General features: G+C 49.1%; 2 protein-coding genes and 1 long non-coding RNA gene across 5 annotated transcripts in view; 1 reads left to right on the forward strand and 2 right to left on the reverse strand.

Annotated features, from left to right (window-relative positions):
• Nucleotides 1-40,194: 40,194 nt before the first annotated feature.
• Nucleotides 40,195-41,434, reverse strand: LOC117196322 (uncharacterized). The gene is made up of 2 exons (XR_004476448.2): nt 41,298-41,434; nt 40,195-40,606 (listed from the first exon to the last, which is right to left on the reverse strand). It is a non-coding gene; the product is annotated as an uncharacterized LOC117196322 (long non-coding RNA).
• Nucleotides 40,531-105,209, forward strand: NTF3 (neurotrophin 3). The gene is made up of 2 exons (XM_004279024.3): nt 40,531-40,647; nt 104,259-105,209. Exons 1-2 carry the CDS (start codon nt 40,630-40,632, stop codon nt 105,036-105,038), a joined length of 798 nt encoding a protein of 265 aa, XP_004279072.1. The 5' UTR covers nt 40,531-40,629; the 3' UTR covers nt 105,039-105,209.
• A 35,595-nt stretch (nt 105,210-140,804) lies between these two features.
• The window catches only part of ANO2 (anoctamin 2), a 334,282-nt gene continuing 331,587 nt past the window's right edge, over nt 140,805-143,499 (reverse strand). For all 3 annotated transcript variants that reach the window (XM_033404279.2, XM_033404277.1, XM_033404276.1), the window contains 2 exons: nt 143,015-143,120; nt 140,805-141,745 (listed from right to left, as the gene is read on the reverse strand). In XM_033404279.2, the coding sequence (XP_033260170.1) occupies nt 141,473-141,745; nt 143,015-143,120 (379 nt within the window). In that variant the 3' untranslated portion in view covers nt 140,805-141,472. The remainder of the gene's footprint in view (nt 141,746-143,014; nt 143,121-143,499) is intronic.

The following is a 143,499-nucleotide window of genomic DNA, read 5'->3' on the forward strand; positions in this document are numbered from 1 at the left end:
CAAATGTGTGATACAATAATAGATGAGCTTTTTTTTTTTTAAATAACACATTAAATAACACGATCTACAGCCAGGTCTAAAAATTACTACAATTTTGAAGTAGTGAAGAATATAAATCATCTTTCCAGATATCTGCAAAATCTGGAATATACATAAAAATATCTTATGGATGGCAATGTCACAGTTACTGCTAATTCTACCTTGGCTTTTTGCCTATTTCATAATTGAAGGAAATGCTGAATTTCAGTTAGCGTTTAGTGAAAGCAAAGAATGTCATTTTTACCAACTCAAGTTCACTGATCCCCTGAATTATATGAGAAGATTATGAACTTCTACCCTAGAGCAGCAGCCACCAAATACTGGCAGCTTGAGCATTCCATTTTTTCAGTGGAAACTGCTACACGTATACATGCAATGGTGGAGGTAAGCATGAGATGCCTGGTGTGCTGGGGAGCCTCTCTTTGCCCCCCAGATCCACTCTCTGTCCTTCTCTGTAGCATCACCCAGACTCGCTTGCCACCCAGCTTCCTACTGGCACCCGGCAATGAGGGTCCTTGTCTGGAGACTGGAGCACAGGAGAGAGGTTGGATTGTTCCTTCCCCAATAGCTGAGTCTCTCCAGGGTTGGCTGGATTCACTGGGCTCTGGTACCAGAATCAACCAATGGATTTGGAGTCAGAAGACTCAGGGGAGTCCAGCTCTGCAGCTCGGTAGCTCTGTGAACTGGGTAGGTCACCCTGAAACCAAATCTCAGTTTCCTCTTAAGTTAAATGGATCCAGCAACCTCTGTCCCACTTACTTTCAGAGCTGCGGGGAGGGTCAGCTCCGACAGTATAAATTCAACACAAATGCAAATGTTATTATAAAGAAGTTTGGTGAATACAGATGGCAAAGGCAGGGGAGGGTGCTGAACCTTGTGCCATAGAGGAGGCAAGAGGCCCAGAGGGGGAGGGCTGTCCCCCCTCCTCTCCTTATCTCTTGAAGCTGCACGTGCAACTGAGAAACTCAGTTCAGTGACAAACTACGGTCCATCCTTCATGCTGATGGTGGTAGCCTGCTTCTTCCCAATGCTCTGACTGGCTACTGGAGAACCAGAGCAGGGTACAGAAGACCCCGCTACCCCTGAGACCCCATCCTGCAGCTGTCCAGGAGGAGGAGTTACGCTGAACTCTTCGGGGGACCAAGGAAAGAACCCACCAATCAGTCAGCCTTACCTTTGACTTGGAATTCTGAGCAGTGGAGGGGGGGAACAGAGTGATGGGGATAGAGAGACAATGTCTTTTGCTTCAGACCCAAGGGTCAGGAGCCAGGTACCAAGCAAGAAAGCCTGGCCTCCTGAAATACCTTCTTATGTGACTCCCTGCATCCCACACTTCCTCAACGCCATCCATTCCACAGTTCAGATGAATCTTCCCTAAAAACCCTTCCAACACACCATTGAATGGCTTTAAGTGCCTCCTCTTCATCATCTGTAAGAGGAGGCTTCTAATCCAACCTCATTCCTTTTACAGAAGAGGAAACTGAGGTCCAGAGAAGGGACATGATTGGTCCAAGGTCATGTGGCTGGTTAGGACAAAGGAAATCCAGACTCTTTAGCTTAAGATACAAGATCCTTGAACTATTTCTGTCTTTCCATCGACCTCTCACTCCGTATTCCAGTAGACTAGACTCTTTACTGTCCCATGCACGACACAACGTTGTCATCCTGCAGGTCTTCTATTTTTCATCCCCTTCTAGGTTGGTTAACTTGATTAAAGTACAACACCCTGGGTAGACATTTCTTCAATGGGAGTAGAAGAAGCAGTGGAGATTCCCTCTCCTGGGAATGGTCTGCCCAGCCCCTCAATGTCATGGCACCGTCTCGCCATGTTTTGTGTATGACCAACGTCTTGGAGGAGTTCAGGATGACCTTAGGGAAGAAAATGTCAAAATAGGGGGGAAAATGCATCTGTCCAAAGACCATAGGAAGTCACTTGGTAACAGCCAACAGCAGGTATAGGAACAAATATTTCCTTTCCGAGTCAAAGAAAACTTTTATGTGGTAGCTGGCTTTAAAAACAATGATGTACAGAAACTAACACACCATTGTAAAGCAATCATACTCCAATAAAGATGTTAAAAAAATGACGTGTTTCAGCCTGATGGGGTTGGGTTTTTAGACTTTTTTTAATGATCTCCAGATGTCACACACACACACACACACACACACACATACACTTGACCAGGACAATAGCTATGGTTCAGGGTTAAGCCTTGGGTATGAGTCTGCAAATCGACAGCAAGCACGCAATGGAGGACGTTCTGAATACTCAAGACATTGCTATCTGTGCATTCATTGGCTGCAGCAGGACAATCACCAATTGAGGCTTACAGGGCTTATTGACTGGAAATAGAAGAGAGGAAGATTTTCTGTAATACAGAGATGAATTCACGCCTACCCTTGAAAAACTCCAAATCCAGAACAGAAACCAATTAAAAGAGTGAAATCTCGGATCCTATCTCTCCAGGAAGAATTGGCTTTTATGCCCCATGGAAGCTTGCATCCATGTCACCACTGCAGCTCTCAATGGTGTGTATTTCTTGGACCCATCTCCCCTCTTTACAGAGCACAAATGCACTCCTGAAGAGCAGACGCTGGTCTACTTGGCTTTGATCCCGTGTTCCATGCCATGCTTGATGTAGCGGGAACTTTGAAAACGTTGCTTAAATAAATGAATAAATGAAAATAAACTTCGGTAACTTTTCTGGCTAATTATTTGGTAAGAAGATTATCTGGAACTGTGGTCTTTCCTACCTCAATTTTCTAACCATCTTTGACATCATTTGCTTATTTATTTGTCTCTTTGTAAGGGAAATAGGAACTGAGAAAAACTGTAATCAGTCTACTTCTATCTGTTCACAATTCTTATTAAGCTATAAGGGGAAGTAAGAGCCACTGCTATTGACTCCTCTGGACTATATGAAACACCTCTGGCTTCTATGGTAGACACTCCTGCTGATTGCTTATCCAGTATTCATTTCCCCTTTTACTTACAAATAGACTCTGAGTTTATTCCAGGCAACAAGGCAAATAATACCTTTCCCAGCTTCACTGCTGCTAACTGCAGCCAATAATACGGAAGCAGAAGTTGTCTGACAGGACTTATAGAAGAATATCTAAAAGTAGTACAAAAAGAAGACACAAGCATGTTTGCCCTTTCCTCCTTTCGTTTATTGTAATGTGGACATAATGGTTGGAGTGCCAGCAGCCATCTTGGACCATGAGGCAAACTTTAAAAGGGGAGCCATATACAAAAGTTTATGGAACAGAAGCACAGAATGAGCCAGAGTCCTTGATGACAACATGGGGCAGTCATGCCAGCCTATTAATTGTTTATCTCAGATTTCTTCTCTCTGAAAGAAAAACAGATCTCTAAAATTTTAAACCACTGTTATTTTGGTTTTCCATTTTATACAGCAAACCTAATCATATCATATCTGATTCAGCTTCCAATGTACTGTAGTGCTCTCTTTGTCCTCCCTCTTCTCAAATTACTCCTTTTGGAACCTCTTCCTCCTCCTTCTTATCTTCTCCAATTTCTTTTCTCTTTAACTTTTCTCTTTTTCTTTTTTTTTCTTTTTTTGCCTTTTGAACCATAGCTTATCTAAAGATCTGACCCCACCTCTCCTTTCTTTTCTACTCCATTCTTCTCCTCTTCTTTCTCTGGACTTGTTTTTGACAATCTCAGCCAGCTTGATTGCTCTGATTATAATCTCTATTCTGAAGACTCCCAATTTTGAAACTACAACCTTGCAATTGCAGAAAAAGAGCTGCTATACATGTCTACCTCGATAGCCCAGTGGACTGACACATTCAGTGTTTCCAAAACTGAATATCTGATCTTCCCTCCAAAATCAGCTAGTTTTCTTTTGTTTCCCATTTTTCATAATAGATTCCTCTGATTTCTCCTTCACCATCTGGAAACGTTGAAGTCATCTTGAACTTCACTTCCTCCCTTGGCTTGACAAATGATCAGTGATAAATCCTACCAACCCAGTATCTGAAGTTTATCATCCAGCCAAACTCTCCTCTCCATTCCAACTCTTATTGATGTCATTCAGGTCTTCATCATTTCTTCTGGGCCACTGAAAAAGTATAATAAATGTTCTTTATAACTATTCCACTCACCTGTGTCTGTGAGTGTTGGGTGAAGGACCACACTTATCATATTCTACTCCTCTGCAGCAATCATAATCCACCAAATATGGTCCACCATCTGATACCAACATATCTTTCCAAAGACAATTTCCACTACTTCCCGTCATACACTTTACCTGAACTTCAACCTATATAATTTACCATCCTCAATATTTAACCTATAATTCCTTGTCACTATTTTATCAGGTTCATTTGCCAGTAATCTCTACTACTGTCCATGCTCTCATGCCTGAATCCTCTTTAAGCCCAATGAAAATGTCATCTTGAGACCTCACAAAGCCTTCCATGTACTCTTAAGCTGAACGTTCTCTCCTCAAATCCTATATTATTTTATTTGTACATCTTGGGGCAATGATTTTCCTCTTGGTATAGTAGTAATCAGGATACATGCTGTATCTTGTTAACCAATCCTGTCTTATTCATCTTGCTTGTCTTTCACATGCCAGTATGCCAGGTGCTCAGTAAGTATGTTTACTTGTTGAGTGCATGAGTGAATACATGTGTTAAATGTTTGACTACTACTTATAGTCTACCATTTCATTGCCATGGACACGGCCTCCTCCACATCCACCTCCCAGGCTTCATGACTTTGGATAAAACCCACAAAGAAAGTAAGGAAAAGAAGGTAAGGGAAGTAAGGTGAGCCAATATGCTCACTTCTTGAAAAATAAATACAACAGCAAGAAAGAGGTTAAGTTTTGATTGAGGTTTGATGGATAAGAGGATTATGAATATTTTTTTGCTGCAGGAAAGACATTTTTGCTCCTTTAAGGCTAAGAAGACTCCCTCTGAATGCAGTCCCACTGCATGTCAGATGCTAGGGACTCCCTATTTGCAGCCCATGTCACACACTTCACTCTGATCCACTGCAACCCAACTGTTCTTCAGGTAGGCACGTGCCTGCTGACATGATCAATGCCTTTCAAAGACTTCCAGATGATTTTTGGAGGGCAAAACCCCTCTCAGTTTCACTACAACATGGAGGGGAGAAGTTAAGAGCAATGAATCACATGCTGGGTTGTATGAACTGTGCGTGGTGCACAGAGTGGGACATCACGTTCTCCCCCTTGGCTGTGTGGACCACTGTGTCCCTTGCTTGGCACCCACCGCCGTCTCCCAGAGACCATACAGGTGGGTGCTCTCTCTCCTCCCAGGGGCACAGAGATAGTCAGATACAGGGAGGAACACGTGCTTGGTGTCCTGGACCCAGATTGCTGTTTTACCATGAAGCTGTTTATAGACCTTTTGGTTCTCAGTTTTCTTATCTCAATAGAACCTGCATAGTAGACCCTTGTTTACTGTCCCACAGAGAGTGATGCTAATTAAGGAGCATTTTATTTACTTTTTTTCCAGCTGGTTCACAGTCTGAGGGAAGTACTTCTTGTCACCCAATAAGCCATGAAGAGGGTGTGGTTTACACCTGTTAGATGACCAGAGGGTTGGGGTGGAGGTGGAGACTTCCTTCTCTTTCTTCTCTTGCCTTCCTCCAATCTAACAGACTCTGGGACCCAATGAAGCAGCTTCCTACTGAAAGGATCTGGATCTGGTCACACTCATGCAGCCTTAGGGGAAAGGGTGGGACACGGGACTCAGGCATTAAACCCTGGCCTCACTCCCCGGTCCCTTCCCACCTCACAAAGAGGGGAGGCACCCCTCCTGCACAGGTGACCCTTCCTGACCCCTCCTGCACAGGCACCCCTTCCTGCAGCTCTTTTCCTTCAAGACCTTTTCCTTTGCTATCTCTTCCCCCTCCTCTTGCCCAGAATGTGTCATCCTCCTGATACAGTAATGAAATCCCCATCTCTACAGCCTCCTAATGCCTGAAACACCCTCTTAATCCCAATGACCTTTTTTAATACCATCTCTATTACTTTGGTAAAAAGAAGGCACAAGCTCTGGTTTCCAAAGAGTAGGAAGCGGTGGGGTGGGGAGGGAGTTCTAGATGATGCTTGAGGGCAGAGGAAGAGAAATGAGGGCAAAAGGCTTTTCTCTGGACTGTGACCGTTTTTCCTCATAAAGGATCTGAGACTAGCACGTTATCCCATGCTGAGGATTAATGTCATTCTCAAGACTCTTGTCTGACCTTCATGAGAAATTTGTATTCATTTTAGGGGCTTGCAAGATAATAATCCCACCTTATCATGCTAAAGGAGTGCGTGCCCCTTCCCTGCCCTGTGCATTATTACACGATTTCATCACATTCACTGGCAAGGAAGAGTGTCTTGCCCAGATCACTTCTGTTGAACTTCCCAGCTCCTTCTGCTATTGTGGTGGGAGGGAGGGCCGTTTTCATCCATCCACATATAAACACGGCTCTGGGCTTTAGGTAGACGATGGACTGTACACCTGTGAAGTAGCCACCTGCATTATTAATGAGCTCCCAGATGACATGGAAGGGGCCCTCTTCTGGACCACGCTCCGAGAGCACGGATGGAATGGGTTCCTCCACCATCCAATGGGAGCAGCCCCCAAGTCTCGGGAGATGAAGGGGAGGCTGCAGGTTCTGCCTGGACCATTTCAAGTTTCCGTGAGCATGTGTTCTCCTACAGTCACTGTTTCAGACCAGACTGTATTCATACCCAGGATAGTTCACAGAAAGCTATTAAACTGATCATCATTCAGACATTTTCCAAGCATCTATGAAGGGCCTACCATGTGCCAGAACATTTAAAGTGCTTTCATGATCAGTGCAGACAATGATGAGAGGCATGATGAGATGGGCGGTATGGACTGAAGTGTTTAGGGAAGTCTTCCTAACACAGTGGGAACCAACGTTCCGTTTAGAAGAGGGTAAACTTCATTTTCCCAAAGTCATCAAGAGCCTCAGCACCAAAGGTCCAGGTATATTTATCTTCTGTTGGTTCTCGGTCCTGAAACACCTTGTTAGATGTTTCCATAGCTTGAGACTATGGAGGAGAGGTCGCTGGGCTGGGATGATGACAGTGCTGGACTGCAGTCTGTCCTAGTTGTGGGCCTGGCTCTGCCACTGGCCGGCACGTGACTGTCGGGCAGTTGCCTACACTCTTATAACACATGTCAAGAGTCAAACCCCGGGCTTCCCTGGTGGCGCAGTGGTTGAGAGTCTGCCTGTCGATGCAGGGGACACGGGTTCGTGCCCCAGTCCGGGAAGATCCCACATGCCACGGAGCGGCTGGGCCCGTGAGCCATGGCCGCTGAGCCTGCGCGTCCGGAGCCTGTGCTCCGCAACGAGAGAGGCCACAACAGTGAGAGGCCCGTGTACCGCAAAAAAAAAAAAAAAGAGTCAAACCCAAGGACCTATTTATTCCATCCCAAGATTTTACCCGAAGGCATGTTTTCTCAGTCTTACCACTGTCGACACTTTGGACTGGATAGTATTTGCTGGAAAGATGTCCTGTAAGTAGGGTGCTTGGCAGCAACCCCAGCCTCTACCCACTAGATGACAGTAGCAACCCTGACAACAGCTTGTAATAATCACAGTCTTCAGACACCGCCACATGTCCCACCCCTGGTTGAGAACCACTGTCATAGGACATCCAATGAAAAATAGCTGCTTGAGCAGGGAGGCCTGAGGCAGCGTTCCTTATAATAGTAAAACATATTTAAACCATTTGCATCAACAGTAAGAGAAGTTAGGAAATTGTGGTACTTTCATCTGATGGCATAGTATGTAGTCATTAGAGACAAATAGATGAAATCATATACACAGTCATATAGAATCACATTGAACATAAAAGCAGAACATTAAATTATAAGTGCATAATGCAGGTGAGTAAACATTCTCTGAGTTATAAAATCTGAGGATGAGAAAGAACCTTGACAGTCACACAGCCAAACGACCTGCTCTTCTGATGCTCAGGTTCCGCTGGAGATAATCCTCACCAAGGAGGCATAATCCCCTGCTTGATCCCTCTGTATTCGTCTCCTATAGCTGCTGCAAGAAATCACCACAATCTTGGAAACTTAAAACAACAGAACTGTATGCGCTCACAGTTTGGAGCCAGAAGTCTGAAATCAAGGTGTCAGCAGGCAGGTCTTCTCTCCCTCTGAAGGCTCTAGAGAGAACCCTTCCTTGGCAATTCCAGCTTCTAGTGGCTCCTGGCATTCCTTGGCTTGTGGCCGCATCACTCCAGTCTCTGCTTTCTCCCCCATGTCTGGGTCCCATACCTCCCACTCCTTTCTCTTATCAGGACACCAGTCATTGGATTTAGGGCCTCCCTAAAGCCAGGATGATCTCAGCTTGAGATCCTTAACTTAATTACATCTGAAAAGACCCTATATGCAAATAAGGCACATTCACGGGTACTGAGGCTTAGGATGTGGATATATGTTTTGGTGGTGATGGCGGGGTGCATTTGAAACCGCAGTACTGACAAGTACTTCCTTCCTCCTGAAGAGGGTCTTCCATTCTTGGACAGCTTTGAAGGAGAACGTCCTTCCTCGTGTTGTATAAACATCCTCATGAATGCACAGTCATTAGACACGCTGGAGAAATGTAAGCAGCTGGAGTAGGTGGATGTTGGGACTGAAAGATTCATTTTTCTTTAGCCATACATTTTTCTAATTAAAAAATAAAAACCTGCTTTATCTTTCCTCATAGAATCCAGTCTTATAGCATATGTGAAATAGCTTTGTACAAAGGAACACAAGGACGCTCACCAATGACGTCCCCCTCATTCTGCTGACACTCACCTGTTCGGTGTGCTCTACCTGATAAGCCTGTACTTGGAGCACTGACAATGGAGGGTCATCGAAATGTACTTTTTGGAAGAAGATAATGTTTACTATTGTAAAACCTCATGAAATCCTGTTTGCTATTTTTAAAAATTCTTCATGAAAAAAACCACAGAACTTGGGTGAATTTACTTTTTATTATTATCTTTATTGTTGGAATGACATGGCTGGGAACATCCTACATTTTTTGTGCTTAAGGTTTCAAAGAGCATCCTTCCAGGGGGATGTGATGGTCAAAGGCCACCCATCCCTGAGAGCAAATCAGTCAAGTATCACCCCGTTTCCCATCACACAAGAACCAGCCACTTTTTTCTCTCCTTTCACTCTTCTCTCCCTTCCTTTTATTTGCCTTTCTCTGCCTTTCTCTGGTTGACCCTTACTCCCCCACCAATTTCTCTTTCATCCTCTCCCTCTTCCGCCTCACTCCTCCCCCTCCGCTTCCCTTCTCAGCTCCACTTTCCCTCCCCCAACCCTTTCCGCACAAACACATGTCAGACATCTGCGTCCCAGCACAGAGAGGCAGCTCCTCCAAGCCGTGAGGGGCTGGCTGGACACCTCACTTGGATACTGCAGAGCCTCTGAAATATTCCCCGAATCCCTCTCCTGACACATGAAACACACTTATGCTAACGCAGGCCTTCTTGTCCACTTACCCAGGTGCACTCAGTGACCACTGCCCACGGCTTTCAGGACACCTCCCACCCTATGGCCACATGGAAGGCAGCACCAGAGCCCAGGACTCAGGGCCTGCTTAGGCCAATCACAAATGTAAGACATCACTACCCGCAGGGATTGGCGGTGAGCCCTGAAGGTGGCCAGCAAGGAGGGGCTCCAGCCACCAGCAGCCATTGCACCAGCCAGCCACGAACACTTGAACCCTTAGCTCTCTGAAAGCCAGGAACCAAAGTTTTCTTTTGGCCAAGGTTATTAAAACTTTTCGTTTACTTACAGACATGTGACCATGGCCATCTGCTAAGGGTCTTTTAGCTAAGGGTTTCTGAACACAGGGTACTGGGTCAAACTGCGGTGACAGCAACTGGTCTTGAAAATCAGGAGAGGAGATGCCACTACTATTTCAGTTAGTCTGGAACCAGACACTGTTTCAATTGGTAAAGAAATAGGTCCCTCACTCACTCACTCACCCCCCAGCCGGCCAAAAGTCTAGCTCCAGAGGGTGGAACCATGGGGTAAGTTTTCAGGGTTCGGGCCTTTTTCCTTCATCCCTATAAAGAACAAGGACCATCCCTTCCTTCTCGACCCCTTGCCAGACTGTTGTGAAAAGCAAATAAGACAGTGGATGGTAAAGCACTAGGAGATGCCGTAGCCACACAGCTATTGACTGGGGTGAAAGGGGAGGAGATGTATCTCAGAGCTTCTGGTCTCCGTTCTCCTTCCTCAAGCTCCCTGGAGTAGGCTGAGTAGCTCCAAAGATCTGTCCACCCAGAAACTGTGAATGTGACCTTATTTGGAAAAAGGGTTTTTACAGATGCAATAAGGTTGAAGATCTGAGGGCAAGGTCTTCCTGGGTTAGGATGGGCCCTAATTCCAATGACATATGTCCTTATAAGAGATGAAAAGGGGTGGAGACACAGAGGTATGGCCATGTGAAGACGGAGGCAGAGATCCCAGGGAGGCTGCCACGAGCCATGGAATTCCTGGAGCCATTGGAAGCTGGAAGACGCAAGGAAGGACTCTCCCCTAGAACCTTCAGAGAGAACCTTGATTTCAGACTTCTAGCTTCCAGAACCAGAAGAGAATCCATTTTTGCTCTTTTAATCCACTGAATCTGTGGTCATGCATATGGCGGCCCTAGGAAACTAATATGCTAACAAAACCTGGCATATTGGTGGAGAATTTCAGTCTCACTAAAACCCGCCAACATGCCTATATGCTGTCATGGCACAGATCTGGGTTTCAGATAGACCTGGATTTGAATCTCAGCTTTCCTGCTTTGCAGCTGAATGTCTTGGGCAGGTATATAACCTCTCAGGTCACAAGGTCCTCAGCCGCAGAAATCAGAGGGTAAGACCTCCCTTCCCGGGGTGTTAGGAAGAGCAAGTGAAATGAGGTCCAGAGGGCTAGTTTTCTGCACCGTCCCCTTCAACCACCTCTCTTCTTCTCTCTGCTCAGAAAGTGCTGGTCGTTCTTTCTGGTGTTCTGTAAAGTTAAGCCCAAACTCCATAGCGTATGATAAGGATCCTTCACATGTTGCCTGCTACTCACCCACCTGCCAGTCATTTTTTTCTATCAAATTCTCCCTAAAAACCTCCAGTCTTGGTAATAACTTTTCCCTGAAGCAGTCTTCTGCCTGACTCCCCAAATCTTTATGCACGCTCTCTACCCATGCCTCCCCCAAGCCAGCTCCACCCACCCTCCCTCAAGCATCCTTCCTGCATCTCTTCCTGTGTTTCTGGGCCAGGGCACTGAACCCTCCAAATCCAGCCACAGAGCACTAAGCTTGGGGTGATAGAGAAGACAACAGTGATCAGCTTCTGGGGTCCTCAACCCCATTCGTTCCTCATCATCCTCCACTCATATCCCCTAACTTGCTTTTTCCAGGTATTAATTTACTCTTAACACCTCCCCTCCACCCACCACACCACCACACAGCTCATTCACATTGTGGCGTAAAACAATGATCACAGTTTAAATTATTGCTTCCCACAAGGGACTCAAAATCCTAAGCCTAAGTAATGAATTTCACGCGTCATCAAACGTGGAGATGCCAGGTCCAAGGGGGAGACTGGAAGGACTTTCTTAAATGACACCAGCGCCTCTGCCCTGGGCTGGACCTGCGGTTGGGATGTGTGTGCTACAGGGACTCCCCCCACCTCACCTCCGTCTCTGTTGCCTGGTGTATCTGCCTTATTCTGAGATCCAACACCACCAGGGGTTTTCTCTCCCTGACTCCTTTTCTCGGTCCCCACCCAGCTTTTTCCTTCCTCTTTCTTCCTGCTACCTCAAGGTCTAATTGCTCCCTGGGGGGGACCATCCATCTTGTTCTCTAGGTATTCAATTAGAGCAGACCTCAGCCGCCCGTCTAGCCCCATCCCTCCCTCCCTCCCTTCCTCCCGCCCTGCCCGCCCCCAGTGTCACCCTGCAGGAAGCAATATATAACACTCTCCATCCACTATTGGCTACCCGCCATCCCAGCCTCAGTCCCCATTAACTCTGCCAAAGCAAATGAATAAATAAATCTCTGAGGGGGGAAAGGGAGAGGAGGAAAAGCTGGTTCAGAGCTAATGAAGGTCATTCTCAGGCAGGCCTCCCACTCCCATTTCTATGCAAGGAGCCCAGGACTGGGGACAGAGCTTCGTCCTCAGACAAGAAGCCGTGTGTGCCTGTCCATGGTGTGCACCCCGGCTCAGTTCCAGGAGCATGGGGCATCGTCAGAGCTCTGCTGTCCCTGATCACCTTACTTTGATCTTCACACACCACGAGGTCTTGGGGCAGAAAGCCACAGTGCCTCTGGTCCAGCTCAGATAAAGACTAAAATGACCTGTGTGCACGTGACACGGTGAAGTTGGCCACTGCAGGTGGGCATATGGACATTATTATCATTGTTCGAGGGATGGGAACAATCTCACCCAAGACTGGAGATGATGGTGAAGGCATACCTACATGTTCCTACTCTGATTTTTATTCATTGACAGTCATATTTCTCAGAAAGGGAGACACATACCTCAGAAAGTGCCTGGCTTTATGCCAGGAGGTAAATGAAACCAAGGTATAAATGAGACACGTTTTCCTGGATGGTCAATTTCACTTGATTATAAGTAATTGGAGACATAATTTAATATTAATAATATTAATCTCATTACAATAGACATTATATACACATACATGTATATTACACATAAATACAGGTATATATTATGGACTAGAAAAAAAATTCACATTAGCTTTTATGAGAAAACAAAGGACAGAGTAATTTTGAGCCTGTTTTCCCTATCGTATGTGTTCCCTGGGGTACCCTATCACTCTCCCTGGACTTAGGGTCATTCCTTGATGAGTATAATTTAAGCAGCTCTGCCCACAGTATCCCTGAATTGATCTGGTGAACAGACTTTCACCCCCAAAGAGCCCCTCACCGAGGGATTCTCAATGTGCCTGTGTAACCTGCATGTAGAACGATCACCCAGAGCCCCAGGGTGGGTCTGACCTAATTTTGCTGCCCCTTGGCCACCATACTTGTTTCAAAATCTTCGCCCACTCTGCTGATCACCTTAGTTCATCGCCTTCAACTAGTCCTTCTCTTCGTCTCTCCCATGTCAGTTGCAGGTACCACCATCCACCAAGTCTCTCAACCAGAAACCTGGGAGAGTCATTTCTTTCTTAACTCAGTTCAGGATCCCGTCCCCTCCACCATCTCCAATCCAATCCATCACTCAACCCCAAATGGATCACAAATCCACAACACTCCACCCCCACTCCCCACTCCGTCATCCAAGCCACCATCCTTTCTCACCTGAACCATTACAATAGCTTCTCAACCTTCCTTCCTTTTTCTCTCTTGATTCTCCCCCTCCATTTTCCACAACAGGGGTCTTAGTAAAATACAAATAATTCATTTCACTCCTGCCAATGTCCCCGTGGAGTAAGATAGAGCTCCAACCTCCTTAACACAGTCTCCAAGGCTCTCCCGGGTCTGACCTGGGGCTTCCAGAGCATCCTTATCTCCTATGGGATTTCCCCACCTGCCAAACTCCAGCTAAGCTGGTCCCCTGCCCATGCCTTGAACATGCCAAGTTCCCGCTTGCGTCAAGGCCTTTCCAGACTGGTCCCTCTCCCTGGAGACTTCAGCCCACACTCTTTTCATGCCTCCTGTTCACATTTCATAGCACAGCTGAGATGATGCTTATTCTGAGAAGTCTTCCCAGGTCACTGTGTCTGAAGGAAGTGCTTCCTCCCGTCGTTTTCTCTTATGGCATTTTCTTTATAGTATATATTTACTACCAGTTTTAGTTGTGGAATTATAGGTTGTCGTTACAGAGTTAAGGACCATCTCCTTCTCTAGTTTATAAGCTCCTTAAAAATCAGACACTATGTCCAATTCGCTCAGCATCGAATAAGCAAGTGAGTAACCTCAAACCTGCTCCCTAGAAGGTGTCCAATCTTTTTTTCCTTCGTGAATGAATGACTAAATAATCTCTCCGTGAATGCCGCCTTGGATTGCTCGTACATTAAGTATAATTAACAGAACGGTGGGGAGTGGATATATTCCTTGTTTGACTGAGTGTTTTAGGTTGCCTGGGCCGTCCTGTCACATAGGAGTTCCCAGCTTGGAATTCAAATGGTAGGGAAGAAGGAAGTATAGCATAAAAGTTAAGATCACGAACTTTAAGTGTCAGCTAGATTTGAGCACCAGTCTTGGCTCTCCCTTACCAGCTAATGTAATCCCAGCCTGTTTCCTTATGCAGAATGCAGGAATAATAATAGGACATATGTTGTAGGTTCTTATGAGCAGTAAATAGGACAATAGGCACCAACGACTTAGCCTAGACTTTGCCCTTCAGTATGTAGTCGATAAAGGTGCACTATTCTGATTTCTCTCCTTCTTAGTAAGGCTCAGAGTGGAACCTGGCTTTTTAGCCCTTGTGCCCAAGACTGCTAACTGTCCCCAGCATTTATTTTCCCTTCTTTCTTTTAATGATAGAACCACTCCTCAGCGCACAAACAAAATTAACTACACGCACGCCCACTCATTTACAAACTATATTTCTCAGGATTTCACAGATCGAGGGAGCCTTATGACTTACATTCTTGCCAGTAAGAAAAAGTGACAGGTTGTGAATTTCATGTCACTTGCTTAAAGGCAATTGCTTGCTTCTCACACCCTAGGGAATAGAGCCACAGCATGAAGGGAATCTAGGTCCCTGTACAACCTCTAAGAGCAAGGCTTCCTGCCTGTCTGAGCTGCTCACCTCAGACTGTTAGGAAAGAGAGAACAAACTTCTATCTCATTTAAGAGACTGTATTTTCAGGTTGCCTTGTGATAGCAAATGTCCTAACGTATTGTTATTGGAGTCTTAGGAAGAGAGCTAAGAACATCAGTGCTGAGACTCACAATTCTGTCAACCTAATTCTCACTCTCCAATTGTGGTGACTGACGTGGAAGGCAGGCGATGTTCCTGCTGAGGTCGGCCTAACGAATATCTATCCACTTTAATATCCTCTCATCGATCCATCACCAGGTACCGGAGTCCTCACTCCATCATAGCCACTGCAAGACCTTGGCCAAGTCGTCCAATTTCTGAGCCTCTGTCTGCACATCTTTAAGAGCGTGCAGTATATTCTTAGATAACAGGAGATGTACGAGCGTCATATGAGAACAGTAAACTGAGACGTACCAAGTGTGAGGCATGATGCGACACTTGTCACCCAGTCCTTGGCCCCAGTCCTCAGAGACGCTTGTGGAGCCCCATGTTTCTAAACCAGTCTCAGCTGAGCTGGGTGATCCTTCAGGATAGAGGAAAGGCAATGTTTATCCTTCAGTGTAGGGGATAAGCCATGCTTTGCACACTTACTGTTATGCCAGCTTTCTTAATGAGGATGTCGTCTCGGAGCGCATCGTACGATGAGCATGTAAAGCGGCTCCTGGAACACAACTTCCAGGTTAAGAGCCAAGGTCTGAGATGTTCCTGGGGAGGACAAGTGAATAGAAGGAACAGAGGGGCAGGGAAAGTTTAGCTCCTGCACCAGGAATCACAAAAGCTGGGATTCAGTCCCAGCCCCGACACGGAGTCACTCTGTGACCCTTCCTTGGGCACGTCATCCGTTCTGGAAAGGGACTGGGTTGGATCTGGTTATCCAGCATTGCCTTTCTGAAAAGTCCTTTCTCAAAATCTGTGATTCTAAGCACTGTGGGCCAAAGGACAAGGACACCAGGGAGTGAGGGTGAAGAGAGAGGAACTCCAACAGGTAGGAATCAATTGGTTCCTTTGCTCCTTTATTCCTTCTTTCAGCAAGATGTCACCGAACCCCTGCTCCAGGAGGGGCACTATGGAGACCAGAAAGATAGAACTGCCTGCTGTCCTAAGTCTTGAGCTGGGAGGAACACTATCTGTCTGGCACCCAATGAAGCCAAATAGTGTGCACCGTGTAGTTAATTTAGGGCGGAGCTGGCAGCAGCCAGACAGAGGGCTGAGAGCTGCATTCGCTGACTCATTCATTCACTTCTCCCTGCTTTTCAATGTGACCTTTAAGCAATGGTAGCTGAGATAAGGGTCATGAGGAGAATCACCAAAGTTTGAAAATAAACAACGAAGACAAACCTCACCCTATGGAATTCCAAAGACCACAGAATTGTTGTGCCAGGAGCATAACAGGCAGCAGCACAAACTAGAAATGGGAGCTGCTGCCTGAGATCCGTCACCAGCTGCAGTATCCGTGTCACTTTGAGCAAAGAGCCTGCCCTCCCTGAGCCTTCGTTTCCCCTCCTTTAAAGACTAGGGTTGAACTGGATTGTCACCAGTGACTCTCCTCGGTCCGATGTTGCCCTAGTCTGTCCCCGACTATTCCATAAAGTAGTGTTTATTCCCTTCTCATGACATGGCACAATGAAGACCCCCAGAGCCCAATGCAACACCTCTGTTCCCCCCGCCTGGCTCGTTAAATTAGTGAGGCCGTGCAGCCCTCACCGGAGGGAAACTGATGGGGGAGATTTCCAAGTGCATTTCCAAGATGATGAGCCCATCATCACCCTTGGCTGGATTCTGCAGCCCTCCGGAATGTTCTCTGAGTTGTGATTAAACATGAAGTAAAGAAGTCCAGCTATGGAGAGAACAAGCCTGAAGCTTCCATTGACAGAAAATGCTTCTCTACTAAGGGCTCTTTTACTGTTTGATGCAAGGAAGTGCACTGACTCTTTGACTCGTTTTTTTCCAACTCCATAATCATGTTTGAATTACATAAAGCTACACAAGCAAATCTGAACAATGTCTCAAGGTTCACCGGGCACCGATCAGTAGTTCAGAGTGTACGTGCTAGAGGCCGCATAGGCACACTTGGCAATGGCCTTTGAGAACCCAAAGAGGCAGACATGATGTAAAGAAGGAGAGGTCAGTGTGGCTTAAGTCAATTCTCAGGAATGAAACGTGGAAGATACAGGAACTGATAGTTACTGAAAACCTACTATGTTCTGTGATAAACACTTCATAGGTATTTTCTCTTTTTTTACAAAACACACATAGGTACACACCAACTCTTTGAAGTAGGTGTAATTATCTCCATTTCAGAGACGGTGGGAAACAGGCCTTAGAGAGGTGAGGGAGTTTACTCAGACTAGAACACTGAAGTCCAAGTCTTACTAATTCGGAAGCTTGAGTTGTTCACAAAACCAGTGGTTTCCAAATTGCCTGAGTTGGGGAGAGACCCTTTAAAATATTGCCCTTTTTCTTTGCACGTCTATAGGATGCTAGGTTTTTAAAAATCAGTCCTACCACTAATGCTTGGGACCCATGAATCTGGAGGAACTGCAGGATCCTTGTATTAGCTGTGCAAAAAAAACCCCAAACAAAAACACACAAACAGGGCTTCCTGAGCCCAGGTAAGAAAGTGGCAAGAAGTACAGAAGTGGAGTATAAGACCTACATGACGTAGGGCATGCTTTGACCCAGGAGACTTCAAATTGGAGCCTAAATTTGATTCTTTCTTCTCTAGCCATTTATGTCTAAGAATAACAGATTTGGACTTTTCTATACCTCCAAGAAGATGTCAGAAGCTCCTTGAGAAACTCAAAACCAAGCTGCTTTGTGAATAAATATATGCTGAGTGAATGAATGACCATAAGCCATTCATTCTAGGCTTATTAATTAATGTCACCTCATTCATCAGCTGCATTGTCCAATAGGGGACCCGTTGTCTTCAGCTCTGGATGGCTTACATGGGTTTGAGGTTGTTCGTCTCCATGCACCGAAAGACGAGCAGAGACACAGTGTTGCTTTCTTGCAGAGTTGTACACTGAGGTGCTGGGAATCAGAATCTAAATGAGTTATCGACTGGTTATGTAATGGTCAGATTGATCCATATGTAAATTATAGCATTGCATACAGCTCTAAGAGAACAGGTTTTCCAAAGTAGATAAGATGTCCCCTCACTATACTAAAGACTTAAATCTAATAAGGCTTCTCGCCAAACCCTTATCAAAGGAGAAATTCTGCAGCAAGCTGTCTATAGCCCAACGTGCCAAGCAGAGTCAGCTTAAAATACAGGAAACACCTGTGGCGTCATCTAAGGAATCCCCTTCCCCTTAAAATAATCTCTTCCCCATTGGCCTTCTGGCAAGACTTGGCATGCCACCATTCATTTCTTTGGGCTAATACATTTCTTTTTCTGGAATCGGTGCAATTGACATGACAAGAGCTGAGATTGGGCAGTTCTGGTAGGATCGATAAAGAATTAGCAGCCCAGAGCATGAGACCCTGTTTACTTATTTATTTGTGTGTTTGATTATTTGCAGCACCGTGCAGCATGCGGGATCTTAGTTCTCCCACCAGAGAGCGAACCCGTGCCCCCTGCAGGGGAAGTGCAGAGTCTTAACCACTGGACCGCCAGAGAAGTCCTGAGACCCTGTTTAAAGGCAAGCTTGGGAGAAGACACCCTGCCAGGCAGGTGCAAGCTTGACAACTGCTATCAAGAAAAGGGAGTAGAGGGGCTTCCCTGGTGGTGCAGTGGTTGAGAGTCCGCCTGCCGATGTAGGGGACACGGGTTCGTGCCCTGGTCCGGGAGGATCCCACATCCCGTGGAGCGGCTGGGCCCGTGAGCCATGGCCGCTGAGCCTGCGCGTCCGGAGCCTGTGCTCCGCAACGGGAGAGGCCACAACAGTGAGAGGCCCACGTACCGCAAAAAAAAAAAAAAGAAAAGAAAAGGGAGTAGAATAGAGAATTATTTGTGCGTGTGTGTACGTGTGTGTGTGTGTGTGTGTGTTTGGGCATAAGGTAGAGGTAGGGAAAACAAGGTCATCTCATTCATTGCTCCATACAGACATTTGTAGAGCATCTATGGGCAGACACTAAGCCAGGCAGTCCTACCTTGAAGCAAAAGCTTTGTGAACTTGGTAAAAATATATATATACTAACAAGTATAAATTGGAGGCACTCACAAGACTATGCAAGTGAATGTGTTATGAGGACATGGGTAAAGGAACTTTACCATAGGTAGGTTGAAACGGGAACATTAATCCCAGAAAACAGTCTGGAAGTGTCGTCATTGGAGGAGGAAGAGAGGGAAAAGGTCAGGCTGGGTATAACTTGGCTCCAACATCAATTTTTCCTTAAGTAGAAAAGAAGTTGTCTCCGTAAAAAGTCCCCACTCTTCCCCCACAAATGGGCTGAGATCTTTCGCCAAAGCTCAATTATGCATCGGACATTCTCTTACTATATTTATATGGGAAAGAAAGAAAAGCAATTCACAGCCTCCCAGCTTCTTTTTCTTGCTGCTCTCCATTTGTCTTTGTGGCTGGCATGTTATTTCACTAAACAGGAATGTCCTATTTTTCAGAGGTGGAAGGCAGTATGTGGGGTGGAGGTTATACTAATACGTGCTGACGTGGAAAAAAAAAGACCTTCTCTTGTTTCCTTATGATAAAGGAAAACCAAGCCAAGAATCTGGAAACTCACTGTCATCCCAAAGGGATATGAAGGTCTTCAGGAGGGAAGAGATGTCTTCAGAGGGTCCCTGAGCATGTGCCCGAATGGTGATATGCAATGGACAGCAGTGCCCTGGACCCCTATCATTTTTATTACTGCCCTAGACTCCCGGGAACATCCCAGATCTCTCTGCAGCTGGATATGCCCTTTCCCCCAGAATGTGGTGCTTACATCCCAGCCCTGTACGGTGATGCCAATCCCAGATTCTTTCTGCCATTTGATATACCTTTATTGATTATCTGCTACGTTCCAAGAAGCTCTAAGCACTAAGAATTTAAAGAATTCAAAGATGAATAAGAACATTTTGCTTGTTACAAGTGTATTCGTTTGCTAGGGCTCACATAACAAATTACCACAGACTGGGGGGTTTAAACAACCGAAATTTATTTTCTCACAGTTCTGGAGGTTAGAAGTTCTAGATCAAGGTGTCCGCAGGGCTGGTTTCTCCTGAGGGCTCTCTCCTTTTCTTGCAGACGGCCACCTTCTCGCTGTGTCCTCACACGGCCTTTCCTCTGTGTGCGTGCAACTCTGGTATCTGTGTGTGGGTCCAAATTTCCTCTTCTTCTAAGGACACCAGTTGGATTGGATTAGGGTCCACCCTAGCAGCCTCATTGTAACTAAATCACCTCTTTAAAGGTCCTACCTTTAAATATAGTCACATTCTGAAGTATTGGGACTTGTGACTTCAACATATGGATCTGAGAGAGACACAATTCAGCTCATAATAGCAAAGCAGCTCCCTGTACTCATAGTAAAACAGATCTCATAAGCCAATTCACATGAAAAAAAAAACTTCAGTTTTTGTAAAGGACCAACAGATTGAATGCATCTTCTGGCCAGAATAGGACCTTCCTACAAGTTTGCTGAAATGAGCTCCTCTGAGTACCTGGGAAAATCCTCACAGCTGCAGGCTCTGTTTCTTATTCCAGGAGAGATCTAATATGTAACGTAATTCCAGGCAGAAGGAACAGAGGATGCAAATGCACGAGCGTGGCAAGGTCCTAGTGAAACAGTTGGGTGTGCACACAGTGTCTTATGGGGAAGGGTTAGGAGATAGAACAGAAAAGGTAGGTTGAGCCCAGAGGGTAGAGAGAGGCTGGGGTACATGTGCTGTGGATCCTGATTTCATCCTGCAGCCTCAACAGCAGGAATGATGCTTGGAGAAGGGAAGCTATTCTGACTTGATGATCTTTGTTGTTTTAAGCATGTTCCTGAAACAGCAGTGGGGACAAAGGACCAGCGTGGGGAGAGGTGCAGACGGAGAGCCCACTTAGGAAGTGACCACAGCGATTCAGGCCATTTTAGGAAATTAGGAAGGCACTGGGGTGGGAGCCCAGGTTGCCCTCATTGCAAAGATATGGGATCCGTTCAACACTTTCTTAATCTCTCAGAACAGACAAGTGCCAGTGAGGTTAGATTTGGGAGAAGGTCACTGGCCTACAGGCACAATGCCATTGATTTCCCTTGTACTTGAGCCAAAGCCATGCTGGGGGCAGAAAGGAATGAGATCAGAGGTCCCCAAAAGTTATGGGGAGTCTCCATGGACGTGTCAGCTATTGGATAATTAAATTCCTTATTGGAAAAGTGAGATCTAGCTCCTCTCTCCCATCATAGTATTCTTGCAAGAGAGGCCTGCACCTTCTGCTGGCTGCCTGGTGTGTCCCGCTGTAAATATCAAGGCCTAGCCTGGTAAAGTGCTGGAGACCTTCCATCTGAGAAGTGAGTCAGGTGGGTCCGCCTGCTGGACCAGATGAGGTTTCTTCACTGCTGGGATCAAAACCTTGCCTTCTGCGAGTGGAACATTTTCCTGTTTCAAGAGGGCCATATGACTGGATGTTTTTTCTTATATATTTTCATTCCCTCCCTCAGCATTTGTCAAGTACCTTGTGTATGTTGGGCTAATGACAGACACTGGTGATACAGAGATGACTACGACCCAGTCCAGAGAAGTCTTGTGCTATCTGATAGGGACCAAGCAGATACAAGTGGATGACTTAAAACATCATATAACATACACCCTACCTTAACTATGAGCTAAGGGGACCACAGAAGAGCCACAACCAAGTGATTACTCTCCTCAGGCAGAGCGCCCCATGTTGTACATGGTGTGATGATTTACCAGGACGCTGGAGTCAAATGTATGGTTCACTGGCCTATAGGGGTACCAGGAATTCCCACATTCATTCATTAATTCTTTGGGTGAAGGCCTATTTAAGTCCAAGAATATTTTTATTCTAATCATATCCTACTATTTCAGCTCAATCACTTAGAATAACCATTCACCCAAATGATATGGAAAGACAGACAACTGACAGACCATTAGTCACGCAGACATTTATCAGCCATCTCTTACCTAAAATGTACTGGATTTGGGTACCGCAGGGGGATGGAAAGGCATGTAAAGGGGCGAGAGGGAAGCAAGTGAGGGAGTTAGCCTCTGGTGACGGCCAGGCATTATACTGGAAATTTGGCGTATAGTACGTTATTTATTTTTGAAACAAAGATATTATTATCTCTATGGTACAGGTCAAGATACAGGTGACATGAGTTGCTCAAGTTCACAAAGACAGCAAGGGACATTGTCATTGTCATTCCAAAGCCCATGTCCAACTGACCGCTCCCTAGTACTCTGACAACTGTGCACAGGGTATGTTTCATAAGGAAAGGAAGGGGAGAGAGAAAAGCCCTAAGGTGAAATGAAGCAGTAGTCCTGGTATCCGAGTGGGAGGGGACACTCATTGCAAAGCCCACCACTGCCTGATTCTTCCAGCGGGGCAGGGGCAGAGCACACTCCCGGCTGCCTCAAAGCACACGGGGAAATAGGACCCTCCACTGCTGCACCTGTGGTCCTCCTGGGTCAGCATTACGGGCTGCTGAAGACATGTATTTTGCACACCTACGTGCTACTATTTTTCAGGGGCATGGGCATGTTAGGATTGTCAAAATAAACATCCCTTTGAAAGAACTGTTGACTCTATATCCTTCTGTCATCATGAATATTCTCAGTTAATGGATACTAGACAGGCAGTCACTATTGTGTGTAGGGTATGATGACATTTTTGCTTCTTGGCATGAAACCAGGGTCCTCATTTTAGAATAGGTTATGTGTCAAAGAACTAGAGAAACTGTACGGTTTCCTCTGGTGAACCTCTATCAAGGTTAGAGCTCATACAAGCTGCCAGACACTATGATAAGAACTCTGTACATCGTCTCACTTGAGCTTCACAGCAGCTCTGTAGGTGGGTAATATTAGCATCCCAGTTTAACATATGAGAATATCAAAGCTCAGAAATATCAAGTGACTTGCCCAAGGTCACACAGCTGTTTAAGTTCTTGAGCTGAGATTTGGCCCTATTCCTGGACTTGACTGGCAGAGCCCCGCCCTTAACCACTGGCCTCTCTCCCTTATTTGATGAGCTGTGCTTCTGCCTTCCTTCTCAAAGTTGTCTCAGACTCCAGACGAGGACTGCCTGCCAGAATCCAGCTTCATCTCATGGGTGTGAAACAGACCCTGGGCACATTCTCTGAGTGATAAAGCACTTTGCCTCTAAAAGTTCTTTTGAGCTGCTGCTAGAATGCTTTTAAACGGAACTATTCAATAAAAGGGGAAATTTCGGTGGAGTGTGTCATGCTAACGGGCTGGTGCTCTGGACATAATCATGTACAAGATAAACTATTCAGTGGAGAGAAAAGGAAATTGCTTGCACTCGGAGCCAGAAGGCACCAAGATGAAACACTGCACTGGGACTCACAGGGATTCTGCTACTACCCTTTGCGAGGGACTTTGGACCCTGAGCACGTCTGCCAATTCGATCTCCCCTCTACCTCCAGGAAGTCTGACCTGTTTCCCTGGGATTAGCTCCCTTGAAATGGAGCTAAAGTTCATGTGATGCAGTCCATGGTTGCATCACCATCTTGGTTCTGTCTGTATTCTACTGACCTTCCCACTCTGGTCCGCAGGAACTACTCATGCTCATGCCCAATCGTTGAACTCTTATCCTGGTAGAATTTCCTATGCATCGAAATGCAGGACTTGAAATTGTTGTCCTTTTCCTTCGTTTTTAATTGGATATTGCCAGTTTTCACGTAGCATTACAGGTCTCCAAATTCTTTGGACTATTGTTTCTGCCATTGGAAATATCAAGAAATATTTCCAAGATTGGAGTAATACACAAATTTGGAAAGCTTGAACGTTTGTCTTCTTCCAAGTCGCTGATGGAAAATATGGAACACAGACAACAGTCTTCTGTTTATGCCTCCTGGGATGTGACTGCAGTTTGACCTCAACCCACGGAGACAGCCTAATTCCTTGATGACCAGCCCAGCTTCTGTAGCACATTTTCAGTGAATCCTTCCCAGATCCTAGAGACTGTCACCTTCCAGCCTAAGAACTCAAAGCCGTCGATTTAATAATCTCTAGAATGTTCAGTTTCATCTATAGTGTCCTTAGCCATCCTTCTAACCTATTTTGAAAATAAACACATTTGCCCGCTTCCAGCATCTAGTCCCTTTTTCCATGAATCTCAAATGTTATAAACAATTGTCTAAGATCATAAACGCTGATTCACTTCATATGTTAATATGTAGTTTAGTGAAGCCAGAAGATTTGACTTTAAAGTGACCAAGTGTCCTCTTTGTGTGTCTTTGCCTCTTCCCCCACAGAGGCTGCAAATAGATTTGGAATCTATTTATTTCTCCCATATATACACACATGAAAACCTCTCCCGTTATCTGTTTACCAAGGAGAAGAGAAAACTCTCGTTATTCACGCAAGACTCAGGATGGGGAATGGGAAAAATGTTCCATGAGGTCAGCTGGCCGCACCATCTGATCATGACATGTTTGAAACCCATCCATCGCCTCAGAGCCTGAAACTGATTGGCAAATTAAAAAGGGTCATAAAATTTTAGAACTGGGAGGAATCTGGGGATTCTCTAACACAGCCCCTCATCTTGCAGATAAAAAGTGAAACTCACAGTGGGGGGGTAGGGAGTGGCCTAATGAGTACTACATGGTGTGTTCATGATGGAGACAAGCTTAAAACCTGTCTTCTGACTCCTAATCTCATGCTCTTTCCATTTCCAGGACCACTTTTCTAAATTCTAAGTGGCTTTTCGGAGGAAACGGTTATCAATGGCGCAAATTATTTTGGCAAATCAGTAATGGAACTTTAAGCAAGTTCATGGAAGGACATTGTAAGTAAGGAACCGGAAATAGAAGCAAACACGACTCTTGTAGAAATTCCTTAGAATGGTCCTTGTACTCTACTCCCCATCACCCTCTGCACCCACCCAGCATCTCCCTTTTATGAAACTGAGGCAGGGAAAAAGTTCAGGCATTTCTCTAAACCTGCAGAACTGCTAAGGGATTTGAATCCAAACAGAGTGGTTACAGAATTTGTGTTCTTAGCCATCGGACAAAACTGTCTCTCCTGCTCACCTGTGGTTCCTAGGGGTACACCAACCACGCTGCCCCACTAAAGGGGTAACTGCTTCTTTCCAGCAGACTGGACCTTCCTTACTGACCCAGCTGATCTGATACACTAAGCGCCAATGAGCCCAAATGAGCCCAAATCGCCCCTCTCAATTTGTACTTTTGGACAAGGGCCCTTCTGGAGATGATGTCTTTGCACGAACTTACTTCGACAAGCCCTTTTGGAGTATGGACCCCGTGAGGGATCTATTAAAGATTTTCTCAGGAGAGTTTAATCTTGCCCTTCCCCTCATCAGCCTGGTGTGTGATGAATAACAAGACCCTGGGCCTGAGACACACAAAACCTCGAGATCACTTCTTCCCTCTTAATCCCTTACTGAAGCATCAGAACCCATAACTGTGGTACCTGCATCCTAAGCACTGTGCCAAGGGCCTCGCATATGTTATCCTGCTTAATAGTCATTACAGATGAGGAAACATTGGCTCAGAGAAGCAATTACATGTTAATGATCTTGCCAAAGTTCTCCAGCTAGAAAGTGGCTAAGAAAGTTGGGATTCGAAACAAGTTTGGTTCTAAAGCTCTTGCTTTCTTTTTCCTTTTCTTTCTTCTTTTCTTTTTTTCCCCTTCCTTCCTTCCTCCCTTCCTCCCTTCCTTCCTTCCTTCCTTCCTCTCTTTCTTCCCTTCCTCCTCTCTTCTTTTTTTCTCTCTTGAATTATCCTAAGCTCTCTCACATATATTAGCCCATTTTAGGATGGAGGTCATCCAAGATGGATGGCTGAAGGGATATCACAGAAGGAGGACGGAGGTATATGTCAAATTCACCAAGCGTTATTGAAATTTGAGTAGAATGAAGGCTAGACTAGCAACTGGAGAGGTTATATAATTTAAAACTTCCCCTGTTTCTTAATACATTTGCCCTCAAAATTAGAGGAATCAAACAAGACGATCTCTAAAGTGTAATGTGGCCATGCAGGCAGCAGAAGAGTGAGGGGTTGGAAATACCTAGAGTCAGGACAGACTGTCTTTTGTCCTCAGCCTAATCAGACACCAAAAAGATAACAAAAAAAAAGATGAGAAATGCAGAACATAAGTTGCCACAAGTTCAATATTTCCCAAAGTCTGTCTTTTGCAAACCACATAATGATTTTCCCATATATGCATATCGCTGAAACTATTATAAACTTAATTTTTCTTTAAACTGATTCATTTGTTTTATTTAATTAAATGGATGTTTCCTTTTTTACAAAATAATATTGAACTGTAATATTTATGCAGAGAAGTGCCCCGATGATAAATACATGACAATAAACTTTTGAAAAGTAAACACTCATGTAATTATCACCCAAACCAAGAAGTGATCACTAACACTCCAGAAGCCCTCATCCTGCCTCTTTCTAAGCACGACATTTTTTTGTCCTCAGAGGTAATCACTATCTTAACTTCAAAAACCACAAAGTAGTCTGGCTTCTTTTAGAAACTTATTGAAGATGAAATTAGATATTATGCAATCTTTTGTATCTTTTTTGTTTGTCCAACATTTTGGTAGCCAGATTCTTCTGTTTTTGCATGCAGCATTAATTCATCAGTTTCATTTGCTATAGAGTAATTCATTGTATAAATACACTACAGTTGATTTATTTCTACATTTGAGGGGCACTTAGGTTGTTTCTAAAATATTGCTACTGCATTTTTGCACATGTTTTGGGGGCCAAAGTGCAACATGCTTCTGTTGAGTATATACTTTAAAGTGCAATTGCTGGGCCAAAGGTTAATTATATGTTCAACTTCAATAAATACTTATATAATAGTTTTCTAAAATGATTGTACCTATTTATGTTGCATAGAGTTACTAGAATTATTCTTGGTTACAAATGTTTTTATTCTATTGAAAAGGTATTTTTTAGATTTCATATTCTAATCATTTGCTGCTTATAAATAATTAGATTTTGTGTGTGTGTGGCAACCTTATAACTACTGATCTTACTAAATTCACTTTTGAATTTAAATAGATTATCAGGATTTTCTTTTGAAATTTATACATACACAGTAATGTTATCCATGAATAATGACAAGTTTATTTCTTCCTTTTCAACCCTTATTTTTATTTATTTGTTTATTTATTTGTTTATCATCCTGAGTATGACTTCCAACTAAGCAGATAGCCTTGTCTTGTTAATGTTCTCAAGGCAAAATCTTTCAAGTTTTCACCATTAAATATGTTGTCTGCTGTAGGTTTGTAGGTAGGTGTGTGTGTGTGTGTGTGTGTGTGTGTGTGTGTGTGTGTGTGTGTGTGTAGATGCCTTTTATCAGATTCAAGAGATTTCCTTCTATTCCTAGTTTGCTACATTTGCTGGTTTCATCATGAATGAGATTTGAATTTTATCAAACAATTTTTCTGCATCTATTAAGATGATCGTATGGTTTTTCTTTTTTGTTCTCTTCACGTGGTAAATTGCATTGTTTGGTTTTCAATATTAAGGTAATTTTGCATTCCTGGAATAAACAAAAATTGAAAATGATTTTATACTTTTAAAATATCCAGGATTTTACTTTCTAATATTTCAAAGTTTTTGCATCTGTATTGGTAAGAGAGACTGACTTATACTTTTTTTTCTTCTTGTAGTGTCCTTTTCAGGTTTTAGCCTCATAAAACAATTTAGGAAGTATTCCTTCATTTTAGTCACTGATAGATTGTGTGTAAAAACGATGTTATTTCTTCATTAAATACTTACAAGTGTTTATTAGTGAAGCCATCTAAGCCAAGCGAGTTCTTTCAAGAAGGTTTTAAATTTCAGATTCAAATGCTTTAAGAGATACAGGAATATTCACATTTTCTATTTATTCTTATATCATTTTGGGGAATGAGTGCTTTTTCTAGGAATTTGTAAACTTTATAGAAATTTCCAAATGCATCGATATAATTTGTTCATAATGTTCTTTCCTTAAATATTTTTATTTAAATTCTTAGAATCTATGATTCTTTTCATTCTTGATGTCAGTATTTTGTGCCTTCTATAATTTTATTGATTAACTGTACTAGGATTAATTATAATCTACTATTAATTAGATTAGTCATTTATAAAGACATTTGAAAGGAACAACTTTAAAATTTATTCCATCAATAGTAATCTTATTTTCTCTTTCACTAATTTCAGGTCTTATGAGTATTGTTTTCTTCTATGTTACTTGCATATAATTAGCTCTTCATTTTCTAACTTCTTGAGATGATAGTTAAATGATTTCTAGCTTTAATTCTTTTCTAATATGTGCATTCGATGCTACATATATTTTCCTTTAATCATGGCTTTAGCTGTATCTTACAAGTTTTGTCATATCATATTTCACTGTCATTCAGTTCGAAATATTTTGTAGACCTTGCAATTATTTAATTTATGAGTTATATAAAAGTATGTTCCTTAATATCCAAATATTTAGGTGTTTTCTCACTGTTACTGATTTCTTAGCTTTACTGGGCTGTAGTTAGGGAAAATATTCTGTATGATTTTAAACCTCACAAACTTTTTGAGACTTACTTTACGAATCGGCATGTTGTTAATTCTATTAATTACTACATGTGCACTTGGGAAAAATTTATGGGTGCAGAGTTTTAAATATTTGTTGTCAGTAAGTTCAAGTTTGTTTACCATGTTGCACAAATCTTATATAACCTTAATAATTTTTTTGTCTCTTTGATCTACCACTTATGGAGAAAGACGTATTAAAATCTCTCACTATGATTGTGGATATGTCTACTTCTCCCTTGTGTGTGTGCATGTGTGTGTGTGCTCTATTATACATGTATAATATATACATGTTACTAGGTGCATGGAAGTTTAGATTTTAGTGTATGGAAACTTAGTATTTTTAGATGTCCCTCTTTATTTCCAGTCATGAGTCTTACCTTATTCTCTATTTTACCTGATATTAATAGAGTTACACTACTTTCATTCTGAAAATGTTTTCATGGTAAATGTTTTATAATCATCTTGCTTTTAAAGTTTCTTGGTGTAATTGCCATGTACTGTTTTTTTTTAATCCAGTTTGTTCTCTTTAATTGAGGTAGTTAGATTACTTTATTTCAATATATTCATTCATAAATATATAAATAGACATATTTGGGTCTAATACCCTACTACCTTACTATTAGTTCTCTCTCACCTGTGCCATGTTCCTTTTCTTTCTCTTTTCTGGCCTTTTTTGGAATTAATGTTTTTCCCAAACACCACATTAGCCTCTTCATTTGCTATATTCATTTTGTGGTTATCATAGAAACTACAACAGGTCACTCTGACTTATTAAAGTTTAATGTACATTAGTACTAATATGGCTTTCCAAAGAACACAAGAACCTTGGAGCTTATACCTAGTTACAATGTCCTGCCTTTTGTGCTGTTTCTGCCATGACTTTAATTCTACAAGATATTTTGTGGTTCCATAGTGTTAGTATTCATTCACATTTGCCACACATTTAACTTTTCCTGTATTTCCTCACTTTCATATGCAGTCTTCTTCCTCATTCAGGAATAAGTCTCTTTAATATTTCCTTTAGTGCAGATCTTCCAGTAATGAATTATCTCAAATTTTCATTATCTGAAAATAACTTCACATATTTTTCAAGGATGCTTTTACTAGCTAAGGAATTCAAGATTGACTGTTCTTTCCTTCTGTACTTTGATATTCTCTCGTCTTCTGAGTTCCACAGTTTCTGTTAAAAAGTCATTGATAAGTCTCATTGCAATCGAAGGTAATGTGTCTTTTCTCCCTCTGGTACTTTTACTTTTTTCTGTTTGTCTTCGATTTCCACAGATTTATTGCAGTGTGCCAAGTGTGGTTTCCTTTCTATTTATCTTGTTCAGGTACACTGAACTTCTTGAATATGTGGGTTGGTGTCTTTCATCAATTTTCAAAAATTCTGGACCCTTAAATCTTCAGACATTGCTACTGCACCATTTTCTATTTCCTCTCTTTATGGGACACTAATCATATGTGTATTAGATCTTTTCTCTGTGTATCATATGTTCTTACATCCTCCACAACATTGTTTCAAGGTAGTCTTATGCCTGAATCTGTCCAGTGACTTATAGCTATGGAGGCAGTTGATTCTAATTCTGGAAATTCTGTGTGTCAGAACTATCACTTTCTCTTGACTTAAAATTTGCACCCCTGCAAATTCCATTCATCCATCCTAGTTCTATCCTTTGGGGTCTTCCACAACAGACACATTTTTAAAATTTACGTCATGACCTTCTAGATATTGGGGTCTTTGCAACTCCTGGTTTTTGGATGGCCCTAAGCTCCTGAGGTCCATAATGCCAATAACAGATATTGGTGTCAGCTCTTTTACAAAGAAGGAATTAGGATGTAAATAGGAGAGCAAAGAACTTGATCCTACATTTTACTGATAGCTTTATTGCAAGAAAAAAAAAATTAAAAATTCTACCAAAGAAACATTCTTAGCAAAGATAGATACTTTTGCTGTCATTCATACAAAGGAAAGAAGATTTTTTAAAAAGATTCATTCAGGTGAGAATCTTAAAAGGTTATTTATAATGTTATTGAAAAATAGAGTTGGTCTAATTAATCCTCTCTTCAGAAAGGACTGACCTTATGTCATCAAAAATAGGAAAGTGTCCACTCCACTTCTGAAGCTGTCTTTTAACCTCTATGTGATTAAAACTCTTTTCCATTTCCTACTGAAACCTTGCCTGCTGCATGTTAAGTTAATTTTCTCTTGTCTTGCCAGTAGTGCACAATGGGAACAAAACAAAGACAATGAAATATTAGAATAAGTGGAAGTAAATAATGAAATAGAGGAAAGAAGTAAAGGTAAGAAATTAGAGGGAAAAGGGGCATTTTCAGAAGGAAAGCAGGAGTTGTGTCTATTTCCTGGGGGTTGTATAGACAGAGCAGATGGAGAACAGCCTCCTAGCAGTCATGAGTTTGGGTTCCACACTCTCACTGACAAGTCTAGTTTTTTGTGTGCTCTCTGGCTGGTCCCTTCATTATCCTGAGTCTTGATAATGTTCTCTGTAAAATGAGCAATTGCACTAGGGGAATCTCAGGCACCTCGCAACTCTGAAAGAACTTAAGTCATTCATGCATTGATGTTACACTGCAGCCAGTCTGTTTTCCAGTTTGAGATACAGAGTGTGGACCAGTGATTCATACTGTAAATCTCCTGCCAGTTATGAGTCCATTCCTATCTTAACCACGGATTCCCTGTTTACCCTGGGAAAAATCCATGGTTTGAGGTTTATTAATATTCATGTATAGAAAGAAGGCTATTTCCAACTTTGTCATATATCTCTTTTGTTAACTTTATTTTTAAACTGTCCATAAAGTCAGTGGGGGGAGATCGATACAGGTGGAAAGATAATCACAGTCATCATTTGCAAAGTTATTCTTTCTCTTTGCGCCACAGGAACTACTTTCTAACTTTTGGACTCATCGTTGAAAACTTTTGGCAAAGGACCTTTGAAGCAGTGGGAGAAGGACCAGTGGAATTCTCTTATCCTTGTTTGGAGGCAGAGAGGCTGGACATGGTGGAGCAGTAAAATACAAATCTGATGCCTCATGATTCCTTTGTTGGCAGCAGCTCCAGACTTTAAAGCTCATTCACAGGCAGGTTTTGACTGCTGGCTTGCCTGCTGTGTCTGAGCTCTGAGTGGCATTCAAGCCTGGGTCTAAACTAAAGGAGGAGATGTTTGCATGAGTGTACTTGTGACTGGATGGGATTCAAAGGAAACATATGTAACAATACATCAGTTGTCCATAATGTTCTAATCCAGCATTCTATGGTTTTGGAGTGGGAATTTACAGACTTAGTACTTACTAGAGACTCAAGGCTCAACTTTTTTCCTGTATGTCTTGATGCTGTCAGCACTACTAGTTTGGATTAGAGGCCTTTTAATCTTTGGAGCAAAGCCAGTGCCCTGCCCCCTTGGAAGAATTTCATAGTAACCCGGCACTGCGTGGGTTTGTCCTGCTTACTTGGGGGATTTCTCTTACCCAAGGCTGGCATGTTGTTATCTAGGCTGTGTCCTGGCAAAGAGACCTGCTGAGGAGCTGCGAGGGTGCTGCAATCAGTCTTTCTTCCAGGTACCAAGTCACTGTTCTGGAATGAGTTCTCTCCATCTACAAAGGCTCACGAAGGGCCGGGCCATGGATGGACTTGGCCCTACTGTACCCTATCATCCGTCTCCTTCCTTCTCTCGCTGCCCTAGGATGACCTTGAGCCCAGGAGAATTAACCCTACAGATATTGCAACCCTGATACTGCTGGTCTAGGCCCTGGACCAGAGGCAGGACACCTCACTCACATCTGAGCTCCTCTGGATGACCCTATAGGGAAGTTGCTCGTCTTCTTCTAGGCCTGTTTCCTCATCTGTAAAAACACCACCCTCTCAAGGTCGGATGGTGTAGAGGTGACGAGCGGTTAGGGTTCAAACTTCTGTTTTGCAACTCTTTCACTACCCAGGTATACTTGGGCAGGTTATTCTTTACACCTGAATATTTTAGATCAATAAAATGGAGATAATAATCGTACCTACTTATATATTATTTAAGCCTTAGAAAAACCCTACAGGTTGGCACGATTATTATCTCCACTTAACAGATCTTTTACAAATGAGGAGTAGGAAGGGATAAGTAACTTGCCTAAGATCACACAGGAGCTCAGACGTGAACCAGGTTTTCTGTCTCCTTGTCCAGTTCCAGGACATGTGATATACACATATATCTATAACATATGAATATATGCTGGTACAGGTACACGCACATATATGTACATATATACACACACACACATACACACACACAGTGCTTAAAAAAGTACCTGGGGGCTTCCCTGGTGGCGCAGTGGTTGAGAGTCCGCCTGCCGATGCAGGGGACGCGGGTTCGTGCCCCGGTCCACGAAGATCCCACATGCCGCGGAGCGGCTGGGCCCGTGAGCCATGGCTGCTGAGCCTGCGCGTCCGGAGCCTGTGCTCCGCAACGGGAGAGGCCGCAGCAGTGAGAGGGCCGCGTACCACAAAAAAAAAAAAAAAGTACCTGGTATATAATGCTAATATTATTAACAGTACCTGGTACCCATTAAGCACTCAATAACCTATTGTTAATAATAATAATAATAAGATGATGATGATGATGATGTTGATGACAATCTGTAAAGAAGGTTCCCACGTGCTACATTTCTCCCTGCGCTGGGAGTTTAGTGGCTCTATGGGACCCCAGCTTGGGTATTCTTTGTGGCTGGAGCGTTCCTTGCATTCTGAATGGGGGCCTGAGGACAGCCTGCTCTCAGGGTGGGAACAGGGGCAGACCTTACGGTGAATGGACTGGTAAATATAGCAAAGCATCGGATGCGTGCCTGCAGGGGTGTGTCTGTATATATTTGTGTGTGTTGACGAGAGAAGTGGTTTGTAAGCTTATTTTAACTTGAACTCGGCTTTCCTTGGCCCCCAAGAACGGCTAACATCCCTTCTGAGTGTTTTCGTGGGCAGTCTGGGCACAAGGTCTTTAAAGGAAAGGGCTCAGTGATTAGTTCCCTGTCCTTGGTTTTGTTGACTGCTGGAGAGAAGAACGTTTTCAAGGAGACGTGGACAGCAGGATGAACCTTCCTTGCCCCCCACCCCATCCTGCACATTTTGAGCCTGTCCTTTCGGTGGTGAATGAGGACTGGCCTTGGGGGTGGGAAGGTGGATGAGGTGACCTTTGCTGGGTCACCCAGCCTGGAATTCTGAGGAGAGACGTACAGGAAGAGAGTACTCATAGGACATTTTATTGTATGTCGCTGTCATACTCATGGCCGGTCCGGACGGGGCTCCTAATTAGGAGTAAGGAGACCTGGGTTCCTGCCCTACTTAGCCTTAAATCCTTGGGAAAGCTGTACCTTTGGATTGCTATAGGTTTGCCTCCTAGACTTTCCCCGCCCCTGACTACCCAGTAAGCATAGTAAACGAAGGGTGTGGCCAAAAGACTTGTCTAATTCCTAATCCCATTCCAGTCCCCAGCCAGAGGTATATCTCCAAATGACTTCAGCAGCCAGTGGAAGGGATCGTGCGGTGGAAAGGGCTCTGGTTTCCTGGTCGTCTTTCTAGACAAGAACCTGCATTCTGTGCCCTTTGGTCAGCAAGCCACGGAAAGCGCAGAAAGCAAGCTTCACCCTGCGCTGTGGCGATGGGCAGGGACACTGCAGCCACAGGGGGCAGCAACTCGCCGAGCTTTGCACAGAGGAGTCACCTGCTCGTGGCCTGGAACCAGCCGGAGTCTCACTGTCACTCGAATCACTGAAGGTGGAGGAGAGCAGATAATACAAAACTTCCACTGTACCCCAGTCAGTGTGTTTTTTTTAACTTTCTTATTTCTACTGCCCATTATACAAGAAAGTGAGGCCAAGTCCCTCGCATACCTTGTAAAACCAAGGAGCTGAAAAGTTCAGTGAATTCCCTGAGCTCACAAAGTCAGTGACAGTGTTGCTTTCTCTCTGCTGTTCCTGGATTCCCTGGATGGTATGTCTTTCAGGATGAACCAACATTCTTTCAGCAGAAATGGAAACCTAAGCTCCTCCTACAACCTTCCATGTCCTCCTAAGCGTTCACGGGATCTTTAGCATCCAGAGCCTTCCCCAGATGCAGCAGCAGTGAAAAGACCACCAGGCTGGAGGTTTGGAAATCGGACGTGGACCCTGTCCATTCAACCCGTGGACCCCAGCCTTCCCCTGAGGCTCACAGCCCTGCTCCAAGGGGCTCAGGGTCTATACTGTCACCTATGCATCTCCATCTCTTGAAACATCCACATTGACCCTGGTTTTCACTTCCAGCATTTGGTGATGTCTAAATACCCCTTGGAGGGCTCGAGAAACAGCTGGCTGGTGAGTGGGCATAGCTCAGCAGATGCACGGTTACTCTCAGAATCTGTAACTCTGTACCTGGACCAGAAGATGCTGGCTCACATAATGAGGGGATAGTCTAGCGAGTATTTTATTGTCTGAAGATGGAATTAATGGCAGTGCCACAGCTATGTCAAACCCAGCTAATAAAACCTTATGAGTTCTTACCCAGGAAATATTTTGTTTATGTCACATGGGTCTAATCGAAGGGTTTTTTTTCTCTTTCTTCACTTCCCCGCCCCCGCCCCCTTCCCTGCCCCCTTTGTCTCCTGAGGCCTATGCCCTCTGGAAGTGCATTAGTTACCTAGGAAACCTTCGTGTCAATTTTTTTTATGCATGGAGTTTGGTGCAACATAAAGCTAATTTATAGGGTGGTGAGGGATTCATGTCATGACTGGTGAAATAGGAGACTTTATTATGATTTCTATATCCACCTGTGTGGTAGGAATCCCTACCTTCCCTCTATTATTCTGGGTAATTTTTTGAAGCATAATTATGAATCTGCGTGCTATTTCACAAAATGAGTTGATCAATTATTGTTCAGTGTAACTCATTATATTGTTCAGTGTGAGTTCTAGAACATAATTAGCAAGAACAACAAACCGAGAACATACTAGGCAAGCTGTTGAGAGTTAAAGGACACTGTGGAATTTCCTTTAAAATGAGGTGATTCTGTTTTAGAGGCAAAGAATGAAAAGATGAGATTTTTAAATTCTTCAGCTATGTCTTCCATGCTCATTGAGGTCCATATTAAGAAGCTATTAAAATTCTAAATATGTCCGCTACTTAGTTCTGCTGATTTCTTTCTGTCTTCGTACAAAGGGGAGAATATATACCCATGGAGTTACGTTAATGAAATGTTTAAAGACAGCTTACGAAAAACAGGACAGTCTTTCTAAAGGCTGATCCGCCACCAGTGGGGTGGCAGGATTTCAGTGCAAGCACCATTAGATTGGGAGTTGGGGCTTACATGGTACCAGGCACTGTGCTGAGTGTTTTAAATAAATAAGTCCATTTGATCCTCATAACACTCCAGTGAGGCTGGCACTGAGACGCTCAGCACCTGCCCAAAGACACACAGCTGTGAAGTGAAGAAGGACGCATGAAACCTGGGTTTGGATGCGTCCAAAATCCCCTCTTCCGATGGGTCGTAGCTCCTGATCTGTCACCAGGTTTTTTTCTATTTCCCTGGGGAGAGTCATTGTCAGGTTGGAGCCTCAGTTTCCTCAACTATTCAATGCGGGGTGAGGACACACAGAGGCTCAGCGAACATGACCTCTGGGATCCCTGCTCCGCCAGACTGATAACAGCAGAGCCGCATTTTCTCGAGATAGAAATTTGAGGGAAGACCTGGGCACACGGCTTCTGTGGACAGCTGCACCTACTTTGCAAAAAAGAGTAACGCCTCACACAGGACTCTTCAGGGCCTTTGGGCAGGGTTGCTAATGGGCGTGATGGTCACATGGGTGTGATGTTAATAACGCTGTGGTTAGGACCTGTGCAGTAATGGTTGGGCAGCGGAGAATCTTTTTTTTTTTTTTTTTGCGGTAAGCGGGCCTCTCATTGTTGTGGTCTCTTCCGTTACGGAGCACAGGCTCCAGACGCGCAGGCTCAGCGGCCATGGCTCACGGGCCCAGCCGCTCCGCGGCATGTGGGATCTTCCCGGACCGGGGCACGAACCCGCGTCCCCTGCATCGGCAGGCGGACTCCCAACCACTGCGCCACCAGGGAAGCCCACGGGGAATCTTCTGAGTGCCAGGAGCCAAGGGAGTGCACGGTCTTCGCTGACCCTTAGATTCCCAGTCCCTGTGCAAGCATCTTTTGCATTCACTTAATTGTTTCACAAACAGAGACTTTCAGGCTCCCTTGGCAAAGCAGTCTGAGTGAGTCGGGGTGGGGAGGGACAGGGTAGGGCCCAAGAAAGGAGTCACGGGCATCCTGCCAAATTCTCCGCAGTGCCCTCCAGCCGCAGACCATACAACCTGCAAATATTTGAGGATCAGATGAGGTGTGGAGGAGGGATCTCCAAGGCGGGACGCAAAACAAACAAACAAAACAAGACAAAACAAAAAACAATGAGAGAAGACAAGTGTTCAAGGCTGGCTAGCTGATCATGGGGAAAATCACCCTGCTTGTCTTTGCCACGAAGGGTCACAGAGGAAAGGGTCCTTGGAGGCCACTCAGCCCAATTCTCTCATTTCCTGGGTCAACATGTCACAGTGAATTAACCACAGGCAGCTAGAGCACAAGACCACACGCTGGGCATCCCACCCCCCCAACACACAGTCCGCTTAACTCAAACATCAAGGCCATAAGCGCTGCTTTCTACAAGGGAAAGGCACACTTGAGAGGCCAACGTTTTCATTCTGTTTCTATTCAGTGTTTCAACCACAGAGTGGTGCTGTTGCAAAAGAGAAGAGTGGGCAGGAGGCTGGCTCTAGAAATTTGTTTTAGGAGAGAGTTTTAAAACGACCTCCAAACACCAGATCCAGTCCCCACTCTCACAAACCGCTTTCAGGAGGAGGGCCTGACACCCAGATGCAGCCAGGAGAAAAAGAAAGTTCAGCAACCTAAAAATACAGTCAACAGATGGACAGCCAAGGCCCAGGCTGCGACCACAGGCTCAACTTGGAGAAAGGGATCCAAAAAGACCTAGTTCTGGATGGACTGCCCTGGACCCAGCACCGCCTTTGGGGCACGAACTCCCCAGCTTACTTCCTAGCTCTGTTTTTTGCTTTAGCTGTCTGCAACACTCAGATCTGTCTCTATTTCGAAAAATGGATTTGCTTAGAAGTCACAATGCTCCGCAGTTCTAAAACGATTCCATATTATATGCAATAATCTTTTACTCTATCTTTTAAAAAAATACACCTTTCTACTCCTTTTTCTGGCCACCCTATTTCTCCATCACCTGGTCACTCTCTTGGAAGCCAGAGGGAGGACCTGGATATCAGTCTTTAGAGGGGCGGAAGAGGACACTTAGCTCTGAACTAGAAAGGATAGCAGTAAGGAAAAGGCAGTTTGCCTGCTCCAGGAAGATTGTTTGAAAAGGGCCTTCCACAAAGGAAGTGTCTCTCCATTTGGGAAAAAGTGAGCAAAGGGCATCTTTCGGCTTCTGCCAGTTCTCTCCTCTTCCTCTCTCCTCCCTCAGCCCCTTCCTCCCTTCCCTCCCCCTCCCCCACAAGGCACCACGCATATTTGGCAAGATTAAGGTGTCACCTCTCATATTACAAGGCGTGTTGATTGCACGCAAAGACAGACCCACCAGCTCAGGACAAAACCCCCTGTGTTGTGTTGGGAAAGGCACAAACTTTTCCTGGGGTCGCCTAGGTCCTGGCAAAACGAGACAGACAGTCAGCGCCTGGCATCTGCAGAACAAATCGGTCTTAAACTCCACGCTGCCTCGTCTTTTTTTTTTCCTTCTGACTTTTTTCACGTTTAAGTTTGCCCCTCTCCCTTCCCCGCCTCCCTCCATCCTGCTGGTGACCGAAAAGCCGCAGACAGATCAGCCGGGACAGGTTTTTAACCCATTCCTCGCTGCAGCGGGAGCCAACCCCCTCTTTCCTTGCAGTCTTTGGGTTACCGGAGGACCTGGAGCTCCAGAGAAGAGCCCCTAGAACGTGGCCAGTGGGCCTGAACCCCGCCTTTGACTGCGCGGCAGCGGGGGTGGGGTGGGGGGATTGGGGCGCAAGTGCGGGCAGTGGGGGAGGGCAGGGGGGCGGGCCAGAGCAGAGCGAGAAAACCGGGACCCAGCAGAGCACGCCCAATCCAGACCTTCATGGTGCCGTGCTCCGGGTGGAGGGGACATCTCCGCAGCCTAATCTGGCCCGGAGGAGGACCTGAACCTTTTGGCGCGAGGGCAGCACGGAAGGAGGACCCTACTCTCCCCAGGGACCACGGGAGGTGCCGCCCCTGGGCCTCAGTAGGCGCTTCTGGCCGTTTTCCATGTGGCAATCTCCAGCAGCCAGGATAATGATGAGGCAGGTACAATCTACCTAGTACGCAGCCCCCAGCCTCCCCATCCCTTCCCACCTCCCCTCGGACCGGCAGCCTCCTCTCTGCGTCGGGTTCGGCCTGATCTGGTAGGTGCGGTGCCCTTATTTCTTGGTGTTTGACTAAATTCTCAAACAAGTCAAAGGAATTTGGATGTTTTTGTACTTGGACGCCACCAACTGAACTGCTTATTAGACGCCCGGAACGGCAGGGCCGCGGAGAGAAGCGATACCTACTCACTCCCCTCCCCCAAGCGCGCGCACGTCCAAAGGTCCTGGAAAGAGATGGGGTTAGGGGTGACTGAGGTGGCAGCGAAGAAGAAGTGGGGGGGGAGGGGGATCGGAGATGAGATCCCCCCACGCCACGACCCGGGGAGCGGGTAGGAAGAGGACAGGAGGGCAAAACTCCGTTCCGAGGCTCTGGATTTCTCATTGACCCCTCAGTGACATCCCCCCCCCCCCTTCTCTTGACGGCAAATGGGCGAAAGCAAAATGCATTAACTAGGGTAAATTTAGAGAGACCGAGCTCACCACAAGCGGGGTCTAATGGGCGGCTAAAGTTATCTCGAAATAAGAGATTTTGCCCCCTGCACTCCCCCGTCCTTTCCTCGAATAATCTAAGGGTGGGGAAGTGGGCGTCACTCCTTTCGGAGCGCTTAGAAAGGTTGGTCTGTCGCTTGCCTTTCTGCTTCCCGCGCTGTCCCCGCGTGCAGACTGGTGGGTGCTGGGCGGGAGCTCGGCTGCAGGGCCCGACCCTCATTTGGAAGGAAGGGGCTTAGGAGAAGTTGAAGGCTGCGTGGGGTGGGAGGCTCCGATTCATCACCTTCCTCTCCCTTTCAGCTCGCACACAAGCGCGCACACACACCCGCCCTCCCCCCCCGACCCGTGCCCCCCCCCCGACCCCATATGATCCGCCTGGACCGCCTGCAGCGCCTTGGGTGCTGGTCCCGGAGCGGCGGGCAGCCTGGGAACGGTGTCCCGGGGCGTGCTCCGGTGGTGGGGAGAGGGAAGGACGGACGGGTGCTCTTGGTAGCGGCGGGTGGGGAGAGATCTGGAGCTGAAAGGGTCGAAGGTTCGGAGGAGTTTGCACATTCGACCCAAGCCTCCCGAGGCAAGGGGCAAGAAAGGCCCTTCTTCTTTGTAAAGAAAAACCTTAAATGAAAAGCAAAAAGAAGATCAGAAAGAGATTTTTCAAGGAGAAGAACAAATAAGACAGACTAAAGGCATGAATGTGTAAAGCGCAGTGAAAAGTTAAACATTTCATTTTTTCTTGGAGATGGAAAAATCGGAGATGGAGGGGCAAACTGAAGCATACTACCAACTTGGAGGTTGGGGATATTTTTATTTAAGAAAGGACAGGGGAAATGACCCGGTGCCCCCAGTGGCCCCCGGCCCCAGCCGGAGGGGCGCTGGGGCGCAGGCTTGCGCGGCCGGCCGGGCGCGGGGGCGGGCGGCGCGGCGCCGAAGGGGTTAAGGCGCTGAGCGCGGAGCCATCTGGCCGGGTTGGCTGGTTATAACCGCGCAGATTCTGTTCACGGGACTCAGAGTTGAACGCTCCTCTCCCCACCGTAGCAGCTCCGCGCGAGGCCCCCGAGAGAGCCCGGCGCAACTACTTTCTTCCCTCTCCTTTCTCCTTCTCTTTCTGTCCCCCGCTGGGGGCTGGCGGCGGCGGCGGGGTGGGAGAGACTTTGAATGACCGAGCTCGCGTCCACCTTTCTCTTCATGTCGACGTCCCTGGAAACAGTCACACGGATGCCATGGTCACTTCTGCCACGGTAAGCGGAGGCGGGCACGCTGGGCGGGCAGGTTCGGGGCCGGGGACCTGCGCGCAGCCCGGTCCGCACCCCGCCCTCACCCCATCGCGCCGCGCTCCCGCACTCTTCCCCCGCTCGTGCCTTCCCGAAGTTTGCGCCCGGATCTGCCCAGGCCGAGGTGCGATCACAGCCACCCGCCCGCCCCCGCGAACGGACACTCCTCCCCACCTCCTCCCTCCCGTGCCTCGGCTGCTGGAGAAACCGCCCAATATCTGGGAAAGTGATCAGGTTTAAGGGACCGGGATTGGAAAGGGCGGGGGGGGGGGCGCGGAGGCGAGGGGAAAGGAGGACGACGGAAGGGCAGGAAAGGGCTTCGGAAAACCGCCGGCCCCTCACCAACGCAGCCGTCTACTCCCACAGAGAAGGCTCCTCGCGCATCCCGTAACAAAAGGGGGCGGCAGTCGTATCCGGGGCGGCGGGGAAGCGAGGGTGCCGCCGCCGTTCCCCGCACGCGCCCCCCGCGCCCCGCTCGCCACCTCGCCAAGCTCTCCGCTCTCCTCCCCCTCCCGGGCCGGGCGGGAGCTGCGGGGGGAGGGGACGCAGAGCTCCGGCCCCCGCGGAGAGTCGCTTCCCAGTTTCGGGAGTTGAGACTCCGTGCGTGGAGTGGCTACCTGCTGGAGTCCCCCTGCCTCCGCTCAAAGCTTTCTCGGAAGCAGCCCCGCACCCCGGGCTCATCCTGGCCGGCGGCCACCCCACCCTGGGTCTCTGCGCAGATGCTGGAGCCGTGCGCGCGGCCCGCGCGTCTGGGTCGCCGCCGGGAGCGGCGGACACGGGGGCCGAGCGGTCCCTGGGGAGCTCCTCGCGGTTCCTCCGGGCCAGCTCTAGGAATAGGAGGTACCGGGAGGCTGGGAGGCCCGGGGCCCGGCGTAGCTAGGTCGGACTTCAGAGGACCCTCAAGGACCCAATTTCTCCGTGGCCCCTGAGCTAGAGCTCGGGGTAGTTGACTCACACTGCCAAGGGAATTTGGAACGCCTGGGAGTTGAAGGTTCGGGAAAGGCGGGCCTGGGGTGGGGGAGGGGACTCTGCTTGTGGCTTTCGGGCGCGAGTGGGTGCGCGGCGAGGAGACGCTGCTTCTTTGGGGGACTTTGGCTGCTGCGTTCCTCAAAGGTACAGCACTGAGACCCCCGAGCCGCACCGGGTGAGGGCTGCTGACTAGTAAGGATCCGTCTCGTTGGATCCGTGGCCGGGGGCTTCCAGGTGGAGGAAACACCGAACTAGACAGCCCGGTCTCGACCTCTGGCGGCGGGCGGCACGTTCAGAGTCTCAGTGCAGGCAGCTGCCTGGACGCAGCCCTAGCGCTGAGCTCGGAGTTGGAGAGCTGGCGACTACACGTCTTGGACTTGTTTATGTGCGCCGAGGAGCAGGGGGCGGGAGCTGGCGGGGGGGAGGGCGGGCTAAAAGGGGGTGGGTGTCACCCCGAGACCCTAGTCGCTTAAGGGCTGTGCTGGGCAAGTGCTCTTTAATGAGGAGATGTCCTCTCCCGCTCTGCAGAACGGAGAGCCAGGGACACATCTAAACCCTCTGCCCCCAATGTCAGGATGGAGAAAGTTGGAACGGGAAGGAACTTTGCAATCGGTTCTGTTTTCCCGGCACTGAGAAGTTCTCCCGTGTCCTCAGCCTGCCCCCCTCCCGCCCCCGACACAAAGAAGGTGGAAGGGTGGGATTCAGGGGATCAAATCCAACCGCCTCTGCCTTGGGCTCAAATGCTCAGACCTGGGTTTGGCGTTGGGAGAGGAGGAGATGAAAAGAAACCAAGCTCTGAACGGTGTTGGGGGAGAGTAGGAAGTCTGCGGGGTTGCAGGAAGGAGCGTGTAGGGCTCTGTGCTGGTGTGGACTGTTTTGTAGCTGGAAGTGGAGGCTGTGGCTCTGTGTGAACGGGTCTGCCGGCCTGAGGAGGGCGATCAGGACCCCTGGGCGCTCTGTTTGGTCAGGGAAAGAGGTTTTTTGGAAAGTGTCTGCATGAGGGTGTGCAAGGGGGACGGCCAGAGTGCGGGAGTGCCCCCTGCTCTGTGGGCAGGTGGAGGTGTGTGTTTCTGAGGCTCTCTAGCACGGGCAGCAGGTGAGAGCATGTGGGAACAGAGGTGTAGCTGATGAGAAATCTGTGCCTGCGAAGGGTGTCGGAGCGGGAGAGGTACGGTGTGTTGCAGCAGATGGCTTGTGCGCGCCTGCACAGACACACGGAGTGGGTGTGGCATGGGAGGGCGCCCGTGTGGGGGACGTGTGTGGAAGGTTAGCCTAGGCGCCTGCGGATTACCGAAGGGATGGGGAGGGAAGATTATCTGCAAAGAGCAGAGTGTGAACTTTATGAGTGAGTGCTAGGAAATTTGGCCAGGAGGGCATTGGGGTACGTGGGGAACAGAAAAGTGTGGGCTCAGACGCATTACAGAGAGATGGGGCATCTGCAGAGAAGGATACTCCCCCCCTCCCCCCGCCCCACCCCGGCCCCTCACCAGAGGGGAGGGAATTGGAGAAGGCTTAGGATGAGGGATGTACATTTAAGGGGAAAAGTCCTCTGTGTGTTGGTACCGGCTGGGGATGTGTGCGAGTGAGATCTGAGTGAGTGGAGAAATGTGTTTTGCATGCCAAGTGGCAGGGATGCGCATAGTATTATATTGTATAATGGGTTTCTTATTTAAGAAATGAGAACTGGAATGCCCACTGGACGCTCAGCCCATTGCTGGGTACTGGGGCGTGGCATGGTGCCCTGGAACAATTTCTTCCCAGGGCTCAGCGGACTGCCGCAGTTTTGCCAGGAGAAACGAGGAGAGCTCGGTGCTAGTCGAGGTTTTTTCAAGAACTATAATTCAGTTTCTAGAGATGTTTATGGATCTCGGAGGCCAAAGGGAAGCTGATTTGAAATGTACCTGTGGTTTTGTAAAAAGGGCGCAGAAAGATAGGGGTGATGGGTAGTTTTGTGTGTTGGGAAGGGAGCTGAGGGCTGTTCCTGTTTCTTGTAGGGGGTGTGGGCTGGGAATGGGGGGTGCAGCAAGCCAGGTCAGAATGCAGGTGCGCATACACTAGAGGCTCGAGTTTCTGAGAGCATGGCAGGGACACGGCTTCATACATGGAGCTGGAGAAGGGGCGAGGCAGTGATCAGGAAGATGCCAGGAAGATGCAGGTTGGGAGTGTTTGTTAATCTTTGATGACTTCTGGGCTGTGAGTTTAAAGCTAACGTGTATGTGTGCGCGTGCGTGTATGCGTGTATGCATGCAGACACGCCGTGGGTCTGGAGTGAAGTGACTGGGGGGAGGCTAGCTTGGAGGACTGGAAGGGTGTGTATGCTGTCTCTAGCTTGGAGGACAGGAAGTGGAATGTATGTTTTTGCAGGAATTCTTTGTGGCCGAGGAAGGATGAAAATCATCTTGGATGCTAAGATGTGTATCAAAGTTTAAAAGGTACAGATAAAAGAAGGGTTGCAGGTTTATTAGGAAGCATTTGGGGAGGGAGGGGCATGTGATGTTGGTTGGGTTCATACCAGCAAGAGCTGGGGAGGTAACTGGGACAGAGCAGGGGGAGGGGTATGCATTGGCCACACACACCTGCTGACCAGGAACCTCCTTTATTAGGTCTGTTCGTGTGAGGGCATATGTCTGGGGGGAAGAAACCTCATCTGTTTGACCCATGACACTTTTGATTTCCTGAAATGATGTCTGTGCCATTTTGAGGTTCTGCCTTATTTGTAGGGGAAATTCATCTGTGTAAGAGTGTTGATGGAGGGTCTGACCCTTGGTCAGAGGATCTTGCGGCAGTATCTCAGAGGATGGCGTGGTGGAGATGGAAGGTTTCCCATTGGGAATGGCTCGGTTCTAGTCCAGTTCTGCCACTTTGGAGCAGGGTGACCTCAGGAAAATTTTTTAATCTCTCTGATCCTCCATTGTTTCTCTGTGTAAAATGGCGTTGTCTGCCATGACTCAATGAGAAGGAAAATTCACTCTGCTTCCCTCCCCTTCAAAGCTTGGTGTGTTTAGGGGTACAAAGCTTTACTCGAAGGTGACGCCAAGTTGAACACAGGCGCTAGCATGGATGTGAACCGTTGTAGAAATGGGTCCTGGACCTCCTTCTCTTTACAGGGCAAGTTGGTAAAACAGTCTGGATGCCCGCTGAGTGTCTACTGCTCACCCGTGGTGCAAACAGAACTTTCTAGAACTGCCTCAGTTTACTCACCCATAAAATGGAGGCAGCCAAGCCTGGATTACTGTTGATGGCAACCTGTTTTCCTAACAGGTCTTTGAACCATTCAGAAGAAAGATGGTCCACAAATCAATATTAGTAACTATCCGACGCAGACGTTTCCCTTTTCTGCAGGCCACAACGCCTAAAGAAATGTGATTTGAGGACAGAGAAAATAGTCATGTCTTCGGCGTGTTAGAATAAAAGAAGAGCAAAGTCCAGCCAGCCCGGGTTACTACGAAGGTCTGTTTTTCTCTGGGCTACGCGTCCTTGGCAGGCAAGAGCCTGCCCGTGAGAAGAGGGCATGGGCTTTGGGTCTTTGCAGACACCCAATGCAGCAAGTGGGTGCAGCCGCTTCCCCAGAGACAAAAGTGGAGACCAAACAAAAAAGAGGGACCAGGAAACCCACCCAAGCCTCCGAGTCCTCCCAGAAGTCAGCACATGCTGTGAACTGCTGGCTCAGAGTCAGGCTCCCATCCATCCTTGAGTTCAGTGGCCATAAATAGTCAGGCGCTAAGCTATTTCCATGAGGCACTAAACCAATTCTGCTGCTTTTCTTGGCGAGATTGGGCCAATTAAGTTGATTGGAAGAGGTCACTGTTGATGGCTCTCACATTCCCCAGGCGGGACAGGCCAGCAGAGTTTAATTACATAACATTTCCCATCTCCGCAGCTCCCCTCCCAGACAGATCAGATGTGCAGGCCTCCCCCTCCATCCAGGACGGCGAATGCAGCAGGCAGCCCCTGCTTCGGGCTTCTCCAGACTGTTTCCTGAGCAGTTCCAGTACTCCCACCCCAACTGTGAGGAATGTAAATCCAGTGTTGGCGGGAATGAGAGCGGGGAGTCGGGCCGACACAGAAGATCCTTCAAACCCCCCACCCTGCTTCCCAACCCCACCAGCTGCTCTTTAATGAGGCAGTTTCTGGTGGGGGGGGATGCTGAACTCATGACCCTTGCTAGGGTTTTCCATTTAGTTTTCTTTAAAATTGAGTTTGTTGGAGAAGGACCAAATCTACCGGAGACCAGCCTAAGACCCGTGTGGTGCTGTTGATAAGCTCTGTGGATGTACTTTGTGCGTGGATAGGTGTGTGCAGAGAGAGAGGAGAGCAGGGCTGTGTGTGTGCTGGGGGACACAAGAGCACAGGAGGGGCCCTGGCTGGGCAGGAGGCATTCCTAGAGCTTGTGTTGTGGGCGGCAGGTATATGGGCACCTGGTTCAGACTGGACCGCCGCCGTATTGTGTCTTGAGGAAGAGCCAGCCTGTGGAAGAAATTGGGAGCAGCTTTTTTTCAGACCATTTGTGTTTGGGGATGGAGGATGTGTGAGCTTTTAGGAAGTCTGAGGCCAGTGCAGATAGAACCTCATTCTTGCCTGAGCAGATTTCTATTAAAATCAAGGCTGGGCAAAGGCAGCTTTTCAGAGGACTCATTTTAGAACCTATGAACGCACATGTAGAGGGACCAAGATCTTTAAAGTCTTCTCGTGTTGTTGACAGTTTTCCGTAAGTCAGCCTTTCCTTCTACCTAAAAATACCAAGGGGCTAAGTGTGCACGCACCTCTGGGTGGTGAGGATGCGTTGGCTGTTCCGTGTCCACATCTGCACCATGGTCCTTCTCAAGCAGTCCTAACTGGGAACCACCAGAGGCTGTCTGTGGCTCTGGGCATCCCTGCAGGACTAACCTCTGCCTGTCCGTGTGGTTTCGCTGGAGAAGGATTTTGACGTGAGCTTTGGTGTGGTCTGTCGTGATTGCTCACTTTTCAGCCGCATCTCCGGGAAAGACTTTGGTTGAGCCCCCGGTCTTCTATGGATTTTGTTCAGTCAGAGATTTTTTGAAAGGGTTGAGCTTCTTTCTCATTCAAGACCAGAGCTGTAGGCGTAAATGGCAGCTTACTGATCTCAAAAGATCCCAGGCCCAGGTCATCTTCAACAGCCTGGGGCAGCAGAAAGCCTGCTGACTTAGAGGTGGGGCATCAAGCTTGCCACTGAGTTCTGTCACTAATAGGTTGCTGTTGTGTGACCCTGGATGGTCTCTCCAGGCCCTGACGTACCCATCTGTAAATGAAGAACTTGAACTAGAGGATCTCAAAGTTCCATTCCAACTGCACCATCTGAGGATTCTCCAGTAGCCCCATCCTCCTACTCGCTCAGCGCTAATATGCTTTGCTTGGAGTGCATCTTGGCACACCCTCAATGAGCTCCTGTTTTTATCTTTGGGGAATGGCTGAGTCAAAGGCAGAAAGGCATGCAAAGAATTTGCCATAGAGTTTTGTTTTTGGCCAAGAATACTCTTGAAGTTGGCTTCGCCTGCAGAGTGTGTACAGAGTTCTAAGGGGTGGGGTTTGGCTTTCTGGTAGACCCGATGCTAGTCATCCAGCTTCCACATGAACGCCTATTAGCGTTTCTGACTAAGAGAAGGACCCCCCTTGAAGATGACTGATGATGATGATAGTTAATATTTGAGTACTTACTGGGCGCCAGGCATTACTGTAAATATCACATGGTGTTATCCCAGTGCCCCAAATAATCTCTTTTGCAGGTGGGGAGACTGAGGTTATGTGAGGTTAAGGGGGATGTTTACGGGTACACAGCTAGATCTCGATGTGCTGACATTCTAGCCTGAAGCCTGTGACCATCCCAAGTCCATCACCTGCCAATCAGGTTCTGTTTCTGCATTCTGTGATGTCATCCAGATGGGAGATTGCTTGATAGCCCTCTCCAAAGTCTGTCACCCCACAGGGTAACCTGCTCCACCTGAAGGTTCATTTTCACGTGCAAGACAAATGCTGAGGCTTTCTGGCCACCTGCTGGAAAGCATGTGTCAGATCTGTCTTAGCTCCCAACGCCCTCCCCCTTTACTTCCCGTCCTGTTGACAAGGGAATCTGCCCTTCCAGAATGGGGGTGTTGATTTAAGTCACAATTGCCTCCTTGTAAACTCTGTAAGATTGGAGCTGGACATCTGGTTTTGATGCACTTGCCCACGAGAGGTGGTGGGTCCCAGGGTTCTTGAGTCCTGTGGTGAGGGTTGCACAGAATCAAAGTAAAAGAGAATGGAGAATGTGAGGGCTCTTCAGAATTTGGAAAATGGCTTTCCTTGAAAGGCTAGGGAACTCCCTCCATGTATACAGGGGCCATGTATTTCTTGCTGAGAGGTTGAAGGCAGGAGTTGCTACCAAGGACTGGGGTCCCCAGGCTCTGTTTGATGCAGAGCAGAGCAGTTTTAGAGTCTTCCAGCCCTGGCACTTGCTAGCTGCATGCCCTTCTGGGCAATACCAGAAGTAGGGAAGCCAGAGGTGTTCTCGGGTGCATGTTGCCACCATCTCTGAAGCGTGTGACTGAAGGCTCCTGTTTTTTCTCCCTCCACTGACTTTCCCGTCACCACTACCACACATACATCTTCAAAGCAATGAACGAGAATGACTTGGTTCTGTTGCTGGAAAGTATTTGCAATGTGCTAATAAATGGACAGCATTAACCTAATGCCTGTGAAATTGTGGGTGCTCAAAAGTATGTGTTTGCTTTGTTTAAAACAACATTCCACGTGTAGGGTGATGCTTTCCTTCTTTGTAAGAGGACATAGCCCTATTATTATCATTTTTTTTAATGATAGACCGGTCTTGCCCTGCCCCCCCTCTGTTTTTAGGTCTGAGCCCCTGGCATTTAAAAATATCCTCCCCCTCTGGCTCCAAACCATCCCTCAGGGAATATAGTTCAAGATCTCAGTCTGGGATTATTTCCATTCTGTGTCTAGCAGATCTACTCCTGATGGATCATGGGGCACATCCATCCCCTGCTTCCACTGGGTCCAAGAGGGAAAGTGCAGCTCTGGAAATCACCTGTTTCCCAACATGTGCGTCCTGTAATTGGGAAGGAGCCCAGCTCTCCTGACACCCAGCGTTTGCTCCCCAAACTGCTCACCTCACCACTCTTTGCAAAGGACTCAAACTATCTGTGCGACCTTGAGCAAAGCATTCTCCCTCCACGGGCCTCTGTTTCCTCTTCCGGAAAAAGAGGGAATGGGATTCACTGGAAAGTCAAAAGGACCCTGCCAGTTCACATATTCCATGACTCTGCTGCTCCCTGAGCCTCACCGTGGCCCATGCCTGGCATTTCTGGGTATCCCTGCTCCTCTGGAGGACTTATGTGCAGAGATGTGGAGGGGGTGGAGGAGGAAATGAGGTTACATGATGCCAGACAAGTTCTTGAACACATGGAGGAGTGCATGTTCAGAAAGTGCTGAAGGAGCAAGCTTGCCAGATCGGTGGCAGGTCTTGGACTGGGAGTTGAAAGCACAGGGAAAGGTTTATGTGGGATAAAATTCCCTTTGGGTAGCTGAATTTGGTGAGCGAAATCAGAAGGACCCTGAACTATGAACAGAGATACCAGGCTCCACCCCAAACTGTCCCAGAGTCTCACTGTGCAATTTGGGGAGTCTCTGCTCCATGGAGAGTGAAAGGCTCCTGGCTTAGATGATCCCCCATCAGTAATTTCCTGACTCATCAGGAATTATGGGAATCGAGGGCTAGTAGAAAAGCCTGGATGGATGGATTGATAAGGGGCTTGAATGTAGAGGGCAACGTCCTCTGATTGCAAGAGGGTAGGAGTAGCAGAAATATACATCTGTTCTTGAATTTGAGATGGTCACGGAAGGCTTATTCTGTGTGTATATTGGGCTTAGAAAGCGCTCCCTTCTTCACCAGGGATATTGAAAGCATCCTTCACATCTTTGCTTCACCATTACCTTCTCCTGGAAGCCTCTCTGCATCCTCCAGGGAGCCTGGGGCTCCCTCTCGGTATCCCTGTGTTACATCACCCGATATTCTGTCTTCTCACTAGAGGACGGGCTCTGCAGAGAAAGGGACCTGGTCTTTTCATCTCTGTGTCCTCAACACCTTGATATGTGTTGGGTGAGTGAATGCATGACAGGTGAGTTATCAGGGAGTCCAGCGGTGAGAGGCTGGGCTCAGAGAAGTGAACTCCTTCCCAAGGGTCCAGAGCCATACGTGTTCTCTGTGTCCCATTTCGGCCTGTCCCGAGGCTGACGTCATGAAGCTCGCTGCCGGCCCACTAGGGAAGCCTGTTCTTGATCTCTTTAGAGACCCCCTTCTCCCCTGTGTCTTAGTCTGCCAGGTCCTTCTGCAAATGTGGCTTTTGGTCATGGGAAAACTGGGTGTCACTGCACATGAATTAGGGCCACCTATCTCTAGACATTCAGAAAACACATGTTTAAAGATTGTTCATTAAGCATCCTGTGGGTGCTGCCAAGTCTCAGGCCCTGTGCTCGATGCTGGAGAAGATGCAGAGATGAACGCTGAGCTCTGAGCTCCAGGGTCTAGGAGCTGGTGAGGGCAATGGGCCAGTTCCATCATTGTGCTCTAGGGAGGGGCCGTGTGAGCACGGAAGTTCAAGCACAGGGTTCCTGGATGGAATGTTGTGTGTTGGTGTGAATAATGCTGGGGAATCCTCTGGACCAGAAGCAGGCTGGAGGGTCCGTGAACTGCCTTCACTTTTCCTCATCCCTGAGTTCCTAAGGCCTGACCAAGCCTCTTGTGAAGGATGCTCAGAGCCCGTTGTGATGGGAGCCATTGATTCTTCCCAGAGAGAGTTTGGGGAAGGGGCGTGATGTACAGGTGTTAGGTCTGGGCGGATGTGTAGGTGTGTGTGCTTTCCAGAAGTAGCCCTGCTCTTGGCTGTAGTCAGCCCAAAGGGGGGAGGTGCGTCTGCCCGAGGCTTTTAAGCGCTGCTTCTCCCCGCTGCACTGTGTGTTGTGTCTGTGACCACTCCTGACACAGGGACAGACTGCCATCTACTGTCCACTCTTGTCCTCTATGAGTCCCTCCTGCTCAGTGAGCTCCTCGGCATTTTTTTCACATCCTGTTTTTAATGGGTCCAGATACCGGCAGAAAGAGAATAGACATCAGGTCCTTGTTAAGTAACTTCGTTGGAATTTGGAAGGGGGCCTTTAAAAAACATAACACATCTGTTAGATGTTTTTCTTATCTGCTTAACGAAAGTGTTATTTGAAGGGGGCCTCGTGCCTCTCTTGACTCTTCTTAATTACCATGCTGGGTACCCGGGTACCGTGTAGAGTGCGAAGACCAAGAAGGCTAAGTCCTGTCTTCAAGAGCCTTGCAGTTGGAAGTCGGGACAGACCTGCAAGGAAATAGACCATAGGATGTGGCAAGATATGTTTGGTATGTGGCAGGTGAGTGGCAGGGACCCCAGAGGCTTTGGGGGTTTGGGGAAGGAGGAGTCCTTGTAGACAGAGTGATTGGGAAAGACAAGTATGGGCAGCTTGACCCTGACAGCAGGGTTTGGTGAGCACCTCCTAAAATCGCTGTGTGGTATCGTGGAACAGGCTCTGAGCTGGGAGTTCGGGGACTAGAAGGTCCCTGTGACCCAGGGGGGCTGGTTTCAACGTCCTAGGGCCCACCCATCCCTGACCCGGCGTCGCATCCCACATCTGCATGCAGAGGGAGGTGGTTCCTTGTTTCCATCTTGTCAAGGACCAGTAGAGCCGGAGTCCCTCTTGCATCCACTGCAGGGAGGGCATCTCAAGGTGTGTCCTGTCCTGACAACCCCACACACAGTGGGAGGGAGGGAATGTCCCCAGAGTAACCTCAGGTGCTGTACAGCTATGAGGAGGTGTCTGCCTGCTGCTTCTCTCCGTACCTCCCCCTGGACCTTCCTTCCAAAATACATATGCATAGTGCTTGAGTCGAGGATAGTTTTTCCAAAAGGAACTGCATTAGTATCCTAGTGTAGATTATAGCTCAGGTCTAGGATGCCTTCATGTTCGAATTCATTCTACCATTGCTTTTGTGGAGCTTTTTAAAAAAGTATCTAAGACTTTTGATGACTGGGGATTAAAATGGGGGAAACGTTGCTTTTCATAACTCACTCCCATTCTTTCTTTTTCTCTCTCTTTCTTAGCATTTAAATGATCATCAAGGAAACCTTCAGTGTATTTATTCCATGTACTTGTCTTATGGTGCATGTGTATGTGTGTGTTTGTGTGTGTGTGAGAGAGAGAGAGAGAGAGAAAGAGAGAGAGAGGGAGGGGAAAAGAGAGAGAGGAAGAAAGAGAGACAGCAAGAACAAGAGAGAAAGCTATTGTAGACTGTGGTCTATTAGCGAGTCGAGGAAATCAAGTTGAATTGGAGTTGGGTTACTGGTAGAGAGACCTCAGATTGTCACTCTAAACCTCTGACATTTCCCTTGTACTTTTTGGCTCTTGTACGAATCAGGAATGTCTCTTCCCAGTCCCCCTTCCGTGTTTACATCTCCTTTTGGGGCTGCTGTATTAAGTTACCGTCTGTCTGCAGAAAGTCTCCTGAATTCTTGGGGGACCTCTCAACAGAGGCACAGTCAAGGATGGAGCCATTAGAGAAGGTCTGATTTTTTACTATGGGGGGAACTAAACCCTTTTACTAAAAGGGTTAGGGGTTGTTTATCATGTGTTTTCCTGTGGCACAGTGATGTCTGTGACTCCTGCCTAAAGAGAGAGAGCGAGCAGAGGCTGGGACAGAGATGGAAAGGGAAATTCTTCCAAGAGCAGCCAATGTGGAGGGAGAGACTCAGTTCCCAGCAGTTTCGTGGGAGGTTTTCTGATGGCCTGTGACGTGATTTGTAATCGTGGGTGAAAGTAGGAGGAGATGGGGGGAAGAGAGTTCCAGGTGAAGGTGCAGATGGAAAGAGGGTCCCAGGTGAGGGAAACCGGGGGCTAAAAGAACCGAAAGCCGCCCAGGTTGTAGTTCACGGGGAGCCGCGTGGGGTGATGTGTCCAGGGAGACGGGAGGAAGGAGGGCCCACACTGAGCCCCCTCCCAACCTCAAGGGCAGCAGGAGCCAGTGGAGGTGGCACAGGGGAGGGTACAGTCAGTCTTTTGTTTTAAAAAAAGATCACTCTGGGGCTTCCCTGGTGGCGCAGTGGTTGAGAGTCCGCCTGCCGATGCAGGGGATGCGGGTTCGTGCCCCGGTTCGGGAAGATACCACATGCTGCGGAGCGGCTGGGCCCGTGAGCCATGGCCGCTGAGCCTGTGCGTCCGGAGCCTGTGCTCCGCAACGGGAGGGGCCACAACAGTGAGAAGCCCACGTACCGCAAAAAAAAAAAAAAAAAGATCACTCTGGTTCAATATGGGAGGTGGCTTTTCCGAAATAGTTGTTCAATGGGAAAAAGACTGTTGGTTGGATGGATGGAAGAATGAATTAATGAGCGAATAAATGAATGAAATGCAGCGGGGACTTGATCAAGCCAGACTTGGTCACTGGTTACTCTGACCAGTGCTGGCTCCAGGGGAGATGAAGGACAGGACGGGCTGGGGGGATAGGTGACAGGTCATGGATTAGCGTGGCTCTGGCTGTAGGGAAACAGGGACCAGCATAGCAACAATGCTGAGAGATCAGTTGGCCGTGGGAGGATCTCCCAACCTGTTTGAATTTTCTATACATTTCCATCCAAACTTGATTTCATTCCGGATCAAAAATGAAAGTGGCTTTTGGAGTTGTACCCCAGAAAATTTAAAACTGTGATGGTGACTTTCTCCAGAGGGGGCTGCTTGCTCACAGACCTTTTCATCGGCTCAAAGTGGGATGTGGATAGATGGTGAGTTTTCTGAGGCATCAGGCGGGTCCCAGATTCTGGGCATCAGATCCATCTATTGATGATTCCTGTGGATTAGTGTGTGTGTGTGTGTGTGTGTGTGTGTGTGTGTGTGTGTGTATTTCAAAGTCTCCTGAAAATTACCAAATTCCACAGACCCTCTTTTGCTTGTAGTGGATCCCTATAGAGAGTCACGTGCAAGGTCACGTAGGTTAGCACAGATAAGAAGAGTGTGTGTGACAGTGACCTAGACAGACGCCTGGCATGCCCTCCAGCGACTTGGCCTGGTAGAATGCAGGAATCCCCCTTGGTGGAGGCAAGGGAACCAAAGAGAACGTTCTGTATCATCTCGAAGGTCTCTGCTCAACAAAGACCTCACTGTGGAACCCCCCTCTGCACTGTCCCTGCCCCTCTGTGGCTTTGCCGTGGCATCTGTCCCATTCAGTGAGGTCCCCATAAACCCATCATAAGTTGAAAATATTGTTGGTCGAAAATGCATTGAATACACCTCACCTAGCAAACATCACAGCTTAGCCCCGCCTACCTGAAATGTGCTCAGAACACTTCCATCAGCCTGCAGGGGAGCAGAATTCTCTCACACAAAGCCTGCTTTATAATAAAGTGTCGAATATCTCATGTAATGTATTGAATACTGTACCGCAAGTGAAAAACTGAATGGCCATCTGGGCACAGAATGGCTGAAAGCGTATCGTGATTGCGGGCGGCATCACGAGAGAGGCTCTACGCACATAGCCAGGCCAGGGAAAACGATCAAAATTCGAGATCCGCCAAGTACGGTTTCTACTGAACGCGTATCACTTTCACATCATCGTAAAGTCCAGGAAGTCTAACTGTCATGAGGCGGGGGCTGTCGGCCCTTGCTCTGAGGGCTGCTCAGCTCATCTGAGCTGAATCTCCTTCTCCCTACTCATCGGGCATCTGCCCCGGAAAGTGGAGACCAGGAAGGCAGATCACAGGTGCTCAGCAGATTCCTAGGTGCAGCTCAACTCCGTCTCCTGAAGGCGGTGTTGAGGGTGAGGGCAGGGAGCAGGGCAGAGAGAGAGGGACAGAGACCAGTATTCCTAGGGCCTGAATGCTGTGCAGGTACCTTTTAATTTTTTGTTTTATTTTGGCCACACCGTGTGGCATGTGGGATCTTAGTTCCCCGACCAGGGATCGAACCCTCACCCCCTGCAGTGGAAGTGCGGAGTCCTAACCACTGGACTGGCAGGGAAGTCCCTGTGCAGGTACCTTTGTACAGGTCTTCTCATGAATTCCCCCCAACTGCCCCCGAGAGACAGCTCCATCCCAGGCTGCAGGGCATGGCGTCCACAGTGCTTGCAGAGTGCGGAAGTGTTTGTGGTCTATGCGTGATCAGATTTCCTGCCCTGGTTCTCCCTGGGAACTTGCGTACCAGTAAGAGGCCCTGCTCTTGGTGCAGTTACGGAGCAGGTCTGCCGTTGATGTCCAGCACCGATGGCTCAATGGGAAAGTCAGCACCTTTCTTCCCTCTCGGGTCCGGGAGATCCACCCAAGCGCCAGGCTTAGGACGACAGTGCTCCCAAGAGGCCCACCCTGAGGACCCGCTTCAACCAATGGGCCTCCTTGGCAGAAGGCAATTGTTTCCTTGCTGTTTTCCTGTTAGGGAGCCAGGGCTTGCAGGAGGGCAGAGGTGTGGGGGTCAGAGAAGGAAGCTGAAAATCAAGGTCTGAAAAAACTAGTGAGGTCTGAAACAGTTGTATTGCCAACCACATGTTCCCAAATCGTAAAGTGGACCATGTGGAACGGTCGCAATCCCTGGGTTTCTCGTTACAAGAAGTTATCCCTGTGGATGCTGGCAGTCGTGCTGGGGCTGGATGTCCAGTGCCCGTGGCTAAGTGCGTGTGTCTCTAAGCCTTTGGATTTGGGATTCTCCGGACTGCTGAGTGCCCTGAGTGCAGTTGGAAGCTATGATGGAGAGAGCCGTGCCGACCAGATGTAGGGCCCGGGATGGTGGTTCCCCGGGGCGGGGTGTGGTGGGGGGGGCTGGATGGTGGTGTGGGCAGATGTGGGAGGGGTCTCGTTCTGCACGAGTCACTGCTGGGGATTCCCCATCGGAGACAGAGACAAGCCCTGCAAAAAGCAGTGGAAGCAGAAACCCACAGGGCTCTCTGTTCATATCCTACAGGTGGAACTGAAGTCATTCCTGACAACAGGTAGGCTCCATCCCCCATCCCCCGACCCTGCATCACACAGCCATCACCCTCAGCAATGGCTTCTGCTTTTAACTCAAGGGACCGTAGTATTTCAAGGAGGGGGGCAAGAGCTGAAACATTTATATCTGGGTTCTTTTTTAAATTTTTTATTGAAATACAGTTGATTTACAGTGTTGTGTTAGTTTCAGGTGTACAACAAAGTGATTCAGTTATACATATATAAATATGTATATATATATATTCAATTTCAGATTCTTTTCCCTTACAGGTTATTACAAAATATTGAGTATAGTTCCCTGTGCTGTTCCGTAGGTCCTTGTTGCTTATCTATTTTATATATAATAGTGTGTATATTTTAATCCCAAACTCCTAATTTATCCCTCCTCCCCCTTCTCCTTTGGTAACTGTAAGTTTCTTTTCTATGTGTTAGGTTTGAAGCTGGTATATTCTGATGCTAATAGCACATTGTCCTTTTTGGTAGGCAGCTCTCCTCCAAGTCAGTCTGGGAAAATGTTCCTTAAAAGACATGCTACAAAAAAAAAAAAAAGACATGCTACAGCACTGAGAGTTGGGGAGGGAGCCTTCAGGGGCACCGTGGGAAGAAATGTTACAGCTTGGCTTGGAAGCATCAGTGTGTTCCTTTACCTGTTTCTGATGACATCGTCTGGGGTGTAAGCTCACGTGAGGGGCGGATGGGACAGCATGCTGGGAGCGGACAGGCATGAGGCATTCAAGATGTGGTACAGGAAACTTGAGGTTACGTTGATGTGGGTTCCTCATCCCTCCTGCAAGGCCATCCCCCGAGTTTGCCTCCAGCTACTTGCTCTCATTCTCCTCTGTCTGCACCATTATATCTGCATCTGCGAAACGGAACTTCCCTCCCAGCAGCCTCAGTGGATCTGGTTGCAGAGCTCATAGATGACCTCCCCTGCCTTATTGTTTACTGTCTCATCATTATGCAAATACCCTTGAAACACCCCTATTCTTGTTGTGTGGATGCATCGCCTTATATCTTTGAGATTATGCAATGTTCAAAGTCCTTTTCTCTTCACTCTCTTAACTGCCTCCTGGGGGCTGAGTTGTTCCGGTAGTAGAGTTTGCTGTTTCTTTCCGTGGTGCTGGTTTTCCTCGGAGGGTGGTTGGTTATTCTTACTGCCAGGTCATCTTCCCTGGCAGATTCTTCTACATTCCTTGCACGTGGATTCAGTGCCTGGCTTCAGCTTCTTAAATTATCTGTGGCTTTGTGAACGTGTACCTTCTTTTAGGGATTCCTTACAGTTCCTAGCCAATGAAAGCCTCTCTTCCTGTTTTCCAGCCTAGGCAATGTATAACTGCCTAGGCTGGAAAACAGGAAGGGAGTTTTAATGTGTTTTCTGTTGTATGGATGGACTTGATACAGGAGGAGGAGGAGAATTGAAGTGGGTACTCAGTCCGCCGTCCTGAAATGGGAATCCCTTCAAAGTTCTTAAGAATCCAAGTGAAACATTTAAGCCTCGGTGGAGATAATGGTAATATAACTCAGACCACTTGGCACAGTGCCTGCCCCATAGCAAGGGCTTATTGTAGATAGAACTGTTCTGTTAGTTGCATATTATTGTAATTAAAATAGAGCCTCAGCCTGGTTTTAAACCCCATCTCCGCTTCGTCTTAGCTGTGAGATCTCGACAGTATTGCTAAGATTCAGTCAGTTCCCTTAAGTGTAAAAAGATATTACATTGTTTGGAAAGACTAACTAAGTTACAGCATGTAGACTCAGAGAGTCTGGAACATGGTCAAGGTTCAATACATGTTAGCTGATACTATCATGATATTATTAATTAACCCAAAGGGGGAAATAACCAGATACTGTGCCATCTTAGGGAATCCAAGGGCAGGAACTGTAGCCACGCTTCATAAGAGACTAACCCAGGAGCCTGGAGGCACTCCTCTGTCTACAGGACCACATGGCCCTGTTCTCTCTGCCTCTGAACCCCGCTTCCCCACTTCTCATTCTAGGCCTACCAACGGATTCTCCCAGGGCTCCCGTTTCAGATTCCTTAGGGTGAGATCTGATTGGCCCAACTGGAGTCAGAAGTTCATGCTAGTTCATTAGTTGGGGACCACTGAGTATGGTCATGTCACGCGGCACGTAACTTCAGAGCACTACCCTTTCAACAAAGGTGCAGCTCTTCTCAGAGCACAGGCCTGTGGGCTGAGCATTCACCCCCAAATTATCGAGCTTCTGTGACTGTGTGTGTGGCAGGGTGGTAGAGAAGCAGTGATCAAAGGGCAGACTCATGAGTGACAAATAAGCAGGCCTCACGGAGCACCCCCTTAGGATGAAGAGGACAGGTTTACGTGTCCCCACGAGACTCTGTGTCTTGCTGAGTTTAGGGCACGTTCGGCACCATCCCTGGTCTTTGTCTTTGGGTAACAATCCAGTGAGGGTCTTCACCAGGGTAGACGGGCATGAGATGAATTCTGCACGCAGTTTGGGGAAGCATGGTGAGGTCTGGTTGGGGTACTCTCACCTTCCCCACATGCCCTGTGTAGCTCAGGGAGCCCGGAGCATGCCTGCCGTGGAAAGGCCACCGTCCCTGGCTCAGCTCTTTTCCCCAAGTGCAGATCTGAGGCTCTTCTCTAAGAACGCACCCCCCAAGCTGTGCCTCTTACATTCAGAAGGTGAGATCCTCATGGTACACATGCAGGTCCTGGTTTGTGTGAGCTTTTTCCCTTTAATTCTCTGCCTTTTCCAAGCTGAACCCAAGTTTAAACAATGAAGGCCTTAGGAATATCTGAAATGGTGAAGATTCAGATCCTTAAATCCTAGGCAGATAGAGAACAAGTTTCTGATCCAAGAGGAGGTTCTGAATGTGATGATTTTTGAAGATTTGTTCAGGATTTATTGGCTTGTTTGTTTGCATGTGGGGTCATGACACTGGGTATTATACTGTGCTTGTTGCTTTAGTGCACAATCCCATCCCCTTAGCCACTCGGCAAGATAGACATAATTTCCCCCATTTCACAGATGAGGAAACTGAGGCTCAGGGAAGTTCAGCCGCTTGCCCAACAGAGCCTTGATCAGCAGCCAGAGCTCCCTAACTCTACAACTCACGTGTTGCCCACAGACACCACCTTTCCTCATCTGCCCAGGTGCCTTTAAAGATTCTAACTGTATCCACCAGGAACTAATACAGTGCGTAAGAAACGTTGGTTACACTGAACTGAACGCCAGCGGCATGAGGGGTCCCAGAATTTGGCAAGGCTTTTCCAGCACTGATGGATCTGTCTCGGTTGAGTGTATCTTTAAAGCTGCGTTTTTTTTCCATGGGAAATTTCAGCTGGGTAACTTGAAAAAGCAGCTGCTTCATTCCTGGCCAGAACTATAAAGTCTTGGCTCTGTCGGCAGGTGATTCTTACATCAGTGTCCAAAAAGAGCATTCTATCCAGAAATATTTAGTTAGCTCCTGCTATGTGCTGGGACACTGTTGTTGGTGCAGGAGACAGAGCACAGAACGAGAAAGGTCAACCCTCTGCTCTCAAGGAGCTTAGATTCCACTGGAAACAGTCTTCAATGCAGAAACAAACAAGTGGATGGATGGATGGATAGATAGATAGATAGATAGATAGATAGATAGATAGATAGGCAAATGAAATTTTCCTATGGGGATTAGTGCCAGGATGGATAATAAAATCAAGTGATGTGATAGACAGTGGGAGAGGGTATTTTTTTTTTACCTTTTTATTTTATATTGGAGCATAGCTGATCAACAATGTTGCATTAGTTTCAGGGTACAGCAAAATGACTCAGTCATACACGTACATGTATCTATTCTTTTTCAAATTCTTTTGGGAGAGGGTATTTTAGATCGTTATGTTCATGACACAGCAGAAGGCTCGTGTGGCTGGGACAGAGAGTGAGAGAGGCCAGCTAGATCGTGTAAGGCCTGGTAGACCACTTACAGAATTTATTCCTGTGATGAGTTGAGGTGTGTAATTAGAAGCCACGCCCCCCTCCAAATACGGTGGGAAGCCAGAGCTTTTCCCCTGCAAGAGTATTGGGAAGCCATTGGACGTTTTGGAGCAGGGAATAGTGTCATCTGCTCAACATTTGTAAAAGGCTGCTCTGCGTGCTTTGTCGGGGGCAGGCTGCAAAGACAGTGAGACAAGTCGGTTGCCAATACAGCGGGCAAGAGAGAATGGAGGCCTAGATTCTGTGGTCGTGAGGGGGTGCTAAGGAGCCAGAAGATTTGGGATCTGTTTTGGAAGTAGGACTGGAAAGAATTGATGGACAAGTGAGAGAAGAAAGTGTAAGAAAAAGAAACCTGTCAATAGAAGGAACAATCCAAGTCCGGGAAGGGAGACACGCCATTGACCTTGTTGGGTTCCTAAGACCCGGGAAGGGAGACATGCCATTGACCTTGTTGGGTTCCTAAGACCCTCAGAAAGAGCTGACTTTCCAGCCTGAACTCTGTGTGTGCTGTGGCCAAGAGCACAAGAGAAAGAAAACTAGAATGTTCACTATGCTTCTTTTATCTAAGCTGAAAAACGAACTCAGGTCGGTGACCCAAATGGGCATAAACTCCGGTGCTGAAAAGACCACTCATCCAGCCGTAGCTCGCGAGCACCTGATGTCGTAAGGCATCATGTCCTTGCTGATGGGAAATACAGAAATTCACGGTTCCTCACCTCCATGAACTCATGTTATATCTGGGGAGATAAGACATCCCCAACTAAACACAACTCAAGCTAGAAATGATTAAGGCCATGGGACTGTTACCCACAGAGGGCAGTTGGAGTCCCAAAGACTGCTGGTGGGTGATGAGGAAACCCCCTGGATTGGGCAAGAGAGTTAGCAGGTAGCTCTGGATGGCGCAGACGGAGGCACAGAGGTGGGAAAGGCACGGAGCCTTGGGGGCTTGACTGATGCCTGGGAGGGAGAAAGTCTATGCAGAGCAGTAACAGAAGCTGCAACTCAGCAGCTTCCTCCCCCACTCCAGGGCATCGTGGTTTGGGGGAAAGGCTCTATTACGTCCCCTCATGGCTCCTCTTCCCTTTTGCTGTTTTTGGTTTATGTTATTTCCCCTTCAGAGCATTCTTTGAACTTTCTGGAAACTCCCCTTGGCGGTCTCCTCATCTGTTCCCAGTTTAACCCTTTGCTCCATCTCATGGGTCCTGCTTTGTAGGTTGTAGTGTTTGAGATGCTGCCTTCCTGAAGTGTTTCTCTGAATTAGCATCGGGTACCTGTTCTGCTGTTTTGTTGCCATCCCATTACTCAGGAAAGGAAGGACTCCCTTCGGTATAGGAGCAGGGCTTCAGAGAAAAACGTAACACTTCCAGCTCCTGAGTTTACAGGGCTGTGCCAAACCTGGTTTCGTACAGATGAGGAAAAGCATCACAAGTTACCTTCTTTGGTGTCAAGTGCGAACAAATCCCTGAGCCCCTCTGAGGGGCACAAAAAATAAACCACTGGTTTGTGAAGCCCCAGGATAATCCATCTGATTAAAGCCTTGCATCCCATTACTTCAAACATTCTCGCACAAGCATTGGCTGGCATGTGCACGTACAGATTCACACATCTATCTCTTCGCGCCCTTTTCTGGCCTCTGATGACTTCTTTCCTCTCCAGGAGGCTGGAGTCGGAGGCTTCTGAAGCATGACTTCTGGAAAGCTTTTCCTTCTGCCTAACCAAGATGGCATCTCTTTCCTTCTTCTCCTGGGGAATCATTGGCCATTGGACAGTGGTCAGGGCATGGATCAGAAGCACCCTTGATTTCTGGGGGTTCATCCCTAACACCTGGGTGGGAGGCTGCATTGTGCTCTGTCATCTGGCTCCACCTGGCTTTTGTTTTTTTGTTTGTTTGTTTGTTTGTTTGTTTTTTGCGGTACGCGGGCCTCTCACTGTTGTGGCCTCTCCCGTTGCGGAGCACAGGCTCCAGACGCGCAGGCTCAGCGGCCATGGCTCACGGGCGCAGCCACTCCGCGGCATGTGGGATCTTACCGGACCGGGGCATGAACCCGCGTCCCCTGCATCGGCAGGCGGACTCTCAACGACTGCGCCACCAGGGAAGGCCTCCACCTGGCTTTTGGAGAACCCCATTTGAGTCTTTAATGATCTCATGACTCCCAAATGGCCCTGGGAATGTGTGCGCTTAGAGGAGCAAACAGCCTCGTTTCGTCCTGGCCTCTGCAAGAACAGTTTGCTATGTAGCATCCTTAGGAGACACAGGAGCAGGTGAAACTCCCCAGATCTTGTGTGTTTCGTTAAACTCTATCCTGAAGTAGGAGAAACCAAAGAACAGATATTACCTTTATCAAAAGAAGGTCAGGGATTCCTCTGACTTCTTATGAGGTTGGATACAACCAAAGGCAAGGAGAATTTTGCTCTTTGTTTTAGCCATTAGGAAACCCAATACCACCATGTGGTTGGTTTAATTTTCCCTCGTCACATGGGGTTGAATCCCCTTTGCTTCTGCAATTTCTGAACGGTAGCAATCATTTCTCATGATACTTGTGTCGTCACTCAGAGTAGAAGAGTAGAGTTGACTCTTAATCTCAAAAGAATGGTGACCGTTAATATTGATTGAACTGGGAACCACGCTCAGTACTTTACGCACAATCTCAGGAAATCTCTCAAGTTCCGGAAATAGCTGCTTTACTTCCATTCCATTTTGCAGACAAGGCAACTGAGGTTCGGACAGGTTTTCCTACATTGCTCCTAAGATCATCTGAGAAACTGTATATTTCACTTGTTTTTCTAATGTATTTTCTTACTCTCCCTAGTATTAACAGATCCCATGGAGTGTAGGGCTTTTCTGTATCCTTGCTGCACTGCCGTATCTCTAGCACCTGAGATGCTCTGCAGCACGTGGCACTTGCTCAGTTAGTATCTGTGGAATGACCACCTAAGGTGCCCAAGGTTAAATGGCTAGGAAGTGGTGGCCGAGCTTGGAATCACTCTTTTCTGATTCTGGAGTCTGTGTTCCTAACCACTACTTCACACTGCCTTCTTGTTTATTTATAAACAATTCCCCTTCTCCCCCTCTACCCCTCTTTTCAGTGCTTTTCACCTTTCTTGCTGGAATTGAACAGCACAGTTGTCATTTACGAGACGCAGTAAGTGGCAGTCCCCCTCTGCCTGGTGTCCTCATCCCCCTCTGCTTCTAAACATGGTCCTTGTTTCATCCTCTCTTAAATCACCAGGCTTAGTTCACATATCTGGTCATTTTATCTAATCAAAAATGCAAACCATTCGTCTCCTTAATTCAAGAGTTTGGGCTTTTCCTACGTTAAGATCAGGGCCAAAGAAGTACCACATTGCTGGTTGGGTTACTCAAAGTCTGCTCTTTCCTGCGTCTGGTCAGTGGAAACAGAAAAGATGACAGCTGAAGCTTTGGGGGTCCTTTCAGAAGTAGTTATAACGTACGACATTGTTGTATGATTATGAAATAAGTAGCTGTTCTAAAATATGTCCATTTTAGAGAATTAGGAAACTATTAGAATAGAGGAAGACAGTTACCAGAAATCCCATCAACATTTTAGGATATATCCCCTGAAGTTCTTTTCCCGTGTGTGTGTGTTTGAGTGTGTTTTCATGTGTGTGTGACTCTGTGTGTGTGTTTCCTTTTTTAAATAAGGGGGCTCATCATACTTGATGAACAGTTTTTAACTGGAATTTTCCACTTCATGTCGCTTTGGATGTTTTCTTCCGTGTGTTTAAGTTTACTTACAGAAGATCATTTTCACTGCGTAATATTCCGTCATGGGCCACCCTTTAACTGTTTCATGACTGTGGCACGTTTGCCATTTGGCCACTGTTTTTATACTGCAGTTAGGCATCCTTTGACGTAAATGTTTATGCACAGATGTGGTTACTTTCTTAGAGGAGATTTCTAGAAGGTACGTTTCAGCAAAGCGCATGTGTCACGTGGTGCAGTGGGAAAGCGCTTGGGTGTGGGAACCAGGCCAGCTTGGCTTTGAATCCCAGCTCCCTCACTTACTAGTGGGGTGACCTTGAGTAAGTCATCTATCATCCTCAGATTCCTGTGGAATGGGAGTAAAAATCTAATTCATCGAATTGTACAGGATGAAATGATCATATCATGCAGAATGCTTTAAACAATGCGTGGCACAGGGGAAACCTTTAATAAAAGGCAGCTTTAAGGAAATAAATTTTAAGCTGGATAAATCGACAACAGATTATTATGATTCCTATTTATATTCATATTGTTTTGATGTCTAAAGTGTCGCAAGGTTGTCAGCACTCTGGCACGTGTGTACTTACTGGACAGACGTTTCCTCCAGTCCCAGGACAGCTCTCTCTCTCTCCTTTCCTGTCCTTCTATCCTTCCCTCTCCGCTTCCCTGAGACACTGTTGTTTTACAGAGTGTGGCTTTTCTCAGCCTCCCCGATCTGCCCACACGTGTCTGCTTTGCTCTCCCATCCCATTTGGACTTTCCCTCCTTGTCAGTTTATTTATTCCATTTAGGAGGAATTGGAGCCCGGCCTCAGCTTTCCAGTTGGCTTTATCAGTGTGCTGCATGGTCAAACTGCTCTCTCCGTGACTTAGCAATCTCTTCGATCCTTGTTGAGCTGGTATTTGTTCTCCTAACAAATGTTTGGGGTGGTTGGAGGAAGCCTCCTGCCCCTTCAAGCTGCCCTGCTTGTTTGGAATCTTTACCCGGCTGACCACAGACCAGGGACATCTGTCCAGAAGGTCTCCCTTGCCCGGCAACACTGAGAGTTGCATGACGACTGAGACTTTCTGGGGAGCCTTCTTGGCAGGAGGAGTGGCGGGGGGGATGCTGGGGACCCTGCAGGGTCCAGTTTGAGTTCCTAGACATGGTCCGGGAGCATTTTCGATGCACAAGATACATGACTCAGTTCATCCTCTGTGTCTTGTTAACAAAACTCAACCTTCCGTCATCTGCTGTGGACACGAAGCTTCGGGTATGGCAGGCAGCCCAGGAAGACCACAAGGGTGGGGAAGCATGTGAGTTTCCTGGGGCTTCCGTAACACCCTGGGTGGGTAAAAACATGGGGAATTTATTATCTCACGGTTCAGGAGGCCAGAAATCCAAGATCAAGGTGTTGGCAGGGCCATACTCCATCAGAAGGCTCTAGGGAAGAAGCCGTGTCGTGCTTTCCTCCCAGCTTCTGGCAGCGTGAGGTGCTCCTTGGCTTGTAGACAAATCCCTGGAACCTGCCGCCTCACCTGCCTCCCTCCCTGAGTGTTTTCACATCGTCTTCTGAGCGCCTGTCTTGGCCCAGGTTTCCCCTTTGCATAAGGTCACCAGCCGTACTGGATTGGGACTCACATTAATGACCTCATTTTAACTTGATTATCTCTGTAAAGACTCTATTTCCAAGTAAGCTCACATTCTGAGGTCCTTGGCAGGGCGGGGGTGGTCAGGACGTCAACATGTCTTTTTTTGGGAGACACAGTGCAACCCAGGGCAGGAAGGCAAGACACTGGGGGTCTGTAACCCCTCTGTGCACTCACCCTGGGCAGTGCCGGCTGTGTGGAAATGTGCAGTCAGCTCTTTTCAGGATTAAGATGAATGGGGCCAAGACTTTGAGTGGGGTGTCTGTAGCAGCAGTGATGGCCAAGGAGGACGATGTCTTGCCTTCCTTGTCTCAACCCAGACATTTGTATATCCCACGTGACCTCTGCCTCTGTCTCCCAACACATTGGGAATTTCTGGGGTCCTGGGATCCGGAGAGAAAGCAGCCCAGCCGGAGGCCAGCTGGTCAGGAAGGGAGGAAAGGGATGGCGTCTGGGAGGGCAGAGTGGAAGGGGTGGTGGAATCGGGAGGGGATGTGATAGAGCACCAGGGTGGTGGGGAGGCTACAGGAGCTCCCTCCACAGCCGCGAGTCATGCCCCAGCTCTGCCCCTCGGCTGTGTGCCCGTGACCTGGGCATGTAGCTTCTCTGGACCTCAGCACCTCCACGGGTGAGGCTGGGAGGCCGATGGCTGCTCTCTAGGCCACCTTTCCCTCCAGAACAGAATTAGCTAGAGCCTGATGTGTGGAGCAGATGGGAGCTCTGGGGCCGGGCCCCTGCAGGGAGAGCAACCCATCTTCCTGTGGAAATATCTTCTGCGTGGGACCCCGGCCCAGGGTCACCCGGCACACATCTGGCTCCTAATTCCCGCTCCACACACACCCCCCTCACGCCCCGTCCAACCCCCGTCTCTTCCCACATGGAAGCCGGCTACTCCTTTTCATGATTCCTATTACTCTTGGGCTGCACACTTCTGCCTTCCATCGTTGTCAGCCCTGGGAGGCTATTACAAGCTTCTGGTACACAGCCCATGCCGACCTGGGCTGGACCCCGTGAGTGAGCTGGGAGCAGGGAGGAAGATGCCTGCAGCTGGGGCAGGGGGCCGAGGGCCTGGGCTCTGACTCTACAAGTGCTGCCTTAACAGATTAAATGAACCTTTGGGTCCTGATCGCCTGCGATCACCTCAATACCGAACACACACACAGACTCACCAAACGCACACACACACACACACACACACACACACACACACACACACACACACACACACACACACACACACACACACACACACACACACCCTCCCCTGTATTCAGAGGAGCCCGAGCCCTGCTCATGCCCTCCGGTTTAGTCTGCCTGCACCCCGGGCAGCAGAGGCCCTGTTTAAATGGGTGATGTGGAAGGGGATGGTAGGTGTGGCTCAGGGAGGTGAAGTCTTACTCAGAGCATGCAGCAGCTGAGCTGGGAACTCTGCTGACTCAGAGATGTTGATGGGCAGGAGGCTGTCTCTGTTCATCCTTCTGCTGAAGTCCTTTCCATGATTGACAGAGAGCGTGAAGGGTACCCTGGGAGAAGGTTCAGGCATAAAGGTCAGTGGTAAGACTCACACGGTCCACAAAGTCTAGGCAAGCACCATCTGTGGCAAGCTGGGGGTCATAGTGGCCCACTGGATAAGGCTCAGTGCTGCAGGGTCCAGTGGAGAAAAAGAGGGTGGCACAGGGCAGGCAAGCTGTTTGCTTATCGATGACGTCTTCCTTCAAGTATCCTGGGAATCCTGCAGTCAGTGGGCGGTCTCAGGTGTTCAGGGGGTGCTGTGTTTTTCTTAGCAGGGATACTGTGATCACTTGCACAGGATGGTTTTCTCGGGGGCTCGGGATGCCCCGCAGGCATTAACTTCTAGTAGCCTCTTCCCCCATCAATCACCATGAAAACCAGCAACGCCTCCCCCGATTTCCAAATGCCCTTTAGGAGAGGCAGTACCAGCCGTTTCTGAGAATCACATAGACCCACGTGGATTAAGCTAGTCGAGAAGGAACGAATGATATCCTCCTTTTGTGATTTTGCAGCAAACTCCAGCTTCCTCTGCCCCAGGTGGAGCCTCGCCACCATTACTGAATCTATCTCCCCGCTGCTGGGGCCAACTGCACCCCACCACCCCAGGCAGGGCTGTGCGTGCTCTGCAGATAGCTCGCTCGCTGGGCAGAGGTGGCCCTACTTCTGCTTCGGTCCAGCTGGGAGCTCTGGGGACCCACCTCCACCTCCACCCCTCCCTCTTGGAATGGTGATTCGGGGTGGGAGCCCCAGCATTATTCTGCGAAGTGTCTGGCTATTGGAAGAGAGGTTTGTGTAAGATTCCCTCTCAGCAGCTCGGCACAGACGGCTTGGCGAGGACCAGATTCAGTTTCTGATACTCCCCAGCCTTTTTACCAGGCTTCCCGGAACAGACAGGGAATCAGAGTGAGTTCCTTGAGGTCAAGTGATTTGGACCCAAGTTCCCCAGAGTCCCCGAATGACCCTGTTGGTGGCCCCGTGTGCCGAGCACCCCGCAGCTGCTAGTCGGAGAGATGGGTGCTGCGGGAAGAGGGCACTGAGCTGCCATCCAGCCCTGCCACCCACCCATGGGGCACAGCACTGCCTCTGCCTGGGTTTGCTCACCTGCAGAATGGGGAAGATGGTCGTCTTGCCACTTTTGCTACACAGGCATGGAATGGGGGCAAAGGGGAAGTATTTATGAAGCGTTTTGAACTCCAGAGAGAACAGGCACTGCACTCATCCATGGTATACTAGGATGTGACGTAGGCACGGTCAGAAGGTGGAAATGAACCTGATGCGGTGGTGAGTGTCATTGCCGGGGAGATCCAGGGGTCTGCGAACCCGGTGCCCCTCCCGCCGCCCTGGGAGGCCTCCCTTCCCGCTCCTGCCTCTGTCCTCTTCACGACCAAACTTCTTTCACAAAGGTGTCATCTCCGTGATGCTCAGGCGCCCTGCCACCTCGCTCTTACCACCCACATGCCCCAGAGCCTCCACGGCCCATGGCCTCGTCTCTAAAGCCAGAGAGGCTGGCCTCCTCCTGCTGGGCCTCCGAGCACCTTTCCGTGTTGTCACCTTCTTGAAATTCTCTCTTCCCTGGATCTCCCACACGGTCCTGCTTTCCACCCTGCCTCTGGCCGTCTCTTCCCACTTTTCTCAGCTGACTTTTTCTCCTCTGCCTTGGGCTCTGCCCTCTGCGTGCTCTCCATAGGCAAGCATTCCACTGGTCTCTCACATCTGCATGGGGCTGACTCCCAAACATACAGGGGTTTTCTTGTAAGCTACAGACCCATATACCCTGCTGCCTGGTAGATACGCCACCCAGATGTCTCGCGGGTACCGAAAGCTCGGTGTGTCCCAGACTCCACATGGGGTCCCTCTGTGCTACAAACCACCCTACCTCCAGGGAATGTTGTCCGTGTTTCCCAGCTTAGTCAGTGAAACCACCTCCTGCTGCGTTTGGTCGAGTCAGAGCCTGGGCACCATCCTCGCTCGTCTCGCTGCTGATTCCCACGATCAGGCAGCCTCCACGCCATCTGAATTCATCTGCATACCACAACCCCAATCCAAACCGTCTTCACCTCTTGCCAGTTCCCCACACTTTGCAAAGCTAATTGGGTCATTTTTTCCTATTGGAATCTTATCATGGGTCCCCTTGACATGACCTCCATCCTCTTTGTACTGCCTTCTCTCCCTCTCCAGCCCTCTCCCCTCCCTTCCCCTCTCTCCTCCCTTCCCCTCTCTCCTTCTCCCTGTCTCTCCTTCAGCCTTACTGGATTTTGTAGTGGTTTCTGAGGATACACCATGTGCCGTCTTGCCTCTGAGCCTCAGGACTTAGGTATTGGTTCCTGCCACCTGGAACAATCCCTCTGCCCACCATGCCTCTTGCCTACTCTTGTCACCCTTCCGGTGTCAGCTTCAGCACCACCTCCTCTGAGAGGGTGTCCCTAATCCCCTGTCTTTCACAACGGCTCCCGGCCACGTGCTCCCAAAGCACCCTCGACTTTTCCTAACACCCCATGTTTCCTATTCTAACTCCTGGTTCCACATCATTCTTCCTATAGACTCCTTGAGGGCAGGAACTCTTCGTAACATCATTTCCGTCCGCACTGAACACAGGGCTTGGCTTCAAATAAACAGTCAATACACAGTTGTCGAATGAAAGGGTGAATGAACAAAAGGGTTGCCCGGCAGAAACCTGGAATGGGATCAGAGATCAGACCTGGGATTAAGAAACCAACTTCCTCAGCGTGGCATTAGGCATTCCCAGCACAGGTGACTGACCCCATTCACTTTAGCAACAGTCCGTCCATGCCACACAGCCAAGTACAATGTTGAATGAGGTTTAATCTCTGCCCACAAGGAGCTTATTCCTTTTTTTGAAAACCTCTGAAAACAAGCTCTGAAATGATTTTGGCAGTAGACGGACTGGTTCCTTCTTTCTCTGTGACCAGTGATGGAGAAAAAGGGAGTGTGCGGCACACACACACGCAGACGCACACAGACGCACACAGACATCGTGCCCACACATGTGCGCATGCCCAAGCCCTTCCTCTCCTTGATGAGACAGTACTCGCTCTTCTGTCTGGGCTCTTGGCATGCCAGGGAACATCCCATCAGCCCGCAAGCCGGGGAAGCAGCTGTGACCATGGCAGTGAGGCTGGAGGTCAGGTTTGCTGGTCCCCTTTATGCCCCCCACTTTATGCCCCCACTTCTCACTTGGTGAGCGCTGCTGTTACACTGTCCTTCCCCCCAAAGTTAGCACCTGATTTGGCGCCCCCAAAACTGGCTCTCTGTGCTTGGAATTCATCTTCGCGTCCTCTTCTGGATTCTCAGATGGGATGAAATCAGAGGATGGAGACTGGCCACGCCCTTCCTCCTCGACCCCCATAAAATTTCTTGGAGGCTCCCCAGAGGCAGCCAGTTCCTGCTGGGGAAGGAGCATCTGACAAGAGGCCTTGGGAAGCCCCCGGGCCCTGTTAAGGATGCGTCTGTCCTTCATTCTCAAGGACCTTGCTGTTATCCCCCTGCTTGAGTGGCATGTGGGCACTGGCTCTTGCCTGTACACACTCCAGCAAGTGGCTATTTCCCGGACCTCCTAGAAGTGATTCCATCCTCTTTGGAGCTGTTTCGTAGTTCAGTTATCTTCAGGGAGGAGCGTATGTCTGGGGTCTTTGCCTGGCTGTGAAATTTCATTTCCATTTCTTTACACCTGCAGTTGCAGCATGAGAAGACAGAGCCCAGCTGATGTCCCAGACAAGGTGCTTTTTTTTTTTTTTTTTTTTTTTAAATCAAGGTGCTTTGGTTGTTGTTTCCCAGAAGGGGCTGCGGTCTGAGAGCTGATTTCATCAGCAGGGCGCTTGCGGGGCCACCTTTTTTCCCTTTGGGGTCTTGGCCTCTAATTCTTCTTCCTGCCCAGGCATGAGCTCTTGGTTTCCGTCTTTAAGGCTGATGTTGAAAAGATATTTGATTCGCTGTTCCAGATGCTCATTTCAAGTTGCAGTTTGTCCTGAGGGGCCAGCTTATCCTCTGGCTTTTTGCCTTTTCCTGATCCCACCTGTCAGTTCCCCTTTGGGATCTCCTGAAAACAGAACTGGTCTCCGTTTTGTTCTTTTGCCACCACAAGGCCTATGATCCCAGGGATTTCTCCATCTTTACGTGTTCCTTTCTACCTCCCCATGGGCCAGTGCCCGGCAGATAACAGAGGCACATTTAGCGATCATTCCCTCCCACGATTGGGGCCACCTTCCCAAGGACGACAAAAGAGGGCAAGGTCGATTCCAGTGCCCCGCCCCTGATTTAACCTCATTCCCTCTTTCTACAATAAACTGGATCAGAACCAACAGCCCTGTAGAAGTACATTTCTTTGCCTCAAAACCAGGCCCCAGAGAGCATTTGATTCCTTGGCAGAGACAGGGAGGCTTAATTAATTTTTCCCTTTGAACCTCTTGGAATACACACACATACTCACATTCATGCACAATTGGGTGTAGAAGAATTTTAATGGCAGGTGGTGTGAGCAGTTCTTTTCCTCCTGATATGACCAGGGTTTTTCCATCTGGACTTTTTAGCAGGACCTAAGAATATTGACTTTCTAACCACTTGGCTTTGGGTGGAGTGAGCAGAAGGGGAAGCGGGGTGGGGAAGGTTCAAGGGGGAAATATGCTTATATATAAATCACACGTGAAGGCAGTTTTGAAGTCATTATTGCTTCAGGATGTGTGAACTGTAATTGTTTTTTAAGGTCTTGATTTGCCCAATGAGCTTTCCCAGGGTTGCTGCTCCAGGCATGACGTCGTTGCCGTCAGGGTGTCCGGGCCGGTCTGAAAGAAGTTTAATCATTTTAAAGGGGGCCCAGGGTGGGATCTGGTTTCTCCCAGTTCTCTGCTGCGGTCAGTTCTGCCTGCAGCGTGATGTCCACATGACTTTGACGATTAAGACAAAGGAGTTAAAATGAAGAAGAGGCGTTTTCTCCCTCTCTTTTCCTGCTGATTTTTTTCATGGTTGGCTGCACAAGGCACTGCGTCACTTCTAGGCTGTATGCTATTGATTGTTAAACTTTCCCTGTGCCTTCATCAGCTCCCCGCTCAAAACAGGCAGTGCCGTTTTGCCTAAGCTCTGAAAGCCACTTCTCAGCTGCCCACATTCAGCCTTTTGACCCCCGAGGCTGGTCCTGCCTTCTCATCACCCCCTTTCCCTGTCGGCACACCCACTCTCACAGCCTCCATTCCTCGTGTCCTGGCAGCTGCAGCCCTGCATCAGTAATGGTCATCCCAGGGAATAGTTGTCAAGGGTCATGTAAAACATCCCCCCCTCTGTGTTTTGAGAAAGTTTTCCATCCCCGAAGGGCCTTTCTGGATGATGAGGAAGGTCGAACTGGGGCAGCCTACAGGAAGAAGCCTGGAGAAGGGAAATCTGTGTCCATAAGCCATGCTGATCCAAAACTTATTTTTTGGGCAAGTCACTTAAAGAGACATGTGGAGAACTCAGAAGACCTGGGGGAAAAAAATTGAGAGAATGTTGAAAATGTTTGAGGTGTATGTGCATGGGAACACTTTAAAGGCTGTGGTGGAGAATTAGATTTGTGGTAAAACTTTGTAACAGAGTAATCTGTTCTTTCACGGAAGTGTGCTTTAATGTGAGGGTGACAAATTCAGCACATGTACTACCATTCTACACTTTGCCCAGAGCAGACATCACTAATCAATCACAGCACTCCTTCCCACTGTCAGTTCTTTCCCCATAGCAGACATCACTAATCAATCATTACACTCATTCCCACTGAGCTTCCCAAGGCCTTTTAATCCTCAGCACAGGTCTCCAGGGAGCCATATATCAATCAGTTGGATTTGGAACTTAGACTGAAACCCATTTGGCACCTCTCATTTAATGGAAAGAACATTAGGCTTAGAGTCAGAATATCTGAATTCTACTCTGCAACCTACTACTTGTTGGTAATTATTAGTAATGATTATCTAATTTTAGTTTCTTCCTCTCTAGTAAGAAAACAATGGTTATCACAGAGGTCTGAGATAAGGGTTAATTAAGGTAACATGTAACTTACAAGATAATGTATGTGCTTGTGTCTAGGACAGAGCCTGGCACATTGTAACAGCTCAACAAGAGATGACCAAATATGAGTTTGCAGTGGGACATGCCCCCTCTCCCATGTGAAGGACAATAGATAGTACTTCTCCCACCCTTGCTGCTGCTTTGAATGTCCTCGGTGAAGGCAGATGGGGAACAGCCGGGGCTCTGTCTGCCACCTTTAACTTCACATCGTCAAGACTCCTATTAAATCTCTCTTTCGAGAACTAATATAATGGTCCCTTGATACCCTGGGAGGACAGAGTTCACACCCGGTGTCAGGACCTGCCATGCTGCACGTGTAGCTGTGTGCCGACGCCAGGTCTGCTTTAGACCTTGGCTGTGCAGGGCCTCCTCACTGTGACTAAGGAAAGCCCTGGAAGAGATCTTGGTTGAGATATTTGTACAACTCATTGTCCTAGTGTTCTGGCTGGTGGTGGTGACGGAGAACAAGGGATCCATGGAGGTGGTAGGACAGGCTTTTCTGGAAGAGGTTTCACTGTACTTCAACAATTCCAAGGTCAGAAGACTGCAGAGCGGTGTGTAGGGCATCCCAAGGACTGCCTTTTCCAACATGATGTCAGACTGGCCCTGGATGCCGCCTTCAGACTGGGGAGGCGTTATATTCAGAGCAGCAACCTCAGGGGACATTCTTTGAGCAAACTGAACCCTTAGGGTCATAAATTCACACATCCTGAGATGTCAGTGACTTCCAAATGCCTTTCGCATTATATATATTATACGTAGTGCATTTTACTTCCCATCCTACTGATTTGCAATGAAAAAGGCGAGTGGAATAGAGCTCTTCCATGTGGCTTCTGATTCTCTTTGGACTTTTCCTTGTTTATCTTTCCACTCAAATGTGAACAGTTCATACCAAGGATTAGTCAAGGCCATCAGGTCCTTCTTTTTCTGGAATGAAAGGGGCAGGATCCAGATCCCTGCATCAAGGCAAGATTCATTGTAATTAAACAAATAGATACTGATTACCTGCGTGTATGCCAGACAATATGGGAGGCATTGAAAAGTGCAAAACGTAGTCCCTGCCCCTATACAGCTTAAAAACTGTCATGAGGGATAAAGAAATACACAAAGCATGTGGCAAAATAGATCATCAGAATGTCCTGGGAGTTTGAAGGAGGCAGATCCCCAAAGGCTTCATGGAGGAGGCGGCAATTGTAGCCCTTGAGATCAGTCTTGCAGCAGCTCTAGATGAATGGGCTGGGATGGGGCAGGGGTGGGGCAGTAGAACTGAGAGGCAGGAGAAGGCACCAGCATGAGGATGCGGCCGTAAGAGCCCTGAAGGGTGCAGGTTGTAGTGAGGAAGGGTCTACGTAAGGGGCGTGGCCTAAGAGACGGGACTCTTTCTTTTGCTGAGGTCGGGTTTCAGAAGCAGCAGTCAGTACATATGCTTTCAGAAGCATACGTATGTATGGCTCTAGGACAAGTCCTGTGTGGGATCTTGGCAGGTCTGCGGATACTTGGATAATTGCAGAGCTGGCTTAGTCCCTTTTCCATTATACCGTGCTCCCAGGGAACCAACTTGCTGTGAGGACTTGTCAAGCTACTGCCTTCCTCTGGGCTTCAGTTTCCACACCCGTAAAATCAGGAGATTGATTTAGCCGATTCTAGATCTGACATGTATGATTTTGTGACGATAATGAAAAGGTGATGGGAGCATCTTTTCCTTCTTTCCTCCTCCCTTCCTTCCTTCCTGCCTTCCTGCCTTCCTTCCTTCCCTCCCTCTTTCCTTCCTTTCCTCCTCCCTTCCTTCCTTCTCTTCTCCCTTTCTACCCTTCTTTCTTTGTCAGTCATGCCTCTTTGAGATGGGAGTGGGAACAAAGTGACATTCGATCCCACAAGGAAGTCAGGGGTCCAGGTCTGGGCTTAGTCTGAGCTGGGCTTGGTTTTTTTCCTGCTCTGACACAGGTAGTCAGCACAGCTGCTTCTTCCCCATGGGAGGTCCCAGTGGGGTCTCTATGGCAGGTCCACCAACTTGGAATTTCTGCTCAGTTCAGCAGACACTTTCGGAGCAGTACCCATGCTAGGCGTTGTGTGGAGTTGCGTGGGATAGAGATTCCTGCCGATCTCAAGGCAGACAGGTCAGCCTGGAGGGAGCAGTGGGTCCCAGACCTCATGCTTATCAGAGTCACCGTGGAGGAGTTTTCTTAAGCGTAGATTCTTGGGCCCATTCACTAATGGGCCTGAGAATCTGTAATATTAGCTGCTTCCAGGTGACTGTGATGCTGGACCAAGTTTAGGGAGCTCCAGTCCAAGGAAGATGCTCAGCTGTCGCTACCCAGAATGACCGTGTTCTACCGTACTTGTATTTATTCGAATTTATTGAGTATTTGTTGATTTTTTCCTATGTACTTGATACGGACCTCCACATCCCAGAGGTGGGGGGTGTAGAAGGACACTCTAAGTTAGACTATTGTGAGACCTCCACTTCTGAGCTCCTACCCAGCTGACGACCTCATTAGGAAGGCAAGTCATTCACATGAAGTGATGTCATCATTCCCATCCTCACCATTCTCTTGAGTATTCATATAAAACTCATGAGATTTATCAGCTGAGATTGGAAAGAGCCCCCCTAGGGTGGACAGGTTAGGTGTTTTATCTCTTTCTTTTCAATATGGAGACCAAGGCTCTGAGAGGTGAATCGATATATCCAAACTCACAGAAGTAGCAAGTGTAAGACCCAGGATGCAAAGCTAAACTCCTCCCTCAGTTCATTACCGCTCCCCACTCCCCACTGAGAACTATATCCTCTCCCCCCAGAGCACTGGCTCCTGGAGCTGGGAGAGGCCAGCGTGGGCTGGGATGGCTGGGGAAAGGTTCAGGGAGAGCTGAATTCAAGGTGGCGGAGGACTCTGGCTGGAGCCTGTCCCGGGAGCAGGGGGGTTGACACAGCTTCGATCTGGGATGGTCCAGGCTGCTGAGAGTGGCAGCTCTTTACATCCGCCTTGTAAGGCAATAACACCGTGACAACGTATGTTTATGTTATTTCATCTGCGCAGAATTCATGTGAGGCAGAAAGAAGGCAGGGCCTGTTACCCTGTACCAGTGGGAAAGTTTAGGTTGAAGACAGACGTTTTCCTCAATGAATGGAAAGACTATTTATCGAACGCCTACCATGTGCCCTCTGGGCGTATGTCATGCGATGCCTCATCGATTCCCGTAACTGCTCTGTGGGACAGGCATCGTCAGCCTGATTTTACGGTTGGAAAAACTGAGGCTTTTACAGAAAGTGTGTGAATTACTCACAGTCAGACTGCAGGGAGATGGCAGAGCCAGGCTCTGAGTGAGGGTCTGTCTGACCTCCCAGCCCACCCGCTTGCCCCAGAGTCCCCTCTGTACCACTCACCTAGTGGAACTGAGCTGAGTCTTGGACCAGTGGCCCCACTAAACTTCTCCATCAAGGGAACCCTCGTGGTACGCCGGCCGTGTCACTCAGGCCAGCGTCCCTGCTTATCTATTAGGAACTGTGCACCAGGTAGGGCTGCTCAAGAAGCATTGTCACAGGAAACTTAGCTCCCTGTTGAGGCGACAGGAGTTGCTCAAGACCATCTGACTTGTAAGTGGCACGGCTGGGATTCAAAGGCAGGTCCCTGACTCAGCGGTTGGCCCATCGTATGCAGCTTGGTCTGCCTAAAGGATGCTGAGCGTGGCAGGCCGTCTCCCAGCCAAGGTAGCCAGAAGCAGGGCCTGGTGGGGATCTGTGGGCATCACGGGGACTGCGCCCCAGTCTCCAGGCTGAGCTGCCTCTAGCCTACCCCAGGCGGGGGTTGATACTAGAGCTTTATACGTCTTGAAGTGAGTTCTTCCGAAAGGCCAGCCCAGCTCTGTCCTGGCCAGTGGTGAGATGCACGTGGTGAGGCCAGCTCTGGGTAATCTTTCCCGCTGCCCTCCCTGTGCTTCAGAACCCAGCCTGCAAGGATAATGCCAGAAGAATGTACTGCCAGCCCCAGGAGGGCCTTTTACAACAACTTCTGGTTCCCTCGTAATTCTTCTGACAAATGCTCCTTTTGATCCAGACGTTTTTAGCCATCAGTTCATTCCAGAAGTGACGTGTATGCACACATGCTTGAGGGGGATCCAGGAAAGGGGATAAGAGGAGAAACAGGGACTCCAAATCTGCTCAAATGTGGTAGGGAAACCTATCCAGAGAGTGCTGACTGCTCACCGGAATGTTGTTTGCCTTTTTTTGTTCTCGGAGTAGCCTCTTGTTCAGACTTGAACGTGGAATTCCTCCACTTCAAAATGAACAGGGGAGAAAGCCTGCAGGTTGGGATTTCCCAGGAGGACTGGCGGCTGTCTGCCCTGGGACAGAACAGGGAACTTGAACTCTCTGTACTTGTTTGTTTTGTTCATGGGAAGCATGGGGGAGGGGAGAGAGCAGCATGACTGCACTTTTCCTCTGTGCCCTTGAACGGGACGGGGGCCAGGCGTGGGGTGCTGTCCACCAGGCTCCCTTTTTGGAGCATTGGGAAGTGTTAGGAAGAGTTGGTCCTGGGTTTGGGGTCTGTGATCTTCCTCAGATCATGTCACTTGTCCTTCCCTGTGATGGGGATAAGAGCATTGTAGCCAAAGAGAAGAGTTTTGTTCTCCAAGTGTCAGCATCCGAGTGCCTGGAAGGAAGAAGCCTTTCATGTGCTGGTGGGTCCTCCTCCATATTTAACTCTCCTATTCTTAGGCCGTATTTCCTTGAGTGTCTTCCATGGTTTAATCGATCTACTGGGGGTTGCAAAGTTGTCACAAGAGCAGCACAAAATTTGGGAAAAAAAACTTTAAAAAGACGTAGAATCTTATAATTGGGGGCACAAACCCCAGTTCTGGCTCTACCATTAACTGGCTGTGTAGCCTGGGCAGCTCGTAACTCCTTGGCTTTGGTTTTTTCATCCGTGGAATGAAGCCTGAGGGCTTAGATGATTTCCAAGTTCCTCTGAATGCTGGAATCCTGCTCCGGAGGACCTTGTTTAAATGTCACCATCACTTCAAAGCATGTATTTGGGGAGGTCCCCCAGGTGAGCATGGCCTTGTGTTGTGTCTGAAGGGGGTTGTCATTCGGTCCGGCTGTGGTCACCTGCTGCTACGGGGGCCTGGGCTCATTCAGAAGGTAGAATTCTGAATTCTTCAAGGGATTGGCCAGATGCCAGACTCTTCCCTCTCTCACCCCTCCTCCGAAAAAGATTCTTTTGATCCTTCCTGCTAGACCTGTCCATTAATCTCGCTTCTTTCAAACCTGCATGTGATGAATGTCCATCCTTAAATTCTGACAGTTTGAGATGAGGTATGTTTCACTGTTCAATCACCCAATTGGAGTGAATTTATTTCCCAGCCCGCGGCTGCGGAGGGATAGACTGGCCGGTCCTTCTTGGCTGCCTTTCCTCCCCTCCCCCTCCCTCCCTGCCCAGATTCTCTTTGTCCGCCACCCTCTCTGCTGGCTCCAGCATGCCGGGTATGCTGTACACCGTGAAAGTGGAGAGATGCGTGCGCCCTTTCCTTTCCACTTTCCCAAACTCTGCCGTGAAGCCACTGCCCCCTCCTCCCAAGCCTGCTCCCCAGCCCCCAACCACGGTTTCCTCTGATGAGATTTCCTCTCTGAGGGAATATTTTGGTCCCGTTCTCTGTTCCCAAACAAATTCCCCTGGTTCTTTAAATCTGGTTTCAATCAACATAATCACAGTCTGTTCGGTGATATCAACTCTGCCTTGATTTGCTCATGTAATTCACGCTCTGGCCTCCACCCCTCAGGCTGTTTTATATACACACACTCAAATGCATATATATATATGTATATATTACGTATAATGTATGGATATCGTGTATTGAAAGAGGGATACATTTTCCATCAGGCCTGTAATTTCTTTTCATCCTTCTCCAAGTCAATATCTTAATGCACGTCACCTCAGCTGGACTCATTGTGAGAACGCTAGGGGCTCTTTTTTATTTTTTAAGAACAGCTCTGTAAACCTGGGTCACAAACGAGTTACAAACCGAGGGCAGACTTCTTTTATCTGCCAGTGTAAATCCCATCCGCATAACGGAGTCGTGAAGAGTGAGGTGGGAGATGTGCTCGTCCGTTTGACACACACCTCCCCGATACCACGGAGCATTTTCTCCTAAGTCTTCATTCGTGTTTCTGTTATAAGTCCTTTCTGTATGTGGAGGAAGAGAGGTGAGGCGGTCCTGGGAAGGCGTGACGCACAGAGACCATAGGAAACAACACAGATAGGAGCTCAGAACTGGCAGCTCAGGGGTAGAAGCTCAATACCCCTCACATACTGACTTCTGCTAATTACACGGCCCTGTGAATTCCAGGAGGCAATGAAACGGGACACTAGTCTGGGTCCTGGTGAAGCCCCCCTCCCCAGAACAAAACAAAACAAAACCTATTGGGTCATCAACCTCAGAGAGGAGGGTGGAGGCCACCTAGAAAAGAGAAGTCTATTGAATCGCTGAACCAATGTCGTAAATCCGTGACAATAATGGCAAGCCATGGCTTTTCATTGCCAGAGTAGCAGCTACTCAAGGGAGAAAAGTTTCTGTGAATACTGAAAATTTAACTGTACCCTCTTAGAGCCACAGTTTAGAAGATTCAGAGCATAAGGACGTCAGAGCCACTTTCCCAGACAGCAGGCTGGGAGGGGAGGGTGTGGAGGGGAAGGGGCAAGGCTTAGACGGGGAGAGGCTGCAGTCTTCAGAGGCCTAGGGAGGGGAAGGCTTCACTGTGGTGGAGTCAGGGAGCTTCCGGGTGCAGCGATCATCTTAGAGTGCACCGGACAAAGGGGAAGCTTGCACTTCTTCGCATGAACATAGAGTGGGATTGTACAATTAATCCAGAACTAACCCTGACCAACAAGGCAACATGTAGAGACATTAGCCAGACCTACCTTGAAGGTCACAGAGCTTGTGGAATGTGTGTCTCTTTCACGCTCCAAAATAATATAAAAATAATTTTGGAACCGTGCATTTAATTTCTTTTTAAATGTTGAGATAACATCGATTATTTTTTTAATTATCCCTGGCTTTGATTTATTGAGACCCCCCGTATTTAAAAACCAGAATGAGAGGAACCCCATTTCCCTTTGGTGCTGTTACTTGTTCACAAGTTCATTTTAAGGGGAGACTTGTAGAGGTTTTCATGGGGGAGAATCACATGGCTGGGATTCTTCCTCTCCTCTGATACGGGGACAAGAGCTCTTTCTTATCTCTACTGTGAGCAGGAAACTGGATTGACGGCCACGGGCTCCAAGAGTGAGCAGCTAGTACATTCCAGTTTTGCAGCCGGAAAACACCCCCTCAGCCTGCAGTTTAATTGAATCCTGTGTCGCATCTGGATGCCCAGGTGGAAGCAGGGCCATCCATGATCCTGGGGCATGAGGTTCCTGGGGCCTGAGTGGCCATTTGCGCAGCGGATGAACCTCTATCACCAACCCACCCTCCCTTAGCTGCAGGGCAGGGGCTGTGCTCTCCTCTTTACTCCTGTCCTGGAGAGCACGCCCTGCCTTCTCCAGGGTCCCCGGTGCAATGGCTGGAGAAGGGGGAGCCGGGGGCCAGAGATTCATCTCGACACCGTCCCTCCTTCCCCTGCCTCTGCCCACCCCCACCCGACCAGCCGCGCTGTGAGACCAGAAGCCTCATCTTCCCCTCCCAGGCGAAGCCCCAGACATCCTGCGAGCACGCCGCCCAGCCTGGAGGCCTCTGCCCCCGCAAGTCTGGCTGTAAGATGAGCGTGTTGCCCAGATGACTTCTGATAAAGGCTGTTATTTTGAAGTGCAGAGTGCGCGTCTCTGGCTGCTGGGGTTCACGGGAGCCGGGCGTGTTGTCAACACCTGCCTGGAGCCGCTTCCGTCCCCACCCTTCCTTCTGGCAACGTGAGTGGCAGTTCATTTCCTCCATCCCCAGGCTCCTCACCGCCCTGTGACTGTGTCCTGCAATCGACATAGTTATTCCGCCACTGGTATAGTCTGTGTCGAGACTCACTGACTTGAAGGCACTAAAACTTCCTCTGGTTTTTATAGACTGTTTCACAGGCTATTAATGTGGAGCAGACGGCCTTCGGAAACAGCAATTCACAAGGGTTCAGGACACCTGGATTCATCAGCTGGGGAGGGACCTTAAATGGGTCACTTTCTCATTGGGCTTCCTCATCTCTCGCCCAGAGGACCTATGTGAGTTTGGGAAACTCATGAAATCGTGTATTGAGATTAGAAACTAACGCTGAAATACAGAAGCATGATCGTGTGGGCACTCTTTTCCCACCAAGACCGTACCAAAAGAAAAGGGACTAAAAGTTGCAGTCGGAAGATTTGGGATAGAGGATGGGGGAACCTCGGTGCACAGGGGCGTGGATGGCGGATGGTAGCCGTGGCCCTTCCCAGAGGCCTTTCAGAAGAGTCAGCTTCGGTATCACCTGTTTATTACGTGTGTTTCCTTCTGTGGCCGGACTCCTTGGGAGCTCTTCTTGGAGATACGGAAGAGCGTCTGATGGAGGCTGGTGGAGAGGGTAGGAAGTCTGCCCAAAGAGGCGTTGTAGAGAGGGGAATAGTGTTGCATGAGACTTGGATTTGCTCCCTGGGGATAGATCTCTGGATCTCTATAGAATTCCAGGATGGATCACCTGGTGGGAAAGTCTCTGCCTCCTAGTGGAAAGAAAAAAGTGAGCACTAGGCATCCTGCAGGGTTGGAGAGATGGGGAAACCCTCTCCCCAGTGCAGCGCACGAACCCTGCAAGTCTGGTGCAAGAAAGCGTTATGTACAAGGCAGAAAACCGAGCTGGGGGCCAGGAGCTTTGTCTGCATATTGTCAATGTTCACCTGGTATCAGTTTGATAAATGTGATCTCTGAGATCCTGTCCAGAAAGCATCACCTCGCAAGAGGTATGTGATTACCTAAGGGTCAGGTTGCCCTCTATACGTAATCAGGCTCTAAAGAGGGAATAACTTGAAAGTATTTTTATAGGTAATAGGTAAGAATCCCAGGACTGTGTTGACGGAAAGAGAGCTGGGGGTTGGTGTGGTCTGAAGGCCACACACGGTCGGGCACAGAGTGTGTGTAAGTATTTAGGAAAAAGAATAAGTGTCAGAGGATGCGGATGGAGGCCTAGCTCTGTCCCTTAGTGGCTGTTCGCCATTGGACAAATCATTTCATCTTCCTAAGATTCAGTCTTCTTCAACGGCAAATAAAGAAAATATTGCTCCTTATATCTCATTGAGCTACTACAGAACAGTGTATATGTTCGGAATTGTTATTGTGACATCTGGAGGCACCAATGCCAACGCCCTCACTTTTTCCCTTTTGTGGTTACTTACTCTCTGCCCCTCTTTCTGGTCCGTTCTTCCGTTACTATCATTTGAACCTGCCTGGGGTTGGGGAGGGGAGGTGCCGCTCTCCCATGATGCCTGGCGACTGGGCAGTTTTTCAAGGCCAGCGTGACCATCATGGCTGGTCTCTTTTCCCATTTGTACCTGTCTTTTCCCCGCTGGTCCCAGGGTTCCTGGGAGGCTGATGTTGAGGGAGAGAGCCACGGCAGTGGGAAGGGGCGGCATCAGAGACCAGGAGTCGGTCTCAGAAGCAGGCTTTTGCTTTCTGTTCTAGAGGATCAGTGACCTCAGATTTCTATGTTGATGCCTGTGTTAATTTACCCCCGGAGCTGTTATTCAGTGAACTTTAAAAAAAAGTTCTCCAGCCTTGTTTTTCTCTGGGTGGCGAGAGCACCCTCTCTGAGGTTCACTTATCAGGTGTATGTATTCCTGGGAGGGTCCAGCAGAGTTCCTGTCCTGCTTAGTTCAAAAACGGTCTCCCCTCCCCTCAGAGCTCTTGCTAAAGACATGACCCTGAACCTTCTTTTTGTCACCGTGACGGAGTCAAGCCTGCTTCCTCTTTACCTTTTGCTTGGCCAGCTCTCCCCAGATCCTTATGTGTCTTTTGGGAGTAAGTTCTTTCTGATCCACGCATGCCATCCTGTAGCCCACATTGTTCCAGGCACTGTGTTAGGGGCTGGAGCTGCAGAGCTGAACGAGATGGGCCCTGCCCTCCGGCACAGTGCAAGCCAGTGGTCATGCAGAGCCCCACGGGGGCCCCTGACCTGGTCGGAGGGCCTCCCAGAGCCTTGCCCCAGCCGGGACTTGGCCTCCGTGGCAGCAGCCTAGGGGCATTTGGGGCCAGCCCTAGTCTCACCTTCGTGAGTCCTGCTGGGTGCTGGTTCCCACGTGTTTTTATTTGCAGGTTCTCCAGTCTCGTGCATTCTCTCCAAGCCCCGGGAATTCCCAATCTAATCCTGATCCTGCCAGAACTGTAGGTGGAGTGTGAGAGAGGAGACGCAGGTCCAGAGGGGCTTCGGACTTGCGTCCCTTCCCGTCTCGGTGCAGGAGTCCTTCTCTGTACCTTCCTGCTCACCTCTCCTTCCTAGAGAGAGGCTGCAGTGCTGCTTCCGGGCAGTGGGCCGGGACTGCTGGAAATGAAACTGATTTTCCTCTTCGGCATCCGAATCCTTCCTTTGCGGCGGCTGGCACACAGGTAGTGTGAGAGATCACCCGTGTCATCAGCTCCCAGGACGCCCAGGAGCTCCTTCCCACTACCCTCACAGCATCCTCAGCTGAGTCGTACTAGCCACTCTGTTGCTCTTGACTCAATAAGTATCTTTAGAGGATGCAATTAGTCCATGTTAAGGGCCTTTGGAGACAAGTGAGCATGAAAGGGAGAACTAATAATAATTATACCAGGACAAAATCATCAACGATCACACTTCTTAAAAGGTCCATCCCTTTGATCCACTGACTATGTTTCTTGGAATCTTTTACTGAACACCGACTGTGAGCCTGGCACCATTATAGATACTCAGGACATCAGACTTAGAAGGAGAGCTTACAGTCCGGTGCGGGAGAAAGACAAGGAAGAGGAGAGTTATAAAAGAATGTGCTGAAAGGCAGTGTCTTTAGCAAGGTGGTGTAGGAGCAGGGTCGGAGGGACACGCTGGAATCAACCAGGTAAAGGGCGGGGGTGGGAGGGATACTGCCGGCAAAGGGGGTCATCAGAGATCCTTGAAGAGGTGAGAGCACTTGGCGGGTTTGCAGAACTGCAGCCCTTCCTGGTGAGACACGCACCCAGGACCAGACTGGGAAGGGCCTCATGCCAGGCTGAGGAATTTGGGCTTCACCTCGAAGGTTTTAGAAAAGAACAGAAATTTCTCCAGCTGGGGAGCGATGCAGTTAGGCTCCACTTTAGAAGATCCTTCCGTTCCCGTGTGGAGAGGAAATGAGAGGGAGTCTGGGAGAGGGTGAAAGTGGGGTCTCAGAGACCACCTAAGGGTCCCCAGGAGTAATCCCGGCAGGAGAGGTAGTACGGGCCGTAGGGAAAAGGGGCGTTCATTGTGAGAAGTAGGAGGCAGAATCAACTGGAATTTAATGGGACTTCCCTGGTGGTCCAGTGGTTAAGACTCCGTGCTTCCACTGCAGGGGGCACGGGTTCGATCCCTGGTCTGGGAGCTAAGATCCCATGTAGTAACGGCTAGACGAAAACAGTGGGAGAGCCACAGAAGCTGAGGGAGGCGGGCCAGGAGGCTAAGGAAGGAAGGGCTGCAAGGCATCTACCTGATTTTCAAATGAGGGACCCAGGGCTCTTCTGGGAGGGTTGCTTCGGGAGGGCCCGGTGCTGGTGGTGAGGATGGATGGACGGAATTCTGCCCTTTTCGAGGGGGTGGAGGAAGTGGAAGTAACCAGTGCAGGTGCTTTTATATGAAGCTGGACTGGGACCAGCTAGTCGTCCTTAGGGGAGAACTATTTTCTTTTCCTTGTTTAGGGTTGGTAACATGCGAACATTACGGGCACACCTCGTTTTATCGGGCTTCGCTTTATCGCACTTCCCAGACATTGCCTTTTTTACATTTGAAGGTTTGTGGCAACCCGGCCTGGAGCAAGTCCATCGGTGCCATTTTTCTATCCACGTTTGTTCACGTCTCTGTGTCACATGTGGGTAATTCTGGCAGTATTTCAAACTTTCTCATTATTATTTGTGATGGAGATCCGTGATCAGTGATTTTTGATTTGACGATTGCAAAAAGATTACAACTGGCTGAAGGCTCAGATGATGCTTAGCATTTTTTAGCAAGAAGGTGTTTTCTAATTAAAGCATGTACCTTTTTTTTAGACACAATGCTACTGCGTATCTCCTGGGCTACAGTATAGCGTACACATAAATTTTTTATGTACTGGGAAGGCAAAAGAATCATGTGACTTGCCTTATCATGGTATTTGCATTATGGCAAGTGGTCTGAAACCGGACCCGCAGGGCAAGCAATCTCTGAGTTCTGCCTGTGTCTACTGAGGAAAGGAAACCTGCAGAGAGGGGCAGGTTAAAGACAGGATTGGGATGGAGGTCCTGATGGAAGGAGGCTTCTGAGTGAATGGGAGGCGGTGGGGCCAGCGTGTCACTGTAGATGCTATTGGAGAGACGATGTGACCAGGACAACCCAGACACTCAGAGGAAATTATGGCTGGACTCAGTGTGAGTGTGGAGTCCTGGTTGATCCAGGGCAGGCCTGCCGTGTAACCATTACCCCAACCAAATGATCAATAGCACCCCCTTTCACTTTCACAAGTTTACTGGTTAGGGTGATGAAGCATCTGGCCACTTCAGCTGTGTGCGTTCAAGGAGATGTGTGTACAGAGTGAGGAGTTCTTACCTGGGGGACCCTCTCTTTTTTTTTTCTCTGAAGTAGGAGGCAAGCTTTCTGTGGTCTGAGACTTCAGGAGATAAATGTGGTTTTGAGAGAGCTGTTGTGAGGAATAGAAGAAAGACCTGACATAGGAAGAATAGCAAAAACTTGATCTACAGCAAGGGCTGAGACAAACTTGAGAACATAAATTTGCTTGGCACCTAACAGTGCCCATGCCGCCCTTCCCCGTCTCCACAGCCCGAGTATCAGCCAGAGAAATGGGTGCTTGATTGACCTGAGGCTGGGGAGGTGCAGGGCAGATGTGACTAGGGCGGGGGTTGGGGGAGGTAGAAGAAGGGCTGAAGCAAAGGACCATGGGAACAACTCAGACCTACAGTCACCTCTGCACAGGAAGATGTCTATTGCAGCATTATTTATGAGAATGGAGAATTGGAAATAATACATTTCCTACAAAGGGGGTATAATCCAGTAAATTACAGCACTTTCTGGGATGGAATATTAATTATGTAGCCATCAAAACTTTGTTTATGCACAATTTTAATATGATGGGAGGATGCTTAGATTATAAGAATAAGTAAGTCAGTCGAAGAAGGATGTGTATTCAACAATCTCAACTTTGTAATGCATAGAAAAACTTTGCACGTGTTTAGAAAAGGCTGGGTACTGTGGCAGTTGATAGATTTCTTTATGTATTTTTGTATTTTTAGAATGCTCTCCAATATGCTCTTATTACTTTTATAACACGGAAGAAGAATCTCTAGAGAAATTTATTTAAAATTCTTTAAACATAAAAAGGGTGTATGCAACCACGGGTTAATTTGGCCTCCGTATTCTCTTGCTCTCTTAGATGGGCAGCATCACCCAGATAGCATGGTGTTTGAGAAATGAGTTTTGGTGTCAGACACACCTGGGTTTGAACCCCAGCTCTAGTATAGCAGTGGTGTGATCTGAGACGAGTTGTTTTCTCTGGGGCCCTATTTCTTTATTTACGAAGTAGAGAGAATAACGCACTCCCGCAGTCTCTTCTGTACAATTCCAAAACCCACAAAGCTCTGAAAACCCAGAGTCCCTTCTTAAAGTTTCAGCAGATTTATTTGGCCGCAAAATATGACCTGAATTGGCATAATCTTTATCTCTCTTAAGTGAGTATTTATAATTTTGCAATAGAAATATTACCTTGTGTAATCACGGGAGCTGCTCCAGACCCATGCAGAGTGCTAGGTAATGTACAGTAATACACAGGGTTTCAGATAAGTGACTGTTGACTGTGGGACCTGCCTCAGAGCGTTGTTGCAGAATTAAATCTTAGCGAAGTTCCAGGCAGGAGCAAATGCTATCATCATGATTGATATCATAATTATTCTTGAGCCTTCGCTACGTACAGAATGCTTGATTTCTGCTTGCTTTCTCTTCCTTCCATTCCTTTCCTTATTGGCATCTTTGAGAAGAAGACAGACGTGTCATTTTTTATGGGCGCTTAGGTTGACATTGTTTAGGACACGGGAGTGGAAAAAATGGAAACTTCCAGCAGAAAATTCTCCTGCCTCTTTCCTTCTTCCCAGTTCCTAGTTTCCTGAAGAATAAGCCATAAGGAATAATGCGTGTTAACAGGGCACCAGATAGTTGAAGAGCTCATCAAAGGATTAAGTCTTATTCTCTTGGTGAAGAATTTAATGTCAAAGCACATGTGTTCGTTGTGGAATTGTGACACATTCACAGCATAGTTGCTCTACATTTAAAGAGGTACTTTGCTTTAAGCTAAAACTAGTCTGATATATATATATTTTAATGGAAGAGTGGTTATTTACTGCTTTCCATAGGAATTCCCAGTAAGATTTTTTGTTGCAAACCCTCCTAGTATCTTTAAAACACAAATCAATTCACAGAAATGTGATTTGCACTCAACGTTTTCAGAGGCATAAGTAGGGCATAAACTGAGGTCATTCCTTCCTGTTCTTGGATGAGTTTTGCTTCATAAATTCTGTCAGTGTGGCACTAGCCAACTGCGTTATTCACATCACCAAGGGGAATTAAAACATAAAATGTTATAGGATCAAAAGTTCCACATTCTGAATCAATGCCAGTGTATTTCCAGACCCTTCAGTTTGACTACAGTCTGCAGCCATCCCCTCCTCTCCACCATGTGACTCATCCACTTCAGGGTGGAGGTCATTGACTGTTCCCACACATCGCTATGGCCCCATCAACATCCCCATGGTGGAGCGTTTTGCCTTTACATAGAATCACAGAGCCTCAGGTCTGGAAAGAACTGTTTTGCAATCCTCTCTATTCAATCCAGTGAATCTGGCCATTTCGACGGCATGCCTGGAAACTCACCAGAGCCTTCTTTCTAGTAAACCAAAATAGATCTACCTGAAGTAGACGGCTCAAACTCTGCAAATTGGTCCAGAGGCAGAAGAGCTGGTCTGTTGGCTAGAAATGACGGCCTGTCCTAAGGTCTCCAACCCTTTTCCACTTCAGCTCATCAGGCCCTCGGTGGCCCTCCTACTGCGTGCCCAGCACAGTGTCAGGACACATTCCTGCACATTCTTGGGTTCCAACTTACCCTCTACGTTAATGCATTCATTAGCACCCAATTGCAGGGTTCCTTGCCAAAGCCCTTCAAGCGTAATTGGAGCTTCTGAAGTGAGATCCCCCAATTATATTAGCTCAGTTGTCTCATTAGTCCCATGCCCATCATCAAACACATTTTCCTTCACGATTGTTGTCGTTTTCTTAAAACAGGTATTGTTGAGAAAGATTGTTTTGAACACAGGCTTTTGCTTAACCGGTTGTTTGATCTGCAGAATACAATAAATCTTCAGACGAAATAGAGCCAGGAATGGGGGAGGGGCGACGGGGGGAGGCTTAGAAAGAAGCAGGTGCAGAACCTGAGCCGAGGACGGGCCCCACCCGGCTCCCTGCACAGCCAGAGGTGGCCCACCTTTGGAAACGGTCCACTTCGTATACATTGGCGCATCAGAGAGGCAGTGGGCCTGGAGAAAAGTGCCGTCTGCATTTTGGAGCTGTAGGGACGCTCCCAAAATTCACAGAGAGCTGGGGGATCTGTACGTCCTGGGCAGTCCCAGGCATATGGTCTGTCCTCTGGATTCTTCAGGGCTTTTTTTTTTTTTTTGCGGTACACGGGCCTCTCACTGTTGTGGCCTCTCCCGTTGTGGAGCACAGGCTCCGGACGCGCAGGCTCAGCGGCCATGGCTCACGGGCCCAGCCGCTCCACGCCACCAGGGAAGCCCTTCAGGGCTTTGAGAATAGAGAGGTTATCTTTTAGGAAGAGTGCTGGATCAGGAGTCAGGAAGCACGGTTCTGGTTCTGGCTGTGACAGCTTTGAGCCCATCACCCACTTACACTATGCCCTAAATTTCTCAGCTTTAAAATAGCAATACCCTCTCTCTATAATTTTCCTAACTTCATGTCCACTCAAAAAGCTAAAGACAGTAGGATGCAAGTTTTAAGTTGCAGTCCTTGGCATATAGTAGGTGCTTAGTGTAGCATCCTTCCTTCCTTTCAGAGATCAGGGGGTTCTGCCATGTCCCCAGATGTTTTCTGCCCGCGCCCTGTGTCTGTGAAAGCTTCGAGCCTCTTGTTGGATGCTTTGCCCACTTCTCCTGGCTGTGTTTGTTAGATTAAAGGGTTGCCTCACTGCCTGTCTCAAGGTAGCCTCTGCTTGCTCTCCAGGACACCCATGGGGGCCTGGAGCCTTTAAGTACAATTGTGCTTTTGAGGAAGAGGAGCTCCACACGGTTCTCAGGCTCCCTGGTGCTTATTTGAGGTCATCTTCAGCCTTTCCAACTCAACCCCTCCAGAGGGGTGAAGACCCACCTTCTTCTGTCTTTTGGGAAATCCACCAGAACTAGTGTGAAGCCATGCATTGCATTTTTCAAGAGTCAAACTCAATCACCAAAAGATGCATCAGAGGGGCCGGGGGGTGTGGGGTAGAGGTCAGGGGAGGAGGTGTGGAAGGTGTGCTCACAACCCCCCCAAAAAGCATTGGAAGTTGTGTTGGAAAAATCCTCAGCTTTTGTTTACCACGGTGGGTAGCCACAGGAGAGGGGGAGCTGGGTGGGAAAGGAAAACAATAGAGGGCTGTGTGCTTTGCTGCAGAAGCGCGCTCTCACCAAGTAACGTGGGTCAGCGCTGCTCAGTTGGCCCCAGAGCTTAAAGGAGGGTCTGGTGCAGCTGTCAGTGGTGGTGGGCAGGCTGGGGCCAAGGCAGGCCCCCTCCAGGCACTTGGAGGCAAAGCTGCAGGAATCCCAATGTTCAGCGGGCTCCGACCTGCTGGAAACCCTCGCTACCTCTTGTTCTAGGGAGGCTTGTGGGGAGACCACAGAGGAGGTGACCAGGAAAGGGAGTGCTCACATCTCATGCAGAGAGTGACCGACATATGGAACATGTTATCCGGAAGGGTTACAGGCTGGAGGAGCTCCTAGACTTTTCCAGGGGTGGGATGGGGGAGGGGACAGCCTTCAGAAACCCAAGGAGGTTTCTAAACAAAAGGAATTTGAGAAGGGTTGGAGGAATAATGAGAAATGCAAACTTGACCCAGAGTTTCTCTTTCTATCTCCCAGGCTTCTCCCTGGCCTGTCCTTACATGTTTCCAATTCCTGGGGACCCGAGAGGGCCACTGGGGCCATGTGCCTCCCTCCTTACATGGGCAGAGCTGGCGGGGGGTGGGAGCGGGGTCAGCAGGACCCCAGAGCCGGCTCCCACCCCACCCCCCTTGTCCCTGGGGACCAGAGAGAGAGCAGGGAGCCCAGAGCCTTGTCTCTGCCCCTCTGTGGGTAGGCAGACTGCAGACACTGCGAAGATCTTAGGATGATTTACCCGGATTCCCTCACTTTGTAGAAGAGCAAACTGATGCCTGGGAGGTAGAAACAAGGCTTGTCCGAGGTCCCGTGGAGACTGACCGGGAAAGCTGCAAGGCGCACCCAGCCTGCGCTCCTCCAACCCTAGGGCCGTCTCCCCTCCTCGGCACCCCTCTCCCAACACACTGCACACACGTGCACACAGATACACACACACAGATACACAGACACACGCACAGACACACTAAGATGCAGACACACACACACTCAGACATACACACTCACATACAGACACACACACAGATAAACATGGACACACGCACAGACACACACACTAAGACGCAGACATACACACACACTCAGACATACACAATCACATACAGACACACACACACAGACACACACACTAAGATGCAGACACACAGACATACACACACACACTCAGACATACACACTCACATACACACACAGATACACATAGGCACACGCACAGACACACACACTAAGACGCACTCAGACACACACACACTCAGACATACACACATACAGACACACACACACAGATAAACATGGACACACGCATAGACACACACTCAGACACAGACATACAGACCCAGACATACACACAGACACGCAGACACACACAGTCACACACATACATATACACACAGACACAGCTATATACACTTGCACACACAGACATACATACACACACAGACACAGAAATATACTCATTCACACACAGACATACACATTCACACACAGGCACATTCACAGATATTCACACACACACCACACACACAAATAAACACGTTATACACTCACACACACACACACTAAGACACAGACATACATGCACACGTACACACATACTCACACGGACACACACGCAGGCACACTCACAGATATCCTCACACTCACACGCTCTGCTGGCCTGTTTCCCAGCAGCTCGTGTCCAGGTTGGAATTCCTCCTCCTCCTGCTCTGCTCGGATGGCAGAGAGCTGTAGGCACTGCCCCGCCCACTCTGCGACAAGGTCCCAGTGGCCGCAGGGGTGTGGCCTATTCTGTGTCACCACCAGGAAGCCCTCTTTGACCCTGAGTGCTCATACCCTCGTTCTTGTGTCCGTGTCCCTGGCTGCTAGGAAGAAAATGTCAGCTGGGGTGGGGTTAGCCAGCTCTGGCTGCTGGCGCGGTGGAGTGGCTCCTAACACGGGTGGATCTAGATGCAGACACCCTCTGGGCGGCAGTCGTGGTGGTTTTGGGGGACAGTCTCTCCTCCCCCGTTTTTCCCTAGCCGTTTTTCCAAAAGCCACCAGGCAGGAGCCTTGGACTCAGCTGAAACCCTGTTCAAGAAAGCCTTGTCAGGGCTTCCCTGGTGGCGCAGTGGTTGGGAGTCCACCTGCCGATGCAGGGGACGCGGGTTCGTGCCCCGGTCCAGGAAGATCCCACATGCCGCGGAGCGGCTGGGCCCGTGAGCCATGGCCGCTGAGCCTGCGCTTCCGGGGCCTGTGCTCCGCAACGGGAGAGGCCACAACAGTGAGAGGCCCGCGTACCGCAAAAAAAAAAAAAAGAAAGAAAGCCTTGTCTGCCTTCCTCCCTCCGTCCTCTCTTTCTCTCTGTGTCTCCCTCCCTCCCTCCTCCTCCCCAGCCCCCCACAATCACTTGCCCTGAGGTCCCCAGGAGCAGAGGTGGCTCTGTGTCGCCCCTTTGTAGTCAGACCCTCGGCTGCAGGCCCTCAGGTGCCTGACGGCTCGCCTCTTCCGTGGGGACGGTCCTATTCTTCATGGTTCCCGAGGTCCATTTTAGACCATCCTCCGGGAATGTACTCAGACTCTTCGAGCAAACTTAGTGAGATGTCATCACTGGCACTAAAAGGTGACCCCTCTCATCCTCTGTACTTTTTCCAGCTCTGGGTGTTTGTCCATCTTTCACTGTGTAACAAACTCCCCCAAACTTGGTGGCGTAAAAAAAGAAAAACACTGTTTTCTCATGACGCTGTGGCTCAGGGAGTCGAGTCGAGCTGGGTTGGTCAGGTGGCCTTGACAGAGGTCCTTGGTGGTTTTCGGTTGACTGACGGGCTGGCATGGGTCACCCAGCCCAGTTCACCCGCAAGACGAGTGCCTTGGCAGCACTGGCTGGAAGGCCATGGTGAGGGGGGTCTCCAACATGGTGGCCTTGAATGTCAGTGCCTCCCATGGCAACTCGGGGCCCCAAGAACAGGCAGAAGCCACACGGCCGCTTACAGCCTAGCCTTGGAAGTCACATCATGTTACTTCCTCTATACTGCATTGATCAAAATGGGCACAGGCCACCCACCTACAAGAGAAGGGCACATGGACCCACCACTACATGGGAGGCATGTCAGAAATCAGCATGTTTTAAACTAGCAACCTGCCTGTGCACAGTATCTGATCCCAGTGTATCTTCTGGCTACAGTCTCTTCCAGAGCAATGAACTTAGGCACTTTTGCCCTCTGATATAAAAGAGAGCCTCTACTGGTGCTTAAGCCTCCTCTCTCAGGCTTCCGGGGTGTCCCCCTGGGCCATGTTCTGTGACTGTCCTGCACCCCTCCCTCCTCCAGCTTCTCCTCCTGAGACAGCGTGCAGCCACACCCACACTCATCACGCCAGTCGGCTGGAACGCAGAGAAGCCCTTCAGAAACGGCAAGGTTTTCAAAGACAAGGGAGAGCATTGGTCTTGAGTACGCTGGGGAAAGGGAAACCAAAGGGATGGAAAAGCCATCAGGTTGGAGGTGAAGTCATCCAGCGTGGTGGCAGGACCAGAGATGGAAGAGAAAAGGCATGACATTCCAAAGCTCCTGAGGAGTGCAGATGTCACTAGACAATGGTGCTGACGCCACACAAATATTTGTAAAAGGAAGGGAAGGGTTCTGCCTCATGCGCTACCGTTTGAACCGAGTCAGGCTGCGAGGGCTCCAGCCCTCTCACAGCGTAGCGTTCCACATGCCGTGCCGGTCCTGATTCCGCTGCACCTCCCGGAGAAGCCCTTCTGCAACCTTGTGGGCAGGTTTCCCTCTGGGTGTCCTTATATTTATGGCTCTGTGTTGGTTCCAGATGGGCAGCACAGCTCTGCGCCTCTGGAGAGCCGGCTTCTGGTTCTGGCTGTTTCGTTAATTGATTGTTGCATTTGAGGCAGAGGTCACTTCCCTGCTGTAACCTTCCCGTTGTCTGAGAAATCTAGGTGATGAGGATGCCAGTGCCTGGCTCTGTAGCTTCAAAAAGACACAAAAGGGCTTCCCTGGTGGCGCAGCGGTTGAGAGTCCGCCTGCCGATGCAGGGGACGCGGGTTCGCGCCCCGTTCCAGGAGGATCCCACATGCCGCGGAGCGGCTGGGCCCGTGAGCCATGGCCGCTGAGCCTGCGCGTCCGGAGCCTGTGCTCCGCAACGGGAGAGGCCACAACAGTGAGAGGCCCGCGTACCACAAAAAAAAAAAAAAAAAAAATAGGACACAGAAAAGTAGGAAGGACCAGAAAACGAGACCAGTATTGAGGATCATCTGTCTGGTGAAGAAATGGCCCAGGGTTAGCAGAGGGTCATAGAAGCACAGGATATTAAAGCTGGGAAGAAGCTGTGAAAAACTGTTTAGTTCAAGAGTTCTTCACCGAGGATCTATGGGTCTCTGGGTGAGGCTTTGGGGAGCTGGTGAACTGCCTCGAATTTTTTTGCAAACTGTTTCCGATATGTGCACATGCGTTTTTTTAGGGGAAACTTTCTTTAGTTTTTATCACATTCTAAAAAGGGTCAAAAACGGCTGAGAACCACTTTAGTCCACCAGCATTATGTTATGTGATTCTTAACCAGGAGGGATAAGGCCTCCCCAGATGGCATTTGGAAAAGTGTGAGTGCCTTTTTTTGGTCGTCACCATGACTGGGGACATGATTGACATTTAGTAGGTTGGGGGCAGAGCTTCATGTGTGGGAGACAAAACTGAATAATGAAGAACTAACTCTCCTGCCCAAAATACCAGCATCAGCCCTATGGAGAAAGCCCGTTAGGAATTGAGACCTCAGGATGAGCAGTGATTCTCCCGTAGCCGCAAAACTGATCAGTGGCAGAGATGCTTTTCATTCATAAATCAAAGAGGGAGACGTGCCGAGAGTCCGCATTATTTTATTTCTCCTTGTCAATACGCTAAAAATCTATGAAAACCAAAGAATCAGAAATCTGTCTCGCCTTCAAAATTCCGACAACTTTCAAAAAGGATCCCTGGGTTCTTGGTCTTCTTTACCATCCAATAAGGACAGAGGAAAGGAATGTGTGACATTTGGGGAAACTAAGGCATAGATAAGTGAGCCCGTCAGCCCCGTGTTGCATAGATATGCTTCTCAGCCACTGTGAATTGGCGATGCCCAGCCTTGGACGGGGAAATGTTCCCTTTGCACTTCAGAGCACCTGTCTTGGAGATCTCTTTCTCAGAACAAGGAAAGAAGCATTAACGTATCAATGTGGGGCTTGGTGCCTCGCTCCCTGCAAGCAAGTGAGAGGTGCCTTCAGCTCTCTGGAACGAGTTGGGAGGTGGTCTGCAGTACTGGCTAAAAGTACAGCCTGGGGGCCACACAGGGGTCTGCATCCTGGCTCCACCTCTCAAATGATGCGTGATCTCGGACAAAAGAACTTAATCCCTCTGAGCCTCAGTTTCCTGAGCTGACAAGTGGGCATGATAATCGCATCCGTGAAGATTAATTGAGACAATCCATGGAAAGTCTGGAGAAGTGCTCAGCATATGGTGCGGCTCAGTAAATACTCGCTGTTATTACAAGCGGTTAGGATGACTGTGTCTGTGATGAATGACAGCTTTGGGTCCACAGTGTTGGTGCCAAAGTTCAGAGGACAAACTCTGGGTTGGTTTCTCGTCTTGCCCAGCTGCCCAGAGCGAGAGTCGGTAGATGGTTTGGGATTGGATCATAATGTTTATGAAGTGTCTTCCACACACCTGGGTTCGGGTGGAAGATGGATTTTCTTCCTGTGTGTCCATTCCAGGCTCCCTTTGCAAGGGGGCGCAAAGAGGCTCAGGAAATCTCCCATGCAGACGTCTCTCCTGCCTTGCTTTCCCGGTGTGGCAGGGGATTCAGGTGAAGGACGGTGGCTGGGTGAGCCGTGGAAGGAGGCTTTGGTCCTCCGAGTCCCCAGACAGCATGGTTTCCTGGAGAGGGTGTCCAGACCAAAGGCAGCCATGGACCATCTGCTAGTCCCTCATCCTCGTGGAAGGAGGCTGGCTGTGGGCTGGGGGAAGAGTGAGCGGGAGACACAGGCCCCATCGCCAAGCCTGGAGGAGAAAGGCTGCCACCTGACCACATTCACCGTGGCCAAGTCCTCGTGGGGCCAAACCAGAGTGGTTTGGGTTGACCCCGGCCTCGCTGCCGCTGCCCTGGAGGTGCAGTCCCAGGTCTGGGCGTTGCCAAGCCAGCTGTGGTCTTGGTTTGGAAGAGGCATCTGCAGAGTGAATGGGAGTCCTGATTTGGGATTTCCCTTCGCTCCCAGCTCTCAAGACAAAGCCAGCTTCCTTATTCTGCCATTTTGAGAGCCATCCTTGGCTGGGTGGACAAAGTAGATAATCGATCGTCCTCATCATTATTTATTATAATTATTGAAGATGGAAGGTCAGCAGCCTTCTGATACAGTTAGCTTACAGCTGGGTAGCACTTTACGGGTAATACATATGCTTGACCCATCAACCCATCAAACCCATCAACCCATCAACCCAACTCAGACACTAGGAGTACATCTAGGACAAGAAGTTTCACTTGCTTGGGGAGGTTATTCTCTGACGCTAAGAGTTGAACGCCAGCCATACCCGCAACTGTCTGTGTAATGGAAGCAGCCTTCCCTTGTGTGTTTCCACACTTGGAAAAATGGAGTTAACCCAGATGCAGAAAATGAAACCAACATCAAGACGTCTCAGAATATTAAATGCTATAATAATTTGGAAATAACTCGACCGTAACCCATCCTCATTTGGGGAGGCTACAGTGTGTGTGAGGTGTGTGTGTGCGTGCACGCATGCACACACAAGCCCACCACAAACCCATACATGTACATCTTCAAGCACAGTGGTGAATGAGCATCGGTGCCCAGAACAAAGAAAACGGAATTTACTAGATAAACACAGTTATGGCCAGTAGCTGGATTGACTCAGATTCTCTCTGCAGATCCTTCCTTGTCTACCCTCTGGCCATGAAATGAGAGTTGATAGTACGTAAAGGATAAAGTAAATCTGGGTTTCCTGGGGCTTGTGTCGGCATACCAAGCTCCTTTCAGATCTCTCTGCCAAGATGGGGCCAAGCCAGAGGGTTCCCTGGCCTGGGGAATAACTGCGCTACCTTCTTCTGGGAGCTGTGGTGCACGTTGTTTTGACATGTGCCGTACCTTCTGTCTCTCACTACCTTAGGGCCCGATGAGTGGATGCTTTGAACAATGTAAAATTCCTCTTCCAACAGCTGTGAAAAAGAAACTCCCAGCTTTTTACTTCCAGCTCAGGGTGTTTAGCTTGCTTTGGGGAGACCGGCTCCTTGTCTTTTCAGGGGTCTCTTGTCTTCATTTTCTGGCCTCCAAGAGGAACCAGTTTCAGCAGTTCCTTTCTGAGGGAGGTGAGTCACCCTTCTGAGGTCTCTATTTCATTTTGTTTCATCCTAGAACACACCTTCCTTGTTGATAGGTTGTCTTGTTTCCACTGGGAAGCCAGCATCCCCTGAAAACCGAGGACCTTGTCCTATTTCAGATCTTGGGCCAAGCGGTCTGTGTCAGTCGGTTTCAGACCCCTGAGTTAAGTAAGTTTCACTAAGAGGAACTATGCAGAATGAGGGGCTTTCAGAGAACAGGGAAGGAATCCATCTCCCTGCCTCTGCTGTCACCTGTATGGACTCTATGTGATGCAGACCTGCCCAGGGATCAGGGGTCTCAGATGAGGTCTCACCAAGTACAGCAGCGAGGTGATGCTTTTTGGTTGGGGGGGAATTGAGACCATGCTCGCCGGCATCTTTGATGACAGTCGTTGACTAGTTCTCTGATCTCAGCTCGATTTCTTACCCTCTCTAAAGCTCAATGTATGTGTCCTTGTTCTGCCTAAGACAGGGAAGAGTGGCCACCCTCAGAGGTGCAATGCGAGTGAGTGAGGTGTGTTTGAGGGATGCATGCAGGGCCGTCGGGGGAAGGGCGCCACGAACACCCACACAGCCCAGTTCTGGTGAGTTCATTTCTAATCCGCTCCTTCCAGACACCCCAAGTCGCTCCTTCCCTCCATCCTTTCACAAGCGTTTCCCTCCCTTGTTGGTTTTGGATCCACCAGTGAGTTAACCTGCGTGTTTCCAGTCTAATCTCACCCTGCTTCTTCCAGGCTGCCCGCCCACACGGGGGCTGGGGAATAATTGGTTTGTCCTCATCGGTGTTTGTAGCGCCTTCCCTTCAAGCGTCATCTGTGCGTTTCAATTAACCTGCCACTTTTTCCTCTCTCCTGCTTCCGGATCATTATTAAAGAGATTAACCAAAACCAGAGCAGCCCCCAGCGGCGGCTCCACCGGGACCTGTCTCTCCCAGCCCCCAGCCTTGTCAGGGGTCAGAACATCTTCATGTGGCCCCAACGGACTCATTTTGAGGCCTCAGGACCCATATTCAGAACAAAGCCAATTTGAATTAATTTTGCAATTAAGACAGGAGAACAAGCCTGGCCAGTCCTTTTATATGGCCTTGGTTTAACGTTTCCACCACATTCCTCTCCTTTTGGTCATTCTGCTTTAAATCCTTTGCCTCCCCACCTCTCACTCTTTCCATTCCCTGAACAAGATATTAGGGTTATCTGGCAGGATGTGGTCTTTGGACATCTTAGCATTCATCAGAGACCAGGTCATCGCTGCAGAAATTCTCCAAAGAATTAGGTCCTTATGGCTACAACTGGCCAGTGTCCTCGAGTGCACTTGCCCCCGGCGGATGTGGCTGCCCTGGACATAATGAAATCTCTAGAATTTCCATATTCAACACTTGGCAAATTAAAAAGTGCTTCCACCTTTGCTCTCACACCTCCTCCCCTAGGAAAGCTAGAACAGAGCCTTTACGCCCTCTGTGCTATTCACCCCATTCTCCAGCGCTGGGGCCAAACCCAGGGTCTGAGGTGGTACATTCTGTGCTCTGTATGAAGCAACGCGTGGGACAGGCACCTGCAGGGGCCTGACCTTGGAGGGCATCAGGCCCAGGAAGGACGGGAGGAAACGGAATTGTGTTTCCTTTCATGGGGGATCTGAGAGGAGGAAACAGGAGTGGTGACCTCAAGCCCCTGGAAACTGCTGAGAGGTGCCTAGAGGCTTCTTGGGGAGATGCTCAGCCGGCCGGCTTCAGCTGTCCCGGCTCCAGGCTTAGAACCTGAGTTTCCTCTGGACGGTGTGAGAGCCGGGACAGAGAGACAGCACAGGACATCTGCTCCAGAGGCAGACGGCCATCCAGTCTGGGCTCTGCTGCTTGTTAGCTAATTATTAAACCTCCCCATGCCTTGGTTTCCTCATCTGAAATGGGAAATGTAACTACCTACCTTCGAGGTGTTGTTACCAAGATGAAAGACGCAATGTATGTCATTTCCCGGCAAGAACATTTTTGTGCTTGGTGACCCCACTCTGCCCAGGCTACAAAATTCACTCGGGACACGTGCAACAGCAAGGGCTGGGGGTTCGTGGCCAGGCGGTGGCTCGCACGTGCCAGGGAGCTAGTCCTAGAGAGGTGACTTGTGGAACTCAGCGGTGACGGCCCCCGTCTCCCGCGTGCGGCAGGACAGACCCTGGTTGCTGTGGCCTCAGACCCTGTACCACCGTCCTCACCGGCTTCTCTTCCATTTCAGCTGTTCCTCCCAGACCCCAAACCCTCTGTGTGGATTGTACACTGAGCCAAAAAGGAGGAATCAGAAATTGCTCTCTTTTGAGTATTTTGAGGGATGGTGAAACCTTGTAGGAATGTTGCTCCAGGGACTGGGAAAGCACCATATGTGGGAAAGCATTTCTAAGCGAGCAAAGTAGCATCTGCAAGCTGGTCAGGATCTTGGACAACTCTGAGCGGGGAAAGCGGGCACTGGGGAGAGTGCAGGACGGGTTCCAACGGAGGTCTTTAACAGGTCTTTTTCCAATTATAGCCGAGAACAGCCTGGGGACCCTGGCCTGCTTCAGAGCCAGGCCTGTATTTTCTTTGGGAGAAGAGGCAGAGTTGATTGGCTTCCAAACCAGGCTTGGCAGAAACCCAGACAGAATCCGAGGCCAGGAAGCTGAGTCTCGGTAGGTCTTGCTTGTAGTAGGTGCTCATTCAGTAAACAGACCTGGAGACTCGACAACAGCGCAGCCCTGTGCCGGACGTCAGAGATGGGGGGATGAGAAAGACGTGGCCTGGTCATGCGGGAGGAGCCATTCAGACAACGCTAACTCGGTAGGGTCGTTGCTTAAACGGGGGTCTCTATAAACTGCAGTCACCACCAGCGAAGGAGCATAGAAGTCTCTCGAAATTGAAACGTTCACTGATGCGCCTTCCTGGTACCGCCTTTCCTCTTCCACACCCCACTCCAGGGAACTAGTCCTCTGCTACCTGGTGTGTGTGCACGGAGGGCAGGCGTGCAGTGTCTTCTGCTGCCACAGATAACTGAGGTTCATGTTCATCTAACCCGTCCAGTGGATCACAATGTGCCAGGCACGGTGCTAAGTGCTTTCATAATGATATCACTTTTCACCCGTGACAATGACCTTGATTTTGCACCGGCCATGCGACCTCCGTTACATTTAATCACCGAGGGTCCCCTGTCGCTCTCTGCGTCATGTAGCAGTCAGACCTCACACAGCTCGCTTTACACTGCTCCGGGTCTCAGTGCCCTTAGTGGTAAAAATGAGGTGGTTCCCTATGGCCCCTTCCAACTTCAACATCTGCGTTTGGGCGAATTTTATTAGCGACATTCTTGGGCTTGCTCTGAAAACCTGAAAGCAGATTATCAAAGTGGAGTCCGCAGGAAGCCTGCTGGGTTTTATCGCAGCCTTGCAGATATCTAGAAACTCTTACCAGCCCGCAGATGATTTACTCCCAGGACTTATTCCAAAGTATCATGACGAGTTTTTGGACTTGATGGTAAGCAACCATCCAGATCCAGAAATGAGTAGGACCCAGGCTAAGGGGCATTTGGGAATTTTTTTTTTTTCTTTTGCGATACGCGGGTCCCTCACTGTTGTGGCCTCTCCCGTTGCGGAGCACAGGCTCCGGACGCACAGGCTCAGCGGCCATGGCTCATGGGCCCAGCTGCTCCGCAGCACGTGGGATCTTCCCGGACCGGGGCACGAACCCGCGTCCCCCGCATCGGCAGGCGGACTCCCAACCACCGCGCCACCAGGGAAGCCCTGTGAATTTTGATATACTTCATTTTGTTCATTCGTCCCACCGCACCACCAGCAGTGCTGGCCGGATGCCTCTGTGCTGAACTTGCGTGCTTGGGACCCGAGAGGTTACTGGGGTTTGCCTTGGGGCTCCCACAGGTAGATGGGAGGGTAGGAACAGTCCAACCTCTACACTTCTCTGTAGAGAATTGAAAAGCAATAATAAATCAACTACAAGTCAGTCTGCTTTGTACGATCTGATCACTGCGCTTTGGCGATTCTTTGCAATATCAGTGATGAAGCCTTCCTCTCTGACGATCCTGACCTCTGCCCCAACCCTGCCCAGGGGAGCAAGGAAGGCGGTCTCAGGAGCCTTTCTCATTGTCCACAACCCCGGGCCCTCCCTGCCGGGTTGCACTAAAGTCACAGCTCCCGTCCATGGCCCTGCACGCTGCACCCTTCCTCGCAGCGCCCTGTGGGCTTTGCACATCCCGTTTGACCAATGATAACTTTCCACCCTTACTTTCAAACAATTTCACCAGGACGAACTGTCTTCGTTCCTGCTAGCTGGGGCATCACACAGAGTCTGGCGCTCAGGGAGGGGACCTCAAACTCAAGGTGTAATGCTCTGTGGTTACCATCTTGAAATTCGGAAGAATTTTATTTTTGACTGTGGGTTTTCTAAGTGAGGTCCCATAGGACCATGGAGCAGGCACCTGGGGGCTCCGAGCATTGCCTCAAACGTGGTCACGCCTCCTGCCGCCATCCCGCCTGTGAGAAATGTTTGCCCTAGGCCCTGCAGACTAGGAAGCCAGTTCTGTGCGTGGAGGGTAGGCATTCCAGCCACCCTCGGTCCATCTCTGACTCCCTGCACCCACTTTGTATTCACTGTGGTGTGGACTCAGGGGAGAGGCAGACACAAACAGGAAGGAAGGGGCTCCTGGCCTTGGGGGAGAGAGTCTAGGGAGTAAACCACGTCGTGCCATGAGGGCTGTGACACCTGCCAGCGTGCCATGGAGATGCAAAGGAGGCCGGGATGCCGCTCTCGGGGGAGCATCGTGGAAAAGTTAGCTTCCGAACCAGGCACTGAAGAATGAGCAAAATTTCAGCAGGAGAGGAGGCTATGGAAGTGTGCAAGGTGAAGGGTCACATGGGCCGTAAAGCTTATTCAAGCGGTTCACGAACAGTGAACAGGGCTTAAGGGTGGGGCGTGGGAGCCCGATCATGATGTGATGAAAAGGAATGCTGGACCCGGAGTGTGGAGCCCCCCTCTCTGCCCTTGTGTGCCTCTCCTCTTCTTTAAACTGCAGTTTGGGTTTTCCTCATCTATAAAATGAAGGACTTGGATTAAATACCCTTCTCCTTCTTCCATCCTTTGGTTCCACATACAGGCCACCTCCCATATAGCAGCTCAATCCATCAACGTTCTCCCTACCGACTCACCCTTGCGATGACCTTACTAATCTAGGTGTGACTCTTACTGGACCTGGGACCTCCCTCCACTCACCACACTTGATTGATCTCCCTGTGAGCAGGTAGCCTGCTTATTCTTAGTTGATAGTGGCTGGGCTTTTGGGGGGTTTCATAAATTGTTTTCCAATAGCCTCTCCATCCCAAATTATTTTATTGCAGCTGTACTCTGTTTTGGAAGGGAGAAGGGGGTGTAATTCTAGTTGCATGTACACCACACATTTTGTGTTCATGGTTGATTTTGTTGGGCCTGCAAGATTGAAGGGAATGTCACTCTTACGCAGAGTTGGGGGGGAGATCAGTTATCCTGTGGGAACCTTTTTCCCAGGATAATACAATTCCTGGAGGCAATCTCTAGAGGTGGGCAGCACAGCTAGAATCCTTCTCTCAGCCCTGATCTTGAAGGAGTCAGTTGTCCAGAGAGTGGTTCCCATGCAAGGAAGACGGTCCCCTTATCAGAGAGACAGGCTGGGCGCCAGGAGGAGGAAGTTGGAATAAAGTGACAGCAGTGCTGTTGGCCTTTGGGGACAAGAGCGCAGTTCTTCCACCGAGATGGGGAAAGAGGATGTCTCTGAGTCCCGGGAGCGAGTTAGCTCGGGCAGGCTCAGACACGGGTACTTGGTAAGCAGGGCTGACTTTCTATGTCTTGTGCCACATTTGTTTATTTCCCTTCTCTTCTCCCCCTGGGTTTCTCGAAATACCAAAGGTGAACCAAGGGAAGGATTTTATTTTCCATGCTTAGAGCTTTAAAGAGGAAACGAGAAAGGCCTGGGGACCGTAAGGTGGCTTCAGTGGTGATTACAGAACGAGCACCTCGAGGCGAGTGGTGGGAAGCGCGGAGCACAGGAGGGGTCATTAGTGCAGCCAGCCCTCCCCACCGGAAAAAATCTCCGTCCCGTGCCAACCCTCGGAAGATCAGGGCTGTGCTCTAGTGAGGGAGAGACCAGCAGTGAAGGTATGTCAGGACCAGCCCTCTAATTCCCCAAGGACTCAGCAGAAACCCCAGGTCGAGGCTCTACTATGGCAACAGAATGAGAGCGTTGATAGGTGAAGATGCCATTGAAACAAGGAGACAGCAGGATTAGAAACAGAACCATTAAAAGGAACGTTTCCTAGTGGAAACTTAAAGAGTCAAACATGAAAAATTAACAGGGAATCTTGCACTTCAGGGCAAGTGTAGCCCATTACTTTGAGCTGTGTCTCCATCTTCTACAGGTGGTGCTTTGGGGGCCCTGCTGTCTTGTGAAGAGGGTCCCTGGGGATCAGGTGGGCACCTTGGCGAGCATGTCGATTGGAGAGGCCGGCAGAGCACCTGACACTCAGGCCCTCTCACAGCACAGGTCGCAGCCCACATGGTCATTTACAAGGGCAAGAGAACGGCTCTGCCAGGCTGGCCAAGAACGAGCCATCGTTGATGCTATGGATATAGAAGCAACTGGCCCAACCCCCAGCCTTGGGGTATCTGTTCCTTTGAGAGATCTCAGGGGCTGCAGTGGAGGGGGCAAGAGAGCTATGATTCTCGAGGCAATTGCAAAGCTACTGCCGCTGATATTTTTTTAATTAAAAATGTATGCGCGCATTTATAATTCTCAGGTTCCATTTCTTCGCATTTTGCCGAGGTGGAGCGGGATGTGATCTTTTCAGGCTTAAGGGACCTTTAAAGGAGTGGCTGGAGACGTCCCTGGCGGTCCAGTGGTTAAGACTCCACGCTTCCACTGCAGGGGACACGGGTTCCATCTCTGCTTGGGGAGCTAGGATTCCACATGCTGCATGGCACAGTCAAGAAAAGAAATTGAATAAGTAAATAAAATAAAGAAGTGGCAGGACGTCATCTACACACAGCAGAAGGGCTGCAGATGGTAGACGTCAGGTGCAAAGGTGACAGGTGCTATCTGTCCAGGAAAGAGATGGAGGTTGAAAGCCTGGAGTCAAGCACACCTGCCTCTTTGCGACCTGGGTCTTCGGGAAAGACCTGACTCTTCTAGGCTGTAGTCCTTCCATTGATATTCTTGGTTTCCTTGTGAAAAAGATGATCTTGCCCTCTCTCTCTTACACACACAGACACAGACACACACACACACACACACACACACACACACACACACACACATACACACCCCTCTTTCCCTCTCACACAGCCACAATGCTGGAGGAAAGATTGTAGTGGTGAAGGCACTTGGACATCTAGGAGAGAAAGGAGGGCTCGTAAAAGGCAGTATTTCCCAGGGGAAGGGGAGAGAAATAGACAGCCTCTGTATCTGGCCAGTACAGGGGCGTTTTGATGCTCCCCTAGGATGGTGGTACCCTGCTGTCTCTCTTGCCGCACAGGGATCCTCAGCCTCTGGTTCAGGATGACAAAGACCCAGCGGCCACCACCTTCTGTTAACACCTATGTTTCCTTTTCAGATCTTACAGGTGAACAAGGTGATGTCCATCTTGTTTTATGTGATATTTCTCGCTTATCTCCGTGGCATCCAAGGTAACAGCATGGATCAAAGGAGTTTGCCGGAAGACTCGCTCAATTCCCTGATTATTAAGCTGATCCAGGCAGATATTTTAAAAAACAAGCTCTCCAAGCAGATGGTGGACGTTAAGGAAAACTACCAGAGCACGCTGCCCAAAGCAGAGGCCCCCCAGGAGCCTGCCAAGTCGGAATTCCAGCCCATGACGGCCATGGGCCCCGAACTGCTGCGGCATCAGAGACACTACAACTCCCCCCGGGTCCTGCTGAGTGACAGCACCCCCTTGGAGCCCCCTCCCCTGTACCTCATGGAGGATTACATGGGCAACCCCGTGGCGACCAACAGAACGGCGCGGAGGAAGAGGTACGCGGAACACAAGAGTCACCGAGGGGAGTACTCCGTGTGTGACAGCGAGAGCTTGTGGGTGACCGACAAGTCATCGGCCATCGACATTCGGGGACACCAGGTCACGGTGCTGGGGGAGATCAAAACCGGCAACTCTCCCGTCAAACAATATTTTTATGAGACGAGATGTAAAGAGGCCAGGCCTGTCAAGAACGGTTGCAGAGGCATTGACGACAAACACTGGAACTCTCAGTGCAAAACCTCCCAAACCTACGTCCGGGCACTGACATCAGAAAACAACAAGCTGGTCGGCTGGCGGTGGATACGGATAGACACATCCTGTGTGTGTGCCTTGTCGAGAAAGATCGGAAGAACATAAATTGGCATCTCTCCCCATATATAAATTATTACTTTAAATTATACAATATGCACGTAGCATATAAATGTTTATATTGTTTTTATATATTATAAGTTGACCTTTATTTATTAAACTTCAGCAACCCTACAGTATATAAGCTTTTTTTCTCAATAAAATCCGTGTGCTTGCCTTTTCCCTCAGGCCTCTCCCATCTGTTAAACCTGATCCTTGTAAGTTGGCTCTTGTAAAATCTGTGTACACCAGTATTTTGCATTCAGTATTGTCAAGGCCATGACTGTCGTTTTAGTAAACTTGTTAAAATCGGCTGATGTCAGAGTTGTGTGTAGACACAGTTATATCTCCCCTTCCCGGATGCCTCATGGTTGGTTCATTACCTAAAAGAACTGTTACCGCCTCCGTTGCAGTGATGCTGGGCAACTTGGAGCCGCACCCTTCATTCTGACCAACAAGCTCACTGCCCAGAACCTACTTGCCTTTCTCTGCTGTCAGTTTTGCCAATTAGAGTTACAATGTTACAGTCCTGAAAACAATGAACCTGGCAATTTTCGTTTGGGAAGTCTCTTTTCAGCACATTTGTTGTTTGGGGATTTGAGATTGTTAAGGGTTGAATTTTTTTTTTTTTTTTGGCTTCGGTTTTTGTTTTGTTTTTTGTAAGTGGTTTTCTGAGGCACATAGGAAACATTTTTTAACTATTTGTAACAGAAATAATTGTACGGGGGCTTCCCTGGTGGCGCAGTGGTTGAGAGTCCGCCTGCCGATGCAGGGGACACGGGTTCGTGCCCCGGTCCGGGAAGATCCCACATGCCGCGGAGCGGCTGGGCCCGTGAGCCACGGCCGCTGAGCCTGCGCGTCCGGAGCCTGTGCTCCGCAACGGGAGAGGCCACGACAGTGAGAGGCCCGCGTACCGCAAAAACAAAAAGCAAAAAACAACAACAAAAAAGAAATAATTGTATGGGTGCCCGGAAGCAGAAACGGATCATGAGTCACCCGCACACAGAAGAGAAATGTGCTCCTAAGAGATTCTCTTGGAGCCCCGCCTCCCCTTCCTCTGCTGGTCCCTCTTGGTGCTACAGGGCGAACTGAAAAAAGCTGGTGCTTTGGAGTCAGACCTAGGTTCCAATTCCAGCTACCCCCTGTGACTGTGGGCAGGGTTTCGAAGGCTCCCTGAGCCCAGGTTTCCTGGAGTCAGAGATTCAGATGTGGGTATGGGTCTTGCCTACCCCACAGGTTGACATGATTCAGCTATATTACTGCAGTAGGCGTCCCAACAGAGGGTAGACATTCAAGAATGGAAGTTCCTCATCCCTTCCCTCCCTCTCCTTACTTAGGTATTGTGTTCCCCTGTATCATTTTGGGGTTTTAGTGGGTTTTTTTGTTCTCCCGCCCCCCAGCTTTATTAAGATATAATTGACGTATAGCATTGCATAAGTTCAAGGTGTACAGTGTGATGATTTGACACGCATATATATTGCGAAATGTTTACCGCAATAAGGTTAGTTAGCACATCCTTCACCTCACACACGTGCCATTGTTGTTCTTATGAGAACATTTAGAAGCTACCCTCAAGGCAACTTTCAAGTGTACGGTACAGTATTGTTGTCTATAGCCCCCCTGCTGTACATTAGCTCCCCCAAACCTATTCCTCTTAAAATTTGAAATTTGTACTCTTTGTACAGCATCTCCTCTTCCCCCATCCCCAGCGCCTGGCAACCAGAGTTCTACTCTTTGCTTCAGCTCTTTTAGAGTCTACTATACATGAGCTCTGTATCATGTTTGGTTGATTAATCCCCTTAGATGTAAAAACCCCAATTGGAGGGAAATTTCCGGGCGCCTACTGATCCCAGGAGGGGTCCACCACTGCCGAGGGGTCACTTGATGATGGCCACACCTGTCCTGCCAAGGCAGACCCCAGTGATGCCCTCCAAGTGTTTTTCCCCTGGGAAGCAGTTCACCCTCCAGGGTCTGGAGCCTAAGGACTCCCATCTCCCATCTGGTCGGAGACGCGAGGTACCCACCATATCACTATGGACCCTGCATTACTGCCCTGAAACCCTGTCTGTTGGCTTCTCTGGATTGCCCTGCCTCCATCCGAGGCCCGTGTGTGCCCTCGATATCTGGAGCAGCCTGTGCCCGCGATCTGGCCCCCCATAAAGGACACACATGCCTAATAGTGTCTGTGTCCCTTATGGGATGTGACCCTTTCGAAACAGGCTCAGCAAACAGCCGTGGCTTTGGTGATGAGCATATAGTCAGATCGCACTCGGTTCTGCATGCCCAAAACACGAGGGCAGGAAATGAGGAATTTACCACGTACCCACCCCATGCTGGGCACTTTCAAATGCTGCCACCCACCGTAAGTTGTCACAGATCCTTTGAGGTAGCAATTGTCATCTCCGGTTTACAGGTGGCGAAACTGAGGGTTGAGGATTTAACCTGCCCGTGGCCACTGAGCAGGTAAGTGGCAGAAGGAGGGTGGAAATCCCCGTTTGAGTGCTGACGCTGTCCTGTCTCCTCCTCTCTAGTACCTTCCCATCCCCTTCCGCAGCCTCGCATTTCAGAATGAACCACACAGGCCTAGGGAAATGGAAAGCTTCGTTCTCTGTGTGGAAACCTTTGGAAGCTCCTGCTTCATGAGCCTATGTCAAGAACACAGTAAACCTGCCAGGAGGATACTGGGAGTCTTATGATGGACCCAAGCCCCATTCTCAGGTTGGACTTAAGGAACCTTCATGTTCCTCTTCTGGAACTTCTACTCCAAATGGGTTTAGGGCCTGTCTGGATGGTCTGGCTGCCAGGGAAGACGGGCTTGGGTGACGGAGACCCCAGAGTCCAGCCTGGGAAGACATAGTTCCTAAACAGCAGGGCTGAGTCCTGGACCCCACCTGGAATGGAAGGCGTTTGCCTACATGTTGAGAGCAAGTCTGGAGCACCTTGCTTCTGGGGTAAGTGCAGCTCAGGGGAGAGCTGAACCCGGGGATGATGAAAACAGGCCTGAAAGGAGCTCCGGGCTTCAGGCTGTGGGGCAGCTCTGTTTCCGTCCCCGTGCTGGGGAACACAGTTCCCTTTCAGCAGCTATACTGGCATAAGAGGGCATCCAAGGTCTGCCAAAGCCAACGTGTTAGACTCACGGGCCAGGGCAGAGCCTTCCACAAGGTCCGCGGGAGGCCTTTTGCATCTGCTGCACACATTTGCCATTGAGCTGATTGGCAGTTCGACTCATCTCTGGGACAGGAGGGCCCTGGAGGGCAGGTGTCTGGCTCCTGGAGAGGTACTTGCTCTCTGTCACCTTCCCTTGTCGCCTGGTTTCTTGCTGGACCTTCGCTGAACAGAGAGGTGTGTTGCCGGGTAAGGAGCCTGGCTGGAGGGAAGGCAGGTTCTGGCCCGACTTTGTTGCCAGTGGCGGCATGACCTTAGCTAAGTCACCTGTCCCAGAGTGGGCATTTCAGCATCCCGAGCTCCAACTGCAGAGAGGGGCAGTGTCCAGGCTGCCAGTCCTCTCTTCCTGGATGGATGCCACGTTCAGAAGCTCTGTTGGCCATTGGTGCGGGCTTCTCTCTGCCCTTTCATAAGGATGCTCCCCTCTACAGGCTGTGTGAACTTGACCAAGTTACTTAACCTCTCTGAGCCTTTGTTTCCTTGTCTATAAAATGAGGATAGTGCCTACTGCATAAGATCATTTTGCAATGTAATGAAAATACCCAGTTCCTGGCCCCTTTAGGGTTACCTCTGGTGGTTAGGTTTGGGGAAATTTTCAGGAGCCTTCACTCTGGAATTCCGGTAGGAATTTCCCAACTTCACGGTGGAGGATTGATCCTAATTAAAGAGTCTTAATCACCTACCCCAAGGGAGTCAGTCCCCAGTTCACCCACTTCCCTTCCACAGATCTCTTGAACCCTTCTCAGCAGAACTACTGGCAACGCACGTGATTTTCTGAAGAGTGTGTGTGTGGGTGGCTACGGGGTTTGTTCCTTCTTGCAAATTTACGGGGCAGCTTTGTTCTTGTATTATAGGTCTTTCTGTCTGTCTGTCTCTCACGTCCAGCAACGCTTTCTCCAGGTTGGTGTTTAGGGTTTGGCATTTTTGAAGATCTTGGTTGTTTTCCCCTCCCCCATCCATGCATGAGCACGTCTGTGTGTGTACGTCAGCTTTTTAGTTCATTTAGTCGGCGTGGAAACCCTCCAGCAGGGCTTGGAGAAAACATATGCGTGTATGTTATCACCTCCGAACATGTGTGCAGGAATGAAATTCGTGTCGTCACCTCCCAGCTACCTGGAGATTGGTCTGACTTCACCAGGAAGACGCATCCCCCAGGCTTCGAACTCGGATGGCCCCGGCCGTGCAAAGCCATGCCGGCTGCCCCGTGAGGCCTGGCCTTGCTCTGCTTCCACAAACCCACGAAGAGCCGCAGCCCCCGAGGACTGATTCTCTGACCCGGACCCTTCTTCTCCAGCCTAACCCTCGTCCTCCAGGTTCCCAGCCCCAGATCTAAGGAGACCTCCCAAACTCCTTGCACTCGCTTCTCAAGTTACAGCAGGCCAGTGGGCTGCTCACGAGGCACAAATGTTTCACCACAGGCTGAAAGGCAAGCGCCTCTGGGTTGACGGGGACGCCCGGGGCTTTTGTTTGGTTCCAGATGGAGGGTGGCCCGGCTCAGGCGAGCTGAACCACGGCGAGGACGCAGGCCCTCTGAAGGACCACGGGTTTGTTTCCTTCCATCCTGGACCTGTATTTGGTACGAAAGGCCGACAAAATGAGCAGAGATGGGCTGGGGTGGGGGCCAGGAGTGGGGAAGGCCCACGAGGTGGAGAAGCGAAGGCCCAAAGATATCGAGAGAATTTTCTAGAGGCGGGCTACCGCTGAGGAGTTTGGCTGAGTTGAACTGGTGCAGGGGTCAGTAATGACATTGCGTGTGCTGTGACAGAAACCTCTGTGGCAAGAAAACAGAAAAGTTTACTGGGAAATGGTGAAGCAGAGCTTAATGAGTTAGATGGCTTTTCACGCGGAGTTGTAGGGAGGTGGGTGGGCGCCCATGAGCATGTTTGCACGTAGTCGTGCGTGTGTGTGTGTGTGTGTGTGTGTGTGTGTGTGTGTGTGTGTGTAGCTGCTTTGATTTCCCAGCCATTGATGTATTGCCTTTTTTTAAGGAAAGGTCATGCTTGAAAAGAATGTTCTAGAACACGAGTTTAACCTTTAGGAGACTGAGCTGGTAGCCAGCTGGGGAGCATATGGAACACAAACTGGGGCTGGAAAACAGGCTGGTCGGGGTTGAGGATTTACAGGCAGAAAAGGCATCAGGCGGATTCCAGCAGCCAAAACCGAAGGGGCTGAAGGTGTGGGCCTTCTGACTGGGGAGGAAAGTGCTGGAAGCTGGTGCTGGGGTTAGGGGTGGAAAGGTAAGGTCAGACTGAAGAATAAATAATCGTAGTGGTGGTTATCATGTCCTGGCTGCTTCTTCCCTGTAAGGCTCCGTGCACACCCCAGTAGTTCTAACTCTTTTGTGCCGTTGAGGACGTTGGCCAAGGAAAGTTAAGTAACTTACCCAAGGTGGTATAGCTGGTAAGGGGATGTGTCCAGATGGGAGCCCGGGAGGTCTGGGTGGTCTGGAAGCACATGCTCTGCACTCTTTGAGGAAGACAGCAATGGGGAGAATGCTGAGTGCCTCAGGGGACCTTGACCTGAATTTCAGTCAGGTGGGGGAGTGAGGAGGGTGGCAGGCATGTGGCACAAGGAACAATTAAAGGGTCAACGCAGCAGGGACTCACAGCAATCGATCTACCTGGGGGAGATGCCAGACTCACCAGCACGGAGGCTCCCTGCAGCAGGGACTTTCAGTAGGTGGGAAAGAGGAGCGTGTCTCCCACCCAAACCCCCCAAACCCATCCCCCACCCAGTAACTTATCAACTGCTGTACTAGCTGGATTGGTGCTTGTAGCTTTGCCCTGAAACATAAAGATCAACATGGCTATAATATCCTTTGGGGGCTTTTGCAAAAGGATAGAAGACAGGAACTTCAAATTTGGACGGAACTTTTCATCCTCCCTTACAATCAGAGATCCATCTTTTATCCATTCAATACATTCTTTAATCCGTTGAATGCCTATTAGGTGTCTGGCACCCAGCTCAACTGTATGGACTCAGCACGAGAGATGTCATCCCTCCTGGAAGAACAATGAGTAGAAAAGATGCGACCTTCGGGTATACCGCTGAGAGTACCCTTGATAACGTTCACGTGCTCTCCATAAGCACCTGCTCACAAGGAGTTGGTGCTATTTTATAACAGCTCTAATTATCTGAAAGAAATCCACTCCCTATGGTGAAGCCAAATCTACAGATAAAACAGATATAACTAGATTGTCAGCAAAAGGGCTCCAGGAACCCACAAAATGAGCAACTAAATGCTGCTGGGAGCAGTCGTGGAAGACTTCCCTGAGGAGTCAACTCTGAGCTGGCTCTTAGGGATGAGTAGGAGTCTGACAGGGAAGATTGAGGGGAAAGATATTCCAGATGGAGGAACAGCCTTCAAAAGTGCAGGGTGGTGAAGGGGTCTAACACATGCAGAGAAAAGTAAAAGGTTTGGGGTAAGGAGAATTTTATGACGGTAGGAAGCTGGAGAGAGAAGCTGGGACCAAATAATTCAAGGCCATGTGTGAAAGGCTATAAAGTTTGGATTTGATTCCTTGAGGACCCTCGACTTTAGCATCAGAATCACCTGAAGGGTCCACCACCTGAGCCTCTGACTGATTAGGTTTGGGTGGGGCCTGAGATTTTGCATTTCTAACAATGGCGATGCTTTTGTGCACTTTGAGAATCACTAGTTTATTAAGTAACGAGGAATCAACAAGGGTTTCTTCCTTGATTTTTTAAGATGATTTTGGTGGTAGAATAACTGACGGATGGGCTGGAGGCAGATTGATGGAGTGAGAGCTGGAAGATCAGCAATAAATTGTAAAAGGGAGGGGGCTTCCCTGGTGGCGCAGTGGTTGGGAGTCCGCCTGCCGATGCAGGGGACACGGGTTCGTGCCCCGGTCTGGGAAGATCCCACATGCTGCGGAGCGGCTGGGCCCGTGAGCCATGGCCACTGAGCCTGTGCGTCCGGAGCCTGTGCTCTGCAATGGGAGAGACCACAACAGTGAGAGGCCCGCATACAGAAAAAAAAAAAAAAAATTATAAAGGGGAGGATCCAGACTAGGATAAGGCAGAGGGAGCAGGGAGGAACTCGGGATAAGAGGAGTGCTTTTCAGATGGCATCAATCGGATTTGGTAACCAGTTGGACGTGGAAGATGAGAGGGGAAGACAGAAGGAGGATGGCCACTGTGTTCTGGAGGCGTGATGATTCTAGATCAAAGTCAGGAAGACTGAAAGACGAGTGGGTTTGAGGACAGGAATGATAGGTAAGGAGTTTGAGGTACCCATGGGATAGTAAAGTAGAGATATCCAATAGGCAACTCATTGTCAAGACAGAAGCATGCTTGAAATGATCAAAGAATGTCTCTTACTCATCTCGAAATACCCCAGCACAGGTGAGCCCTCTCCATGTACAAATGGGTCTAGCCTAAGCCTAGTGGAAGCAAATCGGGTTGTGGAATCTGGACTCCGCTAGGGATTTGCGGTCAGACCTCCACTGGAGATGACACGGAAGACTGAAATAATACGCGTCGCCAGCATCACTCCGTGGCAGTGTGGCTCAGTGGTCAGCTCTAGGATGCGGCTGTTGGAGACATGTCAGGTTACATTTTAAAGGAAAAATCAGATGTTGGGAAGCCAAACTGAAGATTCTGGCCCAAAAGGACCCAATGGGGTTCTATTTTCCGGGCTAGGACCTTTGCCAGTTGTTGGCGGGCTCCTTGAAAGCTTATTGGTCAATCAGGAGAAGAAAAGATCCTTCTCTCTTAGCAGAATCCTGGAAGGAGCCAAGCCCCACTCTGCTCCGGGGCTTTCAGACACGCCTGGGTGCTGGTCCTCTGTCCCCCGCTCCCTTTGTCTGGCTGCCCCCTGCTCAGTTTACAAAGTCCTCAGTTTGTAGATCCAGACCTCAGTTCATCCGTCCCTTTTCCGTGGGGGTCCTTTCCTGACATCTCTTCCTGTGTTCATTAGAGTCTAGCCTTCCCCATCCTTTTATGTCGTCCTGGCGCACAACATTTCTATCACATAACACGACTGAAATGACAGGTGTCTGGGTATTGGTGTAAGTCCTTGTTTGATATGTCACCCCATTTGGCTTTGACATCCCTAGGGGGCTATCATGGTGGTTTTGTCAGAATCATATCCCGGACGCTGGGTGCTAAGCTCTCAGTAGGCAGTATCGGTGATATACCTTAATAAACGGGAGCTACCACAGGAAGGGTTTGGGTCACGCTCAGGGAGAACAGGTCAGGATGGAAGGTTGCCTGGCTCTGTAGTTACGTGGATGGGCATGACGAGGTGATGAGTATTTCTGGGAGACAGGAAGCTCAACAATCTAGAATCATAACGTCCTTTTCAGTGCAAACATTCAAGACACCATTATTACACTGATGAATTGTTGGGGGGAGGACTCGACTGGGAAGAAAACAGCTTTTACACATGAGTGAAGGGAAACGAAACACAAGGCCAGGAGTCAGGGCTGTGTTTACGCCTCTTAGATAAAGAACACCATGTACTGGTTGAGCATTTGTCATCCATTCAAGCTCACGTTCATTCAGCCAATGTCGATAGAGACCTACTAAGTGCCCACTCTCATCCTAGATGTTGGTCAGTATAGTGACAAACCGGTAGGTGAGGCTCGCACCTTCATGCAGCTTCTTGTCTAGAGGGTGTAACAGAAAAAAATTAGAAAGACACAAGCAAATCTGCGTATAAAATAATTTCAGGGAACGCTAACCACTCAGCAGACATTGATGGAAAACAGTGAAAAGGATCGAGAAGGAACGTGGGGTAGACAGGCAGTTGGGGGCAGGGCAATGGGGGAGGGGTGAGACACTATATATTTTCATGATTAAAATGGTTGCTGCTGTGAAATTCAAGATGCGAAATGTCAGTGTGCCCAAGGGGAGTCAAACATGTTCGTATACCCTGAGCAATGAACGGCCCTCATTAAAGCAAAGGATCTCTAACAAAAAATCATAAGTCAAGCTTTGGCAGTAAAAGCACAAACAGGGCCCAGTCCATGAACCATCCCTGTGTTTCTCAGGGTGAAGCTTTCTCTCGGGACCTCAGTCCCCCCTTCTCCCCTAAGAGACCAGCATGTTGCAGTGTTGCTTCACCAGCCCCCCCGCCCTCAGAGGGACTTTTCTCCCTGTCAAACCTGTTTCATTCCAGAGAAACAAGACTGGTCCCTCCCTCCTGCTGCCCTGGTGCCCCCCAGATGCTGAAAGGTGGGCGCAAGGGGGGCAGCAAGGTCAGGGCCACTCCCCCTGAATTCCTGTGCCTCTGGCTCCTGCTGGCAGCTCCCCAACCAGGGTAGGTGGGGAGGTTTGCCCACCCCAAGGCTAGGTTTCTGGTTCTGATACTCTAAAAGAACTTTCTTTTCATCTAAGACGTGCTTCAAGAAAACTAACCCTGAGATCCCATCACAGTGATTTTTCTTGGGACTATAGTTGAGTCATTTGTACTCCACAACCCTCAGTTTTGCTTCCTGAAAAGTGGGTCTAAAAACATTCCTAATCAGTTACACAGTGTCGTGGGAGCAGACCCAGCCTACCTTATAGATGTGGAAGGGGGGCCAGCTTTGAAATACTATGGAAGGAGAGGCAAGCAGAGTGGTCTCTGAGAAGCTCCAAAAAGGCCATTAGAACCGCTTCCCACCCCAACCTACTAAAACCAGCTAGATTCAGAGAGGTTAGGCAAGCCCGCCAACGACACACAGCTAATATGTAGGGCAGAATGGGGATGAGAACCAGATCTTCTGTCATCCAGTCGAGAGCATCCTCCTTTACTCCACCTTCCTTCATAATCATGTGACCCGTCATCATGCGGGCAAGTGTCCTGATTTCATTCAGTCTCCAGTTTCCTATAAAATGATGCTGATGATAGGAACTACCTCTCAGGGTGATAGTGAAAATTGTAGCTGGAACAGGCAGCATGGGCCAGTGGAGAGCGATCAGCTAGAGCAGGGTCGTGGGGGCATCCGCTGGGCCTTCTTTGAGAGTCTGAGAATAGAGAGTTCCTGCAGACCCCCAGGGAACGGAATGGGTAGTGGGAGATCCCTCGGGGGCTTGGGACCGCAGTTATTAGTAACCGGCACAGCAGTTGTTGGGTATTTTCATAAAACCTTTGAGCCCAACACCTGCTCTGCCCACCTCACGGGGTGTCATCAGGATGGAAGGCAAACACACACGAAAGGCACTTGGCGGCCCACGTGGCATCCCGGAAGCTCCCCTGACACTGGCTCCCCCGTCCCAACCCCCGGAGAGATGGGACCCAGCCAGCTGGCCCCAACACACAGACGCACCGCCTGGCTGCTCACCACCAACCCCATTTGAGGGAAAAGTCTCTTTTTCTTGCCCAAATCCCTCACGCTGCAGTCTAAGTCAATCTTCTAGCACGTTTGATTTTTAAGTGCAGACCGAATCTGGAAGCTTACTAAAGCCTTATAAAAATACCCTAGGGGGCTTCCCTGGTGGCGCAGTGGTTGAGAGTCCGCCTGCCGATGCAGGGGACACGGGTTTGGGACATGGGTTCGTGCCCCGGTCCGGGAAGATCCCACATGCCGCGGAGCGGCTGGGCCCGTGAGCCATGGCCGCTGAGCCCGCGCGTCCGGAGCCTGTGCTCCGCAACGGGAGAGGCCACAACAGTGAGAGGCCCGCGTACCGCAAAAAAATAAATAAATAAATACCCTAGGCTCTGAAAGCGCAGTCCAATGGGATGAGTAGGGAGGTCGTGAAGCGGAGGAGTCCTGATGTCCCAGGCCTTCCTTTGCTGCATCCCCCTTCCTCTGCCCGTGCTCTAGCTGCTGGCGAGGAACTACCCCAGCCTGGTGCTTTCAGTTTAGCAAGAGGCGAGACAGACGGAGAGCAGAAAAGCAGAGCCCAGCATGCCCGTCAGGAGCTGCGGGTATGACCCCTGGAGCCCCAGTCCCACTGCGCAGCCTCAGATGGGCTATGTCCCTTCCCTCCTCCCCAGCACCAGCTCCATATTGGACCCCCGCCTGGGGATACAGATGCAGCGCAGCCTCCTGGAGAGATGGACACGTACAGCCGTGGTGCAATGTGATCAGGGTTCCAACAGCTTCCATGACAGCTTGGCATTAGGGCACAGATAAAGGACTCTTTGCCTCAAGCCAACTGATAGGTTTGTGTTGTTGGGATATAAAGATTGAGGACATCAAGGGCCAAGCCATGGCAGCTTGGACCTAGTCCTACAGAAGAGGAGTACCTGTGTCCTGTGGGAGTTAACTCAGGAGAAGGGCCTTCAACAGATGTGCCTCATCTGTCAGCAAGGACTCCAAGCTTCGTCTCTCCACGCTTTGGTGCCCTGCTGCCCTGGACCACTGGCACTGGCTGCCCCGCTGCATCTGTGCAGACCCAGGCCTGCCTGGAGTGGGAACAGCCCTGCGGTGGTCCCACTGCAGATCCGAGGATGCTCTGTTACATCCTCTCTGGAGGATGGACTTGCTTGGAGTCACAGTGAAGGGGAAGACGTGGGGTGGGGGCATCCTGGCAGGTTTGGAGAAGGAAGATGAGAGACTCAGGACGCAGTGGGGCCACTGCATCGCTCATCTGGGCTTGACCCATCACTCAGCATCACTCTGCCCACTCCCTGGTCCCCTTGGCTGGGTGGGAGGGCCAGCTCTAGTCACTACCCTTCCTGGTTTCCTGCAGCTGGAAGTCCGATGCTGGGTCTCAGTCCAGGGGTAGCTGCGCTGTCCGCATTGCTTCCTCTCCCCCTCATCCTGTCATCCTTCCTCCGGAACTTTTGACATAACCCTACTTCGTGTGTGTCAGTGTGACTGTCAGCACAGTGGAGTCAGCCTCCTTGGGGTGGGCTGTGCAACCTCGCTCAGCCTCTGGAGCCCACAGGCCCTGTTCCGGGCTGGCAACCTCGGCTTCCCTTCTCACCCCAGGGCAGCCGGGCTGCAGTTCCTCCGGAGGGTAGGGGGAAGAAGACAGAGCTCGGCTCCGGTGGCCTTGGGAGCATGAGGCTCCTGGCTCCCCGTGGATTCCTCTGCATGGTGTGTCCTGTGCTCAGGGGCAGATGAGGCAGGGTCTCACCCCACCCTAAGGAGCCCTCAGCGGAGCTGGCTTTCCTCTCTGTGATCCAGCCTTGAAAGGAGCTGTGTGGGAGTTCTCCCAGACACAAATTTTCATCAGATGCCACTTTCATCAGGTCCCACCCATATGCTTCCAGGAGCCCCCACTGTTCAGAGTCCCAAGCCCTCTGGCTGGGTACTTGGGGTCATTGACAGTGTCCCACAACCCCTTTTCTGGCCACGTCCCTCTCTCGGGAACGCTGAGGGCGGCCCCACTGATGGAATTCCTATTTCTCAGACCTGCTCACCTCCACGCCCTTCTGCTCCCCTGCCCTTCTGGATCCTTCCCTGACCACAACCTTCATCACACACAGGATCTCTCCCTGCTCTGACTCGAAAGTGATGCCAGAAAAGAAGAGGAGGCGTGTGTGACATCTGGACTCTTGGATTTGTGAATTTCCCCCTTTGGCAGAGGAAGATGCTGAACCCCGGGGAGAGTGAATGCAGGCACTCAAACCAGAACGCTCTCCACACACAGCTCGTTTCCTCTGACCCACGAGGAGGGAGGATTCTAGATTACACACGCAGTGCTCTCTGGCTCTTGCCCATGTCTTGGCACACGTTGATTCTCCTTCCTAGGGTGCTCATTTCCTACTTTTTTGCAAGGGAAAACCCTAACCAGCCTTCTAGAGCTAACCTGGCTGTAACCAGAAGCTGCAGAAGTTTCCTGCCCCAGGATTGGCTGCAGAATTTGCAGGGACCCATGCAAAAGGCAAATAATTAAGAATTTCAAGATGGTGACAGCAAACCTTAAACCCCAAGTGCAGAGCCCTCCTGCATGCAGGGCCCGGTGTCACCGCCCACGTCCTGCTCCTGTGAAGCTGACCCTGCTCCTGCACTCAGCACACCTGGGCATTGGGGAAACAGGGCGTGGCCATCCTTGCTGAGGTCACAGTGTGAGCAGTGTTCAGCACACGGTAGGTCCTCATGTCTGTTGAATTGCAAAGACTTCTCGTATGCAAGAGGTTATGAACTTCAGAAGAGGTGATTCTAAGAACAAAAGAGACACCCATGTGTCTGGATCCAGATTTTTCTGGTGCTTAAAACTTTAGAAAAATATGTGGATTCCCCTGAATAAATAACACAAGATGGGATTACTGTTCTGGACTGAACTGTGCCCCCTCCTCTATTTCAAGTGTTGAAGTCCTAACACCCTGTACTTCAGGATGAGACTGTATTTGGACATAGGGTCTTTAAAGAAGTGATTTAGTTAAAATGAGGTTATTGGGGTGGGCCCTAATCCAATCTGAGTGGTACCCTTATAAGAAGAGGAAGTTAAGAGAGAGAGAGAGAGAGAGAGGGAGAGAGAGAGAGAGAGAGAGAGAGAGAGAGGGAATGAACCATTTAAAGACATGGGGGGAAAGCAGCCGTCTACAAGCCAAGGAGAAAGGCCTCATCCTTCCCTCATGGCCCTTAGAAGAAACCAACCCAGTCAACACGTTGATCTTGGGCTTCTAGCCTCCAGGATTGTAAAACAATACATTCCCTAAATTAAGCCCCCAAGTCAAGCCCTTTGTTATGGCAGCCTTAGCAAATGAATACAGGTACTTGAAGAAAAATAAATCAGAGAAATTATAAATGTTAAAATCTTACAGGTACAATTAAAAATCAGAAAATATAGAAAACCAAATACTAAGAGTTTCATTAACTGCCTGGCAATACATCTATAATACTTTATTTCCCCTATTTTTTGTCTGCATATTCTTCATATCTGACAATAGTTTTATAATATTCTTTTCTATAGAGAGAAAGAGAATTGAGCTTCTCCTGTAACATGACTGATCAAAATTTGTTTTTTAATATTAATATTTCAGGAAAGTTCTTTTCAGGTTGTATCCTTGGTAATAACAGTACATTTTCAGAATTGTTACCAAATTTAGGAAAACCTCTCTTAAGGTTCTTCCACATAGCAGCTGAAAAATGTCAGGATGTCTCTTTTTTTTTTTTTTAATGTGGTGATTAATCTTAAATGCTCATTAACCAGTCTGCCATCGTTGTTCCTACTGTAAGATTATGTTATCTTTATCAGTGATAAAAGTTTATGTTGAATCAGCAAAAGAAGGAAAATCCTTTTTCCAATATGAACATATAATTGATTCCTTTCCTTTAATTGGATTATATAACAATCTAAGAGCCTACTCATCACTTCTATAGGAAATGTATCATTTCTATTGGAAATTTATTTCTTCCTCTTAATGAATTAATACTTTAGTGTGATCTGAAATTTTTTGTTACTCTTTGTTTCTTAATATCCGAATAATTTTCATCTTACTTTTACAAGGTTTTTGAAACCATGTAACACGTCAATCATTTGCTAAGGCCCCTCTCAACCTTTGGAAGGGGCTGGAGCAAGTGAGGGGATTTGAAGCGTCTTAGCTTCCTGGTAAATCAGCCCTGGCCAAGGTTGAAGGCTCCGTTAAAAGAAGAGCCCAGGGCAGGGGCAGGGAGGGTGAGAGGAACGTGGGTCACACCCGCTCCCCCTCTCAGAGCCAGTGAGGGCTTTCCCGTCCTCAAGCCAGAGAGCAGCCTCCCCGAGGCAGCTGTGTGCCTGGGGTAGGTGGTGGGCGTTCTAGTTGAGGTGCAGGACAAAAGCGGGTGCCCTGCTGGATGGCTTCTTGTGCTTCTTGGCAAAGGTCCTCCTATTCCCTGGATCTGCCTGTCATTTTCCTCCGCCAGCGTGCTCTGGGCTCGGACTTACTGAGGCACCCATGCTGCCGTTCCCAGAGGTTTAAGAGCAGGCTGGGGGACATGTGGGCGTCTGGTGAGCCTGGGAATTGGGGAGGGGGTGTCTGAGCAGGGAAGCTGGCCCACCCCAGTCATAAATGCCATCCTCTTAAGGACCCGCAGGAGTATTTTATGGTTTCATTGAAAACTGAGACCCCAGCGCAGCTGTTCTGCCCAAGAATTCCATGGGGCAGGGACGATGGGGCAGGGAGAGGGACCGCTTGTCAAGTAGCTGAGATCTTGTTACTGGGGTGGAGGGGAAATTAGATGCGGTCCCAGGTCCAACTCTTTCTTGCCCCACACACCAGGGCGCTGGCCCCACTCACGGCCATCAGGACACCGGGACCTTCTATTAAATCCCCATGAGCCTAGCAAATGGTTTGGAAGCCAACTCTGACAGTCTGTTTTCATATAGGGCAAAGTTAAAAAAAAAAAACACCTCTTTGTTTGGAGAGCAAAACCTGCTCCGTGTTAGAGGAGACAGGTTAGGCTGAGATGCGGGTGGAATCTTCCCCTCCTGGGTTAGTTAGGGAGGCGCGCGCTGGCTGGTCTGTCCACCTGGAATCTCTCTCCTCGGATTTCCACGGAGCCATCTCCTTCTTGTCTTTCAGATTGCAACGTTCAAGGTCACCTCCCCCAGGGGGCTTCCCTGACCACCCAGTGTCACTGCCACCGTCCCGCTGTTCCCCCTTCCGATATCTTTCTGCCGGTGACAAGGCAGGCACTTTGGGAACAGGGACTGTGTCTGCTCTTTTGGCCGCATTATTACCAGCACCTCGAAGACTGTCCAGCACATCGCAGGCGTTCAATAAATACGTTTTATTATGTTGAACAAATGAATGGTGTTGAAGACCTGGGCTGTGTATTTTCTTTGAGGAAGAGATGGAGAAAATGTAACATGGTGGAGTGGAGTGGGGCCTTAAGGAAGGGACCTGAATCAGGAAAGAAAAATCATGCCATTTTTTTCCTTCGAGTATAACCTGCTGAAAAATAAGTACTTTGAGATCAGATGCCATTAGGGTTCCTGCCAGGCAGGCAGCTCGGGGACACTGGGATGGGCTCCCAACATCCGTGACCTTAGTTTTCTCTCCCTTTGTAAATCACATCCGTACCCTATGCAGTCCTGAAATCTGTGCCTCATTTCTAAAATGTTTTCCTACAACCTAGTAAGTTTGACTTCCTTCCTCACTTTGTAAGGGGGTGTCATTTTACAAGTCAAAAAGAGGGCTTCTCTGGTGCGCAGTGGTTGAGAGTCCGCCTGCCGATGCAGGGGACGCGGGTTCGTGCCCCGGTCCGGGAAGATCCCACATGCCACGGAGCGGCTGGGCCCATGAGTCATGGCCGCTGAGCCTGTGTGGCCGGAGCCTGTGCTCTGCAACGGGAGAGGCCACAGCAGTGAGAGGCCCGCATACCGCAAAAAAACAAAACAAACAAACAAAAAAAAGTCAAAAAGAAGAGACTTCCCATCCCTCCAAAAATCTCTAGATTCTCCTGCAGGGAACAGTAGCTGTGTGACCTTGATCAACTCACTTCCCTTCTCTGGGCCTCAGTTTTCTGTAAAGCGAGGAGACGCTGCTGGCTGGTGTCCAGGGTCCATCCAGAGGGCTGTGAGTTTCTCATGCCCACGCCCAGGGAACATCCACACAGGGAGGAGAAGCCCCAGGACCCAGCACCCTCAGGAATTACAGGAAGCAGAGGGCCTTCTTCCTGGTGTCCAGGCCCCTGCTTGTCCCCTGGGGCTAGTCCATCCCCTGTTGCTACAACACATCATGAGGACCCTGTTTGACAAGTGAGGAAAAACAGAGTTACCGCCCAAGGTAGATTGACTGCAAAAACAGCCCCAGTTCACCCAATCCTGTATCCAAGTCCTTTGCAATGTACTGTAAATTCACACACCTATTTCAAGAGGTGGAGCCTAGCCTCCTACTCCTTAAATTTGGACCGGCTTGGTGGTGCCTTTGGTCAAAAGGATGCTCTCGAAGTATCAATGTGTGGATCTGGAGCCCGGGTTACAAAAGGCCTTGCACAATCCTTTCTCCTTCTTAGGTCCCTGTCACTGACATGAAGGTAACCCTAGGCTAGCCTGTTGGAGGATGGGACACATGGCACAGTGTGAGCGGGCCAGCCAAGGCCATTCTAGATCAGCCAACAGCTCAGCCACGATCAGTCAAGCCTGGATCGGACCAGCAGAACAGTGCATCACCCCACAAACTTGTGAGGGATGCTAAGTGGTTGTTCTTGGGCTGCTTGTTACACAGCAGTAGCTGGCTGATGAAATTCCCTGTGTCTTCCCCCATGGCATCCCAGCCCTCCCTTATCTTGCACCCTGGAGCACCCTTGCCCATGGCCTGCCCTTCCTAATTCTGCACTGCCTAATTATTTCTTAAAAATACAACCTCCCTCCTGTAAGTATACATCAAGGCACACATGCAAGTGCCTACATGATGTAATTTTATTTTTCAGGGTCTCTTAAGCCCCAATATCTGGGGCTTCCCTGGTGGCACAGTGGTTGAGAGTCCGCCTGCCGATGCAGGGGACGCGGGTTCGTGCCCCGGTCCAGGAAGATCCCACATGCCGCGGAGCGGCTGGGCCCATAAGCCATGGCCACTGAGCCTGCGTGTCCGGAGCCTGTGCTCCCCAACGGGAGAGTCCACAATAGTGAGAGGCCCGCGTAGCGCAAAAAAAAAAAAACAAAAAAACCCCCCAATATCTGGGCTTCCCTGGTGGCACTGTGGTTAAGAATCTGCCTGCCAATGCAGGGGACACGGGTTCGCGCCCTGGTCGGGGAAGATCCCTCATGCCGCGGAGCAACTAAGCCCGTGCGCCACAACTACTGGGCCTGCGTTCTAGAGCCCGTGCTCTGCAATAAAAGAAGCCACCACAATGAGAAGCACTGCAACAAAGAGTAGCCCCTGCTCGCCGCAACTAGAGAAACCCCTTGCACAGCAACGAAGACCCAATGCAGCCAAAAATAAATAAATAAATTTTAAAAAAAATTAAGAGGACGTCAAAAAATGCCACACTTGGGCTTCCCTGGTGGTGCAGTGGTTGAGAGTCTGCCTGCCGATGCAGGGGACGCGGGTTCGTGCCCTGGTCCGGGAAGATCCCACATGCCCTGCAGCGGCTGGACCCGTGAGCCACGGCCACTGAGCCTGCGCGTCTGGAGCCTGTGCTCCGCAACGGGAGAGGCCACAACAGTGAGAGGCCCACATACCACCAAAAAAAAAAAAAAAAAGATCTGCCCGGGATGCTGTATGTCCTTTCAAGTCTTGGTTCTGACTACCACGGCATTGTGTTCCATGGTGCCCCACCCTTTTCACTGGTCCAGGCCCCTGGGGATGTAGACCTGGACTCCATCCCTCCTGTGACCAGGGCTTGAGTCATTAGGTAAAAGCATACTTTGTGCTCACTATTCCCAGATTTCTCTGCAGAGCCCCTGCCCTGGTCTACCGTCCTGCCAGCAGTGCATGAAGTGTCAAAGCTTTCTGTTCCCTGGTCCTCACCAGCATCCTTGACAATCTGATGAAAGCAAATTGTCATTGGGTTTTGTGGTAGTTAAGATTGTGGGTTCAGATCTTCACTCCAACACTTACTAGCTATATGACCTTGGGTAAGACACTTCTCTGTGCCTGTTTTTGCATTTATAAAATGGGAGTAATAATATAATTACCTCATGGGGTTATCATGAGGAGTAAATAAACTAATGAGGTGTGGTGCACATTTGTTTAGTAGTTACTTCTACTACTATTACTACTAGTAATAGTATTACTTGCTGCTGCGGCTACTAGTACTACAACTTCTACGGAGGTTTAACATCTCTTCATATACTCATTGGCCATTTGGGTTTTCCCCGTTGTGGATTGCCTATTCATATCTTTTTCCCATTATTCCATTGGGCACCCGTGTTTTTGTTGCTGAGTTGTGTTTTTTGAACAACCTAGATACTAATCTCATGTTTATTTTTTTATTGTTTCATATATCTTCTCCCAGTCTGTTACTGGTTTGTTACCTTTGACAGTGATGCCTTTGATTAAACAAAATTCTGACAAAGTCAAATTTGCCTTTTCTTATTTCCTTGTAGTTTGTGCTTTGGAAGTGTTATTTAATATATCCTTCCCCACCCCAAAACTATAAATATATTATAACAACATTGTAAAGCAACTCTACATCTATACGCCAATAAAATTAATTAAAAAAATAAAAGCATAAAATAAAAGAATAAAAATAAAAGAATAAAAATAAAAGAATAAATATATTATATATTTCTTTTATGGTGTTGTAATTTTACTTTTCAAATATATATCATTAATCTTTCAAAAGTTCACATTTACTCTTGGTGAGATAGGCATACAATTTTATTTTTCTCCAATGTTATTGTTTTCTTTAAGATTTTGTGGTGATTCATACCTATATATTTAGGAAAAGAATATACAATATGAATGTGATCAGGCTTTTTTAGAATTGAACTCTACTGTGTTGGTCCCTTTGCCTATCTCTGAACCAAAACTATATTTCTTTTATTATTACATTACTGTGGGTTTGTAGTATTTTCATATTTTCCTATTGAGTAAAATGACTCTTCTGAGTTATTTTTCTTACACAAAATTTAATTAGCTATTTGTGGGTCTATCTTATTTGATACACATTTGGAATAAGCTTATGTTCCTCAAAAAAATCCTTATGTCATTTAAACTGGGATTGCAGTAAATTTATAGATTATTTTAGAGAGAATTGACATATTTACAAAGTTAGGTTGATCATTCATGAATAAAATACATTTCTTCATTTATTTCAATGCTTTCTTATTATTTGAGTTTTTAACTTATCTACATAAAGATCTTATGAATCTTTACTTAAAGCTAATTCTAGTTTTTGCTGCAATTTTGATAAAGTCAGAAGCATCCCTCCTGCTCTCCCAGTCACTGACCTCCAAAAACAGCCAGTACTCTTGTTTTTCATAAAAATACTTCTTTTTTTTTTTTACCATCTTTGATCTTGTTGTAAATGTATACATCTAATACGTGTGCGAAAGCAGTTTCCTAGGCCCCTCTGAAGCTCCCGCCTCTTTATATGGGGGCCTGACAATTCACTAATTCTCAGCTAAGGGTACTGTGTTCTGTTTTTCTTAGAAGTTTTGGAACCTAAATAGACGTTCAAACCTTCTGTGAATAACAGATGGGGGAAGAGGAGATAGCTCAGGAAGATCATCAGTGCCAGTGGGGTCCTGGGTGGATGGATGATGGCAGGGAAATGGGGCTCAGGAATAAGGGGCCCATTGACCCAGCCAATCACCTGCAAGAGGAGATGGCTCCAGGTGACTTCATCGTGGTGAGGGGAAGACCAGGTAGCTCTTCTCCAGGCCTGCTGTCAGGGCAACCTGTTTTTGTGTCAGAAGGAAAGGATCAAAGTTCTGAAATTAGATTGAAGGTTGATTCTGAGTCAGGAACACAAACACATCTATGTGTGAATGTGGTACATGGACACCCACACACATGACATGGCACAACATACATCTGTCTCTTCCAGATGGTTTAGAGAAGGGTTCTGAGCTATAGATCATTCTGGCAGTGTCTTGAAATCCATAGACACTTCTCAGAGTAGACCTTTTACAAAACAAAGAATATAATGAAACACAAAGGATTACAAATGAAACCAAAGATATTGAAACACAGTTACCAAGATATGATGAAAAACTATGATAGGGCTTCCCTGGTGGCGCAGTGGTTGAGAGTCCGCCTGCCGATGCAGGGGACACGGGTTCGTGCCCCGGTCCGGGAAGATCCCACATGCCGCGGAGCGGCTGAGCCCGTGAGCCATGGCCGCTGAGCCTGCGTGTCCAGAGCCTGTGCTCCGCAACGGGAGAGGCCACAACTGTGAGAGGGCCGCGTACCATAAAAAAAAAGATAAACAGTGTCTTTAGTAATGCATTAAATAACAGTTCTAAAAACTATCATTGTTTCAAAGTAATGACGAGTATGTTGATATTCTGTGACAGTTGCAACAACTAGAGTGTGACATGAAACTGAATTCTGTTGGTGACATAGTCACCACTACCACTAACAGTAATGTGGATTGTTGCCTGGACTCAAAATAGAAGGATGTGCTCCAATTCAGCTAGAGCTTAGTAAAAGAAAGAAGTATTTTTCCCATCCAAGTTCTTTGGTGAGTTCTATTCAAACATACCTTGGGAGTCATGGAACCCTGGATAAGAACCCTTTGTTTAGAGACAGTACACCTGAATTCAAAGAAAAGATGTAGTGTTTGGGATCCCTATCATTTCAGACCTAAACGACCCAGTTACTCTGTGCTTGACTCAAGGACCCAAGCTGTTACCTGCTGGGTTGTTCTGCCCTGTTGTGCCAGGGAACCAGACCGGGCTTTGAATGTGCGTGATCTGGGGTCGTGCTTGTCACTTCTCCCAGATCATCACAGAAGGCTCTGTGTCCTCCAACTCAGCAGGCCTGGAAGCCATCCCAGCAGGAGCCATGGTACCAACCCCTGCTCCCACCCCCGTCTCCAGCCCCTGCCTGACTCCACTTCCCCCACCTACCCTCGCATCCTTGAAGCAAGGATATGTCCACCCGAGGACCACCACACCCCTGCAAGGATTGGAGAAGGAAGAGGAAAGGAACAAACTGTATACATCTAATACGTGTGCGACATTATGATATGGACTTAGCACACCCTGTCACCGCAACCCTTTGACAGGGGTTATTCCCCCATCTTGCAGATGTGGCCACAGAGGCCCCGAGAGTTTAAGCTGCATCACTTGAAGCCCAGATGGGTGAAGCCCGATTTCCCAACTTAACGCACAGATTCCCAAAACTGTAAGCACACCATCTTTGAAACTGCTCATGCCACCTGTGGGTAGCTCCGATTCTCAAGAAGTTCTTCCTTGTTCCAAGCTTTAGCCTACCTAGCAAGAGGGACAGTTGGTACTGATGATTAGTTTTATTTAATGACAGAGTGATCGTTTATTCATTCTTCAACAATTTTATTGAGTACCTCCTATGGAGCAGGCACTAGAGCTGCAGCAGAAAGACAAAGCTCCTTCTCTCCAGAAATCCACATTCCAGTGCAGAAGACAGAAAATAAAAAATAAGCAAGTAGATAGAGGGCAGATCAGGTTGTGGAGAAAACTCTGGAGAACCATACTGACCAGGGAGATGAAATTTGAGCAGAGGTCTGCAGGACTGAGGGGAGAGACACATGCAGAAGAGCATCCCACACACAGATGCTTGGCACATGGCAGGAAGGAGGCCAGCAGGGCAGGAGCACAGCCAAGAGAAGAAAATGGGAGCCGCAAAGCTGATATTCAGCCAGCGTGCACCTATATACAGGAGTCCTGATCATTCAAATATTGAAAACCTTCCAAACTGGTTGGTTAAATGGCCGCTTTTCCAAACTCTTAAATACCACCCACCACGACCTTAGAAACAAAGCCCTCCCCCTTGGAATGCCCATATCCAGCCGCTATGGGGGCTGGCAGAGCAGGACACCTTCTGGTCCTTCTTCCAGCCCTGTGGTGGGCACCTGTTCAGGTTAGTTAGTGCCCACGTGGTATCTTTTGTGCTATTTAACATTCTGAATATCACCCTGTGCAGCAGACAACGTCAGAGAGGAAGCAGGTTCCAGATCCGGCGGTAAGGACTTTGTTCTTCACTTTGAATGAGAAGGGAGGCCCCTTGGAAGTTCTGAGCAGAGGAAAGGCATGGACAGTTTCCAGGTTTAAATGCCTGATCCAGCTGCGAGGGGGAGAATGCACCGAAGCAGGGAGCCTGGGAGGCTGTTGTCACAATCCTGCAGAGGGGACAGCGGTTTAGAAGTGGCAGAGCTGGCAAGAAGCGAGCAGGTTCTGGAAAGTAGAGCTGACGGTATTTGCTGATGGTGCAAATGTGGATCATGAAAGAAAGAGAGGAGGTAAGGACGAGGCCAAAGTTTTTGATCTGAGTAACTGGGAAGATGGTGTTTCCATCAGCAGAGATGAGAAAGGCTGTGGGTGGCCTTTCAGTCTTTGCCCGGCATTTGGATAAAAGACGGACTCTTTGGACTGAGAAAGGCACTCGAGGGTTGAGACAAGGAAACGCTTTTCATTTAAGCAATTGCCCACTTGAGCAGAAGAGAGGGTGGGGTCTGGTATGAAGGGGTGTGACCAGCTGGGAGAGTGCTGGAGGCCCGGGGCTGGAGGATGTGGGGCAGGAGTGGGGTAGAGGTTATCCTCCAATGGCTCCTACCTTCTCAGTGAAGGAGGGTGAGGATGAGGGAGCAGCCACTGAAGGTTTGAGGGGAAAAAAGAGAAAATAAAATAGTTACTCAGCAAAGTGGGAGAGTGAATGGACCAGGAGAATACATCAGGCAAACAGCACAGCCACCCTGTCCGGGATGGGCTGGTCCAAGTCTTCACACATCTGGTTCCTTTGGAGATGTGGTGAGTTCTCACACAGAAGGAACAGAGGGTAAAGCATAGAGCTTCTCACGTGGTGTCCAAAGCTCCTTGAAGACTAGGATGATGGAGCCCCCGGCTGCTGCATGGGCCCAGAGCTCAGCGTGCAGACCAGTGTCTGCTGCTCCACTGGTGACCCCCAGCCCTGAGATCCCTCAGCCGCCCCCGCCACAGTGACTGCAACCCTACTATCAAAGCTTTCTTTTATCTTAACATTGAAAAATTATAGTACATACAACATACATACAATAAGGTACATTAATCTGAAGCACATGAAACCACCCCCCAAGTCAGGGGCATAGAACATTCTGGGCCCCGAGAATACACCTTCATGCCCTCAGAAGCATCCCTCCTGCTCTCCCAGTCACTGACCTCCAAAAATAGCCAGTACTCTTGTTTTTCATAAAAATACTTTTTTTTTTTACCGTCTTTGATCTTGTTGTAAATGGAATTAAACTGTAAATATGTAGCATGTCTGTCTTGTTTTGCTCAGTGTCACACCCAAGGGATTCATCCCTGTTGTTGCATGTATCAGAGTTTGTATTTTTCTTTGCTGCATAGTATTCCATCGGTGAGTTTACCACAGTTCATTTATCCATGTACTGTTGATGGACACGAGGTTTGTTTCCAGTTCAGGGTTATTATGAATCATGCTGGTATGAGTGTTCTTTTAACTGTCTTTTGTTGCACAAATATATGCATATCTGTTGGGTATATTCTGAGGAGTGGACTCTTAGAAGTGACCCCTAGGGAATGTGTATTTTAGCTTTTGAACCAACAGTGCACAATTTCCTAAAGTGGTTATACCATTTTATGTTGTATTAAATCACACTGTTGAATTATACAGTAATTCCTTCTTTTGAGCCTTACCTATTTTTCAGAATTCACAAGGCCCTTTTATACACAACTTTTTTCATCTTGAGAAAAGAAATAATTTAAGCCTGGGACAGTTACCATCGTCAGCATACTTACCTGGGACCAGGAATAGGATATTATGGGCTCTGGGTGGCAGTGGGGAGCAGCTGGACCAGGGATGGTCCAGAGGGTTGCTTGGGATGGGGAAGGGAAAGGGTACCAGAGACACGCTGCCCCATTCCACCAAGGCTGGCCCCGCAGAGAGGCCCGCAGACCCTCTGCCTGTGGGGTAGGGAAGGCCCTTCAAGCCTGAGCACACTCACCCTCTACTCACTCACTCACATCCTTTATTTCCCTTCTCCTTGTGGTCTACTTCTGGTTCATTAATTATGAATAATTAGTAATAATTAATCATCATAATTCATTCATTATGTCCGTTTTGGGAAATGGCACAAATCGTTTCGGAAAGCTGCATAGTGCAAGTAGCATCTTAAATTATGAAACTGTATTCAGTGTATTTATGACCCGGTAGTAAATTTATACATAATCAAGGATCTTCTAATAGTCAACTGGCAGAAAATAAAAGATTAGAGACTCTCCTTCTGTAATCGACCAGACTCTCCCATGAGCAGGTGTGTGGGAAACAGGAGGAGGAACACGTGATCTGTCTGGGTTCTTCTGAGCGCTAAGGGGGAAGAGATGGGCAGGAGCGTGCGTTCCCCCCTGGGCACATGGGAGGGAGCAGGGAAGAGTCAGAACGCCCTGAGAGACAGATGCAGTCATTTCAACCTAAGCTCTGATTCTCCACACACTTGTCACGTCAGCCCATTGGTGTGTCCTCAGCCCTAGAACAGGGTCCCAGAAAATGCTGCGAAGGGATTGTCTGATCTCCTTGCAGGTGGTGCGTAATGAAAAGAGCTAAGAAAGTACTAGCTGCTCTAATAAATCAACCCTAAGACTTCAGTAGCTGGACACAATAGGACCATATCTCTGAGTCTCGTAACAGTCCAGCAAAGGCGCTCCTGGTTACAGCGGGACTCCAGCTCGGGGAGTCAGCCTCCTGCTTGTGGTCCTATATCCAAGTGGAGAAGGCACACCCTCCTTTTAAAACCTTGACCTGGGAGTCACTCACGTTAATCCACTAAGGAAAATTTGTTATTTAGCCTCACCTGACTGCAAGTGGGGTAAGGGGGGAGCATGGCTTGGTCTACCACAGACATTTCGACACCAAGGCTCACGGCTTCCCATTTGATTTATCCAGATTCGCTTCATTATGCCAAATGTCCTCTCCAACGACTCTATTTTTCATATCAGAGCCCAGATCACGTCTTACACGTTTCTCAACCACCGGCAACTAGCACATGGTGGGACTCTGTAAATGCCAACTGATGGGTTGATCGATTCACAGCCCTTTCTCGGAGATTTCTAGAGTTTTACAAAGCACCAAGCCCTAATTCATATCTTATTCCTTGTCTATCTACAGCTCCCTCTCTGCCTCCACAGTTACTGCCCCACCCGGCCCAGCTAGCTGGATGGGCAGCTGGAAACTTCCCACCACTTTTCCATCTGTAGAGAATCCAGTCGCCCTCCTTGGCTCAGTTCAAACGGCACCTTAACAGCTAAACTTTCCTTGCCCACCAAGATTTTTCTTATTCACAGATTGAGCACTTGGTGTTGCTCCCTGATAATGTCGCCATCTCAAATGCATCTGTCTAATTGCCCATCTAAATTCCAGTACCTTCATGCCTCTGTACCCGCTTAACACTTTGTTCCAAACCACACACAGAGCAGATGCTCAGTGCAGACTTGTCAACTAATAGGTTAGCGAGATGAGATTCTAACACTCATGGAAAAGTATCCCCCGGACCAGTGATCCCCTACATGCCTGCATCAGCAGGGAACTCAACAAAAGTGGAACTCTTCTGACACATCCAGGCAGCACAGACAACAAGATTAGAAGGTAATTTTATCTCCATCGCACTCCCTTTATCTCCCTCTTGTCATCACAAGTACAACCCAGGAAAGAACAGGAGCAGAGAGAACATTGGGAAGAAGGAATTTATGATCCCCACGGCATGAGCTCGTGTGTGTGTGTGTGTGTGTGTGTGTGTGTGTGTGTGTGTGTGTGTGTGTGTGTATAAATGGGAGAGATCTGAGGAAAGAGCCCTCATGCTACACCCAATCTTAAGTGTCAGAGGAAACCAGCTGACCCCAGGATGGGTGTCTCTGAGGTTGGGGAGAGGGCTGACCACCTTCTCCAGGGATCTTAGCTAGTCAGCAAGAGCCCTTTGCTGGATGCTGTAGCCACCTGGCTAAGAGCATGAGCCCATGTGCTGGAGAGGAGAAAACACTGGACGTGCTGGTCTAGGGGGCCAACTTCCCACCTACTAGAACGAAGTTAGTCTCTGCACCTCATCTATAAAATGGAGATGATGACTTTCTGCCACCACTGGATCCAGAGAAGCCTGGAGGGCAGCTGCTTCCAGGATGCAGTGATCAGGCTTGCCAGCAAGGGGCTTTATACTAAGCATATTCCAAACTAATACCTGGGATTATTGTAACCTACGCTCCCCAAGATTTCAGCATCCTGAATCCACAGATTGTGAATGTCAGGAGGCACCTGAAAGGTCAATCTGGAACCACCTCCTCATTTTCTAGATGAGACACATCTCATTTCTGAGCACGTGGGGTCATGGGCTGGGGTTGCAGAGGGCCGTGCTGCATCTCTGCCTGTGGAACTTGGGGCTGTCAGGAACGGCCACCAGGAACCAAGCTTACATGAGGACCCTCAGGCCACCTGAAAGAAATGCAACGCTTGGGGACCACATGCCAGCTTCCTGTGGGCCAGACTGAATCCCTCTGTGACCAGACTTGACTAATATAGAAAATCATGCCCATGACGACTGGCAGTGGCCCAGGGATAGGCTTGTCACCCAACCAGAGTTTTCCCCTGGTTTTCATGTATAAATGCCAGGAAAATGACTCCCGCTTCCTTCTGCAGTCACAAAAGTGGGATGATGTCAACATAGAGCTATCCTCAGCCATACCCTCCCGACCTCACCCCATAGAAATGGGAGGAGAGGGGAGAAGAAGGGAAGAAGAGAGGGGGGTGGGAGACCCGGATGAGGGCCCATGGGTCACTCTCAGCTTCAAGCTAGACCTTCTCCTTCCTTATTCAAAGGCCCAGGAGGAGCATGTGGAAGGGCGGGGCAGAGAGTACTAATCACCTGTGCAGAAATACTTTCCTCTTTTCCATGACCAGTGGAACCCTGACTCTGGTGGGAGGTGGGCAATGTGCCAGCAAAGAAAACCCCATCTCCCAGGCTCCCCTTCAAATAGGGTGGCATGTGAGTAAGTCCCAGGCAGCAATGTGCACACTGCAGGTGCAGGGAGGCTATTTTGCTGGGTCTTTGTTACCTCCCCTCCCTCCTTTTTCCCTAGAACGAAGTGATGGCTGGAGCAGAGGCCATCTTGCAGCTCTGTGGCCTTGAGGAGAGAAGCAATGCCATCCCCTCCATCTATCAGAAGGAGACTTGGGTCTGCTCCGTGGTCTCCCAGCCTCGCCCCTCCCCATTCAGTGAGGAGCACCCCCTCTAGACCACCTTGCAGATGTTGGGACCCCAGAGTTTTCTGACCAAGTGGCCCAAGGCCATTCCCAGAGCTGGGTGTGTCCTTTCCTGGGTCTGTCCTCCCAACAGCAGACCACACCACATGGGTGTGCCCACCGCAAGTCCAGAGGCACCCCTGGGAGATGGTGAGGGAAGGCCACTCTGAAGAAGTAATATTTGAGCAGAGACTCAAAGAGAGGGAACTAATGATATGAGAACCTCGGGCAAAGGAACCTCAAGCACAGAGGCCTCGGGTGAGAAAAGATTGAAGCTGTGGGGCTGCCCCCCACCCTCAGGAACCCATTCCTCAAAATTCCCACCAAAGCCACCCCAGGCCACTGGGGCATCCTTCCCAGTGACTGTGCAATTCCACTCCCTAAAAGCAACTTTGAATTAGATAAATTCCGCATTTAATTCCTCCTTAATTAATCCATTGCCCCCTCTTGCGTGTTCCGTACGCCAATCAATGGTGACCTAGGCTGCAAAGATACTGGCCTGTGGCCACCTCCGGCCACGGGCAATATGGCATCGGAAGGCTGGCCTGCATGACTGCCCCAGTTGCCATTCTCTCTTTTTCCCGGAACATGGTTTCCTTTCATCTCCGACTGATTCCAGGACCCGGGCTCATTTGCCCATTTGGTCTTTGGCATACAGTCTGGGATGAGTTTGATATGGTTCCTGGCCTGGAGGCAGTGGGATGAGTGAGGTGACCTCCGGAGGGACCCGCAAGCCACAGGGGTTATCAGTGTGTCTCTGAGTCATGTCACCACCATCGGGACCAGAGTTTAGTACGTTTTTGCATCTTGGAGTCCTTTCTCAGCAGGAGGGAGAGAGGGAATGGACTTGAATTAAATGTAGGCAGGGAAAATAGTGAGCACTGTTCCCTCTCTCCTGGAAAAGATGTGTTGCAGGGAGAAGATAGCAGGTGTTCATGAACATGGGCTTCTTGGTGCTCTAGCCCATCATAATGTTGTTGAGAAAACATAAGCTACCTTAGTGAAGATGGGTCTTAGACCCCACACTCTGAGCCAACTGGAAAGGCCCCCAAAATGGCTCAGAGTATATTCACCAGAACATAATAAAGGCAGAGGATCTCCAGGGCTTTGGGGATGTGGAAAAGGGTTGGCTGTGATTAATATATTCCCTCGAGATCAGATTAGAAAGAGACTCAGGAAGAGACTAGGATTGGGGGAGGTGGGGAGGGGGAAGAAGGGGGTACCTAGGGAACTGGAGACGTGCACATCTTTGCCTTTGCTACAGACTTGTCAGGAAGTCTGGAAGGTCCAAAAATTTGTGATGAGATTTCCACAGAGAAGCCAAAGTGACAGACGCCAAAGCTTTTCCCATCTTGAATCTAGATTATGTTCTGGAATCAAGGCAAGGGCAGGCAGCTACCCAGCTTGCTTCCTTTGGTGTGAACTCAGCCAGTTGCTCTTGGGTTTGTTTACGTTGGCCGCCCGCTGTGGCTTAAGAACCTTGAGACAAGAGAGGGCAACCTTCAGTCAGAGGCTCTGAGCAAATCCAAGGATTCTAAGCTGCTGAAGGGGAATCTCTGGGTGGGTAGGATGGCAGGCGAGCAGGAACTGAAGAGACTTCCAGGATTAAGGCGTTCAGGAATTGGTGATTTTATGCAGACATATTTTGACGTTTTCCACGCGGTACAGCCTGGATGCCTACCGAGTACAGGGTCCCCAGGTGCCCTGCTGTGACAAGCGTCGCTCTTTTATTTACTTCCAGGATCACCGTAAAGACCAGGGGGCCTGGAGGAAGTACTGGGGTGGCCTGAAAGTACACCTGGGGAACTTGGGGGGAGCAGTGGTTATTAATAATCGAGTCCAAAGTTATTTCAACATTACAGCACAGGGAACTATACTCAATATTTTGTAATAACCTATAAGGGAAAAGAATCTGAAAAAGAATATATATATATATATATATATATATATATATGTATGTATGTATAACTGAATCACTTTGCTGTATATCTGAAACTAACACAACATTGTAAGTCAACTATACTTCAACTTTTTTCCCCCAGGAACTGGGGGCAAAGAACAGATATACATATATATATATATATATATATATTTTAATAAAGCTGATATATCATAGAAAAAAAAGGTTTATACAACAGTTTTAGCCACACTGTAAAATATTTTGCCGAACTAAATGGTGTCAATGCCTCAAGTTTGTTACAAATACCAGCAAAAGTGAGCTTTGCTCCTTTGTATGTTTTTAGTCTCTTTCTATCAGTTGTCTGTTTATATCTTGGGCCTTGATATTTTTCTGGAAAATAGCAATGCTACTGTCACTTATATTAGTTTCTTTTTCGTTAAAAAACAAACAAAAAAAGTTATTTTAATATTTTCATCTCTGGCCTGGCCCTGGCTGGTGTGTCAGTGATACGTCAGCTCTGATTCTCTGCGCTAAAGCTGTGGAGAGTGAGGCAGTGGGGCCTGGAGAGGGGAGGGCCCTGGCTGGTCACTGTCGCTTTCTGATGAAAGCCTCCTTGCTGACCCACCTCCTCACTTCCTCAGCGGGTACTGCAGCCCCATGTTTCTTCCTCCCTCCTTCCCTCTATCCCTGCCTGCCTTCCTTGCAGTGATCAACACTTACTGAGTGCAGACTGTGTGCAGGGACTACGCTAGGATTTGGGTCCTAAAGATTAGTAACGCGCGTCCCTTTCCCTTAAAGGAAGTCAACCTCACGGGCGAGCGTGCGTACCTTTCCGTGGGGTGGGTCCTCAAACATTAAGCCTGCCAGTCTCCAGCAGAGCTGCAGGGGTTTGTTGATGGAAGAGTGAGGACCTGGGCATGGGAGAGAGGACTGCATCCATGAAATACAGCAGGAAGAAAAGGCTGGCTGGTCAAGGTGTGTCGACTTGAGCAGGAACCAGAGGGCAAGGGTAAGGCCATGGGTTTTCTGGTGGCAAACCAGAAACGAGCATTCTGATGTAGCGAAAGCCCAGGAAAGGAACACGGGAATACAGAAGAGATAACAACGAATAAGTCTGGAGAAGTAGAGAGTTTATATAACTTAGTCACGGGGGGAAAGGCTGGGGGGAAGATGGATGGCAGGCTGGCATAGAGGAAACAGCATGGCCTCCGGGACAGACCGAGGTTTCACCTTTGGCTCGTGAATGTACTTGCTAGGTGTCCTTGAGCAGCTTGGAGACTATATTAAAGCACCAAGTTTTCATACAGAAAACGGGCTCATTGTTACAGGTCATTGTAAGGATCACAAATAACGAAGATGATGCGTCTGGTCTGAAACAGGTCCCCATGAGCGGCCGTTACATGCCTACATGTCCATGTCCCTCACTCCCCACACCCCTTCCAAGCCCAGACTCACAATGTATATGCGGTTCCCCTTTCGGAACAAAAGAGGGAACTGGGAGGGAGCTGGTAGATCTCTAAGCCTGAGCCCAGGGGGCATGACCCCGGTGGGCCAGGAGTCTCCCTCTCTGTCCTGACAAGCATCACAGAAGGGCATGCCCAGGGACAAGGGGCCAGGCTGATGGAAGCTTGCAGGAGGAGTCCTGGGCATGAGAACTGAGAAGAGGGAACTGCGGAGTGGCAATGAAGGAGAAGGCGAGGAGAAGGGTCGGGCTGGGGCTGGGCAGCTGGGAGCCGCAGCCAGCCTGGAGCAACGCTCCTGTCCAAACAGTGGGGGTCACTGTCCCATGAGGCTGTACCCAAACAGACAGCTCAGGAATGTGCCTTTTCCTTTTCTCCAGGGAGAGGTGAAGGCACAGGCTCGGGGGCGAGGCAGGTGCAGCCTCCTCCTAGCTGAGCAGAGACAGAGCTTCTTGGAGCCCCGTGTTCCTGTGTGTGTTAGCACCCCTTGCCCCACTGCTCTCGCCAGCTCTGCCCAGTGAGCTTAGAGGCGCTGGGCTCAGGGAAGATTGACACAGAGCTTTCCTTCTGGGTAATTGAGGGATTGCCCAGAGCAGAGTAAGCACGGAAGCTTCTGCAACTTGGGAGGCAAACGCTTAGATTCAGCTTGGTCTGGAGGGAAGGGACTGGACCGATTCTTCTCGACACTCGGAGACCCCCAACTCGTAATCCCAAATCAGTATCTATGCGAGTGGGTCAGTGTGACGGGAGAGACCCCCAGGCCTCAGAACGGAGGTCCCCACCTGGAAGCTGGGTTCCGGCTGGGGAAACTGGCTTGATACAAAGATCTGGGAGTTCCAAGGAGGGGCTGAATTTGGTGCTTGTGTGGTGAGGCCGAGATCCCTGGGGGATCATCGTGGAGCCCACGTGTGGGACACACGACTTTGCTGGGGTCACAAGTCAGGTCAGCGAGGGTGTCCAGGTGCAGTGGCAGATGACCCCTCTAGCACACGTGTGACACTCGCCAAAGAGCACGGAATACCCCCCGCTGTCTCCTCAGGGGGTCTCTGGAAGCCCCCTTGGGATGGGTAGGCCCTGGAGAGCTTGGGGGAACCCAAGGCAGGAGGCCTCAAGAAGGAGACGCCGATGGCATCTTGGTCCAGCTTCCTTGATCATCATGTGGGCGCTCCAGCCATTCACAGGAAAAGGAGGGCCTGCAATCCAAGCTGGTGGTAGGGCTCTTTAGTAAGACAGGCACTAAAGACACTTCGCAGGAGGTTGTGCGGATTAAAGACTGTGAAGAGCGTTCCGTTCTTAGCAGAAGAACTAGCTCCTAGTAATTGCTCTGTGGGTGGTGACTGTCCTTATATCATTACTAGTACTGGTCCTGTCACTGGCCTTAGGCCATGGGCCGCCGGGAGAGCACCCAGGGGCAGTGGGCCTCTGAGCGAGTGGTCATGATATTCAAGAAACAGAAGCCTGTACCCTGAAGTCCTTACAGCTGTGTGAACTCCAGGCTTCAGTTTCAGTAGCTATCAAAACAGGGCTAATGATGAGAGGCACACTGACATGAAAGCTAATGCAAGTTTAGCTCCAAGGCCCCTTCCACGGGTGCCCAGCACTAGAAGGATGTACAGAGAATAGAGGTGGACCTGCTTTCAAAATGTCTGGAACATTTTTTCAATCTTAGAGCTTATCGATGAAAGGAACTTGATAGACGCTTTCCCAAATTTGACCGTAATCTTAAAATTCACATGAAATGACCAACAGTGAGTTGTGGAACTGAAAGAAAAATGTTTAAGTTTCTAACCAAAATAGAAAGTAAGTGTATATCAAACTTGCTAGAGGAAAAGACTGGATTCCTTTCTCTTCTCCTTATTGGAAATATTGGTATGAAAAGGCAATTAAAGAACCTGCAGCCAATGGTGTGGAGGGAGCAGTATTATTATAAGGGTGAGCGAGTTGGTTAGTTAATAAAAAATGAAGTTATTTGTTACAGCTTTTGTGGTGTTTGGGGTTTTTTTTAAGATTTTTTTTTTAAAGATTCTTTGATGTGGACCTTTTTAAAGTCTTTATTGAATTTGTTACAATGTTGCTTCTGTTTTATGTTTTGGTTTTCTGGCCACGAGGCATGTGGGATCTTAGCTCCCGACCGGGGATCCAACCCGTACCCCCTGCACTGGAAGGCGAAGTCTCAACCACTGGGCTCCCAGGGAAGTCCCTTTTGTGGTGTTTCTCGTGTTAGCCTAAAATGTATAATTTTTTAATGATTTCTCTCTTCATGCTAAATAAATAGTCACCTTTGTACCTAAGTTTCTTTCATAATCTGGGGTACTTTTTTCTTAAAGAGGGTCCCTAAAATTGTAGACGCTTATGGTCCCACAAAGCCAGGATCTGCCCATGTTAATAACACCACCTGCTTTTGACATAATGATATGGAAAAGTACTGCACGTATGTGGCCCAGCTACGTGGAGAGGAGCTTCCAAGGGGTTTCTGAAAAGAGGCAGGGGCCACTGAGAAGACAGATAAAACGGAAAAACTCAGCCCCGTGAAAAGACAGTGGGCCATTAATGGAAGCAAGAAGAAAAGAATCAGAAGAGGCAGGTGGAGGAAAGCCTGGGGTTGACAGCTGAGAAAACCAAGTTTGAAGTTGATAAGGGAGACACCCAGCAAAGTTCTTGAGAGCGTAGCAGGAAGGTGGCCCGGGGGACAGGGCTGACAAGGCCTATTTCAGGGGCCTCACCTGTTCCCCAACACGCAGCCTCACTCAGACCAGGCAGATGTGGTTCTTGATAGAAGATGACACATACTCTCTGAGGAACCTGAGACAGGCCAACCAGCGTCCACTGTGCTGGGGGAAAACGAAGAGCAGGTTATGATGTGGGATCCATGTCAAAAGTCTGCCTCTTTCCCTTACGGCCTGTGGCTTCATCCCCCTAATTGAGGAAGACATCCTGGCTGGGAAGCCTCGGGCCTCCGTGAGGAAGGGAGAGAAAGAAGCTTCATGAAACATGAAGGTTCCTGAACTCGTATGCGGAGCTGTCTTTTGGAATTCCCATCTGGCTTTCGCCTTGCACTTCCTTTCTGCAGATAAAACTGCAGGAGCCCCGGGGAGGCCGGAAGGGTCGGTGGGATCCACTGTGTCTGGGTGAGAGTCCTGGGCAGAACGTCTTCTCGGCTGGTCCTGAAGGGAGGTGGCTTTGCGGGCACTGCCATCTGCTGCTGTGCAGGGGACAGGGCAGAGGAGGGAGGGGAGTAGGAGGGGAGCCAGATGTGCAAACAGGGCTGCGTGTGTAAGAAACATCTGCTTTGTTTTCCAGAACGCGTGGCTCAGCCTTGAAGGGTGGGCTCTGCTCTCTGGCGCCCTCTGCTGTGGCGGAGCAGAGCGGATACCCCCGTGGGTCGGGGCAGGAGTGGAAATGTGGACACCGCTTACCTGGGCTGAAGGGGTTTAGGAGATCCGAGACACGGTTGCCCAGGGCCAACCGTGCAAAAGGTGAGTAGAATGGATCCGTGGAAGGTAAGCTCAGTCATCCACACTGAGCCATACCCTTCATTTGTGCCGTGCTGTTGGGAGCTGCAGAACTGTACTTGTCAGGGGAGGAATGGACGAGTCCAACCTCAGTTACTAGCAAAAAATGTATCCCAGAAAACCCAGTCCAACCTCATTTACCAGCAAGAAATTAATCTCAGAAAACACACACTACAGGAAAAGGTACAGCCTTCAGCAGCACAGGAAATTCAAGAGAGTAAGGTTACAGGGGGCTGGTGGGAGCCTTCACCTCTCTTCCAGATTATCCGTGACAGATTCATATAAGAGTTTAGAAGCTGCTGGATTCAAACACCGTAGATTATAAATGGATGGAGGGGTGGGGGGAGAGTGACGTATTATTCGGGAAGAGCATGTTCCTAAAGTATAAAGGATTTGGACAAGGAGGGAAAATGTTGAGAAAAGATGGTGGGCGTGAAAATCAAAAACTGGAAAACCCACCTAAAACTTCAGCATGTCCTTAAAGTAACCAACACCTCCTCTGGGGTGTGGCCTTCCTGGCAGCTTCCACTGTGACCAAGTTGTACGCTAGTCAGACTGACCTGCAGGGAACTGGGGCCAGGTCCCCAGGGAAGGGCCAGTGCACTGGTTCTTGTCAGCAGGTGGGTGGAGGTGTGTGAAAGGCAATGATAAATGACGTCTGGCCTTTGCTTCCAACTAGAAAATCTCCCCGCAGAGCTCGGGAGGCCGCTACCGATCAATGACGTTAGCTTTGCAAGAGGTGATCTCCGAACCATCCTGGGTTTGTCATTAATTCATGTACAAAATGGCAAACCCCTCCTCCCATGCCCTCACATTTCCTGTCTCCCTTATCCTGTTTTATATTTCTTATGATCGCCTGAAATGCTGTGCATTCATCCGCTCACTGTCTGAGGTAACCGTCCCCAGAACATAACTCGGCGCAGTGGGATTCTGTCTTTTGTCCTCTGCTGTATCTCTGGTCTGAGGACAATGACTGGCACCCAGTAGGGCCTCCAAAAATATCAGTAGGAAGCAGGAGAGAGAGAACCGAAGACAAGGAGATGCATCTTTATAAAGAATGTTTCCATTTATTATTTTAAACCTGAACCTGCATAAAATGATGGCTAGCTGCATTCAGCTCAAAGCATCCCCATGACATGAACGGGAGACAAGCCCAGGTCTGGACCTTTGCTCACCATTAGGTCCAGAGGCCACAGCAATCAGCCACGGAACTTAATTTGCATCCACTGAGGCTGTGACAGTGATGCAGAGGGTTTTCTCAGGGTGATGGTAGGAAGTGGGGGTGGTGATCACTTATGATGGGGCTGAAACAGGGCCCGGACTGTGCTTCTCATGGCCCGCGGCCACCGAAATTCGGGGATGGTATCCGAGGGGGCACAGGGCAGGGCTCGCGGTGCCTGGGACTCTGGGCTGGAGAGACCCAATTCTTTCACCAATGGATGCAAAAGGGGGTACCAATCGCCCAAAGGATACAGCTCAAAAGAGGACCTAAAAGAAACCCAAGCTTGAAGTTTCTGAGAAGCAGCGTCATTCTCTTCCCTCCCGCGCCCATCCTCTGCCTCCTGTCTCTAACCTCTGTCCACACGCACACACACACACACACACACACGCACACACACGCCCTTTTCAAGAGCCCCTCAGGCCAGATCCTGCGGAAGGACGGACACCGCACCCATGCGGGTGCGCAGCCCCGGGCTGGTCTCAGCTGCTCACACACTGGTGTGCTGGGACCCCGGGGATGAGCTGCTGCCCGGCTGGCTCCGGCCCGAGGGCACCGGGCTGGCTGCCGGGCTGCCCCCACTGCGACGGCCGGCGCCCTGGCTCCTCCAGGCAGGCTCCTCCGTCGGCCTGAGCGTCTCCTGCTCCTCTTTCAGGAAGAAGTCCACAAACAGGCTCTTCTCCCTCTTGATCTGGTCACTGATGTCGGTGGGGATGTCAGGGATCACCCAATCCACAAGGACGCTCAGGAACATCACCAGGTTCTTGGAGAGCCGGAAGGGGGTGGTGAGAGGAGAGGCTGGGCGGGAGGGCTCCACCGCCCCGGGGAAGGCGGGCTGGGCAGCGGTGAGGGCACAGACCCCAGACCCGGGGAGGGGGAGCAGGGGGCCTCTGGGCTCCTCTGGCTCCTCGGCCGACTCAGCCAACGAGCTTCACTGTCCCTTGGGGTCCCCGGGTGAAAGTGGAGTAGGGACAGCACCCATCTCCCAGAGCGCCCCTCCCATGCACGGCCAGACAGTGTGAACTGGCTTCTTCCCCTCCGCCCCCCTGCCCCCACGTGTCCTGTTCTTGCCTCCAGGATCCGGGCTCCAGAGCCCAACGGCCCCTGCAGGGCTCTCCCTGAACCAACCGCCCCTCTCTTCTTCCCGCTGTCCCTCCGTCCCCATACCGGAGGTGGACCCTTGGTTTCTTCACTGACTTCCGACCTCAGCCAACCCCACGTGCTGGTCTCACGGCCTGCCTGGGCCCTGCCTCAGAGGGCCTGCATCGGTTCTGAGGTTTTGTGCACATCCGTAAGTGCCTTCCTTCCCCCCAGTAAGCCACCTCCCCTCCCGTAGTGTAGGATAAGACCCTCCCTTCCTGGGAGCGTTTTCTATTTAAGTGGGTGAATACGTCCTGCAGTGCCAGCACCGCCCGCTAAAGGGCAGCTCCCCGTATGCTCTGGCTCCCAGGCCTGCCGCGGGCTGCCCCTCACCCTCCAGCTGTAGTTTCCTCTGCCTGCCCATCTTATGCTCGCACGCCCCCTCTCCTTAGACCTGGAGGACAGTGACAGCCCAAGAGATATCGGAGCCCTGCCATCTGTCTTCCACGCTCTGAACCCACCCCCAGCTCGACCTTGAACCCTGCGTGTTCCCAGGGCCCAGGGAAGACTTGGGAACCAAGGGCTGCTCCCAGAGGCTGCCATAAGTGATCTGGAGCCGCTTGGTCAAGTCAGATGCTGGCCTTTTAAACCGAGTCCCGAGGTGAGGCTCTGCTCTCCCACGCGGTTGCCCACTTCCTGGTCTTAGGTGTACATGGGACTCAGTCTCCACCCTGCACCTTACTCCACATCTGTCCTGTAACCTTACTCTGCTTTATCCTCCTTCTGCAAATCCATCCGTTAATGAAAGCCCTCACCCAGGGAAGGGTCTCAGGGCTGCCCGCCGCACACAAAGGCCCCCGAGTCACAGAGCGCCCTGAAAACCCGGAGACGGGGCCACCTGTACCCCTGCAGCCCGGATCCTGACCTGCTGTGCCTTATCTGAACAACTCACCTGGAAGATTATGACAAAAGCCAGACGGGCAGACAGAACGGACCAGTACTGCTTGGAAAACTCATAGGGGTTTGGGGCCCAGGGCGGCTCCCGGTAATCCTTAAACCTGTGCAGAGAGAAAGGCCATGTGAAGACTGGGAGGAAATGCAGGGAAGGAGCTACTTCTCTGGTGCAGCCTCAAAGGTCAAGGCAGAAGGCAAAGCCCTGACTCTCAGACTCGGGGGCGTAGGAGGCAGAGGTGAGGAGTCCACGGCCCAGCCAACAATGTCCAAAAAAGGGCCAGAGTCCAAAAAAGCCAACATCAGCCTAGAAGTGGCTTTCTTACTCTCTCCAACATCCCCAGAAGCTTCCTCTGGATTCTCCTTCCAGAGGAGCCCAGGAATCACAAGAGGAACCCAGGACTATGAGGCCATCCTGGCTCCACTAGCCTGTGGGCTCTGAGGGGGTGGGGAGACCCCCGGACACCACGTACATTGCTCCGCAGC

This window comes from Orcinus orca, chromosome 11, assembly GCF_937001465.1.
Source record: "Orcinus orca chromosome 11, mOrcOrc1.1, whole genome shotgun sequence".
NCBI classification, from domain to species: Eukaryota; Metazoa; Chordata; class Mammalia; order Artiodactyla; family Delphinidae; genus Orcinus; species Orcinus orca.